General features: G+C 42.9%; 3 protein-coding genes, 1 non-coding gene and 1 pseudogene across 12 annotated transcripts; all 5 read right to left on the bottom strand.

Moving 5' to 3' along the window:
* Positions 1–516: 516 nt before the first annotated feature.
* On the bottom strand, positions 517–16,022 carry LOC136157604 (zinc finger protein 708-like). The gene is given in 6 exon segments (XM_065919434.1): positions 517–2,492; positions 5,223–5,462; positions 6,985–7,112; positions 7,633–7,759; positions 13,975–13,991; positions 15,833–16,022. Coding segments are annotated over 6 exon segments (1,992 nt in total). The 3' UTR covers positions 517–1,202.
* Positions 16,023–26,322: 10,300 nt separating this feature from the next.
* On the bottom strand, positions 26,323–47,550 carry LOC136161652 (zinc finger protein 160-like). 8 transcript variants are annotated; one of them, XM_065926669.1, is made up of 5 exons: positions 47,510–47,533; positions 42,590–42,764; positions 35,108–35,195; positions 34,086–34,212; positions 26,323–29,916 (listed from the first exon to the last, which is right to left on the bottom strand). In XM_065926669.1, exons 3-5 carry the CDS (start codon positions 35,120–35,122, stop codon positions 28,241–28,243), a joined length of 1,818 nt encoding a protein of 605 aa, XP_065782741.1. In that variant the 5' UTR covers positions 35,123–35,195; positions 42,590–42,764; positions 47,510–47,533; the 3' UTR covers positions 26,323–28,240. The 8 variants fall into 8 exon arrangements, with proteins under 8 accessions (XP_065782741.1, XP_065782746.1, XP_065782742.1 ...); XM_065926674.1 differs by having other exon boundaries at positions 34,086–34,209; XM_065926670.1 differs by lacking the exon at positions 47,510–47,533 and adding an exon at positions 47,374–47,497.
* Positions 47,551–51,677: 4,127 nt separating this feature from the next.
* TRNAK-CUU (transfer RNA lysine (anticodon CUU)) lies at positions 51,678–51,750 on the bottom strand. Its single transcript has one exon. It is a non-coding gene; the product is annotated as a tRNA-Lys (tRNA).
* A 2,939-nt stretch (positions 51,751–54,689) lies between these two features.
* On the bottom strand, positions 54,690–74,636 carry LOC136161655 (zinc finger protein 665-like). 2 transcript variants are annotated; one of them, XR_010661751.1, is made up of 6 exons: positions 74,599–74,636; positions 67,227–67,310; positions 65,449–65,575; positions 61,399–62,831; positions 59,582–59,664; positions 54,690–54,800 (listed from the first exon to the last, which is right to left on the bottom strand). XR_010661751.1 is itself a non-coding variant. In XM_065926681.1 (4 exons), exons 2-4 carry the CDS (start codon positions 67,290–67,292, stop codon positions 61,435–61,437), a joined length of 1,590 nt encoding a protein of 529 aa, XP_065782753.1. In that variant the 5' UTR covers positions 67,293–67,310; positions 74,599–74,636; the 3' UTR covers positions 60,291–61,434. The 2 variants fall into 2 exon arrangements, 1 of the variants encoding a protein (XP_065782753.1); XM_065926681.1 differs by lacking the exons at positions 54,690–54,800; positions 59,582–59,664 and having other exon boundaries at positions 60,291–62,831.
* An 18,104-nt stretch (positions 74,637–92,740) lies between these two features.
* On the bottom strand, positions 92,741–95,722 carry LOC136159350 (serine/threonine-protein kinase Kist pseudogene; annotated as a pseudogene).
* Positions 95,723–121,896: the final 26,174 nt, after the last annotated feature.

The following is a 121,896-nucleotide window of genomic DNA, read 5'->3' as shown; positions in this document are numbered from 1 at the left end:
TTTACACTCCACTATGTAACTTTGGTTAAAATATAGATTATAAGCATAGACAATGATAATCTTTCCTCTGATGCAATGATCTGAGAACTGTGATTTGTATGTTTACAAAAGGGAGGCTAATCATTTAAGAAGACGTACACTAATTATATGACTTTTCTGGGAAGTGTTTTCCATACATTTCTAGGGTAGCAGAGATGTCTTTAATTGAAACATGTCAGCTGATATTCATGACTTCTGTTGATATTATAAAATACATCAAGATTTTAGTGAACTGTCATTATATTTTACTTTAAAAGCAAGTGATGTAACTATTGAAAATGGACATCTTAATCTGTGGAATTATTCCCTGAACACTTACATCACGGTGACTTACAGGGATGTTTGACATGAATGACAAACACCACCATTTAGATGTTCACTGTACATGTTATATTCCTGTGTCCTTAATCTTATAATGGAGAAAAATGTAAATGTTTTCTTCCTAGATAGAAGGGCGTCTCTCATCTTTGAGGTAGCACCCATCAAAAACCTATCTTTGCATGCACACTAGAAATGCAGTGTAGCATAGAGTAATTTGAGAATTCAGTTACATTCATTTTGGTTTTCAAATAATCACAAATCATGTCAATATCAACAAACATACATAGCTAGTAACTGTACATGTCTAAACATCACCTCTTCATCTTGTGATCCATACAAGCATATCAATTTTCTATCTATTTTAACTAAGAATCACTATCTACAATATTTCTCCCTAAGAGGAACGTCAGAAAACAGGATTTATGAAATACTTTCTAGTATGCATTTCCTGATATCTATTTAGATTTGATTTTTTATAAATACTTTCCTACATTTTCTTTACATCATTCCATATCTTTCTTATATAAATAAGTCTTTTGTCTCCCGAATTGTATGTTCAGGACAAACCTCTTCCATGTCTTACTTCATTACTAGGGTTTCCCTCCAGGACATGCTATCTGATGTCCAGTGTGGTGAGAGAGCTGATTAAAGCCTTTGCAGGTTTCCTTACATTTATGAGATTTCCTTCAGTATGAATTATCTGATGGTAAGTAAGATCAGTGTGCTGGGTTAAAGTCTTTGTCACAATCCTTACATTTATAAGGCTTCTCTTCAGTATGAATTCGCTCGTGTTTAGTAAGAGTTGCATAGTGACTGAAAGCTTTTCCACATTCTTTATATTATTAAGGTTTCTCTCCAGTGTGAATTCTCTGATGGCGAGTAAGACCTCTGCGGTGCCTAAAGCCTTTGCCACAATCCTTACTTTTATAAGGCTTCTCTCCAGTATGAATTCGCTGGTGTTGAGTAAGAGTAGAGTGTTGACTAAAGTCTTTTCCACATTTTTGATATTTATAAGGTTTCTCTCCAGTGTGAATTCTTTGATGGCAAGTAAGACCTGCGTGCCGGCTAAAGCCTCTGCCACAACCCCTACATTTATAAGGCTTCTCTCAAGCATGAACTCTCTGATGGGACATAAGGCCTGAGTGCCAGCTAAAGCCTTTGCCACAAATCTTACATTTATTAGGCTTCTCTCCTGTATGAACTCTCTGATGGGATATAAGGCCTGAGTGCCGGCTAAAGCCTTTGCCACAATCCTTACATTTATAAGGATTCTCTCCAGTATGAATTCGCTGGTGTTGAGTGAGATTTGAGTTTTTATTGAAGGCTGTTCCACATTCTTTACATTTATAAGGTTTCTCTCCAGTATGAATTAACTGATGTTGCATAAAATCATAGCGCTGGCTAAAGGCTTTGCCACAATCCTTACCTTTATAAGGATTCTCTCCAGTATGAATTCGCTGGTGTTTAGTAAGAGCTGGGTATTGACTAAAGGCTTTTCCACATTCTTTACATTTATAAGGATTCTCTCCAGTATGAATTAACTGATGTTGAGTAAAGCCATAGCACTGGCTAACGGCTTTGCCACAATCCTTACATTTATAAGGTTTCACTCCAGTATGAATTTGCCAGTTTTGAGTAAGATTTGAGTTTTTATTGAAGGCTTTCCCACATTCTTTACATTTATAAGGTCTCTCTCCAGTATGAATTCGCTGGTGTTGAGTAAGACCACAGCGCCAGCTAAAGGCTCTGCCACAATCCTTACATTTATAAGGTTTCTCTCCAGTATGAATTCGCTGGTGTCGAGTAAGATTTGAGTTCTGATTAAAGGCTTTGCCACAGTTTGCACATTTATAAGGTTTCTCCCCAGTGTGAATTTGCTGATGGTGACTAAGAGTTGAGAAATAGATAAACACTTTGCCACATTCCCTACATATATAAGGTTTTCTGCCAGGATGGATTTGCCGATGGTGACTAAGATTTGAACTCTGATGAAAGGCTTTGGCACATCGTGTACACTTGAAAGGTTTGCTTCCTGAACGTGTTTTCCAGTGTTTACTTATATTAGATGAGTTACTGAAGACTTTCCCACATTTATTACACTTGTAATGTTTCTGTGGATTCTGAATTCTCTGCTGTTTAATCAGATTTGAAGACTGATTAGAAACTTCACCATATTCACTACAATTGTAAGTTTTCTCTCCACTATGAATACTCTTATTTAGAGAAAGATCTGATGCTTGATAAAATATATTCTCATATTTATTACTTTTAGAATCCTTGTGTGAAGATTGAGCTCCCTGATGTTCCATAAAGTTTGAGTCTTGTTCAAAGTTATGCCCAGTTTCATTGCATGAATAGACCTTCACTCCATCATAAATAATTGTGTAATTATTGGAGCTGGAGGTCTTACTTAAGCTCTGACTCATTTTATTACACATGGAAAGTTCGTCTCTATTAACCATATCATGGGATGTATTGAACAATGCTGGTTGGATTACACCTCTTCCATTATCATCAGCATTATACATCTTGGAATGGAGAGAAAATATCTGTTGATGGAAGAATAATGACTTCCTAATCACAGATCCCTCAAATTGATTTTATTGTGAGTTTTTCCCATCATTTTTAGATTGCTGGTTTTCAGACATGTTTAAATATATGTTTAATTGAAGTCTGTGCTCAGAGTGGTTTGAATAAGTATGTACAGTAGAGACTGGAGGACCTTCCAGATTTCCCACATTTCCTTTCAGAGAACAAGTATGTTTCAAAACACGATGTAAATTTTTTCTGAAAAACGTACACTTCTCAGCAGATGTTGAAGACTGAAATGAGTGATTCCCCCAATTTGATTCAAGTAGCTCAATTCTTTCTACAGTAATGTCTGCATTATGTGTAGCTGTCTCAACTTCTTTATGTCCATGTAAACATCCTCTCTGTCTTTCACAGGCCCTTGTATGTTCTGAGTCTTTCATTAATTGCAAGTTTCTCAGGTGAAATCTTTAATATATACCTAGGTTTGCTTTTGGGAACAAATCTTCTACCCTTGGTTTCTTTCGCATCAAATCCTGGGTGTCTTGAGGAGATATAGCTGAAAGATACCAAAGAAGAAGTGTTTTTACCTACTATTCTCAGTGAATCCCCTTAAAGATTTAGAGCAAATTGATGAACCCTTCGCTAGCGTAAAAATAAAATAGAGATGGGAGGATCAAGATGCCAGAGGATTAGGCAGACATGGACTTCATCTCTCTCCACAAATGCATCAAGCATACATCAGAAATGGAACACTTCTCCCAGAGCCCAGCTGAACACTAGCAGAGGACCTTGGAAATCTAAAAGGACAAGAAAGATTCCTGCTGAGCTAGGTAGGGCAAAAGAAAGAAGAAAGAAAAAGAACAGGAAAGGAAATGGGATGGGGCCTGCAACCCTGGGGGGATCTGAAGAGAGGAGAGGTCTCCACCTCTGGGGAAGGCCCTCACTGGGGGAGCCCAGTTGGGACAGAAGGGGAGCCTCATCCTCTGTGGGAAGAGAACACGGCAGCAGTCAGAGGCAGCAGGACAGAGGAGACCTGCACATGGGGTACTGCCCCCAGCCCTGCCCACCCAGCCTGAGAGGGTGTCCACCACTGCAGACAAGGACTGGGTGCTGAAATGTGGGGTCTGGAGAGCAGACCCAGGCAGAGGACTGCTCTGGGATGTGAGGAGACTTCCTGTGGGAATGGCAGGGAGGGAGGAGCTCTGCAAACAGGAATGCTTAGGGAGGAAGCCTGAACCACCATAGAGCAGAGCGCCATTGCTGAGTCATGCCCAAAGAGAAGACCCACCATTGTTGGTAGCCTCTCTCCCCCTGTGCTGGCCCCTCATCACCAGGCACGAGGAAGGGCTCCATTAGGGTGGGTGCTCTCATGAACCAGCTGTTGCCTCTTCCTCTGCGCCCCTCACTTCCAGGGCAGACTGGTGGACTCTGGGAAACCTCGGGAGCAGGGGCCTGTAGTTTATCCACATGCACAGAGTGGGCTGAAGCACTGCTGAGCCCCAGGGTCTAGCAATTGAAGGAAGTAAAGCTGATATCTCCACTGGAAGTTGCTCAAATTCGTCTCTATACCATCACATTATCATCAATATTATACATCTTGGAATGGAGAGAAAATATCTGTTGATGGAAGAATAATGACTTCCTAATCACAGATCCCTCAAATTGATTTTATTGTGAGTTTTTCCCATCATTTTTAGATTGCTGGTTTTCAGACATGTTTAAATATATGTTTAATTGAAGCCTGTGCTCAGAGTGGTTTGAATGAGTATGTACAGTAGAGACTGGAGGACCTTCCAGATTTTCCACATTCCCTTTCAGAGAACAAGTATGTTTCAAAAAATGATGTAAATTTTTTTCTGAAAAAACGTACACTTCTCAGCAGATGTTGAAGACTGAAATGAGTGATTCCCCCAATTTGATTCAAGTAGCTCAGTTCTTTCTACAGTAATGTCTGCATTATGTGTAACTGTCTCAATTTATGTCCATGTAAACATCCTGTCTGTCTTTGTAACTGTCTTTGTAAACTCAGCCCCTTTAGAACGTCTGAGTGGACAAGGACGGCTCCCCCAGTCACAGCAGGTTAGCTGTAGCAGCTGTAGACTTTGTGGGCTCCCACACTAGGGGGCAGGGCCAGGCCGGAGTCTGAGCTGCCCCACAGCACCACAGCAGGTCCAGCTCCATGATGAATGCAATCCTGGGCCCTGACTTCAAGGATCTATGCTGGTGACCTGGTGAAAACAACATCTGAGAGACACCAGGGCCATGTGCCAGGGTACCCATGGTTGAGGTGGGGCCAAGGGCAGTGCCAACCAGGGTCACACGAGACTCACCCAACGGGTGAAAGTGACGCATAGAGCACATCCCAAGGGGAACATCCCCAGAGCAGCAATCCTCAGGGGCTTCTCTCCCGGGGGTGTGCTCCAATCCCACCTGCCTCCACACAGATCAGGATCACAGCGAAGAAACAGATCTGGGGGCTCTGTTCCGCCAACCAGGGCGCAGACCCACCACAGACAGGGCGGTGACAGCTGCAGAGCGAAGGGGAGGCTCTCCTCAATATCCAGGGCAGGCTGGGGTCACAGAAACAGCAGTCAAAAGTCCGTCAAGGGGGTAAGGGCACAAACCTCTGGACCAACCTCACCCACCAGGGGACAGACACCAGGAGCAAGAGGAGCTAGGGTCCTGCAGCCTGCAGAACCGAGACCACACATGCAGAAGATGTGACAAAATGAGAGGACAGAGAAGTGTGCTGTAGAGGAAGGAGCAAGATCAAAACCTGCCTAGATAAACACTAAGTGAAGATGAGAGAGGCAATCAAATGGTTACCTTTTGCTTAAACTCCTCTTAAATTGAGACACCAAACATTTTCACAAGGGCTAGGTGCCTGCTAATCCTTTCATTTACTTCTTATCACCTGCGTTTTTATTTGAGAATGTTCTATTAGATGTTTGAATCTAAAAATCATAAATGATATGACATAGAACAATGTCCTAGCAAGTGAGGACATATAAGACAGAGTCCAGGGAAGCTCACAACGAACAAGACAAATTAGCAAAGTAGTAGTTCTTAAGAAATTAAATAAGAAGTGAGACTTTAAAAATATGATGGATCTAAAAAAAAAAAAAAAATGGTGGAAACACATGGGACTCGACTCAGTACTCTTTGGAGACCTAACTGGGGAGGAAATCTAAAACAGAGTGGCTATATGTATGTATCATTGATAATGTTTTCTGTACAGCAGCAGAACTCTGTAAAACAGCTACACTCCACTAAGAATTTAATAAAAAGATTTCTATATTTTATCAAAAAATCTTAACAGTTTGAAACAACCATTACAAATATGGAAAATGTTCTAAGTTCTTATGCCAATTTATTTTAAAATTCTTTGAGGTAATTGAATATATTAAAGTGTTTTACCATTCAGGAAATGGGACAAATACACTTAGGTATTTAACATGAGTTCCTATAAAGAGAAGAGAAACTTTAAAGTAACCATGAGACTTTCATTTTCCCATTTTAGGGAGGTTTTGCTTTATGCAGTGAAGAGATTACTTAAGTTTGAAATGAATAAGGGCATATCTGCAGTTTCCAGTGGATTGGAAACTATAAATGAGAGAAACAAAAAAAACAAGCCTGTCCCAACTATTCCTAGGACTTTGGCAGTATGTCTATGACTCCACTTACACAGTTCTGTTTAAAGGTAGAAGCAAACTTTAAAAGGAGTATCATATAGTCACTCAGAAGTGTGCACAGTTTTCCTAGGATCTCCAAGAAATGAAAGAGCAGCCAACTCATGCAGGTTGTCACAGGCCAAGAGGAGAATTTTAGTTCTCACTGTGAGTGAGAAAAGCAATCACTGGAGGTGAATTCATGAATGATTCAAGAGACAGAATGGGGCAGGTGATAGCCATCTATGACAGCAACAGAAATAAACCCAGACTTCTCCAAAATCATTTCCACTGAAGCAGATCTTCCCAAACCACATGATAAAGGATGACTTCCTCACTGATCCGCACAGAATCAACTATACGCATATACAGCCACTCTGTTTTAGATTTCCTTCCCAGGTAGGTCTCTCACTGTACCTCTCACCTGAGTCATCGGCTCCATCCATTCACGCCTACCTGGGTATATGCCTGTTGTCTGCATTCTCCTTATATTCCTGAGATCCTTCATTTGCTCCAGAAAGGTGACCAAGTCTGGCTTAGAGACCACAAGACCTGTTCATCAGAGAAAGGAATAGTTGTTGTGCTAGAGATTCATCAGTTTCCAATCCAATATGTATTCAGGAGAGAAGAGAACGCATGGGTGAATGTTAAAACAGCCCAGAGAATGATTCCCCAAATACTTTTCTCCCCCCCCAAATACTTTATTGAAAGTACCTATATAGTGCTAACTAATACAAAAAAGTTAGGTCCGGAGATTTTGGTCAAGTGCCACTAAGGTAAGTAGTGGAAATGTGAAATTAAGAGAAGGTACACCTATTTAATACCACAGAACTTACGCAATTACCACTGACCTAGAAGGAGGCAGATTACATAAAGGAAGATAAAGGTTACAAGCATAATGAATCATCATAACGAAGCCTTTCTTTCTAAACTCACAAATACTCATTTCCATCTACAGAGCAGAGATCTGAAACAAATGTGCGGAGCAGAAAATTTCAGAAGACATTCTAGAAATGAAGGAACAAATACCCTGAGGTTTAGATAAGCGATTCTGGAAGGCAGTTGTCCTCACCCAAGGAAGCCAGGTTCCTATAGTTCTCTACCATCACGTCCGTGTACAATTCCCGCTGGCCGAGGTCCAGGCATTCCCACTCCTCTTGAGCGAAGTCTATGGCCACATCCCAGAATGTCAGCCGTCCCTGAAATACAAAGTACAGATGCCATGGGGCCGTGGGAAGACTTCCTAATGTGACCCATGATGGAAACAGCAAGTTCAGAGACCTGGTTTTCCTTTAGGCGAGTGGCTGCTATTACACAAGAATATAACTTTTACACAGTAATATTTTCTTTTTTTGGGTGTTAATTCTAGAAAGTCTTGTAGGTCTTCATAGAACTATTTAACTTCAGCTTCTTCAGCATTACTGGTCGGAGCACAGACTTGGATTACCGTGATATAGAATGGTTTGCCTTGGAAATGAACAGTGATCATTCTGTCGTTTTTGAGATTGCATCCAAGTACTGCATTTCAGACTCTCTTGTTGACTATGATGGCTACTCCATTTCTTCTAAGGGATTCCTGCCCACAGTAGTAGATATAATGGTCATCTGAGTTAAATTCACCCATTCCAGTCCATTTTAGTTTGCTGATTTCTAAAATGTCGATGTCCACTCTTGCCATCTCCTGTTTGATTGCTTCCAATTTACCTTGATTCATGGACCTAACATTCCAGGTTCCTATGCAATATTGCTCTTGACAGCATCGGACCTTGCTTCCATCACCAGTCACATCCGCAACTGGATGTTGTTTTTGCTTTGTCTCTGGCTCTTTATTCTTTCTGGAGTTATTTCTCCACTGATCTCCAGTAGCATATAGGGCACCTACTAACCTGGGGAGTTCATCTTTTTGCCATTTCATAATGTTCATGGGGTTCTCAAACAGGAATACTGAAGTGTTTGGCCATCCCCTTCTCCAGTGGACTACATTTTGTCAGAACTCTCCACCAGATTTGGGTGGCCCTGCACAGCATGACTCATAGTCTCATTAAGTTAGACAAGGCTGTGATCCATGTGATTACATTGGTTAGTTTTCCATGACTGTAGTTTTCAACCTGTCTGCCCTCTGATGGAGAAGGATAAGAGGCCTATGGGAGCTTCCTGATGGGATAGACAGACTGAGGGGGAACCTGGGTCTTGTTCTGGTGGGCAGGGCCATGCTCAGTTATTCTTGAATCCAATTTTCTCTTGATGGGTGGAGTGGTGTTCCCTCCCTGCTATTTACCTGGGGTCAAACTATGGCTGGTTTCCCTGGTGGCTCAGATGGTAAAGCGTCTGCCTGCAATGTGGGACACCTGGGTTTGATTCCTGGGTTGGGCAGATCCCCTGGAGAAGGAAATGGCAACCTACTCCAGTACTCTTGCCTGGAAAACTCCTTGGACAGAGGAGCCTGGTAGGCTATAGTCCATGGGGTCACAAAGAGAAGGACACGACTGAGTGAGTTCACTCACTAAACTGTGGTTGAGGGAATGAGGATAATGGTGACCTTCCTCAAAGGATCCCATGCATGCCCTTCTAGTCTGTACCCCAACCCTGCAGCAGGCCACCCCCAACCCTTCTAGAATTAACACCCCCAAACATGTCCCTTTCATTATAGGGGACTGGAGGGCAAAAGTAAGAAGTCAAGAAACACCTGGAGTAACAGCAAATTTGGCCTTGGAGTACAGAGTGAAGGAGGGCAAAGGCTCATAGAGTTCTGTCAAGAGAATGCACTGGTCATAGCAAACACCCTCTTCCAACTACACAAGAGAAGACTCTGCACATGGACATCACCAGATGGCCAAAACTAAAATCAGATTGATTATATTCTTTGCAGCCAAAGATGGAGAAGCTCTATACAATCAGCAAAAGCAAGACTGGGAGCTGACTGTGGTTCTGATCATGAACTCCTTCTTGCCAAATTGAGACTTAAATTGAAGGAAGCAGGGAAAACCACTGGGCCATTCAGGTATGACCTAACGATTATACAGTGGAATGGGAAGTAGATTTAAGGGACTAGATCTGATAGACAGAGTGCCTGATGAACTATGGATGGAGCTTCGTGACATTGTACAGGATGATCAAGACCATCCCCAAGAAAAGGAAATGCAAAAAAGCAAAATGGCTGTCTGAGGAGGCCTTACAAATAGCTGTAAAAAGAAGAGAAACCAAAAGCAAAGGAGAAAAGGAAAGATATACCCATTTGAATACAGAGTTCCAAAGAATAGCAAGGAGAGATAAGAAAGCCTTCCTCAGGTCAATGCAAATAAATAGAGGAAAACGACAGAATGGGAAAGACTAGAGATCTCTTCAGGAAATGAGAACAGAAATGGTATGGACCTAACAGAAGTAGAAGATATGAAGAAGAGGTGGCAAGAATACACAGGAGAACTGTACAAAAAAGATCTTCATGACCCAGATAACCATGATGGTGTGATCACTCACCTAGAGCCAGATATCCTGGAATGTGAAGTCAAGTGGGCCTTAGAAAGCATCACTTCGAACAAAGCTAGTGGAGGTGTGATGGAATTCCACTTGAGCTATTTCAAATCCTAAAGATGATGCTGTGAAAGTGCTGCACTCAATATGCCAGCACATTTGGAAAACTCAGCAGTGGCCACAGGACTGGAAAAGGTCACTTTTCATCCCAATCCCTAAGAAAAGCAATGCCAAATAATGATCAAACTACTGCACAACTGCACTCATCTCACATGCTAGCAAAGCAATGCCCCAAATTCTACAAGCCAAGTTTCAACAACGTGAACCATGAACTTCCAGATGTTCAAGCTAGTTTTAGAAAAGGCAGAGGAACCAGACATCAAATTGGCAACATCCACTGGATCATCGAAAAAGCAAGAGAGTTCCAGAAAAATATCTATTTCTGCTTTATTGACTATGCCAAAGCCTTTGACTGTATGGATCACAATAAACTGTGGAAAATTCTTGTCTTTTAATTTCATGGCTGCAATCACCATCTCCAGTGATTTTGGAGCCCAAAAAATAAAGTCTGACACTGTTTCCACTGTTTCCCCATTTATTTCCCATGAGGTGATGGGACCAGATGCCATGATCTTAGTTTTCTGAATGTTGAGCTTTAAGCCAACTTTTTCACTCTTCTCTTTCACTTTCATCAAGAGTCTCTTTAGTTCCTCTTCACTTTCTGCCATAAGGGTGGTGTCATCTGCATATCTGAGGTTATTGATATTTCTCCCGGCAATCTTGATTCCAGCTTGTGCTTCTTCCAGCCCAGCGTTTCTCATGATGTACTCTGCATATAAGTTAAATAAGCAGGGTGACAATATACAACCTTGACGTACTCCTTTTCCTATTTGGAACCAGTCTGTTGTTCCATGTCCAGTTCTAACTGTTGCTTCCTGACCTGCATATAGGTTTCTCAAGAGGCAAGTCAGGTGGTCTGGTATTCCCATCTCTTTCAGAATTTTCCACAGTTTATTGTGATCCACACAGTCAAAGGCTTTGGCATAGTCAATAAAGCAGAAATAGATGTTTTTCTGGAACTCCCTTGCTTTTTTGATGATCCAGCGGATGTTGGCAATTTGATCTCTGGTTCCTCTGCCTTTTCTAAAACTAGCCTGAACATCTGGAAGTTCACTGTTCATGTATTGCTGAAGCCTGGCTTGGAGAATTTTGAGCAGTACTTTACTAGTGTGTGAGATGAGTGCAGTTGTGTGGTAGTTTGAGCATTCTAAGGGACTGGAATGAAAACTTTTCCAGTCCTGTGGCCACTGCTTGAGTTTTCCTAATTTGCTGGCATATTGAGTGCAGCACCTTCACAGCATCATCTTTCAGGATTTGAAATAGTTCAACTGGAATTCTGTCACCTCCACTAGCTTTGTTCATAGTGATGCTTCCTAAGGCCCACTTGACTTCACAGTCCAGGATGTCTGGCTCTAGGTGAGTGGTCACACCATGGTGATTATCTGGGTCGTGAAGATCTTTTTTGTACAGTTCTTCTGTGTATTCTTGCCACGTCTTCTTAATATCTTCTGCTTCTGTTAGGTCCATACCATTTCTGTCCTTTATTGAACCCATCTTTGCATGGAACGTTCCCTTGGTATCTCTAACAATCTTAAATTCTTTTAAAAGGTTTGAGGAAAATTATCACAAATTTTCAGTACAGGGAAATAGGGTTACTGTGCAGGACCTCTACTGACAAAGAAATTAAGTGAGACAAAAAGGCTTTGAGCCTGAACCTACAGTCTGAGAAAACATATTCTTAACCATGATCACCCATCCAAACTGTATATATTACAAAATGATACCAAAAGAAATCAGGAATTTAGAAAGAAAACTTTCTAAGAAAGATGCAGTAAGAAGTGAACTGTGTCAAGTAATCATGTTATTAATATTCAGACATCCCCTGTAGAAATGGATTCTGAGTCATCATGGTTGTACTTCTTTGGGTGCGTCATGAGAAACTTGTTCAATAAATGAAAAGGGTTTTTTTTTTTTTTTTTGTCAGTTAATTATAACATGTGGAAGATGGAGAGATGGGTGAAGTGCTGTGAAAATTAGGAATTTTCAGAGAACAACTGAAATGTGCTAGGAATAAGTGTTCCCATTCTCATCAAGATCCTATGTGAGGAAAGATCAGGACTGAGAAGGGGTCTGACTGGCATGCAGGGAATATTCATGTGTTGTGTGGGAGCGCAGCTGATGACTGCATATCCATGTGAATAAAAGGGCAATTCAAATACTGACCTTAACAGAAAAGAAGAACTGGCTTACCAGGAAGCATACTACTGTCCAATTTTTATCTGTCAGTGTTATACTATGGGTGTGGAACAGAAAGGTTTTATTTAATTTAATATTTCTTTATTTTTGGTCTGCATTGGGTCTTAGTTCTGGCTCTCAGGCTCAGTAGTTGCCCCACAGCATGTGGGATTTGGGATGCAACCTATGACCCCTACACTGCAAGGCAGATTCTTAACCACCATACCACCAGGGGAGGCCCTAAAATGAAAGTTTAAAATTAAAAAAAATTTTTTTTCTTTTTTAAATTATGAAAGTATGATAACACATTTACAGGAGACTTGGAAAATACAGAACAAGCTGTCTGACTCTTTGCAACCCCATGAACTGCAGCCTGCCAGGCTCCTCTGTTCATGGGGATTCCCCAGGCACGAATACTAGAGTGGGTTACCATGCCCTCCTCCAGAAGATCTTCCCAACTCATGGATTGAACCCAGGTCTCCCACATTGCAGGTGGATTCTTTACCATCTGAGCCACCAGGGAAGCTCAAGAATACTGGAGTGGGTAGTCTATCCCTTTTCTAGGGAATCTTCCTGACCCGGGAATTGAACCGGAGTCTCCTGCACTGCAGGTGGATTCTTTACCAGCTGAGCTACCAGGAAAGCCCAGGTTACATATAGTTCCACCATATACTATAATTGTTTTTCAAGTATATAAATTAAGTAGATAAATTAAGATTTTTAGTTGGAGTTTCAATATCAAACTCTCAAATATTAATAGAATGAATAGACAGAGAAGTAGAAGGACATAGTAAATCTGAAGAAATCTATAAAACAATTCAACATAATTAAGATGTATACAATTTTCACACAACAGTAGGATACAAATTTTATTCAACTTTCCATAGAGTATAAACTACTGTCACAGACTAAAATTTTAATATAGTTCCGTATTTTGGCATGTAGTATTACTGCTAAAACTCCTGAAAATTTATTATCCTAGTGATTTAAAAAAAAATTGAGGCTTAAAACTTCTAATTCAATTCTGAGGATATAAAGAAACACTATGTTGTTAAAAAAAAAAAGGAAATTAACATGTGATACAGTACTATTAACTAAAGTACTGAAACAGAAGATTTTAAAAATAAAGAGATTAAGATAGTGAAGGGAGAGAACAGGTTTACTTCTATTACTATGTCATGTGTCATACTGAGTACTTCATAACTTCCATTTCCATCCATATATTTAATATATTTAATAAAAACATACATAATATTTTAGGTGATTGGGCAGATATTTTCTTAGCAGAAACCAGAACAAAAAACCAGGAAAAGACCAACTAAAGGTGGGTGAATATATGCTGTGCACACACATGCGGTCTTAAGGAATCATATCCACAGTACCATACACTACGGAGATCAGGATTTCAGAATGAAAATCCTGGCTGGGTGAGCAGAGTTTTCATGGGTAAATAAGCAGAGCAGAAGGTGTTTGTCAAAGTCTGAGCATTTGAAGAATAAGATCCCATTAGTTAAGAATGTGAACAAAAAGAAAATGTTGGAATATATTGACTCTGGTATATTGAAAGCTTATGCTAACACTCTATGTTACTAAACATAACAGTCTTCCTTTAGGTTGCCTCTCTAATTACTGGACATAATATCATTACCTTTTGTAACACAAGTTCTGCAAGGAAAAAATAGAAAACAATGAGGAATGATGTTAGAAGGATAACAGGTCTATCCTGAAAGTGGAAAACATGAAGATTAATGCTTAGAACCAACATCCCCACTTTCTTTGCCACAACCACCCACACAGGGAAGACCTCACCATGTGGAACAGTCCTCTGCTACCCACTGTCTCAGGTGGGGCTCAGGACAGTCAACTCCTACACACAGACCAACAATGAGTTTTCTCACACTTTCTCTTGAATCACACTCCCCTCCTGGTGAGGCCTCATGTACACAGCAGCTGTGGGCACCTCAGCTGATCTGACAATCCCCTTCAGGTCACAGACCAGGCCCTGGTTCATCCACATGCAGAGCCCAGATCTCAGCCCTCAGGAAGTGGAGGACTCACAGTCACCATGCTCAGTGAGGGATCCAGACAGGAATCACCTTACATATTATGGAGGTTTCAGTCAGTTCAGTTCAGTCGCTTAGTCATGGTCAACTCTTTGTGACCCCATGGACTGCAGAATGCCAGGCTTCCCTGTCCCTCACCAACTCCTGGAGCTTTGGCTCAGCACGAACTATCTGAAGGGGAATCTCTGGTCAACAGGCACAAAACATATATGCAACATGGTTCATTAGGCTTCGCCTAATGCGAAGCCTGGTTTGATAACTACCCAGAGGAGGCAAGTCCAGCACAGCCCCACTTTCTTTTTCCTTTCCACATTTATTGAGGTATAATTGAGGAACAAAACCTGTGTACATATGACACTCACAATGTATTTATTTGACAGATGTATACACTGTGTAATAATGATCAGAATCAAGGAATTTACACTTTCATCATCACACAATTTCCATTTTTTGTGTGTGGTGAGAACACTTAAATGATATTTTCTCAGCAATTCAGGTATTTAATAACACTCTGATTAAAGAGTTAGCATGCTATACGACCAGATCCCCAGAACCTTCACTTTACATTATTGTTCTCCCCATTTTTTCCCCCTCTCTACTGATTTTGTTCCTCTCCACTCTTCCTGTTCCTGCCCTCCTATTTCCACCGGCACAGCGTGCTGCCCGCTCTGCAACTTGTTTCGCCTCTCACGACTCTTTTCCCGACAACCTTTCTAACTACGCTAACTCTCTAGGTGGTTTTGCCTCCTTGGTTCTCCATCCCTGACCCCCGTCTGCCCTCCGGGTCACACCCCTTCCATCCCCTTGCGGCTCCCTTTGTCCCTATTCTCTATCGCCCCCTGGTGGCTATGCTTCCTTCCCGTTCTCTGCTCCTCCAATCACAAGTTTCCCCTCTCCCAGTACCACGTTGCTCCGAAGGCCAAGTTTTCAAATATTTTATCCCCACCGCCTCACTCTGAGGGTGAAGTGTCTCACGACTGTCATCGCCCCTCCTGCTGTGCGTCTAGGGCCCCTCTCCCTATGTTGCTCTCCAATCCTTGCAGATTCTGCTTTAACTCATTGTTTATTGATTATACTGCAAGACTTTCAAGGATAAATGTTTTTATGTTACAGTCTCTTTGCAACATCCTCAGCCATCCTGCACCTTCCCATTAGTAGTAGTAGTAGTAGTTAAGTCGCTAAGTCGTGTCCTGCCAGGCTCCTCTGTCCATGGGATTCTCCAGGCAAGAATCCTGGAGTGGACTGCCATTTATTGGTTCCCCATTTTTTCCCCCCTCCTCAGTTGTTCTATTTCTATCTCAGACGCTGGGTCTCTGCTTGTCCGGAACCTCCTGGCCCACATGATTAAAGGAATAGCGACTGAAAAAGATGCCCGCGGACGGGAAGAGACCGTCTGGAATTGGGACCCGAAGGAGTGGGTGGTACAAGGTTGGCCGGGGTCACCTGCCCCCATGAGGGGTGAGGGGACGGGCTGACAGGGAGGGGAGGCCCGCGGGGCAGAAGGAGCGGCCCGAGGAGACAGAGGACAGACGGCGGGAGGGAGGGGATCCCAGCAGCGGGGCGGGCTCCCGGAATCCAGGGACGGGGAGAGGACGCGGCCTCCAGGGGCCGAGAGGGCAAGGCTGAGGAACATGGAGCGAATAAATCACCTCGTAGAACAGCATTTTAAGTTGTGCACGAAGGATGGCAGGGTCAGTGGGGTCAGTGAAGTGAAGTGAAGTCGCGCCCGACTCTGTGACCCCATGGACTGTAGCCTACCAGGCTCCTCCCATGGACTTTTCCAGGCAAGAATACTGGAGTGGGTTGCCATATCCTTCTCCAGGGGATCTTCCCCACCCGAAGATCGAACCCGGCTCTCCCACATTCTACTGTCTGAGCCACCAGTGGGGTCAGTAAAGCGTTTTAACCTGGAAAGGTACGAAACGCAGCGTCTCAATGGACTAAAGGCAGGAACCGGTTTCAGAACAACTGTAAACCGAAAGGGAGGCGCCTTTAACGAAGTGAGGTGTCTCTCACCGAGATGTCTGAAATGCTAGGGGTGGGACGGGCGCGAGAATGTATGGTCTTTGACACCACGTACAGAGGAAAGGAGACTGGAAGGCTCAGGTGTGGGCCTGAGACAGAGATTGACGCTGCGCGGAGACAACTTCGCTCGGGGGTGGGGGTGGGTGGTGTGTGTGTGTGAAGGAAAGGGAAGATGTGTGTACGTGTGTGTGTGTGTGTGTGTGAAGGACAGGGAAGACCTGCGTGCTGCAGTCCTTGTGCTTGCAGAGTGGGACACTACTGACCGATTGAACTTACAGGGCTTACATCACTTACAGGGCAAAGACTGGGAATTTGTGGAGTGTCTGTGTCTGTTTTTTTCCCAGGTAAACAGGGAGCCAAGTGGGGGGTCTTAAATCAGTGATAATGTGGAATGATGGGTCTTGGCAGTAAGCCGTTTCCTGGAAGTGAAGTGGGAGAATTTTAAAATCTTTGCTCTTTTCCATAGTTACAGGGTCAGAAGTAACCTTCAACTCTGTCACCATAAACTATAACACCAAGCAAAACTCAAAAATGATAAATATACATGCTATAGTTGAAAAACCTTAGGAATATTAAACCAATAATAATAAAAACAACAAAGGCCGGAGAACCTTGGTTTATGTACCTTACAACCTCAGTGAAGGGCCCTGTCTGTTCTTTTGGGGCTGTGTTGTGTCTTGTCCCGTCACATCTTAGAGACATCAGTATGTGTTGAAAGACATTCCTCTGAATCATCAAGTCACGGGGTCTGGGTTGCTGTTAAATTGAACAAGAACCTAGAGGTTATACCGATGCCAAACTCTTGGCTCTCAGTGCACCAATGCCAAACCTTGAACAAATACTTGAAATACAAATACAGAGACATGGAGGAGAGACAAGGAGGGAACACAGTAAGCTAACATTCCTCAACACCTGTGCCCCACTCCCTGGTGAGTAGAGAGAAGTTATACAATCAGGCAGGGGTATATGATAAGCATCAAGGAAGTAACAGTCTTGTATTCTTTCTTCTACAAAGTTGCCAAAGGATGGGGTTGCTAACAAGGTTAGGGTGTGTGCAGGGTCTTAGGTGGTTTGGTCTCCTATCTCGATGAGACCCTCTGGTCCCTTAATCTTGCCTCAGGTGGTTTTGTGGCTGATCCTCCTTTGATTGGAGGTGGTGTGGTGGTAAGGAATCTGCTTGCCATGCAGGACACTTGGGTTCGATCCCTGGGTCAGGTATACCCCTGGAGGAGGAAATGGCAACCCACTCCAGTATTCTTTTCTGGGAAATTTCTTGGACAGTGGAACCTGATAGGCTACAGTCCATGGGGTCACAAAGAGTATGACAGGAGTGAAAGAGGGTGAACATCCTTCTGTGACTAGCAACTGTTCTGCACTTTGGAACTCAGAGAAGGTCATGGAGGCTGGAGTCTTGTTTATAAAAACTAGGATACAAAAAGTCCTCCTTGTCCGGGAGCCCCACAGGGCCCTGCTTGGCAGCATCACTGTTAAAAAATATATATATTTCACTTTTCCCTTTTTCTGGTGATCATGAAAAGAAATCTTTGGGTAGCGTCATGTATTTTATGTTCACGATTAGACACAATAAGCAGTAATGAAAAATCTCATACTTACGTTACTAAATTATCCATAACTTATACATAACTAAGCTGGTGAGAATAAACTTTTCTTGATTAATAAAGTAAAAAAAGGGTCAGTTGTTTTCTGTGACCTGAGAATGAAAGCTGGATATAAACTGTCCTTCATGTTGGGCATGCAGACAGTACACATAGATGTGGATCAACTGGGTGTTACCTTAAAACAGTTTGGCCCAGACACCTGGGGGAAAGTCCTCACAAAATTCCAAGAGTAGATCTACTGAGGATTTAGCACATATGAAACAGTAAACACAAACAGAACTGAATTATCCAAGAAATACTCAACATTGTTGGAAAAATAAAATTAAATGATAGAAATGAATGGGCCTGGAGATTATCATACTAAATGACTAAGTCAGTGAAAGATAAATATTAGATATCACTTATATATGGAATCAAATCCCTTACAATTATACAGTGGAAGTGACTGATAGATTCAGGGGATTAGATCTGATAGACAGAATGCCGGAAGAACTATGGATGGAGGTTCATGACATTGTACAGGAGGCAGTGATCAATACCACCCCCAAAAAAGAAATGCAAAAAGGCAAAATGGTTGTCTGAGGAGGGCTTACAAATAGTTGAGAAAAAAACAGAAGCAAAAGGCAAAGGAGAAAAGAAAGATACACACATCTGAATGCAAAGTTTCAAAGAATAGCAAGGAGAGATAAGAAAGCCTTCCTCAGCAATCGATGCAAAGAAATAGAGGAAAACAATAGAATGGGAAAGACTAGAGATCTCTTCAAGAAAATTCGAGATATTAAGGGAATATTTCATGCAGATGGGCACAATAAAGGACAGAAATAGTATGGACCTAACAGAAGCAGAAGATATTAAGAAGAGGTGGTAGGAATATACAGATGAACTATACAAAAAGATGTTCATGACCCAGATAATCATGATGGTGTGATCACTCACCTAGAGCCAGATATCCTGGAATGTGAAGTCAAGTGGGCCTTAGGAAGCATCACTATGAACAAAGCTAGTGGAGGTGATGGAATTCCAGTTGAGTTATTTCAAATCCTAAAAGGTGATGCTGTGGAAGTGCTGCACTCAATATGCCAGCAAATTTGGAAAACTCAGCAGTGGCCACAGGACTGGAAAAGGTCAGTTTTCATTCAAATTCCAAAGAAAGGCAATGCCAAACGATGTTTAAACTATGCACAATTGCACTCATCTCACACGCTAGCAAGTAATGCTCAAAATTCTTCAAGCCAGGCTTCAAAAGGATGTGACCCATGAACTTCCAGATGTTCAAGCTGGATTTAGAAAAGGCAGAAGAACCAGAGATCAGCTTGCCAACATCCGTTGGATCATTGAAAAAGCAAGAGAGTTCTGTAAAAACATCTACTTCTGCTTTACTGACTATGCCAAAGCCTTTGACTGTGTGGATCACAACAAACTGTGGAAAAGTTCTGAAAGAGATGGGAATACCAGACCACCTGACCTGCCTCTTGAGAAATCTGTATGCAGGTCAGGAAGCAACAGAACTGGACATGAAACAAGAGACTGGTTCCAAATAGGGAAAGAAGTACATCAAGGCTGTATGTTGTCACCCTACTTCTTTAACTTATATGCAGAGTACATCATGTGAAACGTCAGGCTGGAAGAAGCACAAGCTGGAATCAAGATTGCCGGGAGAAATATCAATAACTTCAGATACGCAGATGACACCACACGTATGGCAGAAAGTGAAGAAGAACTAAAGAGCCTTTAGATGAAAGTGAGAGTGAAAAAGTTGACTTAAAGCTTAACATTAAAAAATGAAGATTATGGCATCCGGTCCCATCACTTCATGGCAAATAGATGGGGAAACAAAACAGTGAGAGACTTTATTTTTGGGGGCTCCAAAAATAAAGCACCACTGCGCCACTGCAGATGCTGACTGCAGCCATTAAATTAAAAGATGCCTGCTCCTCGGAAGAAATGCTATGAGCAGCCTGGACAGCATATTAAAAAGCAGAGACATTGCTTTGCCATAATGGTCCATCTAGTCAAAGCTACGGTTTTTCCAGTAGTCATGTATGGATGTGAGAGTTGGACTATGCTATGAGCAGCCTGGACAGCATATTAAAAAGCAGAGACATTGCTTTGCCATAATGGTCCATCTAGTCAAAGCTACGGTTTTTCCAGTAGTCATGTATGGATGTGAGAGTTGGACTATAAAGAAAGTTGAGCGCAGAAGAATTGATGCTTTTGAACTGTGGTGTTGGAGAAGCCTGTTGAGAGTCCCTTGGACTGCAAGGAGATCCAACCAGTCCACCCTAAAGGAAATCAGTCCTGAATATTCTTTGGAAGGACTGATGCTGAAGCTGAAATTCCAATATTTTGGCCACCTGATGCAATGGACTGACTCATTGGAAAAGACCGTGATGCTGGGAAAGATCGAAGGTGGGAGGAGAAAGGGATGACAGAGGATGAGATGGTTGGATGGCATCACCAACTTGATGGACATGAGTCTGAGCAAGCTCTGGGACTTGGTGATGGACAGGGAAGCCTGGCATGCTGCAGTCCACGGGGTCACAAAGAGTTGGACACAAATGAGCGACTGAATTGAACTGATACATGCAATCTGAAAAAATGATACCAATGAACTCATTTACAAAACAGAAACATCTCATTGTATAGCACAGGGAACTCTGCTCAATATCATGTGGCAGCCTGGATGGGACAGGAGTTTGGGGGAAGAATGAATCATATATATGTATGGGAGTCCCTCAATTGTCATTTATCCTGACCCCTTAAAAGACCTGAATCTTCTTGTAACCCAGCAGAACCCTGCACTCATCCCCACCCCAACCCTAAGTACAAAGGCTCCTCTATGTCTGCTCTTTTCTAAACATTTTTACTGGAGTATAGTTGATTCACAATATTGTGTTAGTTTCAGGTGTACAGCAAATTCAATCAGTTATACATATCCCACACTTTGTTAGATTCTTTCCCCCATAGCTCATTAGAGAGTATTGAGCAGAATTTACTGTGCTATACAGTAGGTCACTATTATCTATTTTATATATACTAGTATGTATATGTCAGTTCCAATCTCCCAGTTTATCCCTCCACACCTCACTCCCTGATAACCATGTTTGTTTTGTATGTCCATACCTCTATTCTGGTTTTGTAGATAAGTTCATTTGTACCCTTTGCTTAGATTCCACAGATAAATGAAACCCTAGATTTGTCTTTCTCTTCTGTCTCTTGTTAATAGAAAAGCTGAAGTCTCCCAGACCTCCCTGAGGCACAAAAGAGAAAGACTCAAGCATCTAATAAATAGGACAAAGGAACCACAGGCTTAGTATCTGATGCACATTTCTGAGTTCTTTTAAAAAATATTTTATTTATTTGACTGCATTGGGTCTCAGCTGTGGCACATGGAATCTTTGGTGTGGCACGTGGGCTCTTTCGTTTTGGCGTGCCAGTTTAGTTGCCACGTGGCATGTGGGATCTCAGTTTCATGACCAGGGATGGAACCTATGTCCCCTGCATTGGAAGGGAAATTAAATTCCTAACTACTGGATCACAAGAGAAGTCCTACATTTCTCAGTTTTACAGATACGGTAACTGTCACCAGAGGGGAAAAGGCCAACTGCATGATGACCCGACTGCACCCATGCCATAAAGTCCTTCATCTTGAGCCGGTACCGAGTCTGTGCCTAGAGCAGTTCCCAGAACTGGCCTTAAGAGAAGTGGATTAACACTACTGTTCATAATAATCTGTATCTTTGGGGGAAGCAGAATAATCATAGCTTGTTCTGCCTGTGCACATAAAGAGGCATGCACACCTGGTGGTGAAGAGATACTACACAATAGCCGGGACATGAAAGCAACCCAGATGCCCATCAACAGATGAATGAATAAAGAAGATGTGGTATGTAGACCCAATAGAATGTTACTCAGCCACAAAAAGGATGGAGTTGGAGTCAGTTGAAGTGATGTGGATGAACTTAAGAGTCTGTTATACAGAGTGAAGTCAGAAAGAGGATAAAAGCATGATACATCAACCCATATATATTGCTGTCCACTCACTCAGTTGTATCTGACTCTTTGCGACCCCATGAACTGTGGCACTCCAGGCTTCTCTGTCCTTCACCGTCTCCCAGAACTTGCTCATAATCATGTCTATTGAGTCGGTGATGCCATCAAACCAGTTCCTCGTCTGTCTTCTCTGTAAATAGGTTCATCAGAAAAAATAGTACTGATGAAACCTCCTGGCCCACATACAGGAATGGCAACTAAAAAAGATGCCCGCGGATGGGAATAGACCATCTGCAATTGGGAACCAAAGAAGAGTGGGTAGTAAAAGGTTGGCCCAAGTCACCTGCCCCTATGCGGGGTGAGGGAAAGGGAAAGGTCTGCTGGGCAGAAGGAGGTGCCTGAGACTGAAGGACAGAGGGGGACGGGGTCTCAGGAGAGGGGCGGGCTCTCCAGAATCCCAGGACCGGGGAGCGCGCCGGCGCGGCCTCCAGGGCGACGCTGAGGGCCACGAATCCACCTCGCGGACGAGGACTTTATATGGGGCGGAGGACAGAGGTAGTAAAGGGTTTTAAGCAGGAAAATGCGGTGAAAGGCGGTGTCTATGTGTAACGATCGCAGAAATGTCAAGAGAACTGACCAGACTCACACCATCAAACCAAAATGAACACATACCCGACGAGTAATACAGCGATGTCTGGGCTTACTCAGGTTAAGTGCCGGCTGCTGGGCTGTAAGGTCGAGAGTCACTCCTAAGACCTTAAAGAAAGAATACGGCGGACATGCAGCACAGATTTACACTAGAACGTTGACACAATGGCTTCACACAAGTCAATCACTGGTTGGTACTCAAGTTTCCTTACTGCGTTTGGGTTCCCAGGGAGAGTGTCGGAAAGAAAGAGGCGGGACTTCCGGAGGCGGGGCCCGGGCGGAGCGTTACCGCCGGGGGCGGGGCGAGGACGGAGCCCAGGAGAGCTGGAAAGTGAAGGCGCTTCCCCTTACTTTCACCTGCTTCCCCTGACTATCTGTAACAGTTTTAAGGTGAAAGCATATTTTGTAAGCCAGTTACTTTACAAATGAAAACTAATATGCATGAGACTTATGATATATTCTGAATAAAGGAGTAGCTAAACATAATGGCAGCAATTAAATATGAAACAGATGCACACACATACTTTTCTGGATCTTTTGATTAAATTTTCCTCTCAGGAAAATTGCCCTCTACATTTCCAAGAATAAAACTAAGTTTCCATTGATATACAACAGCTATTACCAATTAAAGGAGAAAGGGATCGCCATTCTTCTTGTAGTAGTTCCACCACATACTCAGTCATAACCTGTAACTCTCCTCCCATGAAAAGCCCATGTCCCTTCAGCCTTCCCTATTCAAAGTCAATTGATACAACATTCTTTCCTATAACCCACAGTTGCCTATCTATGGAAGGTCAGCCTGAACATAATGGGCATGATGAGTCATCACAATTGTACATTATTCTTTCCCTCCCTAATTCACACTACTGAAGTTGATAATTTTGTGTCCTTGTTTCTCCAGTGAACACAAATGTGAACAAACCACACCTAATGAAGCTGACCCCCTCATCCGGTTCCTTCATGAAACCATCATGAGACTGTAACACAGCAAGTGGAGCACAACCCTTAGCGGGTAGCCACTGCTGTGTCTCATTACTCTGCACCCTGTTACCAGGCAACAGGTCTTGCTCAGTCATTGTTTGGTGCCTCAGTGGGCCCCGCCCACAAGCAACCAACTGTCAATGAGTGACCATTAGTTGTCCTGCTTGGTTATTGGCCAGCACTGCAGTGGGCCCTGCCCTCCGGTAACTGTCAATGAAGAACCACTGGGTAAGTGATTCAGTCAAGGGTCAGTGTGGTCATCAGGTGGAGAGTGAGGTAAGAGGCAGATTCAGGCCTTCTCCTGGAGGCCCTGCAGCTTACCCAGCCTTGGGCCAGTGGGTGAGCTGGAGGGCCCAGGGAATAGCCTGGGGACTATGTTCTGCAGGGCTCCAAAGCCCTCACTAAGGCCCTCCACTAGCCTTGACCCAGTTCTTGAGGCCATGGTGAACTTCTCCATGCCTGTCTCTGTGACCTAAAAGCAGTGGCTGTCTGCATGGGTCACAGTCTGTGAGACCTGGTCTCCTCTTCTGGGTGGCCTGAGGAGACTGAGGGCCAGCTGGGTTGTGTGCCTGGCTCCCTAAGGGATGACAGCTGGGAAGGATGTGGGAACATGGCCCTGAAGGAACTACCAACTGAGATCTGCCTCCTCTTGGTCAGGACTGGGACCTTGGAGAGTGAAAGTTGTGCATTGGGACTTTGTCCTTTCTGTTCAAGACAGAGCATAACATTCATCTGGTAGAGAGGTACAGGAACATCTTTACCTGACCATAACTGGACCTCAAGAACAAAGGTTCTGACACTGAGAAGTCTCCAACAACTAACCATGTCCATCCCTCACCTTTTGCTTTTAAAGGGACCTGCTGAAAGCTTTCAGTAACTCGGGTTTTTAGGGCATGAGCAACCCATCTCCTTGTACGAATCTGTAATAAACCTTTCTCTGTTCCAAACTCTTAATGTTTAGTATTGATGAGCTTCACTGTGCGTTGGGCACACGGACTTGTGATTTCTGTAACAAGACCATCGTGAAAGGCCTGTATTGAATGAATAAGATCAAAAGATTTCAAACTTCAAGTTTAAAGTCATAGATAGTAATGAAGTCTTTTTGACAAAATTTAAATATTTAAATACACACTGGAGATAATGGGCCATTTCCACACAAGTAAGTCCTTGTTCCCAGGATAAATGTGTCATGAGTTTTAACATATTTTGACTTTGAATTATTCTGCAGTATATAGTATCTCAGACTAATCTCAAAAAACTGAAGACTTAGTTATTCCCAGTATAGTTCCTCTGAAGTGTGGTCCACTGGGAGAACTGGTTAAGAAATTTACCACATACTTCTTAAAATATTCTCCCCAATATGAATTATTTGGTGAGTCCTGAGGACACACTGTTTCTTAAAGGTATTTCCACATTAAGTATCTGTGTATTTTCTGTCCCGTATTAATTCTCTCATTATGCCAAAGGCATGGACATTTGAAGAAGCTTTACAACATTCATTACAGTTGTAAGGGTGCTCTCAAATATAAATCCTCTGATGCTCCACAGTTTTCATCTTTGGGTAAAACCACTAGTGTTGCACCTTTTTTTCCCAGAGTCCAGTTGTTTTTAAACATGGCTGTTTATTAGAAATACATCTGGAGCTTTGGAGAAAAAAAGCAATACCTGGGCATTTGTAGTTTCCAAAAAATTCCAAGATAATTCTTGTATGCATGTGGATTTAAAAAAAATGATTACAAAAAAAATGATTACAGGTTTTTCCATTAAAAGGCAATTTTGGTGATATAGAATTCTATTATTTTCTGTTGACCAATCATGATACAATGGTATTAAGTGAATAACAGTTACATAATCACAATAGTAAAAGATGTTTATCAGTTTTCACAATAGCCAGCCAGAATTCAAAGATAATTATAATCACAAGCCATAATAGGAACATGATTAACCTAACAATATAAAATAATTACCTACAATTTGGGGGATTAAGTAGAGTGATATGGTAAGCCGAAGTGCATACATGCACGTTTTTATTGGCCCAGTCAGTCTATGTCTTTTGGTTGGTGCATTTAATCCATTTACATTTAAGGTAATTATTGATATGTATGGTACTATTACCATTTTACTAATTGTTTTGGGTTTATTTTGTGTAGGTCTTTTTTTTCTCCTGTGTTTCCTGCCTAGAGAAGTTCCTTTAACATTTGTTATAAAAGTGGTTTGGCGATGCTGAATTCTCTTATTAACCTTTGCTTGTCTGGAAAGCTTTTGCTTTCTCCATCAAATCTGAATGAGTCTTGCTGGTTAGAGTATTCTTGGTTTAGGTTCTTCCCTTTCATCACTTTAAATATATAGTGCCATTCCCTTCTGGCTTGTATAATTTCTGTTGAGAAATCAAGTTTTTACCCTTATGCGAGTTCCCATGTATGTTGTCATTTTTCCCTTGTTGCTTTTAATATTTTATCTTTGTCACTTTGATTATTATGTGTCTCAGTGTGTTCCTCCTTAGACTTATCTTGCCTGGGACTCTGCACTTCCTGGACTTAGTTGACTATATCCTTTCCCATGTTAGGGAAGTTTTCAGCTATTATCTCTTCAAATATTTTCTCTGGTTCCTTTTCTCTCTCTTTTCTGGGATCCCCTATCATGCAAATATTAATGTATTTAATGTTGTCCCAGAGGTCTCTTAGGCTTTTTTTTTTTTTTTTTCATTCCTTTCCCCTCGCCCCCAATATTCTGTTCTGCCGAAGTGATTTCCACCATTCTGTCCTCCAGGTCATTTATCTGTTCTTCTGCCTCAGTTATTCTCCTATTGATTCTTTCTACTGTATTGTTCAACTCTGTTGGTCTGTTCTTTAGTTCTTCGGTAAACATTTTTTTGCATCTTCTCATTATATTTCTGAGATCCTGGATCATCTTCATGATTATTCTGAATCATGAATAATCTGGAAGGTTGTTTATCTCCACTTCATTTAGTTGTTTTTTGGGGGTTTTATCTTGTCCCTTCATCTGTGATATGTCTTCTTTTTCATCCTAATTAACTTAGAGTAATGTGGCTTTTGTTATAGCTGCTACGGAATTGTGGTTCTTCTTGTTTCTTCTATATGCCCTCTGGTAGATGAGGCTAAAAGGTTTGTGTAAGATTCTTGATGGGAGGGACTGAGTGGGAAAAACTGGGTCCACTCTGGTGGGCAGGGCCTTACCAAGTAAAACTTTAATCCAATTATCTGCTGATGGGTGGGGTTGTGCTCCCTCCCTGTTGGTTGTTCGGCCTGAGGCGACCCAGCTCTGGGGTTTATGGTCAGGTTAATGGCGACCTCCAAGAGGACTAACACCAAGGGGGACCTTCCCAGACTGCTGCTGTCAGTGACCCTGCCCCCATGGTGAGCCATTTTTGACCCATGGCTCCAGAGAAGACCCTCCAACTCCAGCAGGTAGGTCTGGTTCAGTCTCCTGTGGGGTCACTGCTCCTTTCCCTTGGGTCTTGGTGCATGCCAAGATTTTGTTTGTGCCCTCCAAGAGTGAAATCTGTTTCCCCCAGTCCTATGGAAGTTCTATAATCAAATCCCGCTGGCCTTCAAAGTCAGATTCCCTGGCTATTCCCAGTTCCTTTGTTAGATCCCCAGGCTGGGAAGCCTAAGGTGGGGCTCAGAACTTTCCCTAGAGTGGGAGAACTTCTTTGGTATTATTGCTCTTCAGTTTGTACGGTCGCCCACCCAGCCAGTATGGGATTTGATTTTATAGTGTTTCTGCCCCTCCTACCATCTCCTTGTGGCTTCTGGATCTTTGGACCAATGTTCTCCTGTTGATGGTTGTTCAACAGCTAGTTGCAATGTTGGTGTTCTTGCAGGAGAAGATGAACACTTGTCCTTCTACTCCACCATCTTGAACTGTTAACTAGCATGCACATTATTTTTTGGTGGCTTCTCTCAAGGATGTATATTCTAAAGTCTAGTGATTTCTCTCCAATATAGAGCCTGTTGTTGCATAATATTTGAATTCAAGGGAAAGTCTTTACCATGTTCATTGCATTTTGAAGGTGTCAATCCTGTATCTTCCCCCAACGTTTGCTATATGGGTAAAATCCTTACCACACACTACACTTGTGTGCTTTCACTCCAGAATACAGATCCCTTTATTTAATGAAAAGTGAGGAATAATTTGAAACTTTGCCACATTCATTATATTTTTTGTATGGACTACTTGGTGAACCTGGAGTTTAAGGCAATAGCTAAAAGTCTTGCAAAACTCAGTACATCTGTAAGCCTGTATGGATTATGGATTATCTGATGATTAGTGAGGTGTAAGCCCTGAGCAAAAGTTTTTCCACACTCATGGAATTGGTAAGGTTTCTCTCCAGAATGAATTCTTTGGTGAATCCTGAGGTAGGATTATTGTCTAAAGGCTATGCCATACTCAATACATTGGTATGATTTCTCTCCAGTATGAATCCTCTCATGAAGCCTAAGGTGTGAACACCGGCTAAAAGCCTTGCCACATTCATTGTAAAGTTTCTTTCCAGTATGGGTCACCTGGTGTTTACTGAGGCTTCAAAGGCTAAAGGATTTGCCACACTACACTTGCTATGTTTCTATGATTTATCTCCAGCATGAATTCTTTGGTGAATAGTGATGTCAGACCATTGCTGAAAGGCCTTGGCACATTCAGTATACTTGTATGGTTTTTCTCCAGTATGAATCCTCTCATGATACCTAAGATGCGAAGGCTTGATAAAAGCCTTGCCACATTCAGTACACTTGTATGGCCTTTCTCCAGTATGAATCCTCTCATGATGCCTAAGATATGAAGGCTTAATAAAAGCTTTGCCACATTCATTACATTTGTAAGACTTCTCTCCAGTATGAATTACCTGATGGTAAGTTAGGCTTGAACGATCACTAAAGGCTTTCTCACACTCATTACATTTGTAAGGTTTTTCCCCGGTATGAATTCTTCGATGACCTGCAAGATGTGAATTCCGACTGAAGACCTTGTCACAGACCTCACATTTATATGGTTTCTCTCCAGTATGGATGGTTTGATGTCTAGTGAGGTGCGAACTTCGAGTAAAGGATTTGCCACACTCGCTACATTTGAAAGGTTTCTCTCCAGCATGGATTCTTTGGTGAATTCTGATATCAGACCATTGCCTGAAGCCCTTGCCACATTCAGTACACTTGTATGGCTTCTCTCCAGTATGAATTCTCTCATGAAGCCTAAGGTGTGAACGTTTGATGAACGTCTTGCCACATTCATTACATGGGTAAGACTTCCCTCTAGTATGTACTACCTGATGGTTGATTAGGCTTGATCGCAAAATAAAGGCTTTGTCGCATGCATCACATTTGTAGGGCTGCCCTCGAGTATGAATTCTTTGATGTTTTAGAAGCTTGGAATTACGGGAAAAAGCCTTGTTACATTTACTACAATGGTAACGCTTCTCTCCAGTATGGATTACTTGATGGCTCCTGAGGCTTGAACACACCCTAAAGGCTTTGCCACATACATTACATTTGTATGGTTTCTCTCCAGTATGAATTCTCTGATGAGTTTCAAGATTTGATTTTCTATTAAAAACCTTGCCACACTCATTACATTTGTAAGGTTTCTCTCCAGTATGAATTCTCCGATGAGTTGCAAGGTTCGAACTCTGACTGAAGTCCTTGCCACATGTATCACATTTGTATGGCCTCTCTCCTGTATGGACTACCCGATGTTTAGTGAGGTGTGAGACATGAGTAAAGGTTTTGTCACAGTCATTACACCTGTAAGGTTTTTCCCTATGTACTTTATGTTCTTTTGTCAGTATTGAAGAATGGATAAAATCATTCCCATACATGTTAGAAGTGTTGGTTTGGACATTAGAAGGAATTCTTTGGAGAGCTGAAATTGAGGAACTATTGTTGATAACCTTTTCAACTTGATTACATTCAAAAATTTTCCTTTCCATTCGAAATATCTGCAATTCATCCTGAAAGCTTAATGCAAGTTTATTTTCAGTTGGTTTGTTTCCTGCATTGCTTCTACCACATTGATCTTTTCTATCGGTGAACTTTTCATCATGGGTTACAAGCACTCCTTTGTAATTTCTTTCATCATCTCTCCACTGACACTCAAACTCAAGCATATTGCCTTGCATTTCCCTTAAGTAAAAATCTTTGACTCTATGGCTTTCATGTCTTCCCAAAATCACTGTTTGGAATGTATCTGTTGAGTTAGTGTTCTCCTTTGGTTGTAATTTCTTGATAATATGTATGGGAGAGATATCTACAAAATACAAAAAAATCATCGGTATATTATTAATTATAATTCATAAATATTTTATATTGAAAACATATTATACCAAAAATAACACTTACACTGAAGGTAGTTATGAAACTTCCCAACCACGATCTTCAAATTTTGAAGAAATAGGATTCTTTAATAAAGAAGGTGTGATCACATGAAATTCAAATTGATTTTAGGGTAGCCTCATTTCAAACACTGTATGACAAAAACACTCAGGTTGTGTAAACTTAAGTTAGCTCTTAAAAAATGGCTAATCCCATGTCCATGAACCCAAAACATATACATATTGACTGTAACTGAAGAGAAATATATTAGACATATTTTCCACATGCTTATTATACATAATCTGCATACAGTATATACATCATTACTGTATATAAATTTAATACCTAAAATAAGTAATATAATGGTAAATAATCCAAAACAAGCTTATCTAACAAGTAACCTAAATAAATGGCAGTTTAGAATTGCAAAACAAATACAGCACTGAGAAAGAATTTAATAAGGATATTTAAAAAATGAAATATTTTCCTCAATTACCTGTTATAAAAGTATCAATTCCCATGAAAAATAGGCATTTTATAACATTAACAAGTAAATGTCAGTTATATTGCATAATATGTTCTGAAAGACCATCAACTGTAAATCACAATAAAAATTAATAAACACACTATTCTAGTAACCCTTTCTATTCTAGTAAAGTAACCCTTTACTATTGTAGTAAAACAACGAGTAATAAGTAACCATGTTGTACAACATTATGTTCTATGGAATTCTAAACACTCTTCCTAAGAAGAGAATTTTACCTTGGAAAGGGCACACAATATGAAAACTGTAAAAGGTATTGACATAACTGACTTCTAAAATATCAGGTCAGGAAAATATATAACATTATGGGAAAGACGGAACGCAAAAGGAGAAAGGGGTGGCAGAGGATGAGATGGTTAGATAGCATCACTGACTCAGTGGACATGAATTTGAGCAAACTCCAGAAGATCATGAAAGACAGAGGAGGCTGGTGTGCTACAGTTCATGGGGTCGCAAAGAGTTGGACACGACTTTGCGAATGAACAACAAAAGAACAGAAACTGAAGAAAGAAGCCAAAAGTCACATGATTTCATGATCGCCATTATATAATAACCAAGCAGAGCAATTTCTTATCTATGCAGTGCCCTTTAATTCTCCAGCTTATTGTCCTCAGATATGTAATATGAAGTATGTGCTTAAGATATATATTAACTAAGGTCACAGACTGCATTGTTGAGGACAAACTGTAAAATAAAAGCATATAAAATATAATGCACACAAAGGGATATGGCATAACAAAACATGACAAAGTAGATATATCTCATTAAACAACAGTAACTTAAGAGTTTTTCTATAAAATGTGCAACATTATTACATATAAGCTATCTAACAGTACTTATTTGTTTTAAAAGCCTGAGGTAAACTACCATTATTTTTCAAATGAGGGCACAAGACTTAGAAGGCTATGTACATAACCCCGAATTACAAAGAAAGTGAGAGAAGCAGGAGTGTGATGCTGGGAGTCCCTGGTGGTCTAGTGTTTAGGATTTGGTACTGTCACTGCTATGGCCTGGGTTTGATTCCTGGTCAGGGAACTGAGTTCCCACAAGCTCTGAGGTGTGGCAAAAATAAAAAACTTTAAAAATGAAAAATAAGTAAAAAAGACTCTTTTCAATATACATGCACCCCTATGTTCACAGCAGCGCTATTTATAGTAGCCAAACATGGAAACAATCTAAATGACCATCAACAGATGAATGGATAAAGATGCTGAGTGTCTACACATATAAGTACACACACACACACACACACACACACACTGGAATATTACTCTTCCATAAAAAAGAATGAAATAGTGCCATTTGCAGCACCATGGATGGACCTAGAGATTATCATACTAAGCGAAATAAGTCGGAGAAAGACAAATATCATATGATATCACTTGTATGCTGAAATGCAGCACAAACGAACTTATCTATGAAACAAAAACAGACTCAGAGACATACAGAAGAGACTTCTGGTGGCCAAGTGTGCGTGCATAGGGACAGGTTGGGAGTTTGCAAATAGCAGATGCAAGCTATTATATATAGGACGGATAAACAAAAGGTCCTACTGTACAGCACAGGGAACTATATTCAATATCCTGTGATAAACACAATAAAAAAAAGAATGTATACATATGTATAACTGAATTTACCTTGTTTTACATCAGAAGACAATACAATATTGCATATCAACTATACTTCAATTAAAAGAAAAAAAATCTCGAGATGGGGGGGCAATTTTCTGTCACCAAATAACCCCACTCCATAGGGAGAGTCCCTAAAAGTTGTCTATCCCCTAAAAGTGTTATTATCACAGCAAAAAAAAAAATAGGATAAAATCTCAGATCCTAAGAATGTGTATTTCAAAGGCAATCATCAGAGGTAACTTAAGACAATAGAAAATCAGGAAAAGTCTACATTCCCAGACCAGGTAGAACAGTGGAAGAGTGATGAAAATACAAGACAGTGTCTGTCTCTCCTCACAGACACTGAGTTAAGAATCTCAAAGGCCGACATATGCTCCCCATGTAGGACCAAGGATCAAAGAGAAGATCTGCCTACTGTCTTCACAGTTCTCCTAAGTAACAATCCCAGAAGGAAGGGCTGAGGGATCTGAGCAGGCAGATGGGGCTTGAGACAGCTCTGAGTAGGTTCTGGGGTGAGAGATGGAATCAGAGAGCACCAGTGGTTTCCTACCTGCTGACTACATCTTCCTAGAACAGCGAGTAGGGATGGAACTAGGACAGGTGCTGAGTGTGGTGCTACAGAGCAGCTCTTACTTGCAGGGACCAAGAACTGAGCAGCCAATGAAAGCACACGCAGACATGGAGACGCAGGGGCAGTAGACCCCTCTGAAAGAGCCCTCCCACGTTCCTCAAAGTCAAGCGACAAAGCTGACAGGAGTCAAAAGACAGGCTGTTGTAGATCACACAAAGATCTTGCCTTTGTCTCTGTAGGATCTGTGGCACCACTGGAGGGCGAGATACATTTTACATACTAAAGAACAGAGTGAAAAGATGGGGAGAACAACAATTTCCTCTGAGAGTTTACCAAAAAATAAACTCTTTTCCCACAGAACTCTTCCACTTGGGGAGAGATTTCCTGAAACTATTAATGGTGTGGCTTCTTCGCTGTTCATCTGAGATCTGACCTGTGTCTACACCTGGTACTTTCCACCCCTCTAGTCATTTTTTTCTTTCTTTTTTTCTTTTTCTCTTTTGCTATTTTCACTTCCCTCTCCAGGGTTCAGTGCTCTCTTTTCTTTACTCCAAAATGGAGATAAGAATATTCAGTTCAGAAACAGAAATTTCTTGCTAATTGCAAGAAAGAAACATCACATGCTATATTGTTTCCAGAACCCCAGCTCTTTGTTCAGCTGAGGAGTGAGGACATTATGGGGGGGTTGTGGAAAACCCTTCAATCCACAGCTTGCCTCCTTCTGAATGCACAGGGGAATCGGTTCTTAGCCTTTTGGCTAAGATCAAGTGAATGCACAGGGAAGAGTGTAATATGCAGACATCTTGCTTGTAGTAAAAAGGTAAGTGGGAATTCCCTGGTGGCTCAGTGGTTAAGAATCTGCCTGCCAGTGCAGGGGACGCAGGTTCAATTCTTCGTTCAGGAAGATCCCACATACTGCAGAGCAACTAAGCCCATGTACCACAACTGCGGAGCCCCTGCGCCCTAGAGTCTGCCTACTGCAGCAAGAGAAGTCACAATGAGAAGCCCAAGCACAGAAACTGGTGAGGAGCCCCTGATCACTGCAACTAAGAAAGACCCAGCACAGCCAAAAAATAATAAATAAAAATTTCAAAACAGGGAAGGGTAGGTTTTAAGTTTGCTACAGGCTTTATGCATTTTTAAACTCTGGACCCACCCTCGAGGTATCAAAACATGGGCAGATCAAATGAGGAAAGGGCAATTTCAAAGTCCTCATGCCACATTATGAAGCTTTTGGCCTCTGATTCAATAGGGCTTCGAGCTCAGCCAAGCAAGGCAGGGGCTCCCAAAAGGCATGCAAGGGAAAATGTAAAGATACCCAAGGACAGATCCCAACTTGAGAGGGAAGTGATCCTCACCCACAGAGAGCAGGTTCCTGTAGGTCTCCAGCATCACGTCCCGGTACAAAGTCCTCTGCGCAGGGGCCAGGCATTCCCACTCCTCAGGAGTGAATTCAATGGCCACGTCCTCGACAGTCAACTGCTGCTGAAATGAAAACACATATCACCAATGGCGTCATAAGAAGAGCTCTTATCTTCATACAAAATGAGAAGAGGATTGATTCAGTTGAAGTGTGTATTCTGACAGATTCATGTAAAGGTATTTAGAGCAAATTGTGCATCTCTAATTGCTTTCTCATAGGAGATTACAGTGGCCTCCAGATCAATGTGAATTTCTCATTTTTCTGTATGACACGTGAAATACACAAACAGAAATTCAACACTGGGTCATCTCTACAGAGGTGTTAAAGAAAGCTCAAAATCTAAAAACTGTGACGATGATTAACAGCAATGACTACAAGTTTTTGAACACTTTCTGTATGTTATGAATTATTCTAGTAGTAGTAGTGGGAGTAGTAGCAGTCGTTTCTGACTCTTTTGTGATCCCATGGACCCATAGCCCGCCAGGCTCTGTCCTTGGGATTCTCCAGGCAAGAATACTGGAGTGGGTTGCCATTTCCTTCTCCAGGGGATCTTCCTGACCCAAGGATCAAACACAGGTCTGCAGTATTGCAGGCAGATTCTTTACTATCTGAGCTACCACGGAAGCATTACTCTAGATGCTTTTCATGAATTAACTTGTTGTCAATGTAGTAACTCATCAGAGAAAGATCATTTTCATTTTACAGAGTAGAAAACTGAGTCACAGATGGAATCTAAGGGTACGTGTCAGTGACTGAGAGAAGGCCCTGGGTGAGTGTGAATGAATAGGAATCAAGCAGGCTACTTCTTGAGTCAGAGATTAGCAAGTGCAAAGAAGGAAGGAGAATAGCAGAGACTAACACAACATTGCAAAGTAGCTGTATTCAAAAAAAAAAAAAAATTAATTAAAAAAGAAAAGAAAGGAGAAACAGAATAATCAACCAAGAATATGAGTTCACCTGAGAAAGAGCCATTCCAGACTCTTCCTTCTTTCACCTTCCTCCTCTTCTGGGCTTCCTCAGGCAACATGAGTCTTAGAGGTCTATCCTGAAAGTTGAAAACATGCTGTTTAATGCTTAGAGTCAACACACCCCCTTCCGGTGCCCCCACACAGGGAAGCCCTCACCGTGTGGAACAGACAGTCCCCTGTGCCCACTGTCTCAGGAGGGACTCAGGACAGGCAACTCCTGCACAGAGACCAACACGGGACTTTCCCGCACTTTCCCTCGGATCACACTCCCCTCCTGGTGAGGCCTCAGGTACACAGCAGCAGGGGGCACCTCCGATGACCCCACGATCCCCTCAGGTCACACAGCAGGCCCTGGTCCAGCCCCACTCAGGGCAGAGCAACCTCACCCTCAGCCCAGATCTCAGCCCTCAGGATGGAAGGACTCAAGAGTCCTGATGCTCAATGCTAGATGCACCAAGGCCCCTTACATACCATTGAGGCTGAGCCCCATATGGACTTTTCAAAGGGGAATTTCTGGTCAGGGCACAAATGTATTTGCAAAATGCCTCATCAATGTAATGTGTAGCCCGGATGAGCACCACTCAGCAGAGGCAAGCACAGCATACCTTGCACCTTTTTCTTTTCAAGTTTTACTAAGGTATAATTGACAAATAAATATCATGTATATTTAAGGTGCACAATGTGACATTCGACATATGTATATACGCATACACTGTGAAATAACTACCAAAATGAACTTCTGCATTTTCCTCCAAATAGCTGGAAAAATCCTCCCACACAGTGCACGAATTACCCAGCTCATAAAAACTAAGTATGCCCACAGCCCAGGGTCAGTCTCCCCTTCAGAGACAACCATATTCTGCCTATGGAATGTGTATTTCTCTCAATAAACCCGCTTTATCATTCTTGGGGTTCTCGAGGCAAAGATACTGAAGGAGTCTGCCATTCCCTTCTGCAGTGGACCACGTTTCATGAGCACTCTCCACCATGACCCAGGCATCTTGGGCAACCCGGCACAGCATGGCTCACTCTACGTCTCTCTCTTGAATTCTTTCCTGCAGGAAGCCAGGGGCCCTTACTTGGAGACCTATCCTAAGATTTCCCCTGGGACATGACCATTCTCTCGCACCCCCATTCTTCTGCAGCAGTACTTCATGGCATTTAATAGGAGAGGAAAATGTAGCTAACTGAGAACACATATTTAAAGAGGAAAGAACCGAGCATATAAAAAGGTGTGGGTATATGTGAGTCCCCGTCTTTGTGTTTCAGAGAGACAATGCTACCATGTTTGAATGTTGATCAAAGTAACTTCCGAGAAGTAAAAATCCATGATGCCACACAGCCCTGACCCTGAGGGAGGAGCTGGCAACCGGGGCACAATTTCAGGGCCAGCAACAGCCAGAGGCAGTTTCAGACTATTCCCAGTCAATTATTAAGGAGAGAGCACAGGCCCTGAGGCTGACGGTTGGGGCAGTTAGAGGAGATCTCTTTCCTTTGCTCCCGGAGCTCAGTGGAGAAGACACAGGGTCTTTGAGGAAAACAGATGGGAGAGGCGGAGGTGGACTTTTGAGGAGCTCCACAGGAAAGGTATGGAGCAGACACACAGGGAATGTGAGGGAGCAGCCAGGAATTTGAAGCGAGACCAGTCAGTTCGGGGGTGTGTTTTTCTCCAGCTGCGATGAGCCACACGGGGACAAGGCAGAGCTGGTGTGATGGGGGCGTCAGGAGAGCAGTGGGTGTCGGGGAGAATCCATGTCCACACACCAGGCCTTCGCTTTGAGGCATTTGACTTGCATGACTAAGTGACAAGGTGGGTTTGTCTCCATTTTGGGGGGGTGGGGGTGGGGTGTTGCACCAGGCAGCATGCGGGATGTTAGTTCCCTGACCAGGGATCAAACCTGTGCCCCTGAAGTGGAAGCACTGAGTCCTAACCACAGGACCACCAGGGAAGTCCCAGGAAGTGCAGAGTCTTAAACACTCTTAAACACTTAAACACTGCAGAGCCAGGGAAGCCCCTGTTTCCATCATTTATGGAAAATTACTCAGTCATTAAAAAAAAAAAGTAATGCTATTTGCAGCAGCACAGATGGACCTAGAGATTCTCACACTGAGTGAAGTAAGTCAGACAGAGAAAGACAAATATTGTATGATATCAATCATATGTGGAATCTTAAAAAAAAGGCTACAAATGAACTTATCTATACAACTGAAATGGAGTTACAGACGTAGAAAATAAGCTTATAATTATCAAAGGGTAAGAGGGGGAGGGATAAACTAGGAGACTGGAACTGACACATACATACTACTATATATAAAATAGATAGCAAATTAAGCCTTAACTGTCGAGCACAGTCCTCTGTGACGACCTACATGGGAAAAGAATCTAAAAGAGCAGATGTATGTATTTGACAATTCACTTTGCTAAACACCTGAAACTAACACAACACTGAAAATCAATCATACCCCAATAAATATTAAAAAACCAGCCTCCGTTGTGGCTCAGATGATAAAGAATCCATGTGCAATGCAGGAGACCAGGGTTCGATCCCTGGGTTGGGAAGATCCCCTGGAGGAGAGCATGGCAACCCACTCCAGTATTCTTGCCTGAAGAATCCCACAGACAGAGGGGGCTGGTGGGCTACTATCCACGGGGTCACAAAGAGTTGGACATGACTGAGCAACAAAGTGCACACACACACAAATTAAAAATATGTCATACACTCTTTATGTAGTGAATACGCAAATGAGACGGACACAAAGTCACACTGGTTCCGCTCTGCCATCTCTCCATGTTGGGAGACTGACGTGTGCAGAGGTTCTTTGCCCTGGAGGAGTGAGGATGGGCCGAACAGGAACAGCTGAGGATGGTGGAGCCGAGGGTCCTCCATTTAGACAATGCTCCCTGCCCTCCAAAGGTGCAAAGGTCATGTGCAAGTTCAACTAGGATGGCAGTGAGCTCATCCCAGCGGTAGCTGCTCCAGGCTGAGCAGACCCATTCTGGCAACAGGAAAGCCAAACACTGGGACTTCCCTGGCAGTCCAATGGTTAGGACTCACCAGCTTTCACTGCTGTGGGCCCCGGTTCGATCCCTGGTAGGGGAACTAAGGAGCCCCAAAGCTGTGCAGTCAAACATAATATAAAACAATCCACAGAAAGAGGAGGAGGCTCTTGGCTGCCTTGACACTTAATTGGAAAAAGGTTCCTGGAATCTAAGGTTTCTCACTCTGCATTGATATGGTGTGTGTGTGTGTGTACTGTGGGCTTAGTCGTGTCCAACTTTTGTGACCCCATAGACTGTAGCCCGCTAGGCTCCTCTGTCCATGGCATTTTCCAGGGCAGAATACTGGAGTGGGTTGCCATTTCCTTCTCCAGGGGATCTTCCCAACCCAGGAACTGAACCCAGGTCTCCTGCATTGCAGGCAGACTCTTTTACCGACTGAGCTACATTGATATTAGCTGAAGAAAAATCACAGCCTGAAATGCTGACTTGACTGGCTTTACTGGGATTGTGCAAACCAACAGTGAGAAGAACAGCAGGGAAGTGATGTCTGACAGAACGGTGGAGGAGAAGCTGAGGCCGTCAGGGCACAAAGAGAGAAAACACTTTACTTCCTCAGGTCATCCAATGGGGACACCACCGTGAGTGCCATTCTAGAGAAGACAATGAAGACATGTGCACAGAGAGTGAGTGGGTGTTGAGTAGAAAAACAAGATCCTTTCTCTAAACGGGGTCCCGATACCTCACCCCCTTCTACTGGGCTAGCTGCTGAGCACTGGTGAGTAGGAACAGAGCTTTTCCTTCACCTCTTTCCTGAGCTTTCCTGCTGTTGCAGGGCTCTGAGTTCCCATACACTGTCCCCCTTCCTATTTCCTCCCCAGAACACAGCAGCCCTCCTCCTCAAAGAAATATGCTTATTCCACATATAGTTTAAAACACCTTGCCCCTCCGCACCGCAGCTTCCTTGTGACTGTGTTGCGTGTGTGTGAGTTCCGGGACGGGCAGGCAGAGGCGGCAGAGTGACCACCACTGATCTGGCAGTAAGACAACAGCAGCTGGGTCTTCCTGAGGCTGACGTCTCTCCACTGTGACTGCCCCTGATCGGCTGAACAATCTTTCCCTGAGTCACGAATCCTCGCAGTCCTTTTCCCGTTGGTCCCATACCCAGCAGGTCCTCGCTGATGAGAACTCTCTGCCATGTGAGTCTTAACACCCATCATTTCCCTTCTGGACTCAAACAAACCTACAGACTTCCCTGGGGTCTGACACACTCCCCAGAAACTGCAGAGCCATCCCCTTACCTGCTATACAACCCCATCAAACATTCCAAGCCCCCATGACTCATGCATTCACGATGGAATGATACTCATGAAGACCACTAGACATGACACCATGTTTTCTTTCACGGTGACCCCAGTCTGAGCACGTCACCTCCAAAATCTACTAACAAAACAGAGCTTTGGCCAGTGATGCCAATGAGACCCCGACATCTTCCCAGGAAACATTCCAAATTCTCCTTTGTGTCTTCCAAAATGCACCTGAAACTTTGCTGCAACCCCCAAATATCCCAAAATACCAAAGATAACCCACAAAATGACCTCTGAGATGTTCTCCGTAACTACACTATGGGTGGCACAATGATTTCTGCCCACCCCCCCACAAAGACCCCACACTTTGCTGGTGGCTCAGCAGTAAAGAAGTCACCTGCCAATGCAAGAGATGTGGGTTCGATCTCTGGGTCGGGAAGATCCCCTGAAGAAGGATATAGCAATCCAGTCCAGTAATTTTGTCTGGAAAATCCCATGGACAGAGGAGCCTGGTGGGCTACAGTCTATGGGGTCACAGAGTCAGATATGAGTTAGGGACTAAACCAGCACCAAAAGACCCCACAAAATCCATGGTCTGGAGTGAGTGCTGGGGGGCACCTCCTGAATCCACCCCCTGCCCCCCCAGGGCCAAGGCAGCCATCCTCCTGCTCCCAGAGCTCCCTGTGGGCGCCACTCAGGCTTTGGTTAACAATACAAGATAACATTCCTTTTCCTAATTCTACTTCCTCATTCCTCTTCAGGTATGATCATGGCTTTCCCTATGAAACCCATGCCTGAAAATCTCAACCTCAAAAAACAAAACCAACAACTCAATCTCAGCCTCTGCATCCCAGGGAACCTGAGAAAAGACACTATGGCACCAAGCCCGATCCACACAGCCCCATAGCTCCCTGTGAACCCACGTCTAGATGCTCCAGCCAGATGCCCCTTTCCAAAAGTTCCACACACCCCTTGAACCCCAAGCCATGCATGGGACGGGCGCTCACACAGCTCAATGGGCTCCCCTGGAGGCCCACACTTGTGCTGCCATATCCCTCCTGCAGACCCCTAAAGTCTTTCCTCCACTTTTCCGCAGGTCTTGACATTTCCTCCAGGCTTCCCAAGTGGCACTAATGGTAACAAATCTGCCTGCCAATGCAGGAGATGCAAGAGATGTGGGTTCGATCCCTGGGTGGGGAAGATCTCTTGGAGAACGAAAAGGCAACCCACTCCAGTATTCTTGCCTGGAAAATTCCATGGACAAAGGAGCCTGGTAGGCTACAGTCTGTGGGGCTGCAAAACAGTCGGACATGACTAAGTGACTGAGCACACACACACCTCAGGCACACATTAACAAATCAGGCTAAAAGGCACCCATATGCAGAGGCACTGCAACAGGTGTGGACAGTGCTGCAAACAGCAGGACACTGGGCATTCATTACGGAGATCAAGAATTAGGCCCTGCCTGGAAACCTCACCAGCAACTAGGGACACAACGGAGTCTAGTTTTAAAGGCGTTTGAGGGTTGGCTGGATTGTGTTTGGTGAGGAAGTCATGGAGACCAAAAGAGAGAGAAAGACAGCCCCGCTCTCCCTGTCTCCTGTCCTCCCCACTCAGAGAAAATTGCAAGGTATCTCAGCTCCAAGGGGTGGGCCCTCCTTCATGCCCATCCCCACGCTCCTAAGCTTCTCTGCATCCTTAGCAAAGTGTAGTCAGTATCCCTGACTCTGAGCAGATGAACTGCTGCAAGGCAAGGCTCCCATCCAAGATGGCAGCTCACCCCAGAAGCACACATTTTTGGAAGACCGGGGGGCTATAGTGGAGCAGAGACACAGTGGAATGAACACGGGGACACCTCAGGACACTGCATGGGGGACACTGGTTCTGTGGCTAAGCTTCAGTGCATATAATTTTGCTCTTATTTTGAGTAAATAAGTAGTCATAGCAGGTTTAGTTCAATTCAAGTTGAAATTTCCACAACAAATATGGGGACTAATCTCATCACCTGCCCAAGCTCCTCGTTCTTCCCTGAGGAGTATTCCACCCAACTCCAGTCCCCAGCATCGAAATCTTCCCGAAGGGAAGTGTCACAGGTGTCCTGGAAAGAAGATGGAGACCAGGCACCCTCCAATGGAGGGGAAACAGGAAAAACCCAAGATAATTGATGAAGAAGAGCATTTCCGATAGAGGAGACTGATGTGGGAGCAGTAAAACCTGGGTCATGAGACAGAGAACAGTAGGTGAAGGAAACTTCAGAAGATGAGCAGGAGAAGGTGGGGAGACAGCTCTGGCCAAGACCTGAAGGAGAAGAAAGGGCCAGAGCAGCAATGCTTTAGAGACAAAGAGTCAAGCAGGAGGTGAGATCTGAGACAGAAAAGGTGTTGATGTTTGGGAGCAGAGAAAAGGTGAACATGACCAGGGCAGAGGGAACTGTGAGAAAAGGGTTAGCTCCCAGGACGTGACTGGAGACATCTGCTTAGGAGCTCATGGCTCATGTTGCAATAGATCACGTGAAAGCAAAGAAAACGGAGTATCAGACTAACTAGGTGAAATCAGCTTCCAGCTCTTAAAATAAAAGACCATGGACATCTTTACCCAATATCCATTGGGAGACAGTCTAAAATTCTTTACTAGTTACCAAAGAATATTTCCAATATATAAGAAAAAAGAAGAAAGTCACAGGTTTTCTCTAAACCTGAAACAAATTTAAAAGGGAAACAATTTGTAATTTAAAAAACCCCAAAAAACCCAAAACCCTACAAAGGGACGTCCATGGTGGTCCAGTGGCTAAGACTTGGAGCTCCCAATTCAGGGAGCCTGGATTCAATCCCTGGTGGGGGAATTAGATCTCATGTACTGCAACTAAGAGTTCACATACCACAATGAAGACCAGGCACAACCAAATATATAATACACACACACATATATACATCCTACACACACATGTATATCCTACACAATTTTGTAATATATGTATACATATATACATATACACACATATATACATATCTAGATACATGTGTGTGTGTGTGTGTGTGTGTGCATACACACACACTACACTCTGTGGGGTCTCTGGGTCCTGGTGTGCACAAGGTTTTGTTTGAGTCCTCCAAGCATCTCTGGCGGGTATGGCATTTGATTCTCAATGTGATTTCACCCCTCCTACCGTCTTGCTGGGGCTTCTCCTTTGCTCTTGGATGTGCAGTATCTCTTTGTGGTGGGATCCAACATTCTCCTCTTGATGGTTATTCAGCAGCGAGTTGTAATTACGGAGTTCTCAAAGGAGAAAATGAGTGCACGTCCTTCTACTCTGCCGTCTTTAAGGGGTTTTGTATAGGAACCTGGAATGTTAGGTCCATGAATCAAAGTAAATTGGAAGTGGTCAAACAGGATATGGCAAGATATTTTAGGAATCAGTGAACTCAAATGGACTGGAATGGGCAAATTTAATTCAGATGACCATTATATCTACTACTGTGGGCAAGAATCCCTTAGAAGAAATGGAGTAGCCCTCATAGTCAACAAAAGAATCCAAAATGCAGTACTTGGGTACAATATCAAAAATGACAGAATGACCTTGGTTCGTTTCCAAGGCACACCATTCAATATCACAGTAATTCAAGTCTATGCCCCAATCAGTAATGCTGAAGAAGCTAAAACTGAACAGTTCTATGAAGACCTACAAGACCTTCTAGAACTAACACCCAAAAATGATGTTCTTTTCATCATAGGGGACTGAAATGCAAAAGTAGGAAGTCAAGAGATACCTGGAGTAACAGGCAAATTTGGCCTTGGAGTACAAAAATGAAGCAGGGCAAAGGCTAACAGAGTTTTGCCAAGAGAATGCACTGGTCATAGCAAATACCCTCTTCCAGCAACACAAGAGAAGACTCTACACATGGATATAACCAGATGGTCAACACTGAAATCAGGCTGATTATATTCTTTGCAGCCAAAGATGGAGAAGCTCTATACAGTCAGCAAAAACAAGACCGGGAACTGACTGTGGCTCAGATCATGAACTCCTTATTGCCAAATTCAGACTTAAATTGAAGGAAATAGGGAAAACCACTAGACCATTCAGGTATGACCTAAATCAAATTCCTTATGATTATACAGTGGAAGTGACAAATAGATTCAAGGGACTAGATCTGATAGACAGAGTGCCTGAAGAACTATGGATGGAGGTTCGTGACACTGTACAGGAGGTAGTGTTCAAGACCACCCCCAAGAAAAAGAAATGCAAAAAGGCAAAATGGTTGCCTGAGGAGGCCTTACAAATAGCTGAGAAAAAAGTTAAATGAAAAGGAGAAAAAGAAAGATATACCTATTTGAATGCAGAGTTCCAAAGAATAGCAAGGATAGATAAGAAAGCTTTCCTCAGTGATCAATGCAAAGAAATAGAGGAAAACAATAGAATGGGAAAGACTAGAGATCTCTTCAAGAAAATTAGAGATACCAAGGGAACATTTCATGCAAAGATGGGCACAATAGAGGACAGAAATGGTATGAACCTAACAGAAGCAGAAGATATTAAGAAGAGGTGGAAAGAATACACAGAAGAACTATACAAAAAGATATTCATGACCCAGATAATCATGATGGTGTGATCACTCACCGAGAGCCAGACATCCTGGAATGTGAAGTCAAGTGGACCTTAGGAAGCATCACTATGAACAAAGCTAGTGGATGTGATGGAATTCCAGTTGAGTTATTTCCAATCCTGAAAGATGATGCTGTGGAATTGCTGCATTCAATATGTCAGCAAATTTGGAAAACTCAGCAGTGGCTACAGGACTGGGAAAGGTCAGTTTTCATTCCAATCCTAAAGAAAGGCAATGCCAAAGAAAGTTCAAAACCACACAATTGCATTCATCTCACATGCTAGCAAAGTAATGCTCAAAATTCTCCAACCCATGCTTCAACAGTATGTGAACTGTGAACTTTCAGATGCTCAAGCTGGATTTAGAAAAGGCAGAGGAACCAGAGGTCAAATTACCAACATCCTTTGGATCATCAACAAAGCAAGAGAATACCAGAAAAACATCTACTTCTGCTTTACTGATTATGCCAAAGCCTCTGACAGTGTAGATCACAACAAACTGTGTAAAATTCTTAAAGAGATGGTAACACCAGATCACCTCACCTGCCTCCTGAGAAACCTGTATGCAGGTCAAGAAACAAGTTAGAACCAGACATGGATCAACAGACTGCTTCCAAATTGCAAAATGAGTATGTGAAGGCTGTATATTGTCACCCTACTTATTTAACTTATATGCAGAGTACAGCATGAGAAATGCTAGCCTGTATGAAGCACAAACTGGAATCAAGATTGCTGGGAGAAATGTCAATAACTTCAGATACACAGATGACACCACTCTTATGGCAGAAATTGAAGAAGAACTACAGAGCCTCTTGATGAAAGTTAAAGAGGACAGTGAAAAAGTTGACTTAAAGCTCAATATTAAAAAAATGAAGATTATGACATCCGGTCCTATCACTTCATGGCAAATAGATGGGGAAACAATGGAAACAGTGACAGACTTTATTTTTTTGGGCTCCAAAATCACTGCAGATGGTGACTGCAGCCATGAAATTAAAAGATGCTCGCTTCCTGGAAGAAAAGCTATGGCCAACCTAGATAGCTTATTAAAATGCAGAGACATTACTTTGCCAACAAAGGTCTGTCTAGTCAAAGCTATGGTTTTTCCAGTAGTTATGTGTGGATGTGATAGTTGAACTATAAAGGAAGCTGAGCACCGAAGAATTGATGCTTTTGAACTGTGGTGTTGGAAAAAACTCTTTAGAGTGTCTTGGACTGCAAGGAAATTCAACTAGTCAATTCTAAAGGAAATCATTCCTGAATATTCATTGGAAGGATTGATGCTGAAGCTGAAACTCCAATACTTTGGCTACCTGATGCGAAGAACTGATTCATTAAAAAGACTCTGATGCTGGGAAAGATTGGTTAGATGGAATCACTGACTTGATGGACATTAGTTTGAGCAAGCTCCAGGAGTTGGTGACGAACAGAGAAGCCTGGTGTGCTGCAGTCCATGGGGTCACAAAGAGTCAGACTGACTGAGCGACTGAACTGAACTGATAGCCTACACAATTATATATACATACATATATATATATATATATAGAGAGAGCCTACACCATTTTATATATACATATATATAGAGCCTACACCATTATACACACACACACACACATATATAGCCTACACAATTATATATTTTACATATATATATATCCTACACAATTCTGGTTTCAAAGTCAGAAAATATTATGAATATAAATTTAGAAAATCATATGCGTTGATTACAGGATGCCCAGCAATTTCAGCAAAGCAACTTCAGAAGTTACTATGCATAGGAAAATAGAAATTGAATGATAAGATTTAGTTGAAGCTACAAAAAGAACAATGAAAAAAATGACCAGAAATAGGAGTTGTAATTTTCCTTTAAACAGGCATCATGAAGTGACAATTTTCTCTTGCTCCAAACACATACACACATCCTATTCCATGTCTCTGGTTGAAGGATTGCAAATGGAAGTTATCTTCTGATAAAAATAAATAAAAAACACAGAAGCATTAGAGAGTGGAATTTTGCAATTCTCATCATCTATACAAACTTTTAAATTTATCAGGTTATAAAGTCATGATATCACAACAATAGTTTATATCCATTTACATCCAAATTTATATCCAACTGACTCACATGGGTCCAGGTCACTCCTCTTTCTTCACTAATACGCGTTCCCCTGTCATTCTGTTTATCTCTCTATTTCTTTTTTTCCCTCTCTCTCTCTGTCCTTTTGTTCCCCTCTGCTCTGGGCTGTTACTGCCCTTTTACTTCTCCTGTCACACCAGCCCTGCCCACTCTGCCACTCATTACTTCTCTCTGTTGCTCTTTTTGCCCCAATCTGACTGTCCTAAATCTCCAAGTATTAATATTTCTGCCTCTTTCTTCTCCCATCTGAGCTTCCTCTCCGCTCCCTCCCTCTTACCCCTGTGACATTCCCCTCGACCCCCTCCGCACCAGCGCCCCCCTACCCCTCCCCTCCTCCACCCCCCCCGCCCCCCGTCTCCCCCGCTGCCCCGAATCCTTGGGGGCAGATTTCCGTCCAGGTCTTCTTCTGTCCTAGCACCATCAAGACTCCAAGTCTCACTCTCTCGCCTGCACCATCAGAATGACGCGCTTCACCACTGTTTCCCCGCTGCTACCGCTGAGCAAGGGCCCCTCTCCTATTCTGCTCACCTTCATTTCCCCGGAGATCCTGCTTTTCTCCAAACTTCTCTCCTTTCCCCACCCGCTACCTTCAAGGCAGATTCTCTTTCAAGAAGGTCTCTTCCAAGTGCCTCACCAGTCCTCTTCATTGCCATCGCTTCTCCCTCAAGCTTTTCTCAACTTTCTATTTCTCTCGGAGTCTCTGTCTGCTTCTCCTGACCCCCCTCGCCCACAATTTACAGGGATGGCGACTGAATAAGAAGCCCCCCTCCCGCAAGAGCCTGTTTTCCAGAGGGTGGAATTTGGAACCGAAGATCATAGGTGTCACATGGCTGACCCCTGTCACCTCTGCCAACACGGGTTTAGAGGAAAGGTCACTATGAAGGGAACGCCTGCGGGGCAGAAGAACTGGCCTGAGGAGACGCGAGGACAATGGGGCTGGGAAGGTTGGGGGTCTCAGGACCGGGAGAAGACGCAGCCTCTCCAAGAGTGGGGTGACCGGAGCTGACCTCAGGGGCCGAGAGGGCGAGGTTGGGGGTGCTGGTGCGTTTTCCACCTCATGGGAGGGAATTTTATGCGGTGCAGGAGGGGCAGAGGGGTCAGTGTGGTCAGTGAAGGGTTTTAAGCTGGAAAGAGGTGCGAAAGGCAGCGTCTAAGCGGACCGAAGGCAGGAACCGGTTCCAGAGCGACTTTAAACAGAAAGGTTAAGTACCTGTGGAGACATCTGAATTTGCTGGGGGGTGGTGGGGCGGGCGCGGGGATTCATGGTCTGTAGCGACCCTGAGACCCCGGGTACAGAAGAAAGGAAATTGCGAGGCTCAGATTTGACTAAAAAGACAGAAACTCACGCTGCGTAGTGAAACCTTCTCTCTTTCAGCTTTCTTCTGTCAGCTTCCGGGTGTGTGAGAAACTGCGCGCACGAGGAGTAAAAAGGCTGAGCGGTCTGGGGGGCGGGGCCTAGGCGGGGCGAGGCCGTAAGAGGGCGGGCCGTGGAGAGAATAGGGCCTGCGTGGGGACCCCGGGCGCGGTGGGCGGGGCCTGCGTGGGGACCTCCGGGTAGGGAGGCGGGGGTCTCGGGGCGCGGTGGGCGGGGCCAGCAGCGGGTACTCAATGATAGGCCAAAGAACGGAATTTTGGACGGTCTGTGTCTGGCTTTCCCCCAGGTAAACAAGGGACCTAGCGGGAGTCTTAAATCAGTGATAATGGGGAAGGATGGGTCTTGACAGTATTGCACAATTAGAGGTCTGAAGTAAGCTTCAACTCTGTCACCATAAACTGTAGCAACAGGCAAAAGTCAAAAATGATAAATACACATGCTATAGTTGAAAATGGAACATTAGGAATATTAAACTAATAATAATAAAGACAATAACAAAGGCCCAAGAACCTTGGCGTGTATACCTTTGAATGATGTTGAAGGGTCCTGCGTGTCCATTTGTGGCTATGTTGTGTATGGTCTTGTCACATCCTAGAGAAATCGGTATGTGTTGAAGGAATGTTGTTCTAAATAATTAAGTCAAGTCAGAGGTCTGGGTTGCTCTTTAATTGAACAAGAACCCAGAGGTTATATTGATGCCATATTCTTGGCTCTCGGTGCACCAAGGCCAAACTGAAACGTGGAGGCAGAGTTATGGAAGAGAAAGAAAAAGTAGCTTTATAACTTTTCCAGGCAAAGTGGGGATACAGTAGCCTAGCACCTCAAGAACTGTGCCTGGTGAGCAGGGAGCAGGGAGAGTTTATATAGTCAGGCGAGGATATGTGATAAGGATCAGCAGTAATAGTCTTGCTGTCTTTCTTCTTCAGAGTTTCAAAACCGTACGGTTGTTGACAAGATTAGGATGTTAATAGTGAAAGTCGCTCAGTTGTGTCCAGCTGTTTGCACCCCATGGACTATGCAGTCCATGGAATTTTCCAGGCCAGAACACTGGAGTGGGTATCTGTTCCCTGCTCCAGGGGATCTTCTCAACCCAGGGATCGAACCCAGGTCTCCCGTGTTGCAGGCGATTCTTTACCAGCTGCGCCACAAGGGAAGCCCAAGGGTGTGAATATATATATGTAAAACTGAATCACTGTGCTGTACACCCCAACCTAACAGAACACTGTAAATCAACTATATTTCAATAATTAAAAACATGAAAAAAGAAAATTAAAAAATAAAAATGAAAACCAACCTCTGGACCGAGAAATTCTCTCCACAAAGGTAGCAGAGAAAAAATGCAGAGTTGCATTTAGTTTTTTAAATTGAAGTATAGTTGATTTACAATGTTAATCTTTGCTATACAGTAGTGATTTGGTTATACATACATGTACATTTTTTTTCGTATTCTTTCCATTATGTTTTAACACAAGATATTGAATATAGCTCCCTGTGCTATACAGTAGGACCTTGTTCATCTATTTTATGTATAGTCAGACTATACTGTTTTAAAAGCAAGTAATTAAAGCAGGCAACACTGAAAAGAGTTGGGAATTATAGTCCACCTCTTTGAGGATATAGTCCATAAATGATTTATAATTATGCTGTTATTCTCTACGTGTTCCTTACACAGCTTCAGAAAACCTTAAGTTAACTTAGTGCCTACCATGCTGTTAAGGAAATTAAAATGAAGGAAGTCTTGCTCAGGGTTCAGTAGCAGGAGAGCAGGCTTCTGACCTGCTCCTGACCTGCTCCGACACGGCCTGGATTCCATGCCTGCCCCCAAGCATAGCAAGTCAGGCAGCACTTTAGATAAGGTAGTAGGTCTTGGAATTCTTGAGCCCCCAGAGGCTTCCTACCCAGCCTCCACAGAGCTGCATTTTTGCACACAGACTGATGATCCCATTTTGTGGCCTGGGATTATAAGCAGGAGCCCTCAAACTGCAATTTGAAGTCTCACCTGTGGGGCGGACACACTGCCTGGGACCCCTTTCCCAACTGGGACTCTACATTGCTGTCATTCATAACTTCCCAGCACTGTTCAAGTCTGAATGTCGGTTCAGCCCAACTTGGTGATATATATGCTGTTACTTCTCTTGTTTCTAACTTCTTTTCTTCTAATGACTGTATATTGAAATTAATTAAGTTGAATAATCTATAAACAATTGAAACTTTATTTGCGTGTAACGAGTGGTTTTCTTGTTGCTGTTAACAAATCCTTTGAACCTAAAACAAATTGAGAGAGTAGTATCGAAACATATACATTACCATATGTAAAATTAGATAGCCAGTGGAAATTTGCTATATGACGCAGGGAGCTCAAATCTGGTGCTCTGTGACAAGCTAGAGGGGTGGGATGTGGTGGGAGGTTCAAGAGAAGTGAACATATGTATACTTATGGCTGATTCATGTTGATATGTGGTAGAAACCAACACAATATTGTAAACAAATTATCCTCCAAATAAAAATAAATTTGAAATAAGAAAAGAAAACAAACTTTTGGCAAAACAGCTGTGTGGGTTATCTGTCTTGTCTCAATCATTTATTTGAAACACAGTATGCTATTTAATTTTTGGGGGGATAGAAAAGCTGAGGTACCATATTATATGTTTCAGGTGTACAATATAGTGATTCACAATTTCTAAAGGTTATATTCTACTTAGAGTTATTATAACATACTGAATGTATTCCCCATGTTGTACAATATACCTTGTAGCTTATTTTACACCTAGTAGTTTGTACCTCTCACTCCCCTACTCCTATCTTGCCCCTCCCCTTCCCTCTCCCCACTGGTAACCCCTAGTTTGTTCTCTCTATCTGTAGGTCTGCTTCAGACCTAGCTTCTCTGTATCTGTAGGTTACACTTTTTACATTCAACATATAAGCAATATCATCTAGTATTTGTCTTTCTTAGTTCACTCAGCACAATGCCCTCTAAGTCCATTCATAACCATGTTGCTGTAAATGTCAAACGTTATTCTTTTTTATGCCTGAGTAGTGGAAATGGCAGCCCACTCCAGCATTCTTGCCTGGAGAATCCCAGGGACGGGAGCCTGGTGGGCTGCCATCTATGGGGTCACACAGAGTTGGACACGACTGATGTGACTTAGCAGCAGCAGTATTCCTGCATCTTCTTTACCCAGTCATCTGTTGCTGGCCGGCTACCTAATGTTTTTATATTTCAATTCTTGACATCATTTCTCCTTTCACTTTTACCCCGTTCACTAGTCCTTCTCAGTGTTTTGTGTCATCCCATTTCTCTTCCCATAACTTAGAAGGGGTCTGGAAGCTTGAGAGGGGTCTGAGCAAGAGGAAAGAACTAGAGTCTTTAACAGAACTTCTCAGGACAGCAGAGGATGCCGTGAGAGACGTGCTTTGCTGGAAGTCCCTCATGGCTCAGCCCTCAGGGCTTCCTGATCTTTCTCTGTAGGATCTTCAATGCTCTAGAGACACAGACATGAAAAAGACTGTTCTTACATACCCCGATGGCCTTTTGGGAGATACTCACTAGACATGTTGTTGTTTTTGGTAATCAAGAACTGGGATGAATTGCTTAAAAACATTCTCAGCTCCCCTAGCATGTACTGCCATTGCTGCTACAGGTGAAATAATAATTGTGGTTCTGTGGGGAGGTGAGGTCACAGTATCACAAGGTTTTATTTCCGTGCCTGGCTGTCTCCTTCTCACATGTACTGGCTGTGGGGACCCTGTCACCAAGCCCGCCCATCCTGGCAGCCAGAGGACTCTGGTGAGTATCTTCTATTTTATTCTGAGTATTTTCTGTTTTATTCTGAGCCCTCTCCCACCCATAAGGGCAGGAGTGTATCAAGAATCTGGAAGGGTGCTCATTTCAGAAACAGGATTTTCCCAGGTATGGGCCAGGATACAGAGTCCTTTGGATGCAGGAATAATTCCTGGAGTATGTGCTGAACTCATGGAGAGAGATGGATAGTTCCTTACTCTATATATCAATTCCTGATGCCTTTTAATGTAATCCACCCCGATGAGGATGACTGCTGTTTTACTCTAGTATATTTCTAAATATATATCTTATATATTTAGGCTGAGCTAGGTGGTAAGTTGTGGCATGTGGGATCTAGTTCCCTGACTAGGGATCGAACCTGGCCCCCCTGCATTAAGAGTGCAGAGTCTTATCCACTGGACCACCAGGAAAGTCCCCATGTAACTTTTTAGAACAAGGGTCCCCAACCTCTGGGATCTAATGCCTGATGATCTGATGTGGAGCTGCTATAATAATAATAGCATGATGATTCGAAATAAAGTGCACAATAAATGTAACGCACTTGAATCATCCTGAAACCATCTCCAGCTCGTATCTTTTCCCCCAGGTCTGTGGAAACCAGTCTTCCACGAAACCAGTCCCTGGTGCCAAAAAAGTTGAGGACCACTGCCTTGGAACATAAGGTTCCTTTCTCAGTCCTGTGAGGGATCACGGTGACTCGCCATTCACCTTGTGCGTGCAGGCATCTTTGGTGAAAATTTATGTACAATAATGTTATATCATTTCCCTTAAAAATAACAATTGGTACAGAACAGACTGGTCAGACCACTGGGGAGATAATGGGACACACTTGATGGAAGTTTAGTTTAAACATGCATCACCTTCCTTATAAATGTTACTAGCTACACTGCCTGTGTCCTGCCTATTTCACAGGATGATAGTTTCCTGCATACCAGATGTCTTACTTAGTCTCTGAGCAAATTGATGATTCGATAATTTGAAACTACTGTCCAAATACCCAGTCTTTTAAGATCAGTGACTGTAGTTGTGTAACTCCAGATATGGAAAGAAATAACTAAGGGCCATCATTTCTTGGCTTGTAACAGAATAGCGAGACAGAAGGTCCAAAAGCCTTTGGCTACTGTTACAGGGTCTAGACTAGTGATGGCACATTGAGTAGCCCACCAACGAAATCCTTGGCGGACCTGGGAATGAGCATTCCCAGCTCCTAGCACTGGGGGACAAATTGGTCACAAATGCCTCCCAAACCTTGAAATTAAGACCAAAAGAGAAGGGACTGTAAAAATAAAAGAAAGTTGCCCACCAGCCAGTTCTACAAGAACCTCGCATTAGTCACCGAGGTCACTGACCTACAGCTGCCCTGAGGGGATGAAGCAGACACTGTCCTGGGAAAACTGGCAGAACTGGCCTTCAGAGACGAAGATGTTTTCAGGAGAAATGTTTTCATGAACCTGGGTCCTTGCAGCTTCCTATACTTAGAAAAGCACTGAAACCATTCCCTGGGATGTCTGCTCCTGGTGAGCAGCAGAAACCTTCCACTAAGAGGCGGTTTGACTGGGGATTTCACAGCCCCTTCCCACAAACCACAAGTAAACTGACCTCCGCCCAGAAGAGTTTTCAAAACTCTGCTTGGCTGGTAAAGTTGTCCTATTAGTTAATTCTTCTTTAACGGTACAACATAAAGATCTTTTTTCCCTCTTAAGCTAAGCCCACTATCTGTTTCAAATAGATGCAGTAATTTTATCTCCATGTGGGTTAAAAAAAAAAAACCCAAAGAGAAACTCCCTGTGCTCTGATTATGGTGAAACTCTTATCCCTCTTGAAATTAGGCCAAGACTCAGTCTAGGGCTGCCTGGGAGATGCCCGGCTTAGGGCGCCCTGCAGCCAACAGCCACTGGTAGGCATGGTGCACACCCCTTTTCTGCTTTGTTCTTCCTGAGGCTGGACACCTACACGCCCCATCCCTACTCCTCCCCTTCTCTGCCCTCTCCTCCTCTCCTCTCTTCCCAGGGCAGAGAGCCCTGGCTCTCTGGCTCCCACAGCCTCCCTCCCCTCCTATCCTCGTCGCCTCCCCCACCCCTCCCTTGTGGACCCTTTTGTTTTCCTGGGCGGAGATTCACAGGGGATTTCAAAGCACCTTACTGGTGCAGAGAATGGGCGAATGGGCCCGACCGCCCCCCACTTTCCAGGAAGCTAAGGATGAGGCAGCCTACTTCAGAGTCACATTTCCAGAGGAAGGGAAAGTCCCAGTTCAGTTCCTTGGTATCCTAGGTCAGTTTGAGACTCACATGCCTCAGTCCTCGTGCCTTCAGGCTCCTCTCCTGGTTCCAAGGAGGTGGCCCCGGAGTTTTCCCTTCTGGGTTTTCTCAAGATCCACCTAAGCGTCTTGCCTGCGTCAGAAAGATAAACTCAGTCTCCTGTGGAATTTTTTCCCTTTGCTCTTAGAGCAAGTGAAAGGCATCAGCAAAGACTCATTATTTCTTGTGGATTTTTGTGTAGAAAATTGGAAAACCAATGAGAAATCACACTTAACCCACCCCTCCACGCCCCAAAAAAGAAATTAGGCAAAGACTATTTCAGAAAAAACATTATAGGGATGTCCCCAGTTGTCCAGTGGTTAGGACTCTGTGCTTTCAAAGAAGGGGGCACAGGCTCTAGCTCTGGTCAGGGAACGAAGATCGAACATCCCACAGGATCTGGGGAAAAAAAAGAATAACTTTTAATGTCAATCCTAAATTCATACCAAATCTACAATTTAAATTTATTCACTGCACTTGTTTCCCTGCCTCCTGCATGTCATTTGAAATACTTGTATATAAGTCTATTTCAATAATTATTACATTGTTCCTCACAGTTTCATTTAATCCTTTCATTATTAATCAATTATGCCCTATGTAATCAATAATAATTTAGTTTCTCCTTTACAGTGTTTTGTCTCATATCTGTTTCAAAGCCTAGAGTTTAGCCCATCATATAACAGTAAAGATTTTGGTTGGTTCTCTCATTTTATGCTTGCTCTTGGAATAAGGACAAATGCATCTCTGTTACATCACATTAAGCCATTCTTGCCCCTATAAACCCAACACTTCATCTGGGATAATCATTCTTACAGGGTTTTATGGTAGTTGGTGCTTTATCATCTGATTTTCATTTTAAATATTTATTCATAGACAACACTGGCCTATAAAAAATAAACTTATAGACATAATTATAAAATTGCTACCATAACAACTATTAATGAAGATAAAAACATTTAAGAATGGCAAAGGACATCAGTTAAAAAAAAATAAAGTACAGGTTTTGAGGACACAAAGAGTAAAACTGAAAACCTTTCTTCATGTAGGATTGTGGTGAAGAGGCTTGTCTGCAGCTAGAAAACACAGGTTCCATTTCTCACTCGGTCACCTAGGGGGCTGCAAGTTCGCATGGTTCTTACAATCTGTACTCAGGGGCTCCTCCTCTGAAAAATAATAACATTTCAGAGTTGAAGAGTCGATGTTGTTACATACAAAACAATACCACTTATACAACCAGTTGTTAATGGAAACTATGAATGAGTATCGCTGAATGAAGAACTGTTGTTTAGTCGACAAATCCTGTAGGCTGCGAAAACTCCTCTGTCCATGGGATTTCCCAGGCAAGAATATTGGGGTGGGTTGCCATTTCCTATTCCAGGGGATCTTCCTGACTCATGGATTGAAGCTGGGTCTCCTGCTTGGCAGGCAAATTCTTTATCACTGAGCCACCTGGGAAGCCCGAGTGAAGAATAGCGGATTTCAATTGCCACGTCACCAAGTAACACAAAGCTCACATATTCCTGCAATGCCATCTTACTCTGAACATGAACCCTGGGGTCTGGGAGGTGGCAGAGTGGCCTCCAGGGATCTTGCAGTAGGGGTCATCTCCTTATCACAGACTGTAGTTGGAATCTTAGGGAATTTCTTGTTTCTTTATCAGAATGTTACCATTCAACTCAGGGGACACAGGTTAAAACCCCTTGATTTCACTCTCAGGCACCTGATCTTCGCCAACATCTTGGCCCTCCTTTCTAAAGGACCTCCCCAGACGGTGGCAGCCTTTGGATTGAGACATTTCCTCGGTGACCCTGGATGCAAACTCGTTTTCTACGTTCACAGGGTGGCTGCGGGGGTGTCTTTCAGCACCACCTGTCTCTTAAGTGTCTTACAGGCCATTATGATTAGCCCCAGGAACTCCACATGGACAAGTCTTAAAGGAAAAGCTCCCAAGTACGTCGGCTTCACTCTTTACCTGTGCTGGATTTTGCACTTGCTTGTAAATACATTTGTGTTCACGTATGTGTCTGGGAAATGGAGCAGCACAAACACCACAAAGCAAAAAGATGTGGGATACTGCTCTATTACTCGTCTTGATACAATAACGGCCACACTATTGGCAGCTTTCTTAAGTCCTCCTAGCACTTTGTCTTTTGGACTCATGACCCTGGCCAGTGGATACATGGTTTTCACCCTGTACAGACACCACCGGCAAGTCCGCCATATTCCTAGGACCAACCGTTCAGCTGGATCCCCTCCTGAGACCAGAGCTGCCCAAAGAATCCTTGCCCTGGTGAGCACCTTTCTAGCTTTCTACATGCTCTGCACCATTTTTGTGACTTACATGTTGGTTTTCAATCATCCCAGTTGGTGGCTGATTAACATCTCCTCACTAATGCGTTCATGTTTCCCCACTGTTAGCCCCTTTCTTCTCATGAGTCCAGACACCTGTGTATCCAGGCTCTGCTCTGCCTGCTGCAGAAGGAATAACCTGGTCCCTAATCAGGTCAGAAAGCTCTAAGTTTTCCACTTGTATTCACAGTGTAAAATCCTTTATTAATCATTGAGTTTTCGCTGTGTCCAGCCCGACAATGAGCTGTCACACCACAGAGTGGTGAGCAGCAGACTGTCTTCAGAAGTTAAAATCTATTGGCTGGTACAACCACTATGGAGAACGGTATGGAGGTTCCTTAAAAAAAACTAAAAATAGAACTGCCATATGATCTAGCAAGTCCACTCCTGGGCATGTATCTGGAGAAAACCATAATCTGAAAAGATACATGTGTCTCCATGTTCACAGCACCACTATTTATAATAGCCAGGACACAGGGCAACCTAAATGTCCAACAGTGGAATGGATAAAGAAGATGTGGTACAATGAATACTACTCAGTTATGAAAAAGAACAAAATAATGCCATTACAGCAATATGGAGGGACCTAGAGATTATCATACAAAGTGAAGTTAACTCAGAGAAAGACAAATATCACATACCTTATATGTGGATTCTTTAAAAAATGATACAAATGAACTTTTATTTACAGAACAGAAACAGACTCACAGACATCAAAAAAACTTATGGTTACCAAAGGGGAAATGTGGCAGAGAGGATAAATTAAGAGTTTGGGATTAACATATACACACTACTATATATGAAATAGATAATTAACAAGGACCTATGGTATAGCACAGGGAACTCAATGTTCTGTAATAAGCTCTATGGGAAAAGAATCTGAAAAAGAATGGACATATGTATATGTATAACTGAGTTACTTTGATGTACACCTGAAACTAACATATTGTAAATCAACTATACTCCAACATAAAAAATTAAACAAACAAAAAAATTAAGCAAAAAAAAAAGTCTAAGTAATGTACACAAAAAATAAAATATATTGAAGACACTGAACCATTTATTTACTAAGTAAAATGTCATTAATTTTGTTTTCATGAGCTGTTTCAATGTAAGACTTCACAGACACAAGGAATCTGTTGTGTAAAGTGTGGCCTGTGATTATTTGAAGATAATATAAAGTTCCTCTGAGTATGTGTATTTCAATCTAATAAAAATTTCCCTATAATTCAGGAGGCAGTGAAATGTGAGAAGAGTTTATGGAAAGAAAGAGCCTTCAGTTCTGATTCACATACCTAGGATGGACCTGGATGGGGGAATAGGGTGTCAGACACTGCACTGAAGGGCAGGTTTTTCCCTGCGTTAGGAAGATCCCCTGGAAAAGGAAATGGTAACCCACTCCAGTATTTTTGCCTGGGAAATCTAATGGACAGAGGAGCCTGGAGGGTCACAATCCACTGGGCTGCAAAGAGCTGGACATGACTGAGCACACATACACAATATTTTACTGTTGACCACATTGGGTTTCCTTTGGTGCCAATGGACACATGGTTGTGTCCACCTCTTGGCTATAGTAAGTAATGTTGCTGTGAACATACTTGTACAAATTTCTTTCTGAGTCTTCTTTTAGTTCGTTGGGGTATATACCCAGTAGCAGAATTTTTGGATTATATGTTAATTCTGTGTTTAATTTTTTGAGGAACTGCCATGAGATTTCCATATTAGTTATACCATTTCACATTCCAACCAGCAGTGACTAAGGTTTAGTTTTACTACATCCTTGCTAACACTTGTTATTAATATTTTCTGGTTTTTGTTTTTTAGATAATAAGTCATCTGAATGGATATGAGGTGGTATCTCATTGTAGAATATTTTTAAGATGGAAATTAACAAGCAAAAATACCAACTGGAGAGACTTCCCTGGTGGTCCAGTGGGTAAGACTCTGTGCTCCCAATGCAGGGGCCCAGGTTCAACCCTTGCTCAGGGAACTAGATCCCACATGCCACAACTAAAAATCCCACAACAAAGATTGAAGACACTGTATGCCACAATTAAGACGTGGTGCGGCCAAATAAATATTAAAAAGAATAAAAATATCAATTGGATGTTGGGATATTTAGAGGCTGAAATATTTTGTTAAATGGTATCTCAGTAAGTTTGAGGGAAGACAGGAGTCAGTTTAAACTCCTATGTCCTCTATCAGGCTTCCCTGGTGGCTCAGTGGTAAAGAACGCACCCACCAATGCAGGAGTTGAGGGTTCCATCCCTGGGTCAGGAAGATCCCCTGGAGAAGGAAATGGCAACCCACTCGAGTATTCTTGCCTGGGAAATCCCATGGACAGAGGAGCCTGGTGGGCTACAATCCACAGGGTTGCAAAAGAGTCAGACATTGCTTAGTTACTAAACAACTGTGATCACTGAGCTCCTACTTTGTGCCAGGCAGTGTTCCAAATGTTTAATAGTTACCATTTCATGTGAACCTTGAAACAACCCAGCATTGTTCCTCCTGTCCTCCACTGAGGAAATATATCTATGGTGGAATCTTTACTATTTCTAGAATAGCAGAGGAGCAGGGTTGGGGCTCAGATGGTGAAGAGATCTGCCTGCAAAGCTAAGACTGGGGTTCGATCCCTGGGTTGGGAAGATCCCCTGAAGAAGGGAATCCCAACCCTCTCCAGTATTCTTGCCTGTAAAATCCCATGAATAGAGGAACCTGGTGAGCTACAGTCCATGGGGGTGCCAAGAGTCAGACATGAGCAACTAACATACACAAACAGGGTGGGGGTGTATGGCCTTTTCGTTTATATGGATTTTTCTTTAGGCAAAGATCCAAGGGAACAAAGCAGAATAATAAAAAAGTGGGAGAAATACACAAAGATTAGAATATACCCTTATTTGTGATCACTAGATTTGAGGATTCAAAAAATTTAAAGGAGTCTCAACAATGAATGATATATTCAACCTTGTGTAACATATATATGTAAAATATATATATATATATTCATATATATATCAATTCCCTGGAGGTTCAGGGGTTGAGACTCCTTACTTCTTCTGCAGAGAGCACGGGTTCAACCCATGGTTGGGGAACTAAGATCCCAGATGCCACACAGTGAGGCCAAAAGCAATTAAAAAAAAAAAAAAGATGGTACCTGGCTTATTTTGAAGTGGCAAAGCATGTAAGCAGTCCCTAGAACTTGGAAACAGCAAGGAAACAAATTTCTCCCAGTTCTGTTAAGATACTCATTTTAGACTTCTGACCTGAACTGGAAGATAACTTGTTTTAATCCACTTAGTCTGTGGTAATTTCTTACAGCCTGATGAAATAAAACGTGTATTTTAAGACAAGAAAAAATTTAAACATTAAATTCTGTTTAGGTCTCCTCCCTCTCTCCCTAATGTGCAGTGAGCACCTGTGTTACACATGAACCACAGGTTCCTCTGGGATGGCCGTGCCTGCCTAACCAACAGAAAAGGTCTAATATTTTCCCTCTCTTTTGGAGCTAGCAATTTAACTTCTTAAAAGAATGGTGTCTTTTCCCCAATTCTACAGGAGGCCCTGGTGACCTGCTGTTCACTTTGAATGTACTTACCTGGACCATGTATCCTTGATGAACTTCATGTAAAATATCAGTAGGTCTGGGCTTCCCTGGTGGTCCAGAGGTTAAGAATCCACCTGCCAATGCAAAGGACACGGCTTCAATACCTAGTCCGGGCAGGTCCCACATACCACAGGGTAACTAAGCCACAACTAACGGAGCCCACATGCCCTAGAGCCTGTGCTCCACAACAAGAGAAGCCACCACAATGAGAAGCCTGCAACTAGAGAAAAGCCTTTGTGTAGTAATGAAAATAGAGAGCAGTCAAAATTAAAATGTTAAAACAATTTTAAAAAATGTGTCATTTTGACGTACAATCCTTTGTCTCAAAAATGTTTGTGATTGTACCTTGAACTCTTTTAACAGTTGGAACAGTTGTCAGAGCTTTTTGAGAATCTACTTCCTGGATTATAATCTGTAGTTTGGCTCAAATAAATTCCCTTTTCTTCTTGATAACTAAATTTTTGTCGGCAAGCTGCACTAGGAAACTACTGAAATGATTACAGATACACAAGTTCAAAGAATCTACAAAAATCTCTAGAGTAAGTGAGATTAGTAAATTCTGAGGATACAAGATCAACATTCAAAAATCTACTGTATTTCTATATAGTAGCAATTAACACATGGAGACAAATTAAAAATAACATGTCCAATTATTCAAAAAGTAAAAGTAGAAATGTGCTAAACGAAGTGTTGACAGGATTTTGATGCTGATATTTATTTAATACTGGTGAAAGAAACCAAAGAACAGACAAATAAAGACATACAACAGTCATTTATTGGAAGGCATAACACAGAAACGATGTCAAATGACTGCAAACTGATAGACATTTTCTATCAAGATATTTTGTAGAAACAAACAAGATTTTTCTAAAACTTACATGGAAAGAACTAGAATAGCAAAAACATCTGGAGAAGAATAAATTGTTTGGAGTCACTCTCATTTAAGACTTCTAACATGGTAAAAAGTAATCAAGACTGTGATGTCTGTGGAGTAAGACATACGGGTCCAAGAAACAAAACAGAAAACCCAGAAACAGCCCCCACACAAGTACTTCCAACTGAGTCTGACAAGGTACCAAGGAAACTGGATGGATATAGAATTTGAAAAATGATACCTAGCAACTGATTTCCCATATTAGGGAAAAAAATATGAAAGAACCTCCACCAAAACTTCACACTTGTACAAATATTAGTTTAAAATTGGTCATAGCTTTAAACATGAAATGTAAAACCGTTGTACTTTACATTGTAAGAGATTCAGAAAAGAAACCATAGGATAATATCCTCAGGACCTATCTAAGTTTGAACATATCTTAATTATTCTGCAGTCTGCAATACTTCAGATTAAATGTGAGACTTAGTCATCCTCACGTGAATGCTGAGGCAGACTGTTATGAAAAGTCAAGAAGAAATTTAAAATATTCATTATGTTTGTAAGGTTTCTTTCCACTAATGAATTCTTTGGTGAATTCTGAGGGGATGCTGTTGCTGAAAGGCCTTTCCACACTCAGTAAGTCTGTCTGATTTCTCCCTAGTTTAAATACTCTCAAGACATCAAAGGCATGAATGCTTTTAGAAACCTTCCCATATTCATCCCATTTGTAAGGCTGCTCTCCAGTAGGAATGTCATGATGTTCTTTAGTTTTGATTTTTATACACACATTACATTTTTGTGGCTTCATCAAAGGTATATGATTCTGGATGTCTTGTGAGCTATGAATCTGTATAAGTCCTCTGTCCTGTATGTTACACTGATATAATTTCTCTTGAGTATGGACTCTCTGGTGTCAATTTATGATAGAACTTACAACAAGCACTTTGTGACACTCATCACATTGGTCAGGTCACTCCCTAGCATGAATTCTCCGATGACTCATGAGGCTTGAGTTTTGAGTGAAGACCTTGCCACATTCGTCACATTTGTAAGGTTTCTCTCCAGTATGGATTTTCTTATGTCTATTGAAGTTTGAGCAGTGAATAAAGGATTTGCCACACTGATCACATTTGTACGGTTTCTCTCCAGTATGAATCCTGCGATGACTGGGAAGGCTTGAACTCTGACTGAAGACCTTGCCACATTCATTACATTTGTAAGGTTTCTCTCTAGTGTGGGTTACCTGATGATAAGTCAGACTCGAATACACACCAAATGCTTTGCCACACTCGTTACACTGGTAGGGTTTCTCCCCAGTGTGAATTCTCCGGTGACTTACAAGGCTAGAGTTCTGAGTGAAGACCTTGCCGCACTCATCACACTTGTAAGGCTTCTCTCCGGTGTGCATGACCTGATGTCTGGTGAGATGCGAGCTCTGGTTAAAGGCTTTGCCACATTGATCACATTTGTAAGGTTTCTCTCCGGTATGGATTCTGCGATGATTGGTAAGGCTTGAACTCTGACTGAAGACCTTGTCGCACTCATTACATTTGTAAGGTTTCTCTCTAGTGTGGACGACCTGGTGATAAATAAGACTTGAAAGCACGCTGAAGGCTTTGTCGCACTCGCTGCACTGGTAAGGTCTCTCTCCGGTATGGATTCGGCGGTGGCGTACAAGGTGTGAACTGTAACTGAAGCCCTTACCACACTCTTCACACTTGTGATGCTTCCCTCTGGTGTGGATTCTTTGATGTCGAGTGAGATGTGAGCTCTGATGAAAGGCTTTGCCACACACGTTACATGTGTGAGGCCTCACCCCTCCATGGGTCGCCTGACGGCTGGGGCGCTGGGAGCCGTCATGAACTGCTTTGTCATCCGGGTCGCGTCTGTAAGGGTCTTCCCGAACATGTGCTTTCTGGTCTTGTATGAGTAATGGAGAATGCCAGAAACTGATCCCGTATCCATTAGAAACGTTGATCTGGACAGTAGGAACAATTCTTGGAAGTACTGAAAAGGAGGCTCCTGTGTTGTCAGCCTTCTCAACCTGATGATACACATAAAACTGCGCTTTGGCTGGGAAGACGGGCAGTCCAGTCAGATATGACGGAAAGCTGAGTGCCAGCCTTTCAATTGGCTTGTTTCCTGCATCTCTTCGACAAATGAGATTTTTTGGATGGGTGGCAGGTATTCCCTTCTGATTACTTTTATCACTTTCCCGTGAGAACACGTTTTTCTGGATTTTCCGGCAGGCGTGGTCCTTGGTGTCATGGCTTTTGTGTCTTTCCGACAACACTGTCTGCAGGATCCCTCCTGTGTGACTGCTCTGTTTTGGTGCTGATCCCTTCATCACACGCTTAGGAGAGGTATCTGCAAGACAAACAGAATCACATGTCTCCTGTTAATTATAGCTGGGAAAGAAATATTTCATATGGAAGAACATGGTACTATACCGAAAGGACTACATGCTTTGGACAGATAAGAAATAGTGCAACCATGATCTTTCCTTTTTGGGAACACACCAGGAATAAGGTCCCTTGATAAAGAAAAGGGTATATACAGGAGGTGCAAACAAATATTGTTTGATTCTACTTTAATGAATCAAAGTTAGAGTCAGAAATTCTTTCCAGTTACAGAGTCCCTGGTAAGATGCCAGGGATGGGGTGTGTGTGGGGCAGGAGGTGTGCGGAGGGGGAATGGGGACTTAATGTCTAACGGGGACAGAGTTTCACTTCAGGAAAGTGAAAAATTTGGGCGATGGATGATGCTGAGAGTTACACAATGACGTGAATGTACTCAGTGCCACGCAGCTACACAGTTGTGTGCATGCATGCTAAGTCACTTCAGCCGTGTCTGACTCTTTGTGACCCTGTGGACTCTAACCCACCAGGCTCCTCTGTCTATAGGATTTTCCAGGCAAGAATACTGTGTGTGTTGCCATGCCCTCCTCCAGGGGATCTTCCCAACCCAGAGATCAAAGCTCTCTTACTTCTGTATTGGCAGCCCGGTTCTTGACCACTAGCACCACTTGGGAAGCTTGAACTGCACAGTTAAACATGGTTAAGATAAGTATGGTTTATGTTCTGTGACTTCTACCACAATTTAAAAAACTGGAAAAAAAAAAGGGTGATTACATGTTAGGGAGGCCTGCTTTAAACAATCAATGGCTGAAAACCTCAGCGTGCAAACTTACGTTAGTCCTGACAGGGGTATTTTGGCATCATGACCTAAATCCACATATTACTTCACAGAAAACATGGCTGCTTCATATTTGAAGAAAGAACAATATTACACAGTAACAATCTTACTTCTCTCCAGGTAAGAATACTAGAGTGGGTAACCTTTCCCTTTTCCAGGGGATGTTCCCCACTCAGGGACTGAACTCAGGTCTCCTGCATTGCAAGCAGATTCTTTACCATCTGAGTCACCAGGGAAGCCCATATTACATATATTTACTATATTTTTAATGTGTAGTAATAATGCTAAAACATAGTACTCTAATGGTAAATAAGCCACAACAAATTTAATTAGTGAGTAATATAAGTAAATGGCACTTTAGAACTGGAAAACCATATCTGCCCTGTGGAAATGAGGAAGAATTTAATAAAATGTTATAAAAATAAAATAATTCTCTGAATGCCACTTATAAAACCATATTCACTTAGAATGGCCATTCTGCCACACTAACAAGTGGTGTGAGTCGGTTATACTGTGAAATACATCCTGAAAAATCATTACCTATAGGTCATAGTGAAGATTAGTAAACAGTGATAAATCATAATGAAAAAGAACATGAAAAAGAATGTATATAGCTGTATAACTAAATCACTCTGCTGAATAGCAGAAATTAACACAACACTGTAAATCAAGTACACTTAAATTAAGAGAGAATTAGAAAAAAAAAAAAGAAGACTGGTGCAAAGGGGAGCACCAGTAGGGAGCAAAGTAGGGAGCAAAGGGCATGTGGGCAGTGTTTGTATGTGCCAATCTGTGGGAAGATAAACATACGTATGGGCACATAAAACATTGACCTGGGAAGAAAAGAGAAACTGACTTAGCAAGTAGTATGATTATTGTCCTTTCTTAACTGTAGGACATGGGGCCAAAAGGAAGAGATTGAAAAGACAGGGAGTGTGATGAAGAGGGACGAAACCAGGCCAAGAAACACAGACTAGAATAACTGTTGCCAGGGCCTGGGGGTGACAGAAATGGGGAGCGGTTGATAAAAGGGTTCACAACTTCCATCATAAGATGAACAAGCTCTGAGGATTTCACATGTAACATGACGACGACAGTGGATAGTATTAATACTATAAAACTGAAATGACTGAGAGAGTAGAACTTAAGTGTTCTCACCAAAACAAAAAATAAAAGTCACTTGTGAGGTAATTTATGTGTTAACTTCATGGAAATCCACTCACAATGTACATGTATATCAAGTCACTGTGTTGTACAGTTTAAATATACTATAACTTTATTTGACTATACCTCAATAAAGCTAAAAAACCATTACATGGGATCTCCCTGGTGGTCCAGTGGTTGAGTCTAAACTCCCAATGCCGGGGGCCTGGGTTCAATTCCTGGTTGGGGAACTAAGTTCCTGCATGCCACACAACACAGCTTCCCCCCACCACAATCCAAAAATTCATCCACTGGCTGTCTTATTTTGAATGCATAGGGCATAGTATATAATATGTAGACGCCTAACTCTCTTCCAAGAATTTCTGAATCAAAAGCTCAGGGGTAGGAAAGAGGGAACTGGATATTTTCTGTTTGTTATAAGGTTTGATGCCTATTTGAGCTCTAGAATCACCCTCGACCATGAAATGGGAAGATCATATGAAGAAAGGACATGTTCAAAGTTCTGCTGCATTAGGAAGCTTTTCATGTCTGAGTAAACAGGGCTCTGAGCTCAGTCAGGCCATGCAGGCGCCTTGCAGAGCTACCCATGGGCAGACCCCAACTTCTGGAGGGAAGTGATCCTCACCCACAGAGAGCAGGTTTCTGAGGGTCTCCACCATCACTTCTCTGTATAAGGCCCTCTGAGCAGGGTCCAAGCATTCCCACTCCTCGGGAGTGAATTCAATGGCCACATCTTTGAATGTCAACCGTCCCTGAAATGAAAACACATTTCACCAATGGGCCCACCAGGAGAGTCTTCTTTTCACACAAAATGAGAAAAGGAGAGAGGTGTAAGGATTGATTTTGACTACAGTGTGGTTACAGATTCACTGAAGGTGCTTTTGAGCACGTTATGTGTCTCTGATTTTGGTTTATTATACTTTTCCACAAGAGGTTATAACAGCCTCTAAATCAGTATGTATTTCCTATTTTTGTGGACAATACAAGAAACACACACACACAATTGACACAGGATTGTCTGTATAGAAATGTGAGACAGTATGTTCCACACACCAAGTAATATTCAATGTTAAAAGGAACTAGAGCAGCAATGAAATCTTTAGAGATGACAGTGTCTATAGTGACTTTAAAGTAACTGTGATGACAGCAACAGGGATCTCAAAAAGTGTTTGAACACTTCGCGGGTGCTATGCATTCCTCTAAATGCTTTGCGTGTACTAACTCGTATAATAACATAATAGCAAATTTAAAAAGATCGGAAAAGAATCTAAAAACGATGGATATCTGTGCATGTATAACTCAATTTTCTGCACACCTGAAACTAACACAAAATTGTAATATCAACTATCCTCCAAAAAAATTAAAATATCAAAATAAATAGATAAGCAAGTAAATAAATAAATAAATGAAAAACAAAACAGAAACAGACTCACAGACATAGAAAACAGACTTACGGCTACCAAAGGGAAAATGTGGCGTGGGCAGGGGTCAGGGGCAGAACTGGGTTTGTATACACACTACTATGTATACAACAGATAAACAACAAGGATCTACTGCATAGCACAAGCAACTCTGCTGAATACTCTGAAATACGCTAAATGGGAAAAGGATAGACACGTGTATGTATAACTGAATCACTTTGCTGTATACCTGAAGCTAACACAACAGTGCTATTCAACTATACTCCAATATAAAATAATTAAAAACAAATTTTTTAAAATAAAAAGATCTAGTCCCATACATCTGAAGGCAGCGACAGTTGTGTCACAGACATTCTAAGAAATCTGCTTCAGGTCAAACAGCTAAAGACGGTAGAGCAAGCATATAAACCCAGGTGTTTAGGTTCTAGAATTAAATGTAAAAAACTTAAGTCATATAAAATTACCAAAGGTACACTGACAGAGGGTTTCTTGAGAAAACTTGAAACAAGTTCAAGGCTAACAACTCAGAATTACATAAAATGTCATCACGGATACATGCAGACATACATTAATTACTCTTCTTATTTAATTCATGAATGTCCGTGTGTGGAAAAATTTTAAGACAATGAAAAATATATAATTTCACAACTCAATACTATAGAAGTTATATAGACATAATAATATGTATTTTGTAAAAACCAAGGGCTTGCACACTTGTGCACTCATGCATACATGTATACGCACTTAAATTTACTGAAAAAAAGGAAGTGTCTCTCTATGACCACAATGGAGCCTTTTCAAGTTTCTTCATCACTGAGTCACGAGGATCTAAGTGGAGACGACAGGCCCTGAGGGAAGGCCCCGGGTGAGTGTGCGTGTACAGGAGTCAGACAGGACACTCCAGAGTCAGACACGATTAGCGAGTCCAGAGAAGGGCATTTCAGGAAGGCAGTGTGAGAATCCACTGAGAATATGACCTTACCTGAGAAAGAGCCATTACCTGTTCTTTCCTCTTCCTCCTCATCTGGGTTTTTTCCTCAGGCATCATGAGACTTTGGAAGTCAGTCTTGAAAGTGGAAAACATGTTGTTTAATGCTTAGAGCCAACACACCCCCTTCCTGAGACCCAACCACACACCCAGGGAAGCCCTCACCAGGAGGAACACAGTCCTCTGTGCCCACTGTCTCAGGAGGGACTCAGGATGGTCAACTCCCACACAGAGTCCAACACGGGACTTTCCCACACTTTCTCTCGGATCACACTCCCCTCCTGGTGCGGCCTCATGCACACAGCAGCAGGGGCACCTCCGCTGACCCCACGATGCCCTTCAGGTCACACAGCAGGCGGGGTTCAGCCCCACTCAGAGCAGAGCGCCCTCCCCGCCCCCAGGGCCCGATCTCAGTCTCAGAAGTGGAGGCTAAGAGTCCTGGTGCTCAATGCAGGATCCAGATCGGAATCATCTGTGGCTCTGTGCACATTCCTGGCTTCCCAGGTGGCATGAGTGGTAAAGAACCTGCTTGCCAATGCAGGAGACTTAAGAGACTCGGGTTTGACCCTGGGTTGGAAAGATCTCCTGGAGAAGGAAATAGCAACCCACTCCAGTATTCTTGCCTGGAAAATACCATGGACAGAGGAGTCTGTGGGTTACACTCCATGGGGTCTCAAAGAGTCAGACATGACTGAGGTGACTTAGCATGCATGCACACAAACATTCCTGAAGCTAGGCCCCACACAACTGTCTGAAGAGAGTCTCTGATGGGAAAAGGGGCACAAAACCTGTCTATGCAAAATGCTTCATGGACCTAACATGAAGCCTGGGTTGCGCACCACTCAGAGGCACACCCAGCACGGCCCCACGTTCTGTCTCTCTCTGACCCGGGGTGAACTGCTATCACCAGCAACCAGCCACGGAAGGGGAAGGAGCAGAAAACAACACGCCAAGCAGGCCTTAAGAACAGAGGTGGGGGTGAGGGTGGGGCGGGCACAGGCGCAGGGAGCTCAGAGATGGCTGCACTCAGAAGGTGACGTCAGAACGAAGACCTGGGGGAGGAAGCCATCTGCATCTGCTGGACCAGAGAGTTCTAGGCCGAGGGACACTCCCTTAAGGTCCCTGAGCCAGTAGCAAACTTAGGGCTGGAAGGGGAAAGAGGACTGTGCGTCTGGAGCAGGGGAAGGGGAGGGGAGACAGGAGAGGAGGCCAGAGAGGCACGGGGTGGGGAAGCCAAAGAGGAAGGACCAGACATTCTTCCATCACTTAAGAGAATTTTGAAAACTATGTGTTCCTTCTTTCACTTTAAGTAAACATCTAACCTCTTCTTTACCTTATACAGTAAAACATTTACAAATTATGGAGTACATATTTCAAAGCATGCTGAGATATTCACCGAAGTCCTGGAAAGTACAGGGTTGCCCTTAAGCAACCTTAAGGAGGGCGGCAGAGGGAATAGGACTGGAGGTGGTCAAGACCAGTTCTGGATAAGTTAAGGCGGAGATGCCTGTTGGTCGTCCCAGCAGAGATGTTGAGGAGACAGCCGGATGCAGGACTGATAGTTTAGGGCAGAAGTGTGAATGGAGAGGATAAACTGGGAGACGAGTAGGTGAGGCTGAAAGCCATTTGGTGAGATGATGAGGAAAGGCAGCGGGTGTAGACAGAGAAGAGGTTCACGGACTAAGTCTTGGGGTGCTCCCATATTCAGAGACCATGGAGTTCAAGAATTCATCAGAGGAAACTAAGAAGTGAACAGGGAGGGGAGAAAAAATAAATAGGCAGATAAGTCTGTAGAGGTTAGCAAGACATCCTCAAAACCAAGGTCTCAAGGAAGAGGGAGTGATGACCGGTGGCACCTGCGGCTGACGGGAAAAGCAAATGTGCCCAGGAAGTTAAATACTGGACTTAGAAACGAGGTGCTGCTGGGAAGGTAAACTGGTGAAGCCACTATGGAAAACAGTAGGGAGGTTCCTCAAAACACCAAAAACAGAGCTACCATAGACCCAGCAATCCCACCCTTGAGCATATATTCAGATAAATCTACAGGACATGGAAGCAGCCTAAATGTCCATTGACAGAGGAATGAATAAAGAAGATGGGGTACTTAGGAATATTACTCAGGCATAAAAAAGGATGAAACAAAACCATTTGCAGTAACATGGATGGACGTAGAGATGATAATACTAAGTGAAATAAGCCACAAAGAGAAAGCACAGGCAACTATATTTAACATCCTATGTTAAACCATAATGGAAAAGAATATGAAAAGAATGTATATACGTGAAAGTGAAAGTGTTAGTCGCTCAGTTGTGTCCAACTCTTTGCGACCCCACGGACTGTAGCCCGCCAGGCTCCTCTGTCCATGTAATTCTTCAGGCAAGAATAGTGGAATGGATAGCCATTCCCTTCTCCAGGGGATCTTTCTGACCCAGGGATCAAACTCGTGTCTTCTGCATTGCAGGCAGATTCTTTACTATCTGAGCCATCCAGGAAGCCTCTGCCACTGATGGTTAAGAAACCGCCTCCGATGCAGAAGGTGCCACAGGTTCGATCCCTGGGTGTGGAAGATCCCCCAGAGGATGGCATGCAAGCCCCTCCAGGATCCTGAGTGGGTTGAGTCACTTTGATGTACAGCAGAAACTAACACAACATTGTAACTACACTTCAAGAAAATAATTTTTTAAACAAAGAGGTCATCAGTGACTCTGAAAAACAAAGTGTCAGTGCAGGTGGGGAGCATGCGACCAGCAGACAGTAATCTCCACTCCCCTGGCAGCGAGGAAGTTAGGCTGTGTCTTTCCAACGGAGTCCCACCTAGTGTTGATCACACTAAGGGAAGTGAGCCAGACACAGAAAGACAAACATTGCATGATACGGCTTATATGTGGTATCTTAAAGAAAGAAAGACACAGATGAGCTTATTTACAAAACAGAAATACACCCACACAGGAAACAAACCTACGGCTACCAAAGGGGAGAGGAGAGGGTAGGAATAAATTAGGAGTTTGGGACTAAAATATTCACTACTATACATAAAATATAACCAACAAGGACCCACTGTATAACACAGGAAACTCTACTCAATATTTTGTAATAACCTATAATGGAAAAGAATCTAAAAAGGAACATATATATATATATATATGTATGTATATATATATATATGTATATATATATATATATATTTATATATATATCAGAGTCACTGTGCTGTACACTGGAAATTGGGGCATTTCTGGTGGCTCAGAGGTCCAGAACCTGCCTGCCAATGAAGGAGACCTGCAGAAGACATGGGTTTGACCCCTAGGTGGGGAAGATCACTTGTAGGAGGAAAGGGCAACCCATTCCAGTATTCTTGCCTGAAAAATCCCATGGACAGAGGAGCCTGGCAGGCAGTCCATGAGGTTGCAAAGAGTCGGACATGACTGAGAGACCAGACAATAACAACACTTGAAGTTAACACAACGTAAATCAATTATAGTTTAAAAAAAAAAAAAAAAAAAGAGTCCCCAGGAGGAGCCTTTCTGCTGCAGATGTTTTGCTGTCACGTCACTGCCCTCTGATTCTTCAGAGGTCTTTCCCTACGTCATGGCTCTCTTCTGGTGTTTTGCCTCCAGGCCCACTCCCAGCAAATTCTCCCTTGTGAAAACCATCTGCCGGTTAAGCTGTTTGAAAGGCCCCACTGATCTACTTCTGGAATCAGATGCTCTAACAAACTCCCATGGGGTCCCCACACACTTCCCAGATACTCGTGATGAACCTCCCACCTGTGACAAAGTCCCACCAACCCCAGCAATTCATGAATTCACAATGAGCCCAACGCAGGCCTTGGTTCCAACACTGCAGGATGTCTTTTTGCTTGGCCTAATTCCACTTCATTCCTCAAGTGTGACCATAAGTTTCCCAATTAAACCCACACCTGCAAAGCTCAGTCTCTGCATCTGTGTCCCAGGGAACTTGAGCTAAGATAATAGCACCCCAAGATGCAGCCCCATAACCAGCCATTAACCCATCTGCAGGTATTCTAGGCAGACCTTAGACTGCCTTTTCAATGGTCTACACTTGCTCCAGGACCCTTGATGTAATTCCTTGGCAGTTCAGTGTGAGGACTCAGCACTTCCACTGCAGGGTGTATGGGTTCGATCCCTGGTGGGGAACTAAGATCCTGCAAAATGGACAGTGTGGCCACAAACAGGACCATGTAGAGACAGCCATTGCGTGCCCTCCTTCTGGCCTCCCTGAACTTCTACCCCACACTAGGAAAAGGGAAGAGAGTGACCGATAACCAGCAGAGTCAAATCATTGCCTACTGGCTGAATAGGGACTGCAAATGGAAGTTATCTTCTGATACAAATAATTACAAAAATGTACAAGCCCTTTAGAAAGGAGTTTTGCAAATGTCATCTTCACGTGCCTAATTTAACCAAATCTTGAATGCATTCTATGAAAAGTGAAGTGAAAGTCGCTCAGTTGTGTCTGACTCTTTGTGACCCCAAGGACTACGGTCCACGGAATTCTCCAGGCCAGAATACTGGAGTGGGTAGCCTTTCCCTTCTCCAGGGGAGCTTCCCATCCCAGGGATTGAACCCAGGTCTCCTGCATAGCAGGTGGATTCTTTACCAGCTGAGCCACGAGAAAGCCACACCCAAATATCTCACCCCCTCATCATCCATCTCCAGTCAACTCAGCACTCATCTGGCTCCTTCTCTTTCCACAGCTCCCAGTTCCCCTCTCATCATTTCTACTGGCTTTCCCGTGTTTTCCTCCCGGGTTACTGCTGATTTTGGTCTCCTCCCCTGTCTGCTGTTTCTCCCCTTGGCCAAACAATCCCTCCTCTCAGCCTTGTTCTGCTCCACTCTGGGGACTTGTTTCTCGTCCTGTTGTTCTTCCTCCCCCATCTCCCTGATTGCCTCACATCTTCATGGATTTCTGCCTCTTTCTTCCCCCACCTTTGCTCCCTGCTGTGTGCACTCTTTTCCTGTTACACCTGCCTCATCCCCACCCCCTCTGCCGCTCCCGGCCCCCAGCTCGCTCTGCTTTCTCCCTGCTTTTTTCTCTTTCTGCCCCTCTCATCTCCCATTGTTCCTTCTTTCTGTACCAGCTCCAAGTTGCTCTGTCTGCCCACTCTCTTACCCTTTGCCCCCACTCTAGGTAAAGTGCTCCTCTTGCGGATCACGGGCCTCCTCTCCCTGTTTTCCTCCCCTCATCTCCCTGGAGAATCTCCCCACCCCAACCTTACTCTAAATAATCTGGGTCTTCTTTTCTCCCCCTGCTACTTTCTCAGCTTATTCTTTCACTCTCTGAAACAGAACAAAGAAAATTTCGAAAATGTGGAGTCTGGAGGTTTTCAGAGAAAGGCCTCAGTCACTACCACTGGAGTTCAATTACAGGGACTTTCCCTGGTGGTCCAGTAGTTAAGAATCCCCCTTGCAATGCAAAGGATGACAAGGGTTCGATCCCTAGTGTGGGAACTAACATTCCACATGCCCCAGAGCAAGGAAGCCCACAAGTCACAGCGAAGATTCCCAGTGTTTCAACTAACACCCAATGCAGCCAAATAAATAAATATTTCAAAACAGAAAAAGATATTGAACACGTGGGGGGGGGGGCCCAGTAAAAAAAAAGAATTACAAATGCCAAGAAGACAATTACAAACCCCAACAGGAATTATCCTCCCCGCCCAGGAGCCCAGCCAATGGGAAACACCTTGGCTGTGTTTCCAAACTCTCTACTTCCCTCCAAGGGACTTTTGTTCAAAAAAACTACTCCCGACTTTCTCCTTTTTCTCTATAAAGCAATTCCTCATCAAGGCTTGTTGGTCTTGTCTATGGTTTTCTGCTACTGTTTGCCTGTCCTGTATTGCAATTCCTTAATAAACCCAACTGCTGGTAAAATAACTTGTTGTTTTATTTTTTAGGACAACAACCGTTTCTTAGGACTTCCTTGGTGGCTCAGACAGTAAAGCATCTGCCTACAATGTGGGAGATCTGGGTTCAATCCCTGGGTCAGGAAAATCCTCTGGAGAAGGAAATGGAAACTCACTCCAGTACTATTGCCTAGAAAATCCCATGGCCAGAAGAGCCTGGTAGGCTACAGTCCATGAGGTCGCAAAGAGTCGGACATGACTAAGTGACTAAACTTCATCTATCCTTCCCTGTGCCATCTGTGGATGGTTCCCCTTCAGTTCTATTTCCTCATTTTACTAATTCCCTCAGTTGGGTCAGTCCCAGGTATGGGATGTGTGGATGAAGAATGTCGCCAGCCTTATCTAAATAAAGGATGTGGCAAGAGCCACTGCAGTCACCCCAACTGTGCACTCTGAGGGAATTCAGGGTGGAGAAAAAGCCAGATACTATGATAAGGTGCATACCAAAGGAATGACTTCAACGTACCCAAATGCTAACATTTTCCTATGCATAGAAAAGTACTAAACTCATTAGCTTGAGATGTCTGGTTTCCTTAAATCTTTTGATGTTCCAACTACCTGTTTTTTGTTTTTGTTGCTGCAAAACTCCTATATACCCTGGTTCCTCCCTTACTTCTTGAGAGCTCTGGGAGGCTGTCTAACAGGCTTAAGTCCTCAGTTTTGTCTGCCAAATAAAACACAATTCTCAGCTTCTACGTGGTGCACTCTCGTCCCCCGTCCCCCAAGTGATTCATGGGATCAGATTGTTTTTAGCCCTATCTGACTCTTTTGTGACCCCATGGACTGTAGCCCGCCAGGCTCTTCTGTACATGGGATTTCCCAGGCAAGAATACTGGAGTGGGTTGCCATTTCCTTCTCCAGAGGATCTTCTCGACCCAGGGATTCCCCCCATGTCTCCTGTTCGGCAGACGGCTTTTTTCTGGGTCACTGAGTCATTAGGGAAGCCCTGGAATTAGATACCTATTAATTTCACATTAATAGGACACATTATTCAGTGGGGTAGAATTTCGGACAGAAAAATCCTGGGTGTCTCAAGACAGGCTCTTTTTAGCCTCCTTCCCCAACGCAAGCTAAGGAGAGGCGCTTGACTAACACGGGGAGGCCTGGGGATGGGTACGACTTTGCTGAGGAGTGTGCGAAGTGAAGGGACGTGAGTGTGTCTCGGGAACGCAGCGGACTCTCCAGAGCCCCAGCGTCAAAGAGGACGCGCCCTATCCTGCACCCGGGCAGCGGGCGCTGTCCTCCAGGGGCCGAGAGGGCGAGGCTGAGGGGGCGCGCAGCGCACGGGTGATAGCTCGCGGATTTCAAAAAGACGGAGAAGCGGTGGCCCACCCCTCCCCCCTCTCAAGGCGACGTCCGTATTTACTTCGGGTGGAGGATGAGTGCCGGAACGTTAAGATTCGTACTGACCCTCAGACCCAGGTATGGAGGACGGCGTACCGCAAAGCGCAGGTTTAAACAAGAAAGATGAAACTCACGCTCCCGTAGGGCGACCTTCGCTCCGCGATAACCACTTCCGGGTCTGCAGGAAACTGCGCAGGGGAACGAAGAGAAGAGGCGGGGCAACCCAGAGGTGGGGCAACCAGGGGGCGGGGCCTGGGCTGGGCGGGAACGTAGAGGCGGGAAGGAGGCATAATTGGACGGGGCCAGGCAGGGGCGGGGCCAGGGCTTTCGCTCTCAGCGCCGCTGCTTTGTCAGTTGTCAGGGCTTGGAAGGGCTTGACTGTTTATTCTGTGCATTCCTGTTGCTTCCGTTTTTTTTTTTTTTTAAAACGATACATGATTTTATTTACACAACTGAAATTATTAGTCACCTTGATTACAAAAGCAAATTAACATGGTATGCTTTAATAACCTTTAAAAAATATATTTAACAAATTTTAAACTTACAGATTGCTACTTAATATTCAGTAATACTTAACAATAACTGCTGTATATATCCATATGAAATTTTTGTCTGATAGGACGAACAAATATGAGTACCTTTATAATTTAGGAGTAGACAATTAGATTATGAGTCAAGGGTTAATTCCTCATCACTCGATCAGCCAGCCCAGCTTCCCAGGTAGCACAGTGATAAAGAATCCGCGTGCAATGCAGGAGAGGCGGGTTCAAAGCCTGGGTCGGGCAGTTTCCCTAGAGAAGGAAATGGCAACCCACTCCAGGATTCTTGCCTGGGAAATCCCATGGACAGAGGAGCCTGGCATGCATCCATGGTGTTGTAAGAGTTGGACACTATTGAGCACGATTGCAAGTTGTCCAGTTAGACCTGCAGTTCTCACTCTGCCGAGGACAAACCTGCTGCAGCCACTCACACTGAGTAGGCCTTCTTAATAACTTGAGCAAGTTTATCCCCTCTTGTTCAGAAACACCTTACCAACATCTAGCTGTGGTAAACTTTCGGGTTTCAGATGTACTTAGTGATAGTCCTTCTTATTTTAAGTTCCTGTGAAAATGGAGCAGCACACTGTCAGACCCTCTCGGGGATAGTCCCCCTTCTTTCCAGCCACCCCGCCCCCTGCCCATCTTATTTGTAGGAAATAGGTTTCTGCCTCCAAGACCTTCCCTGAGCACCAAAGGAGGCTTCATTCAGCGTCCATGATCCGCTCTGAGTTCCAAAGGGCAGATTCAATTGCTAATCAGGGAAGGAAGGGGGTGCTGAGACAAGGGAGAAGCAATAGAGCAGCTTTGGGGCGGGAGTCCTTGTTCCTCCTCAAGGAATGTATTCAATGCAGAACAATATCTGAGCTTTTCTGCAGGAACTAAGGAATAGGCAATGGCACCCCACTCCAGTACTCTTTCCTGGAAGATCCCATGGATGGAGGAGCCTGGTAGGCTGCAGTCCATGTGGTCGATAAGAGTCAGATACGACTGAGCGACTTCACTTTCACTTTCCATTTTCATGCATTGGAGAAGGAAATGGCAACCCACTCCAGTGTTCTTGCCTGGAGAATCCCTGGGACCGGGAAGCCTGGTGGGCTACCATTTATGGGGTCGCACAGAGTCGGACATGACTGAAGCGACTTAGCAGCAGCAGCAGCAGCAGCAACTCAGTCCCCCAACTCAGGTGGAGGATGGTAACTTCAGGCTGGGCACAAGATTCCTGGAGCATCGCCACCAACCAATGAGAGTCACACAACATGCAGCCTTTGCCCCAAATTCTGCCTATAAAACTCCTCTCTGAAAACCCTAAGGGAGTTAGAGATTGTTGGGTATAAGCCATGAATCCTCCTTGTACTGGTGCTTTTACAATACAAATACAAATTCCATATTTTCCTTTTCCATAACCTGGTGTCAGTAGATTGGCTTTATTGTACTCAGGTGAGCAGACCCAAGTTTGCTTCGGTAATAAAAGAAGAAAAGGAAATTTTAATTTGAGCACATGGAGGTGTCATAGAAACCTAATTTTTGTTGTTGTTTAGTTGCTAAGTCGCATCCAACTCTTTTGCGACCCCATGGACTGTAGCCTGCCAGGGTTCTCTGTCCAGGAGATTTTCCAGGCAAGAATACTGGAGTGGGTTGCCATCTCGTTCTCCAGGGCATCTTCCAGAACCAGGAATCGAACCTGTGGCTCCAGTAGCGTCTCTTGCATTGCAGGCAGATTTCTGGACCGCTGAGCCACCAGGGAAACCCCATAGGGATGTTGTAAGAAGTGGCCAGAACAAGCAGGTTTTATAATTGTTGGAGAAAGAAATAACAAATTTGCAAGGAATTGACAGGACATAGAAACTTAGGCTTTGCATGCTTGATTAATGAAGAATCTAAATGGAATCAGGTATTTGGATAGTAAATTAAAGAGTAATAAGGTGGTGGGTTCTTTTTCTTTTTTTTTTTTTTCTTTTTTTGGTTGCTCCACGAATTTTGCAGGATCTTAGTTCTCCGATCAGGGATTGAGCCTGTGCCCTAGGTAGCGAAAATGCAGAGTCCTAACCACTAGCAAGACTCTTGCTCCTTGGAAGAAAAGTTATGACCAACCTAGACAGCATATTAAAAAGCAGAGACATTACTTTGCCAGCAAAGGTTCATCTAGTCAAAGCTATGGGTTTTTTCAGTAGTCATGTATGGATGTGAGAGTTGGACTATAAAGAAAGCTGAGCACCAAAGAATTGATGCTTTTGAACTGTGGTGTTGGAGAAGACTCTTGAGAGTCCCTTGGACTGCAAAGAGATCCAACCAGTCCATCCGAAAGGAAATCAGTCCTGAATATTCATTGGAAGGACTGATGCTGAAGCTGAAACTTCAATACTTTGGCCACCTGATGTGAAGAACTGACTCACTGGAAAAGACCCTGAGGCTGGGAAAGATTGAAGGTGGGAGGAGAAGGGGATGACAGAGGATGAGTTGGTTGGATGGCATCACTGACTCAATCGACATGAGTTTGAGTAAACTCTGGGAGTTGATGATGGACAGGGAGGCCTGGTGTGCTGCAGTCCTTGGGGTCGCAAAGAATCGGACAGGACTGAGTGAACTGAAGTGAACTGAACGGAACCACCAGACCGCCAGGGAATTTCCAAAGTTTGTTTACACAGGCATCTTGCCTGGATTTCTTATCTCTGGTGATAAGGGCATCCTTCTACCTCCAGAGGCAGGGAATGAATCTTCCACATGAAAGATTTATTTCTTGCTTTCAGGAGATAGAAAGGAGGATCAGAGTGTCTCCCTTGCACTGGTCGTTTCTTAAGTAGATTTAATTCAAAATTTGCACTGAGGCACGTTTTGGGGTGGCCCACCCTGGGCTTCTTGTCATAGATGCCATGGAGAATAAATATATGTATATATGGCTGAGTTCCTTCGCTGTTCACCTGAAACAACACTGTTAACAAGTTATATCCCAATACAAAATAAACAGCTTAAAGTTTGAAAAAAAAAAAAAAAACCCAAACAGATGCCAATTATTAAAGATTCAAAAATAAGAAGGGAGTTCCCTGGTGGCCTAATGATTGGGGAACTGAGATTCTGCAAGCTCCATAGCATAGCCAAAAAGAAAAATAAAGAAAAAAAAAAAAGGAACTAATTTTTTGTTTGTTTGTTCTTCTTTTTGGCCACACTGAACAGCTTAAAGAATACCCTACCAGGGGTCAAACTCATGCCCCTCCTGCAGTAGAAGTGCAGAGTCTTAACCACTGGGCAATTAGGGAATTTCTACAAGGAACTCTTTTTTCTCTTTTTGGTTGTACTCATGGTCTGCAGGATCTTAGTTCCCCAACCAGGGATGGAACCTGTGCCCCCTGCAGTAGAAGTTTGGAGTGTTAACTACAGAACCTCCTGGGAAGTCCCACATGGGCATGATTGATCATTAACTTCATTATCAGTTCTCGTCTCTCTGGAGACTGGGTAGGAAGTGAGGAATGGAAAGTTCCCACCTTCTAATCATAGACTGGTCTTTCTGGTGACTAGTTCCCATCCAGGAGCCCACCAAGATTTGTCTCATTAATACAAAAGACAGTCCTATCACTCTGGGAAATTCTAAAGGATTTGGTTCCCTATGTCAGGAATCAAAGACCAAAATTAGAACAAAAGATGCACCTAGTGCTCTCATCACTTAGGAAATCATAAGAGTTTTAGGTGCTTTGTGCCAGGAACCAGGGGCAGAGAGTAATAAATATATTTTCCATGATTTCACACTATTACACATAAAACATCATTATCTGTTATAACACAATATTGTAAATCAACTGTATTTCAATAAATTTTTTTTTTTAAAAGACATCACTATCTGTCAGAAGACATGGCTCTAAATAACCAAAGTCAGAGAGGTCTCTGTGACTGTTAAGTTGAACAAGAACCTAGGGACAGGGTAGGGGAGGGAAGTATTGGAAGTTTGGGGAGCAGATGCAAACTATTATACATAGGGTGTATAAACAGCAAGGTCCTTCTATATAGCTCAGGGAACTATATTTAATATCCTGCAGCAAACTATAATGGGAAAGAATATGAAAAAGAATACATATACACATATAACTGAGTCAGTTTACTGTACAGCAGAAATTAATGCAACATTGTAAATCAATTATGCTTCAATAAAATAAAAGTACCGTGGGGCTATATTAAGAAAAATATTTGTACCTTTGTCATTTTTCTGCTGATCATGGGAAAAAAATTTTGAAGACAGTATTATGAATTTTATGGTCACGATTAGATACCACAAGCAATGTATAAACAAAGCCATGGTCAGAAGGACACGACAGGACCTCGCCAGGACACGGGTCTTCAAGAGGTAGCTTCTCCCTGGAATTTAGGAAGTGACAGCCTAGGCCAGCAAGCCCACAAGACGCTTTACGCCTATGTACGTTGCGCCTACACAAGCGCATGCGCACAAGAACTTGAGGTAGCCCCGCCCCTCGTGGAACGAGACTCCGCCCTCAAGAGTCATTTCCCTAGGCGTCTGCGCTGCTTTCCTGCCCAGATAGTACACCTCTGCCCAGAAGTCTTCAATCTCAGTGCCCCTTTAGAGCCCCTTTATCCAGGATCCAAACTTGCAGCAACAACTTGGTGCTTATATCGGTCTGGGGCTCTGATCAATCATCCAGAATCCAATCTGACCCAAGCCCACAGGAAGAAGCTGCGGGGTTCAGTCCCCTGGGACGTATTAAATCGGCAGCACAAACCAGTCCTACCATCATCCCATGCGGTACTTTGTCTCCCCCCCATCCCCCTTCCCCTTTCCTGCCTAAACCCTCCGGCCTACACACAGGGGGAAAGCCCGCAGCCCCTCAGGGCCTGAATCCAGCACTAGGACCGCAGGGGGCTGGCCGTCCAGATTTACCTGTATAAATAGAGGGGCTTGGGCCCACAGGCCCTAACTAGAGCTGTTCCTCCAAATTTGCTAGGTTTCTACCTCACACTTCTGGCCCAACAACAGTTGTGCACACAAAACTCAGTTGTCTCCAAAGCTGCACCCTAGAGGCGATCGCTGCCTAGCTGGGGTCTCTGGGGTTCAATAAAACTCTCAGGTACCCTCTAAAATAACTTAGATACGAATTTACCTCTTGAATCTCTCCGATCCTCTACCTGTCCTCAGATCCTCCCTTCTCACAACTACTTAGAGGGGAACTCAGTTTAGGGCGACTTCTGTTGCTAACTGGCCTCAGAATTCCCAGTTTCCGGAAACCTGGCCACACACAGAAGGGAGCAAAGAACTTAAAGTTTGGTAAGTTTATTTGCTTTTTTGCTTATAACTTGTATTTAGAGAATTCCTCAAAGCATCATGCTCTTAGGGGCCCATTGGTTGTTTCACGAGTTAAAAACAAAATATGTGAACACAAATGGACAAAGCATCTGAAGATCACTCAGAATGACTAATCCCACCGTTTTTTTAAATAAATGTATTTATTTATCTATCGTGTGGTAGTGCTGGGTATTTGTTGCTTTTGCTCAGGCTTACTCTAGTTATGGTGAGTAGGGGCTACTCTTTGTTGTGGTGTGAAGACTTCTCATTGTGGTGGCTTCTATTGTTGTGGAGCACAGACTCAGTAGCTGTGGTACACAGGCTTAATTGCTCCAAGGCATGTGGGATCTTCCAGACCAGAGATGGAACCCACGTTTCCTGCATTGGCAGGCAGATTCTTATCCACTTGGCCACCAGGAAAGTCCCAATTCCACCATTCTTTTCTGCCTTCCTCTCTTCTGTGTATACTGAGTGAGCTGCCATCACATGTAAGATCATTTTAATGATCAGTCATAGGGAAACTGAAGAGGCATAGGAATCTCTACCTACAAGAAAGGCACAGCCCAGCACCCAAATCCTCCTAGGGAAGATAGACATATAACACCCAACTCCCACAGTATTATAAGAATTGAAACACATAATTCATGTGAGGTTCCCAGCACAGTCATGAGATAGAGAGAGGGCATGCTACCATTCTTGTGAACCTATAGTAGATGTTCAAAAAATAATGCCTTAATGTATGAATGCATGCTATTTCTGTAAGGACAAATACAAACTAAAAAATAATAACAAAAAACCTGGCTTAATTTTCTTTGTTGAGAATAAGAGAAGAGACTATTCCCCCTCCCCCTTTTCTTAGAGCATTTCCTTTAGAAACTTGTTCTTTTTCTGCTTCCTTGAAATGTATGCACAACCTTAAAAAAAAGCTAAATAAGGCTCTTGTCAACTTTGCAACCCAGGAATATTTCCTTAAGGATCTGGAAGCCATCTCTTTGAATGGTAAACATCAAAGGAGATAGCAAACTTACCTCCCAGTTTCTGCATAAGGGTAAGAACCTAACTTGGGCTTCTCAGGTAGCTCAGCGGTAAAGAATCTGCCTGCTAATCTTTTATCTTCACTGATGAAAGTGAAGTCACTCAATCGTGTCCGACTCTTTGTGACCCCACAGACTGTAGCCTACCAGGTTCCTCCGTCCATGGGATTTTCCAGGCAAGAATACTGGAGTGTGTTGCCATTTCCTTCTCCATCATTGATGAAACATTAACTTAAAATAGCAAAGAAGCTGTAGGGTCCAAGGGACACCAGAGGGACTTTACTGATCCAGGAAGATCTCACTTGCCGTGGAGTAAATAGACCCGTGTGCACAACTACTGAGCCCAAGGGCTGCAAATACTGAAGCCAGGTGCCTAGAGCCCGTGCTCCGCAACAAGAGAAGCCACTGTAAGGAGACGCCCAAGCCCAGCAAGGAACACCCAGAGCAGCCGAAAATAAATAAATAAATTTTAAAAATTAAGAAAAAATTAAGGAAAATTCAGAAGAAGAGGATTATGCCCTACTGGGCAGAACAACAGTGGGACAAGAAGCCAGATTCTGATTCCTCCAGGCCCTGCCCTGTCGGCTCCGCCCCCAGTAGGCCCCGCCCCATCCAGCCCCGCCCCTCTTGCTTTCAGTTCTGTCCCTGCCACCGCCCACGCTCCGCCCCTCGCCGGCCCCGCCCTCGCTCCGCCTGCGCAGGCGCAGTTTCCCGCAAACCCGGAAGCGGAGAGAGGGGCGCAGCCCTTGTTTTTTCTGTCACGACTGGATATTTTAGACGCCCCTCGAGTCCCCGATCCGCCACATCACGTACGTTAAGGGGTCGTCACGTACGTTAAGACCCCTTCAACCACTCGTTCCGCGCTCGGTAAGTCCCGGCAGCATCGCGAGGCATTGAAGGCCTGACAGCTCCGCGGCGGGTCGGAGGTCCTTGTCTATTTCGAGTTAAGATTGCTCTGTAAAGCGGGTCCCCGCACTGGCCTTTCGGCCTTGGGTCCAGGTGACGCCTCTTGCCTGCTTGAAGTGCTTGCAGTGACTTCCACAGGCTCCGATCCTCTCTCTTTCTCAGCCGCGCCTTGTAAAGCTCTCACTCCCGGGGTGGATTCTCGTCTGCCACTCGGCCGTGCAGACCTGGAGGCCACATCTTCTCCTTGGCCTTGTGGTCGTGGAGACATACCCCTCTCCTGACATCCTCCCTATCTACGCAGCCTCAGGAGTCGGCCCCTCTCCTCCGTAGCCATCCTTTGCACTTTGCACTCACCGCCTTGGAGTTCTCTGCCCCACGCGCTGGAAGAGGGGACACGCACCCATTTGGTTACATTCTTTGTGTTTCTTCTGCACAAAACGCATCCCACTGTCTGTGATTGTCGTGGTGTGTTTACATTCCCGAAGCCCCACTGGAAAATGCATTTCGTGGGTAGGGGACATCTCCCTATCTCTTCCGTACCTGTGAATGTACAGGGTAGGGGATGAGAAAGACCGAGAGAGAAAGGAAGAGTAAAAAAGAGAGGCTGAAATAGACGATGGACCAGGTGGATGTGGAGATACAGTCAGGGCAAAAGAGTGAGTCAGAAGAAACCTAGATAGAAAGGCGCCTCCAAAAAGACAAAGGGAAGCAAACTGGGTGAGAGAGACCTTGATCAGGGCAGATGTGGGAACCGCAAGGGGTAGGTACGTGGAACTGAGAGAATGAAGGGGAAATAAAAGCATCCGTGCCCTGGACAACAGAGAGAGTGGTCCTGGGACAGAAAGAAGGGGAGAGACGAAAGCCAGGGAAAGCAGAGGGGGAAACAGAGCAGGGAAGAATTCTCTAGTATTAATCCCTTCCATGTCTTCCCTTTGCCCTCAGGATGAGAAGCCAGACTCCACTGTAGGACTTTACAGGAGGGGGCTCCAGAGATGGGGTGACCCTCCAGAACTGGTCCAATTTGAGGGAAGATACAGGCCTTCCCATCCGGGGCTGAGCAGACATTGTCCTGTCCAGGGAGGTGCTGTGATGTTGCGGAGGCCACTCCCTGTGGCTGAGCCCCCGTTTTCAAGGAGGCGGTGGCGGGGGGGAGGGGGGGGGGGATGGTTGGGATCTGAGCTGTGAGCCATCAGCAGTCAAACTCCTGGCTGTGAGGGAGTTCGCGTCTGAATCCTGAGAGGCAGACTGAGGACGTTTATTCTATGTAGTAACCTCTGTGAGGTCTCTTAGGAGTGTGAGGACCATTCACCCATAAGAGGTTAAAGGGAAGAATTTCACAGACCATTTTGGGGGTAATCTGCTGTGTTTTGCGGAGAGGGTAATGGCATCCCACTCCAGTACTCTTGCCTGGAAAATCCCATGGACGGAGGAGTCTGGTAGGCTGCAGTCCAAGGGGTCGCTACGAGTCAGACACGACTGAGCAACTTCACTTTCACTTTTCACTTTCATGCACTGGAGAAGGAAATAGCAACCCACTCCAGTGTTCTTGCCTGGTGGATCCCAGTGATGGTGGAGCCTGGTGGGCTGCCGTCTATGGGGTCACACAGAGTCGGACACGACTGAAACGACTTAGCAGCAGCAGCGGCAGCTGTGTTTTGAGTGGGTGGATCTCATTATTACTGCCCAAGCTTTACTGTCCTTTGGGTTCTGCAGGATACAGATGACATCTTAGAAGTGTTTCCAAGATGGAAGATATTAGAGCCTCTGTGGAAAACATGGATTGTTGGAGATATCACTCTTGCATTAGGATGTTATGGTTGTGCCTGACTTTAGGGTGGGATCTCCAAGAAGGAGGGCTTTCCTGATGGCTTGGACAGTAAAGAATCTGCCTGCAATGCGGGAGACCCAGCTTTGATCCCTGGGTCAGGAAGATCCCCTGGAGGAGGGCATGGCAACCCTCTTGCCTGGAGAATCTCCATGGGCAGAGGAGCCTGTCAGACTCCAGTCTATGGGGTCGCAAAGAGTCCAACATGATTGAGCGACTAACACACAACACTCCAAGAAGGAATATACAGGATCCTGGGTTGGTGGGTGTCCTCCTGCCGGAACAAAAGCTACTGACATTTGGGACGTGCTGTGGGATCCTGTGGCAGAGTGTGCGGTCAGTGGGGGTTTCTGTCCTGTAATATTGTGGGGGGCCCACTGGGAGCTTGTAGAAGTGTTTAGGGGACTGGGGTCAGGTGCTAGGGGTTTTCATTGGCAAGGAGGTGCGGGGGGCAGGTCTCTGGGCACGAACCTGAAGGGGCTGTAAGTCAGGACAGGATGGCACTCTTCTGCCACTCCTCAGCAGGAGGGTAGCATGATCTGAAGGAAAGTGTGGGAAAGTCCCGTGTTGGACTCTGTGCGGGAGCTGCCTGTCCTGAGTCCCTCCTGAGACACTGGGCACAGGGGACTGTCTGTTCCACGTGGTGAGGTCCTCCCTATGTGTGTGTTTGGGGCACAGGAAGGGGGTGTGTTGATCCCAAGCACTAAACGGCATATTCCTGACATTCAGGACTGTCTCCTCAAGACCAGGCTTTGCCTGAGGAAGAAACCTAGAAGAGGAGGAAGAAGAAAGAAAAGGAGTCAGGCATGGCTCTTTCTCAGGTAAGGTCATACTCAGTCTATCCTTCTTGAAATGCCCTTCTCTGGACTCACAAATCATGTCTGACTCTGGAGTGTCCTGTCTGACTCCTGTACACGCACACTCACCCGGGGCCTTCCCTCAGGGCCTGTCGTCTCCACTTAGATCCCATCTCCCCATGACCCGGTGACCTGGCCCTTGTGAGGAGGCTCCCCTGGGCACCGTCCTGGGCAGGGCTTCTCACCCACGGGTTGGAGACGGGGTCTCAGCGCTGTTGGGCAGCAGGGATTGCTTAGGGCCCATCTGGATGTGCTGTCTGCTCTCTGTCAACCAGGATGGAAGTCACGTTCTAATGTATAGGAATGGTTGGAAAATTCTGGAGAAGAAAAGTGGTAAGAGGAAACCAGCTCTGCCTGATTTAATAATGCATTCACAGCTAAGCAAGTGAATTGTGGTGTTTTTGGTTCCACAATATTAATGATTCCGAATGCAGAAGAAAGTTCAGAAACAGACATCAGGGATTCAGGATGCTTTGTTTGATAATTGGCTTTAAAATATGGAGTCAGTCTAATTATCTAACAGGAGGTTTTAAAAAATTATTCTCAGTACATTCATCCCACAGGGATAATGGTATTCCTGCAAGGATTGCCTCCCAGCAGGTGTTTTAGGTAAAAAACAAAGACAGTGGAGCATGGAACTTTATCTTTGTCATCAGAGAGGCGATAGCTAAATTCTGGCTCCCCCATTATTAATAAATTATTAAATTTTCTTTTAAGATCATGCGAGATATTTGTTTATTTATATTTTTATGGTCAAAATTCCAACAAAGCAGTGGCTTAGGTGCTAAGAGGTGAGACATCTTCTTCTCTGTCACTATGCCTCACGTCTCACTGAAGAACCACTGTCATCAGTTTTGTGGCGAGACTCAGCTCAAATCTTGTAACAGTGCATTTCACATCATTATGAAATTTTTAGGAAAAATTCTTCAAGACATGTTTGTGATAATCCTTTATTCTGCACATTTTAAAACTGATCACAGCATGTGGCTAGAAGTGGTTTTCATATTAGTGAACACAGATACACCTTGATCTTCACCAGGACATTCTCTTAATGAAGACACAAGGGACCTTTGCAGTTTTTTGCTGACGTAGAGAATGTGTTAGTGGCTACCTCTGAGCCTGCTGACTTTTCAGCAGATGTCTGAGGATTTCTTGGGCGTCTTAACATGTGACTGCTGGGACAAGAATGGCACATTTTGGGCTGCCCTGGTGGCCCAGAGGTAAAGAATCTGCCTGCCAATTCAGGAGACATGGGACCGATCCCTGGTCCAGGAAGATCCCACGTGCCTTGGAGCAACTAAGCTCATGCAACACAGCTATTGAACCTGTGCTCTGGAGCCTGGGAGTGGCTCCTACTGAACCCATGAGCTCTAGAGCCTGTGCTTCTAAACAAAAGAAGCCATCCCAGTAAGACGCCTGTGCACTGCAACTGGAGAGTAGCCCCTACTCACCACAACTAGAGAAAAGCCTGGGCAGCAGTGAAAACCCAGCACAGCCAAAAAAAAGAATGACGCATTTCATATTTTGATAGCTTTTGTCAGATGTCCTCCCCTAAAGCTGCAAAGGTCCCATCCCCACTGCCAACCTGTGAGATTTCCTTCAATGTAAGCAAAACTTGATACTGTTTTCATCTTTCATACTGTTTTCATCTTTTGAAAAATTTGGGGAAAATCACAATCCTTTGTATCTCTGTTTTCTAACTACTTGTGAGTCAGTTTCATGCTTTTATGGAAATAAAACATGATTTTCATACTTTACTCAGTTCTCTTTTGATATCTTTTTCTTTTTTTTTTATATATCTTTTAAAAAGCTATGTTTTGTAGTTGAATTCTTTATACGTGCCCTGGTGTCTTTCCTAGCTTAGCATGTCTTTGCTGCTGCTGCTAAGTTGCTTCAGTCGTGTCCGACTCTGTGTGACCCCATAGACGGCAGCCCACCAGGCTCCTCTGTCCCTGGGATTCTCCAGGCAAGAACACTGGAGTGGGTTGCCATTTCCTTCTCCAGTGCATGAAAGTGAAAAGTGAAATTGAAGTCTCTCAGTGGTGTCCGACTCTTCGAGACCCCATGGACTGTAGCCTACCAGGCTCCTCCATCCATGGGATTTTCCAGGCAACAGTACTGGAGTGGGGTGCCATTGCCTTCTCCAAGCATGTCTCTGCAGTGAAACACAAATCTTTTTTTCCTGCCCTATGCCTTCTGATCTTGCTTGAGAAGGCCTCACCTGGCATAAGTTAAAACCACTGTCTTCCATACAGTTCTAATCCTTCCTGTTTAAAATTATCTCTGTATTTCTTTTCATATTTTTCCATTATGCTTTAGCATAGGATACTGAGTAGAGTTCCTTGTGCTCTACAGTAGGACTTGGTTGCTTATCCCTAAATCATCCAGTATTTCTCCAAAGGTCTATTGCTGTGATAAGTTCTTTTTTTTTTTTATTGAATCTGCTAAATTAATGTACAACATTAGTACATTTCCTTAATGTTGAATCATTTTTTAAAATTAGTGGAGTAAACTCCAGCTGACTTTTGTTAATGGCTTTCCTGGTGGCTCAGGTGATAAAGAATCTGCCTGCAGTGCAGGAGAACCGGGCTCGATCCCTGGATCGTGAAGATCCCCTGGAGGAGGGAATGGCTACCTAGTCTAATATTCTTGCCTGGAAAATCCCATGGAGAGAGGTGTCTGGGGGGCTACAGTCCATGAGGTCACCAAGAGTAGGACATGACTGAGTAACACTTTTCAAATACCTGAGTAAAATGGACAGATTTATGTTTCTGCATATATGTGGCCCCTGATTCTGCATATATGTGGACCCTGTCATGCTTGAAGACACTGTTCATGCTCTGGCCTTCTCCAGGTACTGAATATCTTGTAGTGTGTAAAACATAACCTGTATCTTCTCCATATGAACAGTCCTGTGTTGGATAATTTTCATCTGTGTATTTCCTTTATTATCCTCATAAATGGGAAATCTATAGTGATTCAGTGGATTTGATATCCTTTGCTGGAAAAATATAATAAAACTGAAAAAGTGAAAGTGTTAGTCACTCAGTCATGTCCGACTCTGCGACCCCATGGACTGTAGTCTGCCAGGCTCTTCTGTCCATGGAATTCCCCAGGCAAGAATACTGGAGTAGGTAGCCTTTCCCTTCTCCAGGGGATCTTCCCAACCCAGGGATCAAACCCAGGTCTCCCACATTGCAGGCAGATTCTTTACTGTCTGAGCCACCAGGGAAGCCCCATAAAATTAGGAACAAATAGTCACTCACAATTACCTTACTCTAAACGATCCATCACCTCAACTGAATCAGTCCTTACTGCCTCTTTCCTATTCACATCTTGTGTGACGATAAGCACTCTTCACCTGGTCCCTCAGTGAAAAACGTGTTTTTTCATTTCAGGCACAGGTGACCGTCAAGGATGTGGCCATTGAAGTCTCTCAGGAGGAGTGGGAATTCCCGGACCCTGCTCAGAGGACCTTGTACCGGGACGTGATGGTGGAGACCTACAGGAACCTGCTGTCTGTGGGTGAGGATCACTTCCCTCCGGGAGTTGGGATCTGCCCCACTGAGTCTCTGGGGACCCGCTGTCTTGCTTGGCTGAGACTGAGGCTGAGCTGACTGTGAAGTGAAACAGGATAATGCAGCATCCAGAGTTGAACCTTCCCCTTTCTTTAGATGATCACGCACTCCACACTAGATTTTTTTTTTTTTTTATATTTATTTAATTTTTGACTGTGCTGAGTCTTTGTTGCTGCACGGGCTTTCCTCTACTTGCGGTGCAAGGGCTTCTCACTGTGGTGGCTTCTCTCTTGTGGAGCACAGGCCTTAGGTGCGCCGGCTTCAGTAGTTGTGGCATGTGGGCTCAGTTGTGGTTCCCCAGGTTCTGGAGCGCTGGCTCAGTATTGGTGCACGGGCTTAGTCACTCCGCAGCATGTGGGATCTTCCCAGACCAGGGATTGAACCCGTGTCTCTTGCATTGGCACATGGATTCTTTACCACTGAGACATTAGGGAAGCCCTCCATACTAGATTAGTAATGGCTCCAGAAGATGAGTAAAAATAAAATCTTATGGCAAGCTTCTAAAAATAACTGATTCTGTACCCACTCTTACCCTGTACTTTTGATTTGGTAGTTCTTGGAAGACAGCTAGGTATCTTTTTTAAAAAATACTCCTTAAGCATTCAGAAAGAGATAGCTGGGAACAGATTTGTGCAATATTTTTTTTTCCCCCTTTTCCTCTTAATATTTATTTGGATGAGCTGGGTCTTGGTTGTGGCATGCAGGATTTTAGTTGCAGCATGTAGGATCTAGTTGCCCAACCAGGGATCAAACCCGGGTTCCCTGCATTGGGAGTGCAAAATCTTAGCCACTGTACCACCAGGGAAATCCCAGAATATTTTTCTAGGCACACTGATGTCTTCTCTCCTTAGAAGAACACAGGGCTGGCAGTGTACTCTGGAAAATATACAGCCTGTTATGTTCTTCTCTTCTAAGCAGAAAACTCTCTTTTTGACCTGAATATTATTTCCATTTTGGAGCAAGTGAGAGAGCCCCAGAATGTGGAGAACAAGGTGAAAAAAGTGAATGCGTGGGGACATATCAAAGGCATGAACACCAAGAAGAGCTCAACGGCAGAGAGGAAGCCACAGCATTAATAGTTTTGGGGAAACTTCCTGGAAGTGGGGAAATTCTATGGGAAAACAAATGTTTATTTCCTGTGAGCTCTCAAAGGAAAAATTTTTTTCCTTCCACTCTTGGCTTTTCTTCTTCAGACATGTGAAAGTTCACCCTTCCACTATCCAGTGGTGCTCCACTTGTGCAAAGACCAAGGCGAAATTTTGATCATGACCTATGACAGTCTTGTATACTTTGATCTTGTGGGGTTCTGGGAGGGCTGATTATAAGGGGTCCTCTTTCTTCTTTGGTTTCTTTCTTTCTTTACGATTGCACTTGGTCTTCATTGCCACACAAGGGCTTTTCTCTAGTTGTGGTGGGCGGGGGCTACTCTTCCTTGTGGCATGCAGCCTTGTCATTGCAGTGGCTTCTCTAGTTATGGAGCACAGGCTGTAGGGCATACAAACTCAGTATTTGCAACTCCTGGACTCTAGAGCATGGGCTCAGTGGTTGTCGGGCTTATTTGCTTCATGGCATGTGGAATCTTAGTTCCCAGACCACGGATTGAACCCATGTCCCCTACATCGCAAGGTGGATTCTTAACCACTGGACTACCAGGGAAGTCAGGGTTGCTCAGTCGTGTCCGACTCTTTGTGACCCCAAGGATTGCAGCACGCCAGGCTACCCTGTTCTTCATTAACTTCTAGAATTTGCTCAAACTCATGTCCACTGAGTCTATGCTGCCATCCAACCATCCCATCCTGTGTTGTCCCCTTCTGCTGCCTTCTATCTTTCCCAGCATCAGGATCTTCTCCAATAAGTTGGCTTTTCCCATCAGGTGGCCTTGGTCTTGGAGCTTCAGTTTCAGCATCAGTTCTTCCAATTAATATTCAGGGTTGATTTCCTTTAAGATTGACTGATTTGATCTCCTTGCTGTAAAAGGGACTCTCAAGAGTCTTCTCCAGCACCACAGTTTGGAAGTATGAAAAGGCAAAAAGTGTCTTTATAGTCTTCCTCAAACTCTGTATCCTTATTGAACTGCTGCCTGGATGTGTTCTGTATTATTAAAAGGGAGGAAATGAAAGTCTCCAGATATTATTCTAGAATTGTTTTCTATTTCTTCCTTAAACTCTGTCAATGTTTGCTTCATAGATTTTGGGGTTCTCTTGTTTAGGTGCATATATTCATAGGTATTTTAATTCCTTGATGAGTTATTATCCTTTTTTAAGCATATAATGGCTTTCTTTGTCCAGTAAAAAAACTTTGACTTAGAGTCTATTTTGTCTGATATTAGCCTAGCACTCCAGGTCTCTCAGGGTACTGTTTTTGTGTGGAACTTGTATTAGCTTGCTTGGACTGCCCGAACAAAGTACCATAGCTTGGGTGGCTTAAACACCAGGAATGTGTTTTCCTAACAGCTGTTTCATCTCCACAGGAAATTTGTTCAATAGCTTACCTTCCTGAATTATCTCAGCTGGATCTTCTGGGTAACTTACTGCAGCTCCTGCATCAGCACCTGCGGCTTCACCTTGCACTTCTATGTCCTGGAGATGGCTGTTTTCTTTAAACCTCATGAGGCAACCTCAGCTAGCTTCAGACTTTTCTTCTGCGGCATCCTTTCTTCTCTCAGTCTTCTGAGAAGAGAGTCAGGGCCTTTGCTCTGGATTCAACTTTGGCTTAAGGGAATGTTGTGGCTGGTTTGTTCTTCTCTCCAGACCATGAAAACTTTCTCCACATCAGCAACGTGACTTTTTCGCCTCCTTATCATTTGTGTGTTCACTGCAGTAGTGCTTTTAATTTCCTTCAAGAACTATTCCTCTGAGTTCACAACTTGGCCGTCTGGTGTGAGAGGCCTAGCTTTTAGCCTGTCTCAGCTTTCAACATGCCTTCATCACTGACTGTAATCATTTCTAGCTTTTGTTTTAAAGTTAGAGATGTGTGACTCTTCCTCTGACTTGAAAGCTTAAAGGCCATTGTAGGGTTATTAGTTGCCCCAATTTCAATATCTCTGTGCGTCAGAGAATAGAAATGTGCCAAGGGAGGGAGAAGGATGGTGGCATAGCCAGTCAGCGGAGCAATCGGGCACAACACATTTATTAAGTTAGCTGTCTAGCTGTTGTTTGAGGGTCAGCTGTATACATTTTTTAAAAAACCCACTTTTATTTATTTATTTGTTTTTGGCCGTGCTGGGTCTTCATTGCTGTGCGGGTTTTCTGCTCTAGTTGCGGTGTGCGCGCTTCTCATTGCGCTTGCTTCTCTTGCTGCGAAGCACAGGCTCTAGGGCCTGCAGGCTTTAGTAGTTGCAACATGTGGGCTCAGGAGCAACTGTACATTTTCAAATTGTTTTGTTAGTAGTTGTCCTGGGAATTACAGATAAAATCTTACTTTAAACAATGTAGTTACAATTAATACCCACTTAATTTCCATAGTATACAAAAACCTTGTTCCTTTTATATTGTCTCTCCCTCCTTGCTTGTTATTGTCCCATACCAGATCTCCATACATTGTCTGTCCATCAGCATAAATGCAAAATTAATGTTGTATGTTGTCTTTTAAGTCAATAGGGCATAAAAAAAGAAGTTACAAACCAAAACTATTTATTAATACTGACCTTATATTTGGCTATGTAAGTATCATTTATCATTTTTTATAGAATAAGTCTGCTGGCAACAGTGTCTCTCTGTTTTTGTTTCCTTGGCAATGTCCTAATTTTTCCTTTATTTATTTTTAGGTGTACATTTAATTTTTTAAAGACTTTATTTATTTTTAATTGAAGGATAATTGCTTTACAATATTGTATTGGTTTCTGTCATACCTCAACATGAATCAGCCATAGGTAATTTTTCCTTTATTTTTATAAGGAATAGTTTAGACATACATAGAATTCTTGGTAGACAGTTATTTTTCTTAGCAGTTTGAAAATGTCTTCCCGTTACCTTTTGACTTCAAATATGAGACACCTATTTGCCTGTTGTCAATCTGTGTGTGCTCTGGTGTGATAGTCAAAGGATACACTTGCAGAGATTATATAAGTTTACACAGTGTGAACAACCTGGTTATAGTGTTTTTGACAGTAGGCTTCACTTGAAATAATTTGAAATGCATGTATCTTTTATTAAAGAATTCTATTTACTTTTCTATTCTTAAACATTTATAGAGTTTGGTGGAGAAGTTTGTTTGTTTTTTTTTTTTAACTTTTTTTGTATAATCAGTGCTTTATAAAGATTTCCTAAGATTTAAACCTCTGAAGACAATCTACTGTAACGTGAGAGGAATCCATTGATTATCATTCCTAAAACCACGTAATCAATCTATGCCCATGAACTTAGGAATACTAGTAGCCTCTATTTGGGGTCACGTTAGATTGCTATGAATCTTTTTAAGAATTCTTCATGAGTTTTTCTTTCTTTCTACTTCCACCTTATTATAGCTACACCTTTCTTAACTTCCTTGCAGTCAAAAGTCAGACCACCTGACCAACTAGGATGCTTTCCTCTAACTTCTCTTCAGCTTAGGATAGGGGTAAAGAATGGGGGAAGAGGAAAAGAAGGTGTGGGAGGGAGATGAGAGAAAGGAAGAAATAAAGAATCCTTGATTATGCACCCTTCACCTATTTTTTTCCTTTTCCTTTCACTGAACAATTAATTCTTTCTTTTTAACCAACATAAATTTTCCATCATAGTAGGCAGAACTCTATCTTGAGAAATCTTCTAATGATCCTAGAAGAGTCAGTATAAAACAGATGAGCTAACGCAGGGTCTAAAGCAGACCCTAAAAGATGGGGCAATCTATGTGTACCAAAACTCTTACAAGAGTTTTCTCACTTTAAGAGAGTTTCAATGTAATCCAGTCTAGACTTGTGTGTTCTGGGCCTCTCAGGAATGGACTATTTTCTCATTTCATTCTTCCAGACACACCAACTCCCCAAAACCCTGTATCCTAAATCTTATAGACGTTAAACAGGTAGGGAAGAGATGGGCATAGACTGTATTAACCCACAAGATCCACACTATAAAGAATGCTACTCAAATATTCTCTAACCTTTCATACCTGCACACTCACTCAAGCATACATACTAGACATAAAAATTGTGCAAGATCAAGCATCAGCTTTCTATTTTAAAAGCCTTAATTAAAAAAATATAGAGAGATAGGCTCACCGCAGTTTCTTTAAAGGAATATTCAGTACTACAGTACTCCTTTAAAAAAAATCATAACTCAGTGTTAAGAACACAGTAGGGAACTGCTGCTTGACAATTACTTAAAATTACTGACAGCATCCAGTGCCGACTATGGATATCAATAAGGAAGAACCATCTGACAGCATAAAGGAATAATCTGTAAGTGATGTCACCAACGCTAACAAATTTGTTAATATTTCTATGACAGGATAGCATTCGCCCCTGCTTCATGATCACATGAAATAGTCAGTATCTTTTTAGGTTACAAACTGAAGAGCAGCACTTGCCCTACTGCACAAAAAAAGATGCCCCATGGATGCTCTAAAACCCCTCAGTGTATAGCTAAGAGGTCTTGTCCTACTCAGTGCCAAATGTCTGCAATGCAGTCACCGCTTGAGCGATGGCTGCACATTAGTAGGATTGAATAAATATACAAAGTATTCCCTTAAAATGATAAGGGGGGTACTCCTGCATTCAGATGTAGAATAACCCAGGAAATGGAAGAGGAGAAACAGGAAATAATCCTCAGGTTACAGATTAAAGCAAAGTTTGATACAGATATCCCCTCTTGTAGGCACTCAGTGGGTAAAATGTAGCCACAACAAACTTCCAGTCAGTAATTTCTGAACAGCTTTGGAATCACCAGCATTGGCATACTCAACAAAGACTTGTCCTCTGCCAGGATTTTCTTTTGGAACAAGCAGAGATACCACTGGTCCATATTTTTGACATTCCTCTTTTACATCTTCTACAACATCTTCATATTCTTCATTCTCAAGATAATCATCGTCCAGCACATTCAGCAGTCTTAGCACTGGCGTAGGAAGCATCACCAAATCTTCAATATGAGGGGCAAAAGGAATGCTAAAGAATGGGCTGCACAATGCCATTTCAGCAGGAATTCTTCTGCTTGGATCATCATGAAGCATGCTTTTGATAAGGTCTCTTAGGTGATAGGCTGGAATTGCGGCATTCACCACTGCTTTACTGGCAAATATGTGATCAATAATAGCAGAACTATTTGCCTTCCATTCCTGAGATCTGACTGTATGTTTCAATTTCATTCCTGAGAACATTTCCAGTAAAATGATTCCTAGGCTCCACAGATCAACAGCTGAGGTACATTCTGTATCACTCCACAGGCCAGCCTGGGCCAAGCAATTCTGCAGTTCTGCTTCAGGAGCCCGATACCTGTCTGTCTGAATATACTTTACATCCTGATTGCCTTTGAAGCTAAGTCCAGAGTCAATGAGTTTAAAACATTCATTCTCCGCACTCCACAGTATGTTAAGCAGCTTGAGGTCTGCAAGGACATAACCCTCATGATGAAGAAAAGCAAGGGCCTCTAGAACATCTCTGGCACAATGCTGTATCATCCACATGGAGCAACCCTGGTGAGTGGAATATAAAAGCAATTCCGAAAGACAGACATCCAGGAGTTCAAGCAACAGACAGCGTGATGGCACATTTGGAGAGAAGTGGATTGTGAAGACTCCATACAAAGTCACGATGTTCCTGTGCCCCTGCAACTGCTCCAGCGCCGCCCTCTCTTTGCGGAAACCATACTCGGCGGCCGAGGCCGCAGCCCCGGTGGTTCCTGGCGGGACGAACTGCTTCAGCGCTCCTGGGGGCGAGCCGGGTGTGCTGCAGCAACGCACCCGATACACCGAGGCCGAGGAGCCGCTACCCAGGCGGCTCTGTACCTGCCACAGCCGCCCGAAGTCTTCCAGAAACCGCGGCGGCTCCGCGCCCCAGGCGCAGCCTGATCCCGCCACCGGTGCGGACTGAGAGGGCTGACACGTAGCTGACTCGACGCCCGGGGCAGGCCGGCAGGGACTGCGGTCACAACCCCGCCCGCCGGACCAGCGGCTCCGCAGGGACGGGCCTGCAGCCGCCTCACCGACTGCCGGGACCTCAAGCCGCCATGACACCGGAAGCCGTCTCCTGGGGCGGGGTGGGGAGGGGAGGTCCCAGAAGCCGGAAATCGGTGGAGAAGTTTTTAATCTCTTCAATGTAAATATTACTTTTAGTGTAATGTTCACCTTCCAACTCTAGTTAATATGAAGGCAGTGGTTATCTTTCAGATACCTCCATTAGGTTCATGACCAAGGAATTATTACAGAAGAAGTATATTAATAACAGAGAATTAGACCAACCAGTGGTCTTGGGAAGATTCGGAAACCATGGTAATAAAGAATCTGACTTCAGTGAAGTCTGGGGAAAATACCTTTGAGTTTGAGAATAAGTATGGATATGAAGGAAGAAATTCCAAAGGAACACTTATGGCAAATAACATAAATCTCGCTGGTAGAAAAGGTGAACAAGACAGCAAACCCAGGATTAATTTACCTTTAAAACCAAGTGTTTCTTTAAGAAAAAGTACATGTCAGTTTTAAAAAAATAGGAAGTCATTTGTAAAGAATTTGTTAAAAATAAAAAATGGCACAGTTTATGTAGGAAACAAGTATACAAAATGTTTTGAAAATAGAACTGGATTAAGCTTTCAGTCACATCTGATGGAATGGAAGAAATTTCAAACTGAAGAGAAAATTTATGAGTGTAATCAAGTTGAAAAGTCTATCAAAACTTGTTCCTCAATTTTATCACTTCAAAGATTTCCTCTTAGTGTCAAAACCAACATTTGTAATAAATATGGAAAGCTCTTTGTGTATCGTTCATTGCATACACAGCAACAGAAAACCAACATTAGTGGAAAACTGTACAAATGTAACGACTGTGGAAAGACTTTTAGCCATCTTTCAGTCCTTACTAGCCATCAGAGAATTCATTCTAAGCAGAGACCTTATAACTGTAATGAGTGCAGTAAAGCATTTAAACAGTTCTCAAACCTCACAAGACATCAGAGAATCCACACTGGATAGAAACCATATAACTGTAATATATGTGACAAGGTCTTTAATCAAAATTCCCACCTTACAAATCACTGGAGAATTCAAATGGGAGAGAAACCACACAAATGCAATGAATGTGGCAAGGCATTTATCAAATGTTCAGACTTCTGGTGTCATGAGCAAATTCACACTGGAGAGAAACCTTACAAATGTAATGAGTGTGGCAAGGCTTTTACCAAACGTTCATATCTTTGGGCTCATGAGAGAATTCATACTGGAGAGAAACCATACAAATGTGTTGAATGTGGCAAGGTTTTTAGGCAGTGGTCTACCCTCAGGATTCACTGAAGAATTTATACTGGTGGGAAACCCTATAAATGTAACGAGTGTGGCAAAGCTTTTAAACAGTGACTAACCATCAGAACATACATCCTGGAGAGAAGCCACACAAATGTACTGTGCGTGGCAAGACTTTCATCCACATTTCAAGTCTGGTGAAATATCAGAAAATTCATACTGGAGAAAAACCATATAAATGTAATAAATGTGGTAAGACTTTCATCCAATGTTCAAGTCTTACAGAACATCAGAGAATCCACACTGGTGAGAAACCTTACAAGTGTAATGAGTGTGGCAAAACCTTCACTGTGTGTTCAAGCCTAACGAAACAGAAAAGGAACCATACCAGAGAGAAGCCTTACAAATGTCATGACTGTGACAAGGCCTATACACAATTTGTACACCTTACTAGACATCAGAAAATACATACCAAAAAGAAACACCTTGAATCTAATATACTTGATAATGCTTTTAGTCAAAGCTCAAGCTTGGAGGCTTATCAGAGAATTCATGGTAGAGAGGAAACTTACAAATGTAATGAATATGGCAAATCCTTTAACTGGGGCTCAAGTCTCACCAGACATCAGAGGATCCATACAGGAGAGAAAGCTTATAAATGTAACATATGCAGCAAGGCCTTTAGTCAAAACTCAAACCATAGAATTTATCAGAGAATTCACACTGGAGAGAAACCTTACAAATGTAATGAGTGTGGCAAAGCCTTTAAGCAGTACTCAAGCCTCACTCAACATCAGAATATACATCCTGGAGAGAAGCCACACAAATGTAATGTGTGTGATAAGGCCTTTATCAAACGCTCACACCTTTGGGGTCATGAGAGAGCGCATACCAGAGAGAAGTCACACAAATGTACTGAATGTGGCAAGGCCTTTGGACAATGGTCTGACTTTGGGATTCACCATAGAATTCATACTGGAGAGAAAGCCTTAGAAATGTAATGAATTGGGTAAATCACTTGATCCTTTTAAACAACAGACTTACAATTTATACTAGGGAGAACTAAGTGTCTAGTCCTAGATGATTCAGCCTAAGATGTTAAGTTCTTCACAGTTATTAAAAGTCAAAATCATTTGAAGTTTATGACATGATGGGTGTTGGTAGAGCAAGGAGATCTTTGGAAATGTACCATTTATTCTTTTTAAAAATACTTTTATTATATGACGTTTCTGGAAAAGGCTGTGTTACTCGTGATGTCTTTCAACCCAAAGTTTAAAACTGATTGATACCCTCCTCCAGGGGATCTTCCCAACCCGGGATAAACCCAGGTCACATGCTTTGATTCCCTGGTGCCTCAGATGGTAAAGAGTCTGCCTGCAATGTGGGAGACCTGAGTTCGATTCCTGGGTCACGAAGACCCCCTGGAGAACAGAATGGCTACGCATTCCAGTATTCTTGCCTGAAAAATCCCAAGGATGGAGGAGCCTGGTAGGCTGCAGAAGAAGTGTGACCCTCTTCACACTTAGGGTCGTTAAGAGTCGGACAGGACCGAGTGACTTCTTTTTCACTTTTTTTTCATATGTTACCATCATGGGCTCTGGGAAGGGATCAGAAAGATAAAAAGGCCTACTTTTATTAGGTGGAAGTGAAGTGAAGTGTTAGTCACTCAGTCATGTCTGACTTATTTGTGACCCTATGGACTGTAGTCGGCCAGGCTTCCCTGCCCGTGGAACTCTCCAGGCAAGAATACTGGAGTGGGTAGCTATTCCCTTCTCCAGGGGATCTTCCCGACCAAGGGATTGAACCCAGGTCTCCTGCATTGCAGGCAGATTCTTTACTGTCTGTGCCATCATGGGGATTGTTCATATTCATGTTTCTGGAAAGGACAAGGGCACTGAATTTTAGCATACAATATAGTGTTTCTGAATGAGAGCACAGGGGTGGGAGACTATATGTAAAACAATGACATAAGTCATAATAATTTCAGATCCTCTTGTACAGGTCTGTTGCTATGACAGAGGACCCACTGGATTCTGAGAAACCAATGTTCTACCAGTCGAGTGTGAAACAGAGCAGCCATTAAGAGACTGAGATATTCTTGACAATAGGATGATATGTTAGTAGGGATTGCTTTCTGTGGTAGAAATAATGGAGAGGAAATCACAGTCATCCTCTCTTTTCAAAGAAAATAACTGTTGTATGTCAAAGATGAGGGAAGAATTAGTCTTACTCTTAGTAACTAAAGACAGCAGTTATCTGGGACATCCTTGGTGGTCCAGGGCTTCCCTGGTGGCTCAGACTGTAAAGAATCTGCCTGCATTGCAGGAGACCTGGGTTCCATCCCTGGGTCGGGAAGATCCCCTGGAGGAGGGCATGGTGACCCACTCCAGTATTTTTGCTTGGGAATTCCATGGACAAGGAGCCTGATGGGCTATAGTCCATGGAGTCACAAAGTGTCAGACATGACTGAGCAACTAACACCTCAAACTTCTCTGGTGGTCCAGTGGCTAAGACTCCTTGCTTCCAATGCAGGGGGCCCAGGTATGATCCCTGGTCAAGGAACTAGATCCCCCTTGCTGCAAAAAGATCCCATAAATAAATTCAAAAAAGAGAGATCAGTTATCAGAGAGGAAAACTTAATCAAAACACCCAGAATGCACTATACATGTGTAAGATTCATGTTTAACCACTATATCACTATGATACTATTTTATTCAGAATGTGTCATAGTCGTCATGCTTTATTAATAAAATTTAATGATTGTAAAACTCTAAATGAAGTTTTTTCTATCTTATCAAGCCTATCCACCTCACTGTGGTACTTCATAACAAATACTAACAATACATCTGTAGGCAGTCAGGTTGAAAGGCACCTGTAACAATTTCTTTGCATGATGGAATCAAACAACATACAATCTTATGAATATATATTCATAACTTCCTTGAGTTTTTTTTTTTTTAATCTACACTCCACCCCGTGCATATTTATGTGCCTATGAATAAACACCACAGCAGTACAACTTTAGACTATGGCTTCCCAGGTGGGACTAGTGGTAAAGAACCCATATGCCATTCAGAGTCATACTACTGAAGCGACTTAGCATGCACACATTGCCCTCTTTAATGTTTGAAGTACTATTTGTAAATGTGCACCATATGATTGTAGTTCAGCATGCCCTTCTTTTTTGTGCCTGTGTAAGACCCATGGCTTGCACTGACCTTGATTTGTGCTTAGTCACTGAGTTGTGTCTGACTCTTTGTGACCCCATGGACTGTAGCCTACCAGGCTCCTCTGTCCTTGGGATTCTCCAGGCAAGAATACTGGAGTGGGTTGCCATTTCCTTCTCCAAGGCCTTGATTTCCATGAGGTCAACATTAATAGTGTAGCATATATAATGGGATTGAATTACAGCTGAGGAATTGGTATAGGAAAACCCAACCTAGGGAACTTTCCTGGTGGTCCAGTGGTTAAGAATCCACCTGCCAGTGCAGGAGAGGTGGGTTCGATCCCAGATCTGGGAAGATCCCACACACCTTGGAGCAACTAAGCCCATGCACCACAACTATTGAGCCTGCCCGCTGCAGCTACTGAGCCCTGTCCCGCAACTGCTGAAGCCTGCATGCCCCCGAGCCCGTGCCCTGCACCAAGAGAAGAGCCTGCACAGCAACCAAGACCCAGCACAGCCATAAATAAATCAATAATCTTTTTTTAAAAAAGGGAACTGATAGTGAGCCTGACTTACCATTTGCCCCAAGGGGGAACATCTTTATTTACCCATAGAGCAAACAAATTTATCCACTCTCCCAGAGGGTGACACTGTACCTTTTTCCCCAAAGCTGCTTTTCAGGCAAACAGAAAAAAAACTGTCTATAAGACAGGCCCATACATGAGAAATCCATAATTGTCTTCCAACAATGTCTGTCCCTTGTTTCTTCGTCATATTCACTGCTGGCAAATATTCGCACATGTACACCAGCTGGTCGACTGTTCTTTTTTCCTGACACATAAGACCAGATCTACTTGTTTGCCTCAAGCAGCATTTGATTAAGTTTAATATCTACAGGATACTATGTATCAGGATGAGGCTTAATTCATCCTTGGTACAGCAATGTAGGGGACTTCCCTGGTGGCTCAGACAATAAAGAATATCTGCAATTCAGGAGACCCGCGTTTGATCCCTGGGTCAGGAAGATCCCCTGGAGAATGGAATGGCAACTCCAGTATTCTTGCCTGGAGAATTCCATGGACAGAGGAGACTGATGGGCTACAGTCCATGGGGTCATAAAGAGTTGGACACGACTGAGCGACTAATGCTTTCACATTTCATAGCAGTGTAGGTTCCACACTGAACCAGCTGTAAAGCTCAATACCCATTAGCATGGATTTTATTTTTCAATTAAAAATCTTTTAAAGGATGGCTTTTTAAAAAAAGTTAATTCTCTGTGGATTTTATTAATCCCAAATGGCCACTCACATGTATAATCAACACACTGTGCCTTTTTTTTTTGGTCATGCCTTTCAGCTTGCAGGATCTTAGTTCCCCGATAAGGGCTCAAACCCGCTGCCTGGCAGTGGAAGTGTGGAGTCTGAACTACTGGACTGCCAGGGAAGTTCCACTAGCATGTCTGTTGGGAAGACTTTTGATTTTCCCTTAAGTTTCTGCATTAACATTCTCAAGTGATGGCTGAATAGACAATGGATTATTGTGCAAAAACTAGCAATTTACATAATTCTGACTAAAAGTGACAGCTTTTGTATTCATTATCCACACGAAGTAGAGCCTGGGTGTACTGGAGTCAAGTCTCTTGAGCAGAAAGGGGCTAAAGGTTGAAAAACACAGAAATTAGGGCAGAAGTTTTCAGGAACCACCAATTGGGATTATGAAAAACAAAGTAAGGAATCTGAAAGATGGAGGAAAGGGTGTAAAAAAGATACAAAGGTGCTCACAAGAACAAGGATGTTCTGGGTAGCTCTGGACTCGGCAGAGGATCTGGGAGACACTCTCTTCCTAGGAATGTGTTGGACTCATTGTTTGTGTCTGTGTACGATGATAACAATGAAGCCTCTGGTCCAGATTGTGAGCACAAAAAATACAACTTCAGGGACCACTGTCAGTGCTGCATACACTGAGCCTGTTTCTTTCTCATGATAAGTAATAAAACAGTACCCTATGTCTCTGTGATGTTTGTCATGCTCCATTTGCTTAACATATACAATGTATACATAGGAAAAATTAAATTTACAAATGTGTATTGGGTCCAGAAGAGGAAAACGCAAAAGCCAACATTTTGGGGGGCTTTGACTTTAGGATCCTTCCAACAGGAGTTCATTGGACTGATGGTAATGGCTTGGAAGACACTCAAGAGGCAGATGGTGCTGATAGACAGACCCCTGCCCGCTCTGTGAACATATAAAAGAAGCTTCCTTGCAAAATCACTAAAAACATGTTTCAAGCTAAAAGCTGCTATTGTCTGAGGAACTCCTTTAGAGGGAATGACCAAGAAGTTGGCTATCGTCAGGTGCTTGTGAATCAAATCCATGGCCCTTATCCTGCATTCAGTGTGGTAAAAGAATAGGTACTGATAAATAAGGGAGAAATTGCCCAGAATTCGAATCATAGTCTGTGACAGGAAGATGATTCCTATTGCCACATTCCTGGGGGGAGATTCTGTCATTTGACATGTTTTCCTTGAAGTTATGGCAACAAACATTCCTCTGAGCAAAAAGATTCATTGAACTTTTGATGCCACGAATAGTGGTACTTGTTGGCTCCTGATCAATTGCCAAGACTTCACAAGATGGAAAGAGATGGAGAGATAGCCAGTCTATTTCAGTGGGAAAGTCAGCAGTAAGGATGAAGTGAAGTTAACCTGGGGGAAGCAGTGACAAGTGACAGCAAATGGAACCAAAGTGTAATACAACATAAAAGAACAGAATAGGCTGACATTTGCTAGACATGCTGGAGAAAAGAAAAGCCTCAGGGACTTCCCTGTGGTCCACTGGGTAAGACTTTGCCTTCTAGTTCATGGGGTGCAGTTTCAATCCCTGGTTGGGGAACTAAGCCCATATGCCCCTAGGCCAAAAACCAAAACAAAACAGAAGTTATGTTGTATCAAATTCCATAAAGACTTTAAAAATGGTCCACATCCAAAAAAATCTTTAAAAAGTCTCTATCACTACCCACATCACTTAACAAATGAATTCTGCATGGATTGCTCATCTCAGTTTTAAAGAGAAATAGTGTTTGTATCTCTATGGTCTTGCAATTAAGATATATCCTAAACGGCTCCAAAAATATTACCCATATAGGTGAAATGACTGTAGCTAATGTGAATAAAAACTGATTTTTATCAAAACACACACTGAGATATGACTTGTAACCAGAACAAAGAAGTCTTGCAGACGACACAACAAGATACACAATGGGCAAATCTTTGCTACAGAAGTTTTGAAAACCAGATTAGTCAGTGCATAATATGTGTGTAAAATGATTTAATGTCTTTAGTCATCAAAAATTAAAATATAACCACCACCTATCTATTGTCAAACACCAGTGAGAAATCAAAAATAGAAATGACAGAGATAACAAGTTTTGGCTAAGATATGGTCTACCAAGAATCTCATGCACTGGTGGTAGTTGTTAAAGATGGTACCAAAATTTTGGAAAATTGTGGTACCTATTTCAGCAGACCAGATGTAATCCTATATGCCAATAATTCCACTCCCATGAATATACTCAGAAACTTGTACATGTATCACTGAAAGATTAGTTATAGGATTTATATGCCCTAATTACAAATTACTCATTCCTCATATTAGTCCTAGATTCATAACTACCCACTTGCCCATTAACAGTAGAATGAATCAATTAATTTACTCATATTCACAATGGTATCCTAAACAGCAGTGTGAATGAATGCTAGCAGTAGGATGCAATGATACAGATAAGTTCTCAAAATTATCTGGAATGGAAACACAGTCAATATGAAAGAGTTCCTGGAGTATAATTCCAATTAAGTAAATTATCAAATGAGCAAAAGTGATCTGATCTCTTAACTGTTAGAATAAATCAAATCTACATCCCAACAATTCCACTTCTACCAATATACATGATAGAGTTATGTTCTTGGAGACAGTTACTCAAGGAGGCACGGGAAGGGTTTTGGAGGGCTGAACATTCTGTTTTTTAATCTAGGTGTTGCCTATGGAAGTTTGGGCATCGAGGAGTTCCACTGAACTGTGCAATTATAATCTCGTGTATATGTCTTGAGTTTTTAAAAAATTCTTATCACACACACAAAAAACTTGGGAGTTGCCGGGAAAAACTTGTCATGTGAATGTGTTTGATCTGCTGATTGTGCCTGTGCAGGATGAAGCTTAGTTATAGATCTGCAACCCAGATGGTGAAACATCAGACAATAATAACCCTGCTCCATGTAGTGAGTCACTGACTTTGTTAAAGAAATTCAGCAGAGCAGTATCGCATTTTTTTTGTTCTTTTTGATGGTTTTGTCACTCTATTTGGCAATCATATACGTAGCAATAAAATTATATTTACCAGCATATACAGCGTCCAACAGAGCCAAGTGGGAGCTTTACTTCAAGTTCCACCCATCTGCGTTTCCTAGGGCTGATTCATGATGAATGGAGACACTTAAGGGGCAGGTGGTGTCCATAGACACCACCAGCTCTGCCAGCTCTGTAAGGAGAGAAAACAAAATCTGGATGGATAAATCACAGAAGGCATGCTTCAACTAGAGGCTGCCCTTGTCTCTGGGACACCTTCAAAGGAAATGGCCAAGAAGTGACTGTAGTCAGGTGTTTCAGAATTGAATCTGTGGGTCTCAACCTGCATTTGCTGTAGTAAAGGAAGAGATAAAGGTAAAGAAGAGAGAAAATGCCCAGGATTCCAACTATAGTCTGAGATAAATAGACCTTTCTTAATTGCCAAAAATCGGGAGGCCATTCTGCTAGTTCCCAGTGGCTGACATTTGTCTTCAGAGCAGTGTATCCTCTGTGGGAACATATAGTTGGGCTATATTTATCATATCAACTGATAGCCAATATACCCTCTGAGAAATATTTACTTCCAGTTTGGTTTTGTAAAGTGGCTTCCCAGTGTGAATATATTTATACAGCTTACTTAGCACTTATATGAATTTATTGCTATTCTGTCATATATTTGGTTGTTGTGTTTTAGTTGCTAAGTCATGTCTAACTCTTTGCTACCCCTATGGACTGTAGCCCACCAAGTTTTTCTGTCCATGGGACTCTCCAGGCAAGAATACTGGAGTAAGTTGCCATTTCCTTCTCTAGGGGATCTTCTAGACCCAAGGATTGAACCCCCGTCTCCTATGTTGGCAGGCGGATTCTTTACCACCAGGGAAGCCCTGTATATAGGGTACCTTCTTTGATTTTCATAACTGTGAGAGATGGCATTATTTTCATTAAAAAGACAAGGAAACCTAAGTTACATAGAGTTTAAACTGTTTGCCTAAACTCACCTCAACACTGGTTTAGGTCTAATGGTTTAAATATGGCTAGGCTGGTTGCTAAGACTATGTCCCAACCAGTGTGATACACTAACTGATCATGTCAGGTGGTAATCTAGTAATCTAGACCTATATTTTAGTTTTGTAGTTATACTTTTATTTCATATCATTTTAATTTAATTTTATAATTTTGGTTGTAAAAAATTTCCTTTTTATTTATTCTATAGGTCATTATCAAATATGAATAACATTTTAGAGATAATAATAAAGTATAGATGCTGTAATTAGAGGCTAATTCTACAGAAACTTCCACATGTCCAAGTTGCATTGAATGAATATAAGATTTGTTCAATATTAATTTGGCAGCAGAAGGACTCATTTGCTATCATGCCAGGGACAAAAACACAATGACATCTTCCACATTAATTATCAGATAATACTACCTCATTTCCTAAACTGTGATATATGAAATACTAATAGGTGATAAAACTAGGGAGGCTGGAAATAGGGTTATTAATAATTTTAGTCTCAGTGCTCAGTATTTATTAATATTATATTAAATGAAACTATTTGTAAGGCAAGATTTGTGAAATATATTAAAGTACAAAAGATGTACAAAGGAGTCTGGAGAATATGGAATCTTGTGCTTCATATAAATTGAAATAATAAAATGAGCTGTGAGCTTAGATAGATGTTAGAATACTGTTAAACTTTACTTTTCAGGTGAACATTTTAAAAAATTTTATTTTAATTGGAGGCTAATTACTTTACAATATTGTAGTGGTTTTTGCCATACATTGGTATGAATCAGCCATGGGTGTACATGTGTTCCCCGTCCTGAACCCCCCTCCCACTTACCTCCCCATCCCATCCCTCAGGGTCATCTCAGTGCACTGGCCCTGAGCATCTCATGCATTGAACCTGGACTGGCAATCTGTTTCACATATGATAATATACATGTTTCAATGTTATTCTCTCAAATCATCCCACCCTTGCCTTCTCCTACAGAGGCCAAAAGATTGTTCTTTACATCTGTGTCTCTTTTGCTGTCTTGCACATAGGGTCATCATTACCATCTTTCTAAATTCCATATATATGCGTTAGTATACTGTACTGGTGTTTTTCTTTCTGACTTACTTCACTCTGTATAATAGGCTCCAGTTTCATCTACCTCATTAGAACTGATTCAAATGAGAATACTGTTAAACTTTAGATAAAAGAAGACAAGATATGTTAGGTCATGACAACTGTTTTCTGAAACACATAATTATAAAGGGCTTTCCTAGTGGTTCAGTGGTAAAGAATCCACCTGCCAGTGCAGGAGACAGGGGTTCCATTCCTGGTCCGGGAAGATCCCACATGCCATGGAGCAACTAAGCCGCGCACCAGAACTACTGAGTCTGTGCTCTAGTTCAGTTCAGTTCAGTTCTGATGCTCAGTCGTGTCTGACTCTTTGCGACCCCGTGGACTGCAGCACGCCAGGCCTCCCTGTCCATCACCAACTCCCGGGGTTTACTCAAACTCATGTCCACTGAGTTGGTGATGCCATCCAACCATCTCATCCTCTGTCATCCCCTTCTCCTCTCACCTTCAATCTTTCCCAGCCTCAGGGTCTTTTCCAATGAGTCAGCTCTTCGCATCAGGTGGCCAAAGCATTGGAGCTTCTGCTTCAGCATCAGTCCTTCCAATGAATATTCAGGACTGATTTCCTTTAGGATGGACGGATTGGGTCTCCTTGCAGTCCAAGGGACTCTCAAGAGTCTTCTCCAACACCGTGGTCCAAGAGCATCAATTCTTTGGTGCTCAGCTTTCTTTATAGTCCAACTCTCACATCCATACATGACTACTGGAAAAACCATAGCTTTGACTCGACAGACCTTTGTTGGCAAAGTAATGTGTTCTAGAGCCCGGGAGCTACAATTACTGAGCCTGCCCTCTGCAACAAGAGAAGACACAGCAATGAGAAACCCGTGCACTGCAACTAGAGAAAAGCCTGCATAGCAACGAAGATGCAGCACAGCCAAATAAGTAAATATAAAATAAATAAAAATTTAAAAACCCTGCAGTCCTTAAATACCTAATAAATGATCCTTCTTTATCATTGGGATTGTTTATCATTGATCATCCACAATGAGGATTTAATTAGGTTATATTAGGAGCCATCAGCTTTGATGCAAGGGCTAATACCCTAGTTTCATTTTAAAAGCTCAGCTCACAACTAAGAATTTATTCTGCCTTCCTGTCCTGCTTTGCCACTGGATCCGATCCTTCTCTGTCCACCAGAATTCCTTTTCCAGACATGAACACTTGCTCAGATTACCTCCTTTCCTGACTCTGCCTCTCAGACTGAAGGAGAAAATACCATATCTGACTCCTTCCTTTTTCCAGGGGGGTGGGCTCAGTGTGAAGGTCATGGATGCCAGGAAGTGTGTGAGAATGAGATGGCCAGACCCTGAGATAATGGGTTTGTGATCTGTGACCTCACTCCCTTGAGAACTGCAATTACCACTTCTCTTGTAGTGGCAATGACAGGGCAGTCTTGAGGAGCTGAGAATGTTTATGATAAAAGTTTTTCCCAGTTGCTAATTACAAAAAACAATTCCAATTTTCTTGTAAGTGTCTCCAAAGAGACTGTTGACATGCTTGGAGAGGCCCTTAACGTTTTCATGATTCACAATGGAGACAGGATCTCAGATGGAAGGAGCAGTAGAAATGGGAGTCTTGACTTGGGAGTGACAGGCAGCAGAATGTATGTGTCTCCCAGGATTCCCTGAGACGTTCTTCCACTAAGTATCCATTTTATTCTTCTTAAGCTTCAGAGTATCTAGCTGCATGGTTAACTTAAGTACTCAGCAGATACATGGAATCAGAGAGAGTTCAAGATGAATTTTTAATGAGATAAGTTTAAAAGGAACAATATGTTGATAGTTTACATTAGAAATCACTGTCCTGGGAGAATGGAGACAGGTATATGTATGGCTGAGTCCTTTCCCTGTTCATCTGAAACTATCACAATACTGTTAATTGACTATGTGTGTGCTAAGTTGCTTTGGTCGTGTCCGACTCTTTGCATCCTTATGGACTGTAACCTGCCAGGCTTCTCCAGGCAAGAATAATGGAGTGGGATGCCATGCCCTCCTCTAGGGGATCTTCCTGATTCAGGGAATGAACCCAAGTCTCCTGCAGGTTCTTTACCTCTAGTGCCACCTGGGAAGCCCCATTAATTGGCTATACTCCAATATAAAATAGGAAGTTAAAAAAAGAGAAATCACTGACTTAATTTGTACAAATTTGTATAAATGAAAATTAAGTTGGAAATGGTGATAATAGACATTTCTAGAACATTGTACTTTATCAATACAGATCCCAACACTGATATGAAGTGCAAACAGAGAAATATCCACAGAAGACAGAGTGGTATTTGTAAAAGTTCCCGTCACAAATGAAAACACCAGGAACAGATGGTTTAGCAGACAGTATCAACTATTCTTTTTAAAATGTATTTTTGGTTGCACTGGGTCTTCACTGATGCACATGGCCTTTCTCTAGTTGTGGTGAGCAGGGGCTGCTCTCTAATTCTGGTGCATGGACTTCTCATTGTGGTGGCTTCTATTCTCCCAGAGTACAGGTTCTAGACCCATGGTCTTGAGTAGTTGTGGTGCACAGGCTTAGTTGTCCCATGGCCTGTGGAATCTTCCTGGACCAGGGATTGGGCCCATGTCCCCTGCATTGACAGGGGGATTCTAAACCACTGGACACCAGGGAAGTCCTCTGCTATTGTTTTAACTATAGCCAGGGCTGCTCTCTCCATTCAGCAGTAATGAATGGTTACCAGGGGTCTTTGTACATACTTCCCCTGAATTTGATTAAGGACCACTCATTGGTTATACAATGAATGATGAGACATGAACTTTAAGGGGCAAAATCACTCCTTTTCATTTTCCAGCAGGCAAACACACAATCTGAACAAAGCCCACTATCCAGTTCCCCTGTGAGAGTTTTCAGTCGAACTGAGAAGTTTAAGAGTGAAACATAATCAGTCAGGCCATGCCTGTTTTTGACACTAACTGCAAGTGTGGGGGTTCCCAAAACCACACTCAGTTTCAATAATTCTCTAGAAGGACTCAGCACTCACTGAGAGCTGGTCCACTCACTGTAATGCTTGATTACAGGGTAAAGATACATTCCCTGGTGGATCAGATGATGAGGAATTCACCTGCAATGCAGGAGACCTGGGTTTGGTCCCTGTGTTGGGAAGATCTCCTGGAAAAGGGAATGGCAAGCCACTCCAGTATTCTTGCCTGGAGAATTCCATGCACAGAGGAGCCTGGTGGGGTATAGTCCTTGGGGTCACAAAGAGCTGGACACGACAGAGTGACTAATAAAATAACATCTGTCATTGGAGGAGATGCGTGGGTCAGAGTTCAGAAAAAATAGTCAAACTGGAGCTCCAGTTTTCCTCTCCCCATGAAGTGATGGTATGTCGTTTTCCTGGCATTGATACCTGACTTCACAGGAGTACGGTCACCAGGGAGCATCACCCAAGCCCAGGTCCCAGAGTGTTGTACTTGAGCTCCATCAGGATCTGTCTGTGTGGCTGAGCTTTAGTCTCCAGTTGTTCTGAGAGTCAGGCTAATCCTGTTATCTGCAGTTCCTCTAGAAGCCAGCCTGATACCACATAGCCTAAAGCCCCAGCTGACTCATAATGTGAGAGAGGCTGGTGTCCACCCCATGAAACAAACAAAAATAGTCCTGTTATCAGAAAGACAATCTACAGAATGGGAAAATATATTTGCAAATGATGCAACTGACAGGGGTTAATCTCCAAAATATACAAATAGCTCATACAACTCAATACCAGAAATTCAAGCAAACCAATCAAAAAGTGGGCAGAAGATCCAAATAGACATTTCTTCAAAGAAAGTATAAAGGTGGCCAACAGGCTCAGGAAAAAATGCTCAACATCACTAATTATCAGAGAAATGCAAATCAAAATTAGTGAGATATCACCTTACCCTCTTCAGAATGGCCATCATCAAAAAGTCTACAAATAATCAGTGGTGGAGAGGGTGTGGAGAAAAGGGAATCCTCCTTCATTGTTGGTGGGAATGTAAATTGGTTCAGCCACTATTCAGAACAGGCTGCAGTTTCCTTAAGAAAACTAAAAACAGAGCATATGATCCTACAATGCCACTCCTGGGCATATATCGAAAGAAAACTATAATTTGGAAAGATACATGCATCCCAATGTTCACAGCAGCACTCTTTTTTTTTTTTTCATTTATTTTTGTTAGTTGGAGGCTAATTACTTTACAATATTGTAGTGTTTTTTTGTCATACATTGACATGAATCAGCCATAGATTTACATGTATTCCCCATCCTGATTCCCCCTCCCACCTCCCTCTCCACCCAATTCCTCTGGGTCTTCCCAGTGCACCAGGCCTGAGCACTTGTCTCATGCATCCAGCCTGGGCTGGTGAACTGTTTCACCCTAGATAATATACATGTTTCGATGCTGTTCTCTTTAAACATCCCACCCTCACCTTCTCCCACAGAGTCCAAAATTCTATTCTGTACATCTGTGTCTCTTTTTCTGTTTTGCATATAGGGTTATCGTTACCATCTTTCTAAATTCCATATATGTGTGTTAGTATGCTGTAAAGTTCTTTATCTTTCTGACTTACTTCACCCTGTATAATGGGCTCCAGTTTCATCCATCTCATTAGAACTGATTCAAACGAATTCTTTTTAATGGCTGAGTAATATTCCACGGTGTATATGTACCACAGCTTCCTTATCCATTCATCTGCTGATGGGCGTCTAGGTTGCTTACATGTCCTGGCTATTATAAACAGTGCTGCAATGAACATTGGGGTGCACGTGTCTCTTTCAGATCTGGTTTCCTCAGTGTATAGGCCCAGAAGTGGGATTGCTGGGTTATATGGCAGTTCTATTTCCAGTTTTTTAAGGAATCTCCACACTGTTTTCCATAGCGGCTGTACTAGTTTGCATTCCCACCAACAGTGTAAGAGGGTTCCCTTTTCTCCACACCCTCTCCAGCATTTATTGCTTGTAGACTTTTGGATAGCAGCCATCCTGACTGGCATGTAATGGTACCTCATTGTGGTTTTGATTTGCATTTCTCTGATAATGAGTGATGTTGAGCATCTTTTCATGTGTTTGTTAGCCATCTGTATGTCTTCTTTGGAGAAATGTCTGTTTAGATCTTTGGCCCATTTTTTGATTGGGTCATTTATTTTTTGGAATTGAGCTGCAGGAGTTGCTTGTATATTTTTGAGACTAATCCTCTGTCTGTTGCTTCGTTTGCTATTATTTTCTCCCAATCTGAGGGCTGTCTTTTCACCTTGCTTATAATTTCCTTTGTTGTGCAAAAGCTTTTAAGTTTAATTAGGTCCCATTTGTCTATTTTCACAGCAGCACTCTTTACAGTAGCAAAGATATGGAAACAACCTAAATGTGCATTTGCTGATGAATGGATAAAGAAGATATGGTATATAAACACAATGGAATATCACTCAGCCATTAAAAAGAATGAAACAATGCCATTTGCAGCACCGTGGATGGACATAGGGATTATCATACTAAATGAAGTAAGCCAGATAGAGAAAAACAAATAGCATATAATATATATATAATATTGCTTATATGTGGAATTTTTTTTAAAAAAAAAGATGCAAATAAACTTGTTTACAAAGAGGAAGAGACTCACAGACATAGAAAACAAACTTATGATTATCAAAAAGGAAAAGAGGGAGGAGGGATAAATTAGGAAGTTGGAATCAACTTATACATATTACCATATATAATATAGATAAACAACAAGGACCTAGTGTATAACACAGGGAATTGCATTCAATATTTTGTAATAACCTATAAGGGAAAAGAATCTGAAAAAGAAAAAAAATAACTGAATCACTTTGCTCTCTACACCTGAAACTAACATAACATATACTTCAACTTACTCATGATGCCGCACACATGCTTTCTCTAGAAGTGTAATTTACCCAGGAGGGTGCTTTCCTGTCACACCCAGTGCCCCCCTTTTATATTTTATAATACATCTTTTATTAGCCTAAAAAAAGAGAATATCTTAATTAAAAAACAAAACAAAAACAAACAAGCAAAAGCCCTCATTTACCCAGCAATCCCACTGCTGGGCATGTACATTGAGGAAACCAGAAGTGAAAGAGACACGTGTATCCCAATGTTCACCACAGCACTGTTTACAATAGCCAGGACATGGAAGCAACCTAGATGTCCATTGGCAGATGAATGGATAAGAAAGCTGTGGTACATATACACCATGGAATATTACTCAGCTATTAAAAAGAATTCATTTGAATCAGTTCTAATGAAGTAGATGAAACTGGAGCCTATTATACAGAGCGACATAAGTCAGAAAGAAAAACACTGATACAGTATATTAACACATATATATGGAATTCAGAAAGATGGTAACAATGACCCTATATGTGAGACAGCAAAAGAGACACAGATGTAAAGAACAGACTTTTGGACTCTGTGGGAGAAGGCAAGGGTGGGATGATTTGAGAGAATAGCATTGAAACATATGTATTATCATATATGAAAGAGATCTCCAGTCCAGGTTCGATGCGTGAGACAGGGCGCTCAGGGTCAGTGCACTGGGATGACCCTGAGAGATGGGATGGGAAGGGAGGTGGGAGGAAGGGTCAGGATGGGGAACACATGTACACCCATGGCTGATTCATGTGAATGTATGGCAAAAACCACCGCAATATTGTAAAGTAATTTAGCCTCCAATTAAAAAAAAAAAAAAGCCGTCATTTAAACTGGAGTAAGAACTTGCTCATGGATTGTTTTTACATTTGAGCCCATGGTGCAAATATCTTAGGTACATAAACTATGCCTGGAAAACCTTTACCCTTTATACAGTAAAGGAAGGATCACAGGTGGGATTTTATTTATTTAGGTTGTGCTGGGTCTTCTTTGTTGCGTGCGGGCTTTCTCTAGTTGTGGTGGGCGTGGGTTCCTCACTGCAGTGGCTTCCCTTGCAGAGCACAGGCTCTAGGCACACAGGCTCCGTAGTTGAGGTGCATGGGCTCAGTTGCCCTGTGGCATGTGGGATCTTCCCGACCCAGGAATGAAACCGGAGTCTCCTGCATTGCCAGCCGGATTCTTTATCACTGAGTCACCAAGGAAGTCCCAAACATACACTACTAAATGTAAAATAGGTAATAATAAGGGCTTCCCAGGTGGCTCAGATGGTAAAGTGTCTTCCTGCAATGTGGGAGACCCGAGTTCAATCCCTGGGTCAGGATGATCCCCTGGAGAAGGAAATGGCAACCCACTCCAGTACTCTTGCCTGGAAAAGTCCATGGATGGAGTAGCCTGCTAGGCTACAGTCCATGGGGTTTCAAAGAGTCGGACATGACTGAGCAGCTTCACTTTAATAAGGACCTAGTGGAGACTTCTTAGATGGTCCAGTGGTTAAGAGTAAGTCCTTTCTAGGCAGGGAGTATGGGTTCAATCCCTGGTCAGGGAACCAAGTCCCCCATGCCCCGAGGCCTGGTTTACAACAAAAAAGAAGGGACCTACTGAATATCACAGGGAATTCTACTCAATCCTTTAAATGACCTATGTGGGAAAAGAATCTAGAAAAAGTAGATATACATATATATCTACAACTGATTCACTTTGATATACACCTGGAACTAATACAGCACGATAAATCAACTATACCTTGATAAAATTTTAAAAACATTCAATTTACATTTTTCTGATAAGATTAGGGGGTACTGAGTTCTTCATGTACAGAAAGCAGAGACTGGATACAATGGAGTCGCGGCTCATGAGCAGAAAGGGGTTGATAAAGGGAAAACACACAGAAATCAAGGCAGCTGTATTCACCAACCAGCAACTGGGTTTATGATTAAGAGCAAGAGTAATGTTAAAGATGCAGGACAGGGTGTGGAAACACATGAAGGTGCTCGCCAGGAGCAGGATGCTTTGGGTGGCTCTGGACTCAGCTGAGGATCTGGGAGACACACTAGCCTTGTGAATATACTGGACTCGCCGACTGTGTCTGTACAGGGTGAGAATCATGGAGCCACTGGCCCAGAAGATGAGCGCAGAGAATGACATTTCAGGGAACACTATCAAAGCTACATATATTGAGCCTGAGATGCTCTCAAGATCTGTGGCAGCACAGTACTCTGAATCTCTTGTGTTTGTCATGTTTGTGCTGCACCATTTTTTAGAAACATATAATGCATACAGAGGAAAAATGAGATTTACAAACAGGCACTGGATCCAGCAGAAGGAAATGGAGAAGGCAAAGTACTTTGGGGCTTTGACTTTAAGATTCTTCCAACAGGAGTTCATGGGGCTGATCATGATGGTCTGAAACACACTCAAGAGGCAGGTGATGCCAAAGGACATACTCCTGCCCACTCTCTCAACATACAAAATAAGTTTGCAGGCAAAATCACTGGCAAAATGTTTCAACCTCAAAGCTATAATTGTCTGAGGGACTCCTTTTGAGAGAATGAGCAATATGTTTGCTATAGTCAGGTGCTTGCCAATCAAGTCTATGACCCTCAACTTACACTGAGTGTGGTAAAGAAAGAGGTAATGGTACAGGAGGGAGAGATTTCCCCAGATTCCAAGCACAGTCTGTAAGAAGAAGATTATTCCTACAGCCAGTTGGCTGGGAGCTATTGTGTCATTCAAGATACTCCCCTTTGAATGATGACAACAGTGACTCCTCAGAGCACAATGGCTCAAACAAATTTGTGACATTGGGAGCCAACTCTCCTTGTGTGCTTTTGTGAAATTGCCAAGGCTTCTTGAGACAGCAAACGATGATGAGAGAATCAGTATATGTTATGAAAAAGTCAGCAGGAAGGATGAAGTGGTGGTAACCTGGAGGAAGCAATGACAAATGAGAGTAAATTGAAAGAAAGCATAAAACAGCATTTTAATAAGAAGCTTACTGGAGGAAGAAAAAATATCTCCATCAGTGCCCTCATCTTAAAACAGGTCAATTCCAAATGCATTCCCTTCTAAATTTTAAATAATATATTGTTTTATTGTAGGGACTTCCCTGATGGCTCAGTTGGGAAACAATCTTCCTGCAGTACAGGAGACACCAGTTCAATTCCTGGGTCGGGGAGATCCTCTGGAGAAGGGATAGGCTCTTCAGTATTCTTGGGCTTCCCATGTGGCTCAGCGGGTATTTTAAAGATGAAAATGTATTATTTTAGAAGAAAAGACAGGAGTTATTCTAGTGTCTTACAATTTAAAATATATGCTAAAGGTACTTCCCTGGTTGTCCGGTAGTTAAGAATCTGGCTTGCAATGCAGGGGACGCAGGTTTGATCCCTGGTTGGAGAACTAAGACCCTATATGTCATGGGGTAACTAAGCCTGGGATCTGCAAATAAGGAGTCTGTGCACTACAACCATAGATCTTGGTTGATACAACAAAGCTCCCACATGATGCAACTAAAACCCAGTGCAGCTAAATAAATAAATATTTAAAATATATATATATATGACAAAGAGCACAGAATATATCTGCCATATGTTGAAATAACTTTGCACAGATTAAAATTAAGATTGGTTCTCATCAATACACACACACATATAGATGCAACATAGAACCGCACAAGCATCTCCTGAGAACCACAGAATAAAATAAACAGTGGACAGAGTCTTCAGACAGAAGCTTCGATAAAGAAGTTATTCAGTGGATAAGACATGTGGAAAAATATTCCACATTGTTAGTAATCAGGACAATTAAATTGTAACCACTACTTATATGTCATCAAATACCATCAAGAAATCTGAAACAGAAATGACAAAAATGCCAAGTTTTGGCATAGCTGTGGATCAACCAAGAATCTCATACACTGATGGTGGGTGTTCAAATTGGTATGAACATTTTGGAAAACTGTGGTATCTACTTAACAGATCTGATGTAATCCTGTTCTAGGAAATCCACTTCTATGAATATACACAACAGGATTTTGTACATGTATCACACAAAGATTAGTTATATTAATAAAATTTATATGAGAACCCTAATCATTACTAGCAAAGGAGAAAAGGAAAGATATACCCATCTGAATGCAGAGTTCCAAAGAATAGCAAGGAGAGATAAGAAAGCCTTCCTTAGTGATCTGTGCAAAGAAATAGAGGAAAACAACAGAATTGAACTACTAGATATCTCTTCAAGAAAATTAGAGATACCAAGGGAATATTTCATGCAAAGATGGGCTCAATAAAAGAGAGAAATGGTAGGGATCTAACAGAAGCAGAAGATATTAAGAAGAGGTGGCAAGAATACACAGAAGAACTCTACAAAAAAGATCTTCACGACCCCGATAATCACAATCGTGTGATCACTCACCTAGAGCCAGACATCTTGGAATGTGAAGTCAAGTGAGCCTTAGGAAGAAGCACTATGAACAAAGCTAGGTGATGGAATTCCAGTTGAGCTATTTCAAATCCTAAAAGATGATGCTGTGAAGGTGCTGCACTCAATATGCTTCAAATTAGGAAAACTCAGCAGTGGCCACAGGACTGGGAAAGGTCAGTTTTCACTCCAATCCCAAAGAAAGGCAATGCCAAAAATGCTCAAACTATCGCACAATTGCACTCATCTCACACACTAGTAAAGTGATGCCTAAAATTCTCCAAGCCAGGCTTCAGCAATATGTGGACCATGAACTTCCAGATGTTCAAGCTGGTTTTAGAAAAGACAGAGGAACCAGAGATCAAATTGCCAACTTTGGCTCGATCATCGAAAAAGTAAGAGAGTTCCAGAAAAACATCTATTTCTGCCTTATTGACTATGCCAAAGCCACTGACTGTGTGGATCACAATAAACTGTGGAAAATTCTGAAAGTGATGGGAATACCAAACCACCTGACCTGCCTCTTGAGAAACCTATATGCAGGTCAGAAACCTGTATACAGGTCGTTAGAACTGGACATGTAACAACAGACTGGTTCCAAATAGAAAAAGGAGCACGTCAAGGCTGTATATTGTCACCCTGCTTATTTAACTTATATGCAGAGTACATCATGAGAAGTGCTGGGCTGGAGGAAGCACAAGCTGGAATCAAGATTGCCGGGAGAAATATCAATAACCTCAGATATGCAGATGACACCACACTTATGGCAGAAAGTGAAGAAAAACTAAAGAACCTCTTGATGAAAGTGAAAGAGGAGAGTGAAAGAGTTGACTTAAAGCTCAACATTCAGAAAACAAAGATCATGGCATGCAGTCCCATCACTTCATGGCGAATAAATGGGGAAACAGTGGAAAGAGTGACTGACTTTATTTTTCTGGGCTCCAAAATCACTGCAGATGGTGATTGCAGCCATGAAATTAAAAGACGTTTACTCCTTGGAAGGAAAGTTATGACCAACCTAGATGGCATATTAGAAAGCAGAGACATTACTTAGTCAACAAAGGTCCGTCTCATCAAGGCTATGGTTTTCCAGTGGTCATGTATGGATGTGATAGTTGGACTATAAAGAAAGCTGAGCGCCGAAGAATTGATGCTTTTAACTGTGATGTTAGAGAATACTGTTGAGCGTCCCTTGGACTGCAAGGAGATCCATCCAGTCCATCCTAAAGGAGATCAGTCCTGGGTGTTCATTGGAAGGACTGATGTTGAAGCTGAAACTCCAATACACTGGTCACCTGATGCGAAGAGCTGACTCATTTGAAAAGACCCTAATCCTGGGAAAGATTGAGGGCAGGAGGAGAAGGGGATGACAGAGGATGAGAGGGTTGGATGGCATCACCGACTCAATGGACATGAGTTTGGGTGAACTCCAGGCATTGGTGATGGGCAGGGAGGCCTGGCGTGCTCCAGTTCATTCGGTCGCAAAGAGTCGGACGCGACTGAGCGACTGAACTGAACTGAATAGCCCCTAACTCTTAATACCCACCTACTCATATAACAGTTGAATGATCAATTAATCCTTTGATAGTCACACAGTGAAGTCCTATATAGCAATGATAATGAAAAACAGCAATAATATAAAACAATACAGATAAATTCACAAAGATGTAATGGAATGGTGGACAAAAGTCCAAATGAAATATGCTATATGATTCCTTTCATGTGAAGGCCAAGAGAAGCAAAGTGATCTAATATTAAATGTCATAATACTTGTAAATGTATGCCCAATAATCCAGGCCTACAAATATAACCAAAAAAGCTATATCCTTGGAAACAGCGAGTAAGAAGGAGCACAGAAGAGTTTCATGGGAATTGAGAACATTCTCTTTCTTGATCTAGTTGTGGTCTCCAGACTTGAAATCATTCCTGAAATTTCACTGAGCCGCCCACTTATAAACTGCGAACATGTCTTTAATTTTTAAAAACACATGTATTATCAAAAAATGTGGAATGAGCTTGTGAAAGGCTGTTTCTGTGAATGTGTCTCATCTACTGCCAGTGTCTGTGAAGGAGAGGAGCTATGCCGAGATCATAACTCCAACAATGAAGCTTAAGAGAATAGTCACACTGCTGCATACACTGAATCATTGATTTTGTCATAAAATACAGCAGAGCAGTATCCTAAGTCTTCATGCTTTGTGTTGATTTGTTGCTCCATTTGGCATCATATCCATGGGGAAAATAATGTGTACAGAGAAATACGACTTGTGACCACACAATCTTCTCCTAAAGACCAGGAAATATAATGAACAGTAGACATAGTTTTCATACAGGAACTTTGGGAAAGAAGTTACATAATATCCAGTAGTGCAAAGTGGAGACTCCAATATGCTCGGGAGACTGTTGTTTCAAAAAAGATTTTATTTATTTTGTCTTATTTATTTGGATTTCCTAAGTCTTAGTTAATGGCATGTAAACGCTTAGTTATGGCACGTAAACTCTCAGTTATGGCATGTGGCTTCTAGTTCCCTGACCAGGGATTGAACCTGGACCCCCAGCATTGAGAGCACAGCCTTAACCTCTGGACCACAGGGAAGTCCTCTCCTTGGGAGCTTTTGCTTTAAGTTCCAACCAGCTGGATTCCCTGGGGCTGATCAGGATGGCTGGAGACACTTAAAGGGCAAGGAGTGCCAATGGACCCACACTATTAGTTCTGGGGGCATGGAGAACACATTTGCATGGCTAAATCCCTGAAGACAAGCTTCAGTTAAACACTGCCATTGTCATGGAGATGCCTTTAAAGGGAATGACCAAAAAAAAAAAAAAAAAAAAAAGAGAATGACCAAAAAGCAACTACTTTCCTGTGCCTGAAGGTCAAATCTGGGAACCTCAACCCTCATTCATTGTAGTAAAAGAAGAGATTAAGGTAAGAGAGAAAACGCCCAGGATTCCAACTACAGTCTCAGAGGAGCACACCATTCTTATTGTCAACTCCCTGGAAGACTTTCTGTCAGTTGTTTGATGTTCGTAACTGCATGGGGTAGGCACTGGCACTGATTTTATTGCAAAGATAAGGAGATCCTAGGTACAGAGAAGTCAAGGGATCTGTCTAAATTCACACGTTGATTACAGGCTGAATGGTGGTATGAACCTGGTAGACTGAGTCCAAGACAGTGTCCTAACCACTGTGACACACCAACCAAACACATCAGCCGTGTTTCTGAATAATCCTGTCTGAAATTTAGTTTTGTTTTTGTACCATGTAGCTTCTTCTCTCAGTTCAGTTCAGTCACTCAGTCCTGTCTGACTCTTTGCAACCCCATGGACATCAGCACATCAGGCCTCCCTGTCCAACACCCACTCCCAGAGCTTGCTCAAACTCATGTGCATCGAGTTGGTGATGCCATCCTACCATCTCATCCTCTGTCATCCCCTTCTCCTCCTGCCCTCGTTCTTTCCCAGCATCAGGATTTTCTCCAGTGAGTCAGTTCTTCACATCAGGTGGCCAACATATTGGAGTTTATTCCAAAATGTTGATATAGTGTTGGTTGTAGAAAGTTTCTGTAACTTCATTAATATTTATTCTGTGGTCAATAACATATCAAGAAGATTCTCTAGATGAGGAAATGGCACCAACCCCAGTATTCTTGCCCGGGAAATCTTAGGAACAGAGGAGCCTGGTGAACTACAGTCGATCGGGTTGCAAAGTGAGCCGCTAACACGTACACACACACACACACACACACACACACACACACACACACACACAGAATCCTGTAGGAAAGTACCTCCTGTCCATACTGGACATAATGAATGCAAGATTTCCTCAATATAAGTTTTGCAACAGAAAGATGCATTCCCATCATTTCAGGCAAAAATTCACTATGGCATCTATCAAAAAAAGACTTGGACAACATTACTTTGTTTTAAAAACTATGAACCATGAAATACTACTGTACGATAGACGAGTATAGGATAGAAATGAAATAATTATTTTGATAGATCCTTAGGTATTTTTAAAATTGAGGTTAAGTGAGACTACACTATAACAAGATTTGTGAAGAATATTAACATACTGCTGCTGCTGCTGCTGCTAAGTTGCTTCAGTCATGTCCGACTCTGTGAGACCCCACAGACGGAAGCCCATCAGGCTCCCCCGTCCCTGGGATTCTCCAGGCAAGAACACTGGAGTGGGTTGACATTTCCTTCTCCAGTGCATGAAAGTGAAAAGTGAAAGAGAAGTCGCTCAGTCGTGTCCGATTCTTAGCGACCCCATGGACTTCGGCCTACCAGGCTCCTCCATCCATGGGATTCTCCAGGCAAGAGTACTGGAGTGGGGTGCCATTGCCCTCTCCGATTAACATACTAGACACCTGTAAAAGCATAATCTGGAGAATATTGACTCTTGTATGTTGCAAAAGTGAAACCATAAAGAAATGAATGTGTGCTTGGAATTGGTGTTAGAATATTACGAGATTAGACAACATTTGAGAAGATACATTTGGTCCTGACAACTATATTCCAAACCTCACCATTCCAAATCTGCCTTTTCCTGAAATGCTGCTTCTCTGTCTTGAAGAGGGATAGCAATCTCGCCATTGTCATCAGACCTCAAATGTTTCACAAAAGACACCGTTACTATGTCCACTAAGCACATTATATGCTTAGGGTTAGATATATATATATATATCTAATCATTTCTATTCTTCAAATAAAATCATATTCATGGTTTCTGTAGAAGATAAGAAAATCGTTACTTTTTTATCCTAGTCTTTATGGAAAGCCTAAAGGCATTATGATAACACTTTTAATATAAATTTAAAATTAATCTAGAATTTCTGAAAGGTTACGTTACAGCAGATTGAACTTAAAAATACAACCCTCAAGCTCCTTGAAGATGAACTTCTGGCACTTCCCTGGCGGTCAGTGACTAAGACTCTGCCCTCCCAATGCAGGGAGCCTGGGTGTGATCTCTGGAGAATTTAGATCCCACATGCTGCAACTAAGAGTTCACATGCTGAAACTAAGATGAATACCTTCAAAAATGATCCCTCATTATTATCACTAGGGTTGTTCCTTGAGTCCTTCACAGTAAC

This window comes from Muntiacus reevesi, chromosome 2, assembly GCF_963930625.1.
Source record: "Muntiacus reevesi chromosome 2, mMunRee1.1, whole genome shotgun sequence".
NCBI lineage: Eukaryota > Metazoa > Chordata > Mammalia > Artiodactyla > Cervidae > Muntiacus > Muntiacus reevesi.
Note: the sequence above shows the minus strand (reverse complement) of the source record. Positions and strands in the feature narration are given on the sequence as shown.

Coding starts and splice junctions, on each gene's coding strand:
- LOC136161652 (XM_065926669.1), bottom strand. Junction 29,917..34,085: donor CAGGAACCTGCTCTCTGTGG/GTGAGGATCACT, acceptor TGTATTTTGTAG/ATATCTCTCCCATACATATT.
- LOC136161655 (XM_065926681.1), bottom strand. CDS start 67,292: ATGATGCCTGAGGAAAAAACCCAGATGAGGAGGAAGAGGAAAGAACAG. Junction 65,576..67,226: donor AGGTAATGGCTCTTTCTCAG/GTAAGGTCATAT, acceptor TTTTCATTTCAG/GGACGGTTGACATTCAAAGA. Junction 62,832..65,448: donor CAGAAACCTGCTCTCTGTGG/GTGAGGATCACT, acceptor TTTGTCTTGCAG/ATACCTCTCCTAAGCGTGTG.